Source organism: Zosterops lateralis, assembly GCF_965231275.1.
Source record: "Zosterops lateralis genome assembly, chromosome: Z".
Taxonomy (NCBI): Eukaryota; Metazoa; Chordata; class Aves; order Passeriformes; family Zosteropidae; genus Zosterops; species Zosterops lateralis.
In genome coordinates, this window is record NC_139800.1 from 55,479,924 (window position 1) to 55,624,102 (window position 144,179).

Consider the following 144,179-nt stretch of genomic DNA (forward strand, 5'->3'; position numbering starts at 1 on the left):
AGTTGTTGATTTGTTACAATGTATGTCATTTACCTGCAGAGCCATGCCCCCTTGGCCCCTGATTTGTCCTCAGTTAAACCCATCCCTGGGTTCCTCCCCCCAATAAAAGGTGTTACATTGGTGGGGTTTCCTGCCTTTTTTTCCCTCGCTTTTCCCCCACTGCTTCTGCTGAGGAGTGTCTGCTGGGGCAGATACCCTGATGAATAAAGCCAGCAGTTAACCCAGAACAGCCTCCTCTTTCTTCCTGCTGTTGTTGCTTCACTCCTTTGGGCAAACAAGAGCTCACAGGGTCGGTGAGGTTCATCCTGCGACTGAGCCATGCCCCCTTTACTGTTGAGGTGTCAAGGCTGGCCCAGGCAGAGACAAGAGACCTCTTCAGATATGGACAATGTGTTCAGAACGCAGGGACATTGGGAGAAAAAAGGTTCTGCTTCAAGTACAGCATGCTGTGAACAGATTTTACTTTTCCATTGGCTTCTACTGCTGCCACTGAATTTCATTAAAGAAAAAAGTCATGCTCTGGCTGTGCCTACACTACTATGACAATGATTAATTGCTAATTCCTCATTCCCTCATGGAGTTTATTTATGGTAGACAACTGATAAAGTGACAAGAACTACATGCCTCTGATTTTTAAATATAATTTTGTTCCCTTTATACTGAAAATTACTTTCAAGCACAATACATCATTTAGTGAATCAGTAAACTTATAAGAACCTCGGGTCCAAAAAATTTTTCCAAAAATAGGTGCAACTAGTTTTCATGCTTCAATCTTCTCTCAATCCCCTAAGGGACTGGTGTTACCCTTCAGGTACCCAGACAATGTCTGAGAATGTCTGTGATTTTTAGAATACAAAATTCCAGCTCCAGCTCCAGTATTTGAATGAAAGTCAGTTCTGCATTTTTCCCTAAGCCATAGAAAATGTCAAAAGCCGTAAGGCATAATGACAGAGTTAGAGTCCCTGCTGCATTATTTACACACATTAAGATATGTCACAGCAATTGTCCTACATAAAGAAGCCCAAGTAGCTTGTACTTTTAAAGGTCTTCAAGTGGATATTTACATGACAATGCCTGTGAAGACACAGTAGGTGTGTTCTGATAGGAAAACCTCCGTGAGTCACTCCTTTCTGCAATTGGCAAGAGTTTGTTACAAAGTGTTGTAGGAATGCCTACAAAGTTGTCCGGTAGCCAGGAAAAAAAAAATCATCTGCATTTTAAGAAGGATTTATTCCTTCACATAAGAAGACTTTAAAGCTGTAAGTGGCTCAATGCTTCCATTGGTCCCAGAGCTGCAGCATGTACTTATTGAATTGGCCAATTACAGTTTTTAGTGCTGGTCAGACCTGTCTAGTTTGTCTTGCAAAACAGGACAATTAATTTTGTTAACACAAACCACTAAGTTTACACAAACCTCTAAGATCCCAAGATCATGCAAGCACAGATCTGTGCTTAGGATCTATATTATCAAGTCTCTTCCCTAAAATAAGATCAACAATATAAAGGCAATGAGACACAGAGTCATCTAGAAAGTTATGCCAAAGCCTCTGAACCACAAGGATTTTGATTCAGTAAGGAAGATGAACATCCATTCCTGCCTTTTCATAAGTCACCAGAAGGTTTCTAAAACAGTGAACTTGCTTGGAGTAAAGCCACAGACTAACAAAGTGGATCCTCTGTGGAAACAGAATAATCTCAAATAATATGATTTCTGTGACTGCACAGTGAGGTGGAAGGATCAGACTTCCAGTATGTGGGGAACCCTCTATTGCTTTGAATCTGATTGTTGCTCCCCAGGCAACTTCAGGGACCTGGAGGGCTGCTGAGCAGCTTCGTAGAGAATGTTCAATAGGTCCAGATTCCTGGGGTTGAGCTTCACGCACTGTCTGTTGTAGCCTCTGAGAATGGAGACCTGCAACTCCACAGCTCTCAGGTGATTGTGCATAGGAGCACTAAGAGTGAGGAACACTCAAGATTTATTACCCTTTTCTTTTGGTCAATTCTTACTGAGTTGTGAAAAATAGACAAAGTGATCACCTTTATGCTTTTGAAATGCATATGGTGATGAAAGGCATACATAAATTCTGCCAACAAAGTTAATTTCCTTTTTTCTGCTTTAGTGTGTCATGGTGACCTAGAAAAACGTCCAACAGGCAACAGAGAAAACACTGCAAAGAAGAGGAGATGGTGTCAGCAATCAGGTGTTCAAATATTTGTTCTTTTTTTTTCTCTGTTTTTTTTTTTTTTTGTCAAATAAATGCGACTCAGAATTAAAGTATTTCATTGCAAATTTTTGTGTATCATTCTGTATTACTGGTCCTATTGTATTCCCTCAGCAGGGCACAACAGACATCACTTACTATTTGCAGGTTTGGAGATGTATATGTTTATTACATCTTTCCTGGCTTGAAAATAAAAGCACTTTCATTTAGCTTATTAGCATTATGCAAATGACAACATAACTAGTCTTGATTTGCTGCCACTATCTTGGAAATATTTAAATATTATTATTACTGAGCTCAAGCTTTCAGTTTTATCTTGGAAATTTATGCTTTTAGGCTCAATTTATGCTTGTCAACAAATAATGATCATAGATGTGAGCTGGTTCATAATCCAGAGGTACTAGGTTACAATGTGTTGCCATGGAAACTGTGTTTTATTGCATTTTCTCTACTTGATTTAAGACATTTGACAATCATAGCAACTCTTTGCCTGTCTTCCCATATCATAAAATATTCAAAAACACAAACAACCTATAGGATACATTCACACGATTCTTAGACCTCACCATAAAAATACAAAAAAAAAAAGAAATTACAACCTTACATTTAATAGGGACCTTTTCTGAATAGTTTATCTCACAGAATGTCAAAGAGTGTTGGAAAATTCAATCAGAGGTTAGTCATCGAATGGACCTGTCTTGCCTGTGGTTCATTTTGTTTATTGCATCATATATCTTTTATGATCACTGGGACTTTAGCCTGAAACAGCATTTTCTTTAACAAGAGCCATGTTTCCTCTAACATTGTTTATTGCATCTGAAACATTACTCTTTGAAACCACAGTACATTTTCAATTGAGCAAAGGTCTGTAACAGAATACAGCATGTCTGTGTTTATTCAGGATCGTGAGTAAAAAATATCCCAGTTCATGTAACATTAATCACTTTGCCAGTGTTCAGCTGAGGTCATTGCCACATTCCTAGCAGTATTAAGCCAAGTCAAGATTAATCACGTACATTAAACCCTGCAAGGAAAGCATGTGCAGCGGATCTGAAATTAGACATTTGGTGAAGGACTAAGAGAGCACTGTAACAAAATATGTTAGTAGTGTTGTAGCAAGCTTTCAGAACAATTTGAGATTGTTACCTCCCATGTTCTTGTCAGCTCATCTATATTTAAGGCTTTGTAGCTGTCTCCTTCATTTAGCCCTTTTTTAAGAAGTTCTAAATAAAACAACTGAAATCCTTTTTAGATTGCAGGAATGATTTCCCCCCTTTTTTACCCATTGATACATTTAAAAAATGCATGAAAGTATTCTTATGTGACTGAAATTTGGCTTCTGAGATTTTTAATAAACAGGTAGTAAAATGCTGAGGTATTTTCAGATAGAAAAGTTAACAATAAAATAGCATTTCATATCAATTGCCCTTTCTTACTTTCACTTCTTTTTATACGTGCATATACATCAGTGCCATAAAGCTTCAAATTTTGTCCTGATATTGCTGGAAATGTAAAAGATGCATTTTATACTATGTCTTTATATTCTACATGGTGGACAGTTAGAAATCCTTTGTTCATTCTTGTAAACTTCCATTAAAAATTTGTTTGAATTTTTTATGCCACACAATCATAAAAGGATAATTGAAGGACAAATAATTTCTACTCAAAACCCCAAGGAGAAAATCCTGTTGTGATATGAAGTTTACAGTCAGTTATTTCTGTCTTGAGAATATATTGACATGTCAAAAAGACTAGATTCATGTTTTTAAAAAAATAGGAAACTCGGCAATTCAGCAACATAAATGGGAACTAAACTGCTGAACCATAAAGTTAAAGGAAGCAGATTAACATTATTTTGCCATTCTGCAATGGCTTAGTGATGGCCTTCAACACCAAATGCTTTTTTTTCCCAAAGATAACAGAATTTTTTTTTGTACCAAAACTTTCAAAATCTAGTCTTGCCACAACTGTAACTATGTATGGTTGTGTCCTTAAACAGCAGTACAGGGTCACAGAAGTATATAAAACATCATCTCACACCACCAACTCATTGAAACACATGAAATGCGCCCAGATGGGGATGGATGGACTACGCATTGAAGGCAATCCTTCTCTGCTTGGAAAGTTCACTGCCTGCCTGACTTCTGTGATCAGCAGGACCAATATCCCCACCCCAGGGTCCTCAAGAGAAAGGCTATATTCTACAGGAGACGTAAGTGGCATCTTGTCAAAATCTCTCTGGAAAACAATGTCTACCATTTTCTACAAGGGTTCAGACACTGTAAGACATTATAGCATTTTTTAATCTCCTTTATGAACCTTCACTCAGCAGGAGTGGGCTTTTTGTAGTAGACCAGCACAGAAAGCAGTGAGAAAGTTTAATGCTTCCCTGCACTTAGAGAAAAACATTCCTCTTGTAGATCATGAGAGGCACTGGTCACAGCTGAAGGCAAGGAGATGCCTCTAGCAGCAATATTTATGAGACATCTGTGTCATGTGTGTTTGCCACAATTTTATGCTAAACTGGTGTCTAGAAACAATCCTTATTCAGATCTAATTGGCATAAATTCTCCATGTTCTTCCATAGAATTAATCTTTTTCCAGTGGTTGTGTATGAGGTTCCTCTCTGCTGCAGAGGCTTACATTGGATAAAAAGTCTGCTGCCCTCCTAGGACATACTATAACTGTGTCTTTTCATGTTTTTTATATATATCTTGTATTTGCTGTAGGACTTGGGAATGAATTCTGTGGCCTTTGATGTTTCAGTAGTATGTAGAATATATATTCTATGAACCTTCTAAAATACTTATTGCAAGGTTTCCTGAAATGGCAGGGACAAGGATTTGAATTTCTTATACAGTACCCTCTTCAAACCCATACTCTAGGCATTCAGTGATTTTGAATGTTTTGCCACAGATATCATGCATGACATCTGATCTTCTTGTTCTCCACACTGCCTGTATATCTATTAGTTTTTCTACTAGGTGTCTGTAATATTTTCGCTTCTGCTTCATATTCTAAAAGATTATTTATGAGAAATAAACACCTTCTCAGTCTTTTTTAAACTCTTTGTAGAAAATAGAAGTTATGAAAACTTACCAAAAAAATCCATAAGACAACATAAAAAGAAGTTCTGGAATCTCTTATCTTGTCATTTTTTTTTTTGCCTCATTTTTTTGTCATTGCTTCAAAAAAATTTATTAGTGCAAGTTAAAAGTCAACTGAAAGGATCTTGCATGCCTGTAGTTTATCAAACTTAACACTGGCTTCACTGGCCAGTTTATCAAACTTAACACTGGCTTCATTCACAGCATATGCTGGGTCAGAAGAAAGCCATGAGGATCATTGCATTTAGCTCCTGGTCTTGTCCAGACCATCCCAAGAGTCACACCATGAGCCTGAGAGCATTGTCCAAATGCTTCTGGAACTCTGTGAGGCTGTTGGTGTGACCACTTTCCTGAGGAGCCTGTTTCAGTGCCCAGCCACCCTCTGGGTGAAGAATTTTCTTGACATCCAGCCTAAATCTCCCCTGACACAACTTCAGGCCATTTCCTCATGTCCTGTCACTGTCACCACAGAGGACAGTGCACCTGCCCCTCCTCTTCCCCTCACAGGGAAGCTGTAACTGCAGTGAGGTCTCCCCTCAGTGTCCTCCAGGCTGAACAGACCCAGTGACCTCAGCCACTCCTCACACAGCTCCCCCTCAGGGCCCTTCACCATCCTCATGGCCCTCCTTTGGACCCTCTCTAACAGCTCAATGTCTTTTTTGTATTGTGGCCCCCAAACTCCCCAGCACTGGAGGTGAGGCTGCCCCAGTGCAGAGCAGAGCAGGACAATCCCCTCCCTTGCCTGGCTGTGATGCTGTGCCTGATGCCCCCCAGGACACAGGGCCCTCCTGGCTGCCAGGGCACTGCTGGCTTATATTCAAATTGTCATTAACCAGGACCCCCATTTCTATCAGTACCTGTGCCATTGGCTTTAGGTGATGCCATGTTGTGCTAGGGTAAAAGTATTAACATGATTAAAGTTTCATCACCATAACCTGACAGTGTTTTTCTGAGTGGGTTTTTTTTTGGGGGGGGTGGGGTGGGAACTTGGTGTGGGATTTTTTTTTTTAGTTTTTTTGGTTGCTCTTTTGTGTGATGGAGGTTGTTTGGCTTTTTGTTGTTTTTTGCTTGGGTTTTTTGCTGCTGCTGCTGTTTTTGTTGTTGGTTTTTTGTGGTTTGATTGGTTGGTTTTGTTTGTTTGTTGATTGACTGATTGATTGAAAGATCGAATGCATTACTGATCTCCTATTATGGATTTGGAATGAACAGTGAATCTATGCCAGTCCTATCCTAAAAGTAGGAATGCCTCTTAGAGATAATTATCCATGCTCAACTTTAGAGCTAAAGAGACAAACTGAATGTGTCAACAATATAACTAAATGGTCCTAGATTAGTTAAATTCATCACAGCAAATATAAGACTGTTGAAATCTATTAATAAAATATGAAACTGTGGCTTCATATGTGTGCAGTGGATGCTTCCCCGACTGATGCACTGAATGCCAAAGGAGACACCAGACAAAATATTCCTCATGGGTAAGTCTGATTAACAGCTAAATAGCCTGCCCAAAAGACCTGTAAAAAGCCAGTAGATATAACATAGCAAGAAATCAGGTCACTTTGCATTGAAAATGCATCTGAACGAAGTCACACAAGAATTACTTGGATTTCCAAGATTTCTTACAAATTAGGAAGATTATTTTGTAGTCAATAGCTGGAATATTCTCTCTGACTTTTCCAAAACAGGTCTTCCAAACCATTTACTGCCTTCAGCTCAGCTCATCATCTATTGCATACATTGATCTCACAGCCAAATCTCCTTAGTCTGCTATGAAAGCAGGTTTATTTCTTTCCTTCATTTGCTTTGGAATTCCCATGTGTCTCCTTGAGTTCCACCTTGATTTCTTTGATATATTCTTTTCACTGAGAAAGTTACTGCAAAGTATACTGTTTTGAATTTATAGCAGTCATTCTTCTGCACTAAATCCCTCACAATGCTGATGTTCTAAGGACAGAGGCAGATTATTTCTTTTTACTGCAGCTGGGCCAGAGGAAGGGATTTCTATCCTTAGGTACCAAAAGTTTTTAGCTGTTCCTCTGAATGAGGTGCTTTCATGAGTATGTCTTAGCCTGCTCTTGGAAAAATGAATGGGAGTGGGTTATGTCTAAAATGTGGTTGTTTTGGAGCTTTTTTTTTTTTTTTGCAATTCAACCCACAGATCTGGTGATGGTAGGTCTCTGTCCTTATTGTACTAAATGTTGTATTAAATGACATAACTCAACTTCATGGTTTATTGCAATTAAAAGGGGTGTCTTGCACTGTTCAGGTCTCAATTTCCTCACCCTCACTACCACCTAAACTGTATACTACCACTGACCCCGTTAAGAGGTGACACATCTGGTCCCCGACTGCAGAGTGCACTCATTCAGTTCACTGAGCCAGCAGCAAACTAACCCCACAAAACAGTCAACAGTTTTTGTTGGCTTAACAAACTCCACCGACTCACTTAGGGGTCACATGAGTGCCAGATCTGTGCAATGGAGAGGATGAGACCACACAACTTGAAGGGCTGGAGAAAAAGTGGGAAAGCGGGGCCTTAGAGAAAGGGACTTCGTCCTTTGGCAGCAGCAAGCTGTTAGAGCAGCTGAAGTGTCTCTCTGAACTGCACCCTCACCTGCACAAAGGATGCCCATACCAGAAAGAGTGCAGTAGTGTGTTGTAAAGTCACACCCCTGCATACTTTGCAGTAACTTCACTTGAGCCATAACTCTTTTGTTCTGTGTTTGTTCTCCAAATTCCCTCCCTGCAGGCAGGTAAGGGAAGTAGCTTCAGATAATCCCCTTAGCACACCTATTGTCTGTCTAAAGTACAGTCATTATGTTCAACAAGCCTCCATTGTAACGAGTCTGGGAGAGAGAAGACACAATCCACGTGAGTTGGATACCCATTTGCCAGAGCATTCAGAAATACAGAAAACCTTCAAGCTCACCACACCAACTAGAAATCCTAAATCTTACCCGTTCACCCCATTGCTGCATTATGTCAGAGTTCAAATTACAAGACATTGATTAGGTGGGAGAAAGGTTTGCCAGAAAACTCTTCTGGCTGAATGCACATACATTTTACAGCAGAACATGTCGGGCCCCTTACCTAATTAATTCTGTAATTAACAGACCTTGCCCTGTTTTGGAGAGATCAGCCTTTTTGTGAGCGCAAGGAATGCCAGTGACTGGGACAGAAAATTCGAATTAAATTTTCAGTGACCACTTTTGGCCTATTCCCTTCAGTAATTAGCAAGAATATTCTACTAGAATCAACAGCTTAACAACAATAGAGGCAGCTCCAGGATACGACTATTGGGCTGTAAACAACCATTGCAGATTAAATAGAGTTATTTTCTAAGTCTGTTGTGACTTGTTTATCACTGCAGTCCCATGTCTCTTCTCGGAAGTACCTAAACATCATCTCTTCCAGGAAGAGCCCCCTCTAAATCACTTCTGCCGAAATGGGTTCGACTACTTGAGCAGTGGGGAAAATAGTTTTGCTAATTTGCCTCATTTTGGTTGAAATGATCTAGAGAGTGCTCAGGTGAAGGGAATGTGATGTACTGTCCCCAGGCAGATGATGAGCTGTACCTCTTCACTGGCACAGCTATTTGAGGAGTAGATTGTTTATCTCTACTGCTGCAGTCTCCCAGGGAGACAACCAGGGAGATCTTCAGAGTAAGAAACTTTGAAGGTGCAATTAGATATATATCATATAAGCCATTAAAACATCATTTCATTTTAATGATTTGTATCTGCAAGAGAACATAAATGGGTAATGGTTTATCAAACTTTACAGTTAAAGTTATTTTAAAAGACTTCTGAATAGTAGATGTTAAAAAAACTCATATACATATGTATGTGTATGTATGTACATATATACATACAGTCTCACACTTATATTACTACAGAAAGAGCTAAAACCAACTATTTTTTGTCTCTCACGAAAGAAATGGTTCACACATGTTGTCTGGCTTAAAAGTTTCCAAGAGAGCTGATTGCCAGCAATTATTTCATGTTTTATGGTGCATTCTTTCACTCTATATTTGATTTTGTTCGTATGGAGTGCTCAGTGCAATACAAAGGTTTGTATAGGTTTGGAATTCCTAGATTTCTCCTCAAAGCTTGGTGCTATTAACAGAGATTGCTTAAAAAACCCCAACTTTTCCATAGCTGCTGGCTGCTCCTGAAACGCATAAAGGGATTTCAAGGAAAAAAAAAAACAACCCATAAAGAGAAGAAAAAATGAGAGGACACTAATTTTCCTCATTCTGAGTAGGAGGTATAATGTCTTTATAAAGTAATAATTAAAAAAATACGAAACAATGACTGGTGCCTTATCTGGACCTTCCAGCTGTACTTTCCCATTTTGCATTAGCAGTGTGTGTTCTAAGGTTACGAAAAACCATGAAAATTGCATCTTAAGAGGAGTTTTATTCTTTTTCCTAGGATTTGATTGAAACAGACAGCTACATTTTGTGTATATATAATTAGGCAGTAAAATAGGCTTTGAAGGCAGATTTCTGTTTAGTATGTGAGTCACACGCACAACAGTCTTTCATTCAGCAACGAAAGACTGATCTTTTTAATGCCTCAACTCGCTCAACATGTTTCCTGAATGCTACATCTTGCAGGGAAAAAAAAAAAAAAAAAAAAGAAAAAAAAAAAAAAAAAAAGAAAAAAAAAAAAAAAAAGAGAGAGAGAGAGAGAGAGAGAAAGAGAGGGGAAGGGAAAAAAAAACCCAAACCAAACAAAAAAAAACACCCCAAACCACCAATCCAAGCAGCTTTAAAGCCGTATTTCTCACTTTCTTTCTGTTTGCGTTTTTTTTTTTTTTTCTTGTTTCCCCAAATGAAAAACAATCTGAAAAGCCAATCTACCTAGTCTGTAGTGATTTAACCTTATGATAAACTGATTTTTATCATCTTTCTTCCAGATTGTTGTCCAGGGCAGCACTGAATGCTGCACCAGCTCTAGGCGTATCTAATCCCCCTCATAAAAGGCCATTGTGGTAGTAAAACTGAGACCAATGGCTTTTTCATTCTCCACATCTCAGCTCTCCAAAGTAATGGCAATGGGGTCTCCTCTTCATGTTTTTCTTTTCAGATGCATAATTTCTCCTTTTAATAAGGCTAAAATAGAGAGAAATAAAAGAAACACAATCACATTTTCCTCAAAGCTCTTTCTATAAATACCTTCTGGATAACTGAACTTAGGAACAATTAGCTGTATTCTGAGTTGTTGTGACACTGTGTGAATACAGCAAACTATTCATGGAAGTTTCTGATCATTATGAAGTATGTGAACATATTCAAATTTTGACCACTATGACTTAGGGCTTCATATTTTCTGCTTAAGATCACACTGGCATCCTTCTTCATTTTAAAGCCTAACGATGCAATAAAGGTAGTCCTCAACACTAGGACAGTTCTTATACTTATTCCATGCAAAGTAATCATGTAAAAGCAATTAATTACCCACTATTTTGTGCACTTGCAATACATTCCTCTCAACAATATTTTCCCTAAATCATAATCCATACATTTTTAGAAAACAACTAAGAAGGCTAGACAGCAAATATTCTCTGGAACAAAACAAGTGTATTTTCCTCCTTTTTTTTTTTTTTCCTTCCCACAAGAAGCCTTGACCTCAGTGTTAAATGTTTTCATTAACAATACGTTAACAGATTATATTTCAGAACTAGTTCACTATTTTGAACAGCAGTATGAGAGAGTTGCTCTGCATTTGATTACAAATTTTTATTTGACCACAGAGGAATGCTTTTAACCAGCAAAATACAAAGTGTTAGATAAAAAGATTTAGAGCCAGAAACAATTCACATAAACTTATTTTTCCAAATAAAAGCCCACTGCATTTTAATACATCTGATTAATACTGATATAGTTGCAGATACCTTTTTATATTACCATTAAAATTAAAACCCAACAAATCTGTTTAAGTAACATAAAACTTTGATTTGGGCAAAATATTAATACTTCTTTTAAAATTCTGAGAGCATTACATTTGGGCCCTTAAAATTACAGAAGTGTAAAATGAAAATAAGAAATATGTAATTTCTTTCTAAATTTCAAATCTGGAGACAAAGGAAGGAGAGGTATTTAGTCTGCAAAATAATATTCCATGGGGCAGAGCATGGAACAATTCATAAGTATCTTCTGGGCATTCTTGATAAATATGAGCTAGAATACGCTCTGCAGAAGCAGTGATCCTCACAGGATTTCTTTCAGGTCCTTTTATAGTACATCTGTGGGAAGATGGTTGAAACAGCACTTCTGGCTCCACAACACCACAGACAACCTTAGGCTCCAGAACAACTCCTAAACATCTCCTAAGGACTCCTAAGGATTGTTTAATGAGAATCACAAAAACTGCATCAGGTTTTTGGTCTTTTCCACATCCCTAGGCAGTTCAGAAAAGAAGACAAAAAGTTTGCTTCCATCCCAGCTTAAAGGGTTTGAAAGCACAGAGCATCTTTACATAAAGCAGATAAAATGGAGACCCCTGTGTGACTCTTGGGACTTGTCATTCTTTTCCCTGGTCCCAAAGAAGAGAGCAGTTGCAGTCACTGGAAGGTCTGCTTTAATAACAGCTACTTGCAATACAGGTCTAAATCTAATGCAGATGTTCTTAGTCACATTACACTTGATCTCAATATGCTTAACAAACAGTCCTCAGGGCACCCTGTAAGGTAAGTAATCACTGTTACACAAAATTACAAGTGAGGAAGCAGAAGCTTTGTGATGAGAAGACCTGAAGGTTTCAAAGTCCAGACTTGTGCAGAGGCTCACCAGCTAAACAGACCACCTCTGCCTTCTTGTATGACACAAATGGTGCTACGATTGAGCACGCACCACTGCTTTTAAAACAGACAGATGTGAGGTGTTCAATCTAGTTACAATCACAACGTGCTTCCATTAATAAGAAGAATAATCAAGCAGCATGATTATGTTACCTTCTTGTACCACAGCTGTGCTGTGTAACACCAGCTCTGTTTCATGGACCCTGCTGGGGTACAACTCATGGAAGTTGTACATAAAAAGGTGCATAACAAGACTGTCAGAGTGTTATACACATACCACATATTAACAGAGTAAGAATCCACTGAAATAACTTTGTATGTTATATAATATACTCTAGATTCTCGGTGTTTTACTGCCTGTAGTGGGAAATCCCATTGCGAGGGGTTGTTTGTTTTTTTACTTGATATTCCATACTTCTATCTTGGTTCATTCCTTGGAGACTTTTGGTTTTGGTTCATTGTTGGTTTGTTCTTTTGGATCTTTTTCAGTTTTGGGGTTTGTTTTTGGTTTTGTCTTTGTTTGTTTTGTGGTTTTTTGTTGTTGTGTTTTGTTGTTGTTGTGTTAGGGGTTTTTTTTGGTTTTTTTTTTTTTTTTTTTTTTTTTTTTTTTTTTTTTTTTTTTTTTTTTGGGGGGGGGGGAGGTTTGGGGTTTGTTTGTTTTTTTTTTTTAAATTTTCTCTCTTATTTACCAGGCTTCTTTTTAAATTAAACTTTTCCAATCATACCTCTGAAGAAAATATCAGAAAATAAGCTGGATGGGTCTTCTCAAATGTCAACAGTGCAATTCTGCAATATTTCAGGAGGTTCCATGGAGAATGTAAATACTTGAAATGAGTAATATCTCACCCAATTGTGTTTCATCATCCACTAAAAAACATAGTTGTGTTACTTTTGGCTAAAGGAATCATTGATGTTTTTACATTCACTTGTTGCTTTAATTACTATTTCAAGGTAAGATGGCCAAACCACAAAAGTTGTCACATAATCACTGTGAGACAGCTGAGCTCCAATTCTCCATCTTCTAAGCTTCCCTTTTTGTATTTACATTGTTGTCTTTACTGTCTCATCTCTTGGTCTCATCACCCCCTCTCCTCTTCTCCTACTGTCTTGTTCCTTGTTTCCTCATGCTGCTTTTAGAGCAGGTCCCTTCTTGTGTAGTTGTGTGTACAAAGCTTTCTTTGTGTTTCTCCCCTGCCCCAATACAGCAAAGGAAATAACAAAAGAGCAGCAAGGACAGTCAGGAAAGCAAGAGGGCATAGTTGCCTGCTCTGGTACACATAGAGAAGGTCTTAGGGTTATTCTCTTCACTTGCAGTAGCTAATATATTTAGTTTGTTTAAATGCTTCTCACCCTGATTATCAAAATCTTTGGGCTTTGTCTTGCCCTAGGTTTTCTCCTGCTACACCTCTGCAGTTTTTAAACCAACTGGGTTTAAACCTAAACCCAAGCAGACTCTGATTCTTCTCTGGTGAATTTTCAAGGATCATTTGTCTCTGAGCTCCTTTCTGTCAAAAATGTAGCAGCATGTTTTCCTCACTCTTCCCTTGAGGATGATAATACCTAACCTTGTCTCTGAAAACTTTCAGAGTCATTTCTCACTTTACCAGACAGTACGCATTCTGACTGTTAGTCACCTTTATCTTATTCCTGGTATATGATCTTATATCTGGCCTACTCCTTCTACTTATTCAACGTCATACTTCTTGGTCTCCTTTCACATTGGGAAAGTCCCTCTCAAACCCACTTCTGCTGCAGACTCCTCATGCCTAACTGGCTACTCCTCTGCAAATTCCATTTCAAGACTCATCTTCCCTCTCCCTGGCCTATGACTCCGAGCCTTTCCTTTAATAAAACAATCCAATCCTATTCAATAAGTCTCAGTTTCATTTCCCCATGCTCATTTGTTCTCTCTGAAAATTTGAAGTATGGCACCCAGCCACTGGCCTTTTGTACATTTTTCAGCAAGACTACAAATGGACACACTGACCTACTAAAATACGGAAACTGCATCTATTATTTCTATTACAAATTATAATTGACTCTGAAACATTAAGCTAAGGTATGACAAGACTGTAACAGATTTCAACATGTATTGCTTGTTTCCCAGAACATACTCTCTATTATGAAAGAAATAAATGTTTTCAATGTTATCTGGATGTTAAAAAAGCACTACGTAAATAAATATGCTGTTTAAATTACTTGAAAAATTGACTGCCTATACAATGAACTGAAGACTATACTCATGTCTAGGTAAAAGGTGTGTAATTCAAATGCTACAGCAGAACTTCAGAGAGCTGTTAATTTACAAAATAGAATAGAGTTACCTGGGTCATTTAGTTCACTCTAATGCCAAGATGGAGTAATTACCCATATTATTTCTTTTTAATGCTTTTTTCCAGCCTAATTTTCAAGTCTTATGGTATGGGACTTACAAACTTCCTTCTCATTTATTCCTTCCATATTTATTTCACTGATTAGCACATTTTGCAGTTAGAATTTTTATTTATTTACTTTTAACTGTTGCTTTTCTCTTTTCCACTTCTTTTTTTTGTTTTCCTTTCCTTTTTTTTTTTTTTTTTTTTTTTTTTTTTTTCCTCCATTTCCTTTTCCCACTTTTGTTTTGTTTTGGTTTGATTTTGAGGTTTTTTTTTTTGTTTTCTTTCCTTTCTCTGTGCTCTCAGAAGGACAGTTTTCATACCGTTTATCTTTTACACTCTCTCTGTACCCCCAAATAAATACACATACACACACAGAGGCTCTTTCATAAATCATTCCATCTAGTTGTCAGGTCATCTTTATTGCTCTTCAATAAACAACACAGCAGCACTTTGTTCCCATATAGAACCTATATTTGTATGCTAAACATCAGAGACACTGACCTCTAGATTAGGTATCAAACTGAGACTCCTTGTGAATATGCAGATAAACGTAAAAGTCTATGGGCTAGAGAAGAAGGAAACATTGGCGTTCTGGAAAGAAAAGAAAAGAAAATAAAAGAACAGAAAAGAAGAAAAAAAAAAAAAAAGTGGTATCTAACAGAAGTATCTGCTAAGTGACTCCTCTGCAGTTTGTATGATCAGTTCCCACACTCTGATCTATGGATCAGTGGCAGTCAGCAATGCTGTAATAAATTACCCACAACTAATTTGCAGAGCCAGTAGTCTGTGCACATCATTTAAAAGTCTGTCCATAATACTGTAGAGATATTCTGAGGGTTCTAAGGATGCGTTAACCCTAAATTTTCGGATCAATACAACTTCCAGTGCACTGCTATCAAATCTTGTTATGACAAAACTTTTATGTGCATAGAAGTTGTATAGGAGAGAAACGCCACTCATTGTTTATACAGTTAGTCTGACAAGTAAGTCCTGATGAGAAATGATTTTTGCCCTCTCTTTGGTGCAGAGTTGACGATAAAGAGAACGCTGCTCTGATCTTTGCAGACGCGCCGTCTGTAATGCCGAGACGGGAAGAACGGCGCTGCCGCAACACGGAACGCGGGAACAAAGGGAGAAGTGAAGGGAAGCTGAATGAAGGGAGGCAATTAACGCTTTGCTGCAAATGACGGCAGGACTAGGAGGCATTACCGCAGTTTAGCCGGGCCAGTTTAACCCCGGTGACACCAGGGCTGGCGGGCCGGGCCCGGAGCCCGCGCCCCTCCCTCAGGCGCCGCTCCCCCACAGCTCCCCGGGCCCCGCCCCGTGCGCCGCCGGCCAATGGCGAGCTGCGGAAGCGATTTCTGGCGCGCTGATTGGGCGGCGGGCTCTCAAGGGGCCGGGGGAGCGCGCAGGGCCCGCGGGCGCGGGGGGGGAAGGGAAGGAGCCTTTTCTGAGGGCGCGCACCGAGTGCGGGCAGCCAGACAGGCCTCGGGCCTCCGCTGAACAAAGAGACCTTCCCTGGGCATCTCTCAGAGCGGGTGCGGCGCATATGTCTGGCGAGACTGAAAAAAAGCCCATACAAACCAAAACAGCCGAAAACCAAAACGGACGAAAACCAAACAACCCTCTCAACAAAAAACCAATCAAAACCCGGACAGGAACCAAGGCGGGTGAATGGTGATCTCCTTTGTATTATTAGCGGTATGCAGCTCCATCAGTTAAACACGGATTTCCTATTTTAGGCAAGCAATTTATTGGCCTTTTGTCTGTCTTATAAAATGCACAGAAATACAAAATTGTAATTTAATTTGGCGAGCGGGTACAAATTAAGGCGGAAAAGCCACTAAATCACACAGCGGGCCTTGGCCGCTTTTTGAAATACTGACGTTCTCAACCTGACAAGACAATGTGAGTTAAGTTGCCCTTTTGCAGCCACTCGTGGGAATCCTCGCTGCAGATGCACCCGCGGGCCGGCGAGCACTCTCGCTGTAATTCCTGCCACAGAAATGGATAAATAAAACCCTGCTCCGCTAACCGTGCGGTGCACTGGACAGGCCCCTTCCCTGAAGACTCATGCATAAAAGCCAGGACGGAACGGGGGAGAGGGGAGGCTCCCCTCCGAAATGTGTGATCTAAGAGGTTTTTAAGGATACTTTACCCATCAGTTGGCCTCTGTGGTTGGAGAAATGGCTGACTGACCGTCGCTTTCAAAAATTAAAATGATGGTGTAAGGCAGATAAAGCGGAGGCATTTTTTGCAATCGCTCCCAGTGACTGTTCCTTGGCTAGTTAACAGACCATCTATTCAGAAGCAATTTTCTTTGGGCTGAAATTATGTGCTGACCGTAGCAGATCACTTCCCATAATACCCCTTCCCCCACTCAATGCTAAATACAAACCGTCTCCTACTCACTGTATAATAATGTGAAAATGACTGTAATTTTGCAGACGAGAAGCAGCCCAAAGTGAAACGTGTCTAAACAGAGGTCGATACTGAAAAAATCAGGGCCATTACCTAAATCTGAAAAATACATACTGTAAGGAAACAGGAAAAGTGATCCACGACTAAGTAGACCAAAAGCTTGGTGTTGCTGATCTTAAAATTTTGCTAACCAGAGAGTGATATCACGCGAGAGCTACCCCGGGGAAATTGATTTTTGATACCTTGTAACATTATGCATGCCCACTCCTGCACAAATCGCAAATGCTGGGCACAAGTGTCCCCTCCCTGGGGGGTGGTGTCGGTGTCTCCGTGCCCTCTTGCAGGCCCTTTGCGATTGTCCCAGCGCCGGGGAGGGACCGCAGGGATGTGTTCACTGTTCACACCTCAGCATTTCTTGTTTGTGCTACACACCTGCCATGATTTTTTTTTTAAACTCCCTTCCCCTCACACCCCCCTCCCCCGCCCTGTAATGGCTTAAACATTTAATGTGATCAAGGGCCTCCTTGACAATGAACATATCCCTGCTAATAAACCCTTCATTATCAGCCCCTGAAGGGGAAATATTTTTACACAGGAGAAACGGAGCAGTCTCAGAGCTCAAGGCCTCCCAAGGGAGCAGAGCTTGGTGACGCCAGTGCCGCGGCCCCAGGGGCGCACAGGACCCGGGGGGCAGGAGGGCAGCCTTTTCCCCCGGGGCCGCTGGTCACGGTGACCTGGTGGCCATGGCGCAGTTGGGTGCCACACCACGGGCGGCTTTTACCCCCACCAGTCTTGTTTCACCTTCCGCAAAGCCATCGCAGCAAAGCCGTGTCCGGGGGGGGGTTGGTGCTCTGGTTCCTCTCCACTAATCATCCCTCTGATGGGAAGCCTGCAACGCGCGTGATTTGCTCAGCTGGACGGAATCCAAAGAGATATTTTGTCACCCTGTCATGGCTGTGCAGGACATCGCAAATGCCACGCTTTGACTTCTTGCCGGAAATTTTGACTTGGGCGATGCGTACCTTTGGCAAGAAAAACATCCCGTATCGATTTTCACAGGGAGCTCAGTCCCAGCGAGATCAAGGGGAAAAGGAAGGGGAGGAAAAAAAAAAGTCGAAGAAAGGAAAGGGGGGGAGGGGGGAGAAAGTAAGAAAAAAAAAAAAAAAAAAAAAAGGCAAAAGAAGAGTAGACCGTGCTCAAGGGTATTAAAAGGAAGAGGGTCTGCGGGGCCAGAGGCAGTGCCCCCCACCTGCCGATCCCCCGTGTCCGCCGCTCCCATCCCACCCCCGCCGTCCGCGAAGGGTTAAACGCAATTTAACGCAGTGGTGTAGCATAATGGCTCCCAACGTAAACAAAAGGAATGATTAAGGGGGATATTTTCGAGCTACACAAAGCCCGATAGGGAAGATTTGTGTTACTAATTCCTGTGAAAGGATGTTCACGTGGTAGTTATAGGGTCGCTGGCATTCACACTTCAGTGCGTGCGGCAGTAAATCAGCAGTCTGGAAACAAAAGGGTTATTTTCTGCTCCCCTTCCTTCCGAAAAAGAGGAAGAAAAAAAAAAAAAAAAAAAGGGAAGAAAGAAAAAAACCCGACCTGTCTAACTTAAGCCATATTGTAAAAATGAACATGTAATAAAATACATGAGGAGCTGGAAAAGTGAATGCGAGAAAGAGGGCTGGTGATCCGAGAGCTCAGCAGCGCCTCGGTGACACCCGAGGAGGAGGTGGGGGTGCTGCCCTGCCCTGAACCTCCCCTCAGCCCCTTCCTCCAGACACTGTTTGCTTTTCTCCTCCACTAAGCACGAAAATAATCGCACATGTGTATCAGCAACCCTCTCTCGCTGGCTTCAAGCTGTTATAATTTTGAATGAGGGGGCATTTAAAAATTATGACTGAGATTCTAAATTGCCTCTTTGAAACCGGCACAGAAAAATCATTCATCATGGCTTCGAAAACTGCCCTGAAATTAAATTAAAACGAAATGAGGGAGTCTTCCTCCCGACGTGTGAGTCTTGGCAGAGCTACTCCACCTTGGTTTTCTATTTTTTTCCCCCTCCTCCCCCTCTCTTTTCTTCCCGCCCCCTCCCCCTCCCGCCCTTCATTTCTTTTCCTCTCCCTAAGCCTTAAATGTTATGTAGCATAATTGAAATGGGAAACACGATTCGTATCTGGCTGCAGCAAGGAGGCTCAGAGTCGGCTGTGGGCTGCAGAGCGAGTGGCTGCGTGCGTTTGCGTAGTGTGCGTGTGAGTGCACAGTGTGTGTGGGGGGATACCGGGCGTGTGTGCGGGGTACAGTGTGTGACAGTGTGGGGGTACCGGGCGTGTGTGCGGTACAGTGTGTGCGGTGTCAGGGTGTGCGGGGTACAAGGATCGAGTGCAGCGGGTGAGTGTTTGTGTCTCTCGCCCTCGCCGGCAGGCAGGAGGAGCGGCGGGCCAATCGCAGAGCCCGGTTTCATAAAAGCTGGGTGCTGATTGGCCGGCAGGGAAAGGGCATCGCGAACAAAGAAAAGTCCCTCTCAGGTACCGCGCGGAGCGAGGCTCCCACTCCCCCGCCTCGGCCGCTGCCGTGGGGGCAGCGCCCCTGTCCCCCGTGCCTCTGTGTTAGCCTGTGAGGGGACAGACACACATGCCAGGTTTGCCTTCTCTGCCCAGTTTTTATTTTTATTTTATTTTGGTTTCTTTTTTTTTTTTTTTTACGTTGTTTTAATTTTGTTTCTAGAAAGAAAGGAAGGTTCATGATATCTGGTGCTCTCTTCCTCCAAACACAATAAATCTGTTGAAGACATTAGAAATTTTTTTTCCTAAAATAAAAAGCGGCTGCAACAAAAACACACTCAATGCAGTTAGAAGGAAAAGGTCAACTCGATCCAATACAGACCGTAAGTACGGTTGCGTGGTGTGTCTATAGCACTTAGAGGGGATTTTTTTTTTTTTTCTCTGCAAACGGGAGTGTTAAAGAGTTTTGGGAGCTGAGATAACTAGGGTTCTTGGGGATTTTTAAAAGAGGAAAAAAAAACAAAACCCAAAACAATCCCACAAACAGGGTGAGTTATTTGAGGGAAGTAAGAGGGTGAAAGCACTGTAGCCACACAAATCATACTTGACGGTGCACTTGGGGGGCGTTAAAGCGTAGTGCCTTTTTTGGGTTTTAACTAACCCGGGGGGATGGGGGAGGAATAAGTGACACCATTACAACCAAGTCTGCATTGCTTCCCCGCCCCCCCTCCCCCGCCCGGCCCCGAGAGCACCGCGCTCGTTCACAGCAGCGATGGGGCACCGGCAGACCGGGAGGCACCTCGCCCGTGTCACACCGAGACACCAGAAAGGCGAGCCTGGAGCCGGGGGGTGGGGATGGCACCGTCCGTCGGCGGCTGATGCCTCGGCCGCTTCCGCCGCCGTCTCGTTCTGCCGGCCCTGAGGCGCAGGGAAGGGAAAGCCCTGAGGTAAACGCGCCCCCCGGGGAGGCGGCGGGGGGCTCGGCGGTCCTGAGGGGCACCCCGGGGCTCCGGCAGAGGCGCTGGGGCGGCGGGGCCGGGGCAGGGCGCGGCCCGCCCCGCCGGGTGTGTGAGGGGCGGCCCCGGGTGCGTGAGGGCGGCCCGGCCGCGCGGGCGGCGGCCAATGGGGCCCGGCGGCGTCACGTGACGCGAGCGGCGGGACCCGCCGCGCCTCCCCTCCCCCCCCGCCCGCCGCCACCGGCAATTCATTACGGCTTTTAGCTTCCCATCGCCGGCTAATTAAAAATACTAAGCTAAAGCCCCGAGCCCGTCTGACTTGCGGAGGGAGGAGGGAGACGTAGGGAAGGGGGAGGGGGTGATAACGGCAGACTGCGAGGTTTGCTGAAACAATAAGGTGGGAGCGATCTGTCCTGACAAAAAGGTCGTCTGCTTTATCTCCTCGGACTCTAATTACTGAATTACTTACCGCATGACTGACTAGCCCAAGCTCATGGGTTTTTCGTTGTTATTATTTTTTTTTCCCCCGAGACGGCAATTCGAAACTGATACGTGCCTATGCTGATTTTTTTTTTTTTTTCTTTAATTCCTGTTTTTATAAAGCGATCGAAGGCCGGGAGGGGAGGGACGGACGGGGACGGGCACCCCCTCCCCGAAATCTCACCCCTGGGAAAATTTAGTTCGTTTGAGAGCACGCAGTCCTTCCTCCACTCCCACAAAATGTTTTGATAACCGGTTTATCAGATCAGTGATTCCCCCCTCCCGCTCCTCCTCTTCTTCCTCCCCCCTCCTCCCCTCCCCCGCCTCCCCCACCCGTTTCCCCTCAAGTTACTTCAAGAAATCAGATCTGTCAGGACGGGCGAAAAAAATGCCACTTCCCAACTAACAGGCGGAATCCAGCCCAGATTTTCAGTCCTTTCTTCTTTTTTTCCTTCCTCCCTTTCACTAATTTATCCCGATGTTAGCACATTCTGTCTTGTAACACCCGGGCGCCTGTAGGTTTGTTTCGTGGGATCATTACTTACTGATCGGGATGGCTCCCAGGTCCGGGGCTGAAGACGGAGTGTGAAGTTGGGGAAACATTTTTTTTTTTTCTTTCTTTCTTTCTTTCCTCTTTTTTTTTTTTTTTTTTTTTTTTTTTTTTTTTTTTTTTTTTTTTTTGGTAGTATTACTGTGATGATTATTACCTCTCTCGGTGCTTATTCAGGAAAAGCAAACAAACAAAAATCTGGTCCTTGATGCTTCACTTCTGAATGTGAAATATTACCTTCCAGCTCGTAAAGTTGTGAGGCACAGCATTTTTTTTTTCTTTTTTCTTTTATTCTTTCTTTAAGCAAGGACGAAAAAAACCTAAACAAACAAACAAAAAAAGGACTTCTGATCCGTGTGCCAAAGTAGGGGGAGATATGTTATTGACCGATTTATACTGGCTGAGATGATACTTGCTTTCTACTTCTTGATCACTTGCTCTTTAAGTAAAATGAGGCACAGAGTTGTTGCTGAGACGAGTGGGAACAGCATTTTGATTTGCTGGTTTAATTAAAAATGATAAAGGATTAAAGGTAAGCATTATGCTATCTATGTATAAATATTTCGGCAGTCGACTGTAAAAGGGAGAGATCCCTTTAAAAATCGTTTTAACTAAGCTTTGTCAAACACACACTCATTTGCGGTCACTGAGGCCACCTTGGTGCAGATCACTTAAAGTGTATGTCTTAATCAGTTTCCTGTACAGTCAGTAATACTATATTTAACAGACCTAACAATTGTGTGACCTAGGAATACATTAGAGCTGCTTTTAGTACGGTTATCTTAAGGATATTTTTTTTTTCGAAAATATAATTTTTATTTCTTCTCACCTTTTTAAAAATTTATTTTAATTTGTGGACTTTAATATTTTCCAGTAAATATTTGAGTTTTTAGGTTGTTGTTTTTAACAGAAGGTGTATTGTGGTAGGGAAAATGAGGTTTCCCACTTCCCTTAGCACTCTCCTCCCCCATCCCCCCAAGAGATTAAGTGGAAGGGGGGTAAAAGATTATACAGGAGAGTCACAAAACTTCAAGGGTCTGGTTTAAAGCCACAAAATCCATGGAATGCAGTGAAGAGTGAATCCGTGTCCTTCCTTTTCTCGTTTTCGTGCCTAGGTGGTGGTCCAAGGGGTTAGATTACAACATGTGCTCCAACAGCTAGGCACCACTTCTATGACTGTATTTCCTGAACTTTGTGGATTTAAATAATGTAGATTTTTTTTTCTTCCCTTTTTTTTTTTTTTTTTTTTTTTTTTTTTTTTTTTTTTTTTTTTTCCTGATAAAAGCGATTTTATGGACGTGGCTTTTTAAGGGAGGTTGTGGATGCTGGTATACAACTAGATTAAAAGTACTCATTATAAAAACACCACAGCCGCTGCCTCTGGCTTAACAAACTTAAGAACGTGGAAATGGTGAATGTTTTTGCTCCCCCCTATCTTGCCCCCTCTTTACTGAGTGACGTTATGTTGTGGTAACACCCAGACAAGAAATACTTGACTTTTTCCCTCCTCACAGGACAACGTGGATGTGGAGTGCAGGTTGTGAGCTTAGACACACCTAGAGGAGGAAGACAAGAAGAGTTGAACTTAAGAGAGAGCCCAACGGAGATAAACGAATGTCCCCACATCTCCAAAGGAAAGTTCATCGGATTTTTACTCTAGAGATCTCATCTTCAGGATGTCATTGAACACTTCCACTACAGGAAAAGGTGTGGATCCAAATGCAGTTGACACTTACGACAGTGGCGATGATTGGGAAATCGGTGTTGGGAATTTAATAATCGATTTGGACGCCGACTTAGAGAAGGACAGACAGAAATTTGAGATGAATAATTCTAATACCACCAGCAGCAGCAACACCAGCTCCAAGGATTGTGGGGGTCTGGCTTCCAGTGGGGCTAATGCTACCTCAGCCTTAGCTGATGGCCTAAAATTTGCTTCTGTTCAGCCTTCTGCTCCCCAGGGGAATTCCTCTCACAAAGAGACTAGCAAATCAAAAGTGAAAAGGAGTAAAACTTCTAAGGATGCTAATAAATCTCTGCCTTCTGCTGCCTTGTATGGGATGCCTGAGATCAGCAGTGCTGGCAAAAGACAGGAAGTCCAAGGGCGCCCTGGGGAGGCAACTGGCATGAATTCAGCACTGGGTCAAAGTGTGAGCAGTAACCCAAACGGCAATAATAACAACACCAGCAACACCACCACTGTGTCCTCTTGTGGGAAAAACAAAGAGGAGAAACCAGGTAAAGCCCCAGGCAGCAGAGGCTCCAAGCGGGATAAGGATGCAGGAAAATCCAGGAAGGACAAGCAGCATGACTTGCAGCAGGGCCACCCCAATGGCAGTGGGGCTGGCAATAGCCAAATTCCCTCTGGGCACCTCTATGGCTTTGGGGCCAAGGGAGGCAGTGGTGGAAGCAGCAGCCCCTTCCACTGCACCTCCTCTGCTGTGGGGGAGGTGAGCAAAAGTACCCCGGATTTAGGGTTAATGGGGAACTCTGTTTTGGTAAAGAAGGAAGAGGAGGAGGAGGAGAGCCACAGGCGAATCAAGAAATTGAAAACAGAAAAGGTAGGACAAAGCTCCTCTCTACCTCTTCTGTGTTTCCCCATGTCTATAGTAAGTGTCCCATGAGTGTCCCATGACTGTATGTCTGGCTCCTCTGTCCTCTCAGCTGTGAATTTGTGACATGCGTATGTCCTTCCTCCTTCCCTTACACAAAAAAAAAAAAAAAAAAAAAAAAAAAAAAAACAAAAAAACAAAAAAAAAAACCCCACAAAAAAAAAAAAAAAAACACGAAAAAAATCGCACAACAAACAAAAAACCCCACCCCAACCAAAAAAGAAAACCCCACCAAACCCAGAGACCTCTTCCCTACATGGAAAATACCATGTTTCCAGTGTGCTGCTCTTCCTTGTGATTTCCTCTCCCTGTCTGCAGATCTGGAGAATGTTTCTGTTTTGTCTTGTTCGTTTTAATTGCACTTGTCCAGAGGGAGAAACACAGAGATGACCCTGGCTGAGCTGTCCCCAGTTTTAGCAGGGAGCAGCAGTATCAGTGGGATGGTATGTGTTCGCAGGCTGGGGGTGCATAGCTCAGGCTCCAGACACAGCAGGTCTTGTACGTGCTGACTCTTCCACAACATCAGCAGGCATTCATGGCCATTCCTCTCCCAAAGTCTAAAGGAACCTCTCTCCTGTCTCTGACCCACTGCCTAGAGCTGAGATTGTGCTTGGGGGAGGAAACAAGAGCTGTCAGCAGAGACCCGGGCTCCACTGTTGTGCTTGGCGAAGATGCAGGATGTGTATTGTGCTGGGGGGTTCCGTGGCTCTGTAGCCCAGAGGCCCCAGAAGCTGCTGTAGCGACTGGGAGGAAGGAGCCAGCAGACAGGCAGTGCCTCTTGTCTTCCTGGAAGGAGTATGCTGGGAGGAGGGGAATGCACCTTGTGCTGAGAACCGTGTGTGCAAAACAGCTTTTGGAACAGAGTGGAGCAGTTTATCTCCTGTCTGGGGGAGTTTTTCTCTTTGAGCCACGCTGGCTCTTGGATTTGAACTGCTTGTTTGTTGAACGGTTGAAATGTGTGAAAGAAATCAGATGGGAGAGTGTGGTTTTATGCCTTCCTATTACAAGGATACTTTCTGTATGAATAGATGGCTGCTACTCTGTTCTCCGGGAGAGGTGGAGGGAGACCTTGCTGTCTTTTGTCAACTGCTGGCTTAAGGATGTTCTGGTGTTGGTGGGAGTTCTATCCCTAGGGCAGAAGCCATCTTCTGAGGGTCCAGAGGGTGAATATTGGCCCAGGATTACAAGTATGGTAAATTCTACAGGTTGTTAAACAAAGGGAGCCTGCTCTGCCTGAAAAATAAAGCAAACCAACATCCTCCAAATGAACAATCTCAGGGTGCTAGATTGTGACTGTATTATCAGCTGTTGCTGCTAAATTACATGCTTTTACAGCTTCCCCAAGTGAACGTTCAGCAATGGGGAAATGTTCAGGTCGGTGTTAACTCCATGATCTGCAAGTGTCTGGAAGGGCTGAAGGTCTCAGGGAGTGGGGAGTTACGTCTTCTTATGACTGGCTACCAGCTCTTTGTATTTCAGTCACGAAGTTTTTGTAATGCTAAGTCGACTGAAGGATTAGATTTGGGTGTTTGTGGTATCAGATATTTCTTAGTACTGGAAGATAATTCCAAGGGATTCTGTTCACGGCAAGGAACAAATTAAATTTCATATTGTATGCATATTATTGCTTTTAAGATAGCATATCTGTGGGTGAATTTGAATGAGCCTTATGACCTTGTCTAAATGCAGATGAGAAAACCAGATTGCTGTGTAATTCACGTGTATATGTTTGCATTTCGATTTATGAAAAGTGCTATTCACGGCAGAAAGGTGTCCAAAAATCTCATGGTCTCTTTATTAACTTAGTACAGTAGGCATTTACTTCTGTTGCCAATAGTCTTCAAATTGCAGTTCTCTAATCTGTTTTAACTATCTAGATAAATTGCCCTAATCCGGTCTTCACAATGGCTGTGGTTAAAGAGTCAGAGCCATTTGATTGGATTCAGTGGCTGCCTGGAATGTGGGAGGTACTGCCCTTTTGCAACCCCCTTAGCCTTTTAATCTCTCAGCCAAATGTTCACATTCAACAATTTTGTTTAGCTGGCAATCTGAACATTTCAGTATCTCAAAGGCTGCTGCCATGGCAACAGAGATTAGAGGGTGGTGTGGTTTCTCCCGTTTTTGTGTTCTTTCAACTCCCTAGTCACACAGGAAATTGTATGAACAATCTATATACGTACGAGTAATCTTATGTGCAATGTAAATGGGTTGGCATGCAAATTCAGAGCAAACACGGATGGAGGAGTTCAGCGTCAGTGGCGGCACACTCTGTGTGTTGTAGATGTCTCTCCAGGAGGAGGTCTGGAGCTTGCATTTCCAGCAACAGCCGCTGCTGTTGGCACACATCGACTTTAATACAGGCTTTGCACATCGGAGTCGTGCAGCCTTGGCCATTGTCTGGCACAATGGTGTGCTTGTTTGCCGTCCCTTAGCGTTTTTCTTAGCCAAAAATGTTATATTTAATAACAATAACAACAAGAACAACAATAATAATAATTTAGCTTGTTGCTGATAATGGTTGATACTTTAAGTCCAGACAGTGGCAATATTAGTAACATTAGAGTGTTTTATGTTTGTTGTTCTGCTTTTTTTTCTTTTTTCCCCAAATGATTAATCGTCGCTGGAAAGAATTCTTTAAAGGTTTTAGATGGTTGAAGTGTTATTGCTTTGACTGTGTGTAGAACATATATACCATACTTGCACAAGGCAACTTGTATCTGTAAATAAATACATAATTTTCAGCCTGTATATTGAAATCAATGTTCAGTTATCTTACTGTTGTGCAAGACATGCCTCATGAATTTGGAAGTTTCCTTTTAGAATCAAATGAGTTCATGACTGCTGATTCAAAATCTGCGTGTTTTTATATGTGGTGTGGGATATAATACTGCATTTGTTTACAATTGGTGAAAAGCTTGGAGCAGATTCCCAGGAGTTGTAGTCACTGTTCAGCTTTCACAGCATGCTTCAATTATATTTTTAGTCTATTTATTATGTTTCCTTGCTGCAGAAAGTCATGTAAAACATGATAAATTGGATCTTATGAAGCCTAATTAAATCAATGACTGTGTTCTGGCGGCTCTTTTATGCAGAAACCGCAAGTATGTTGTAAAAGTCGCCACTCCCCTAATATGTGGATAAAGTCAAAGTGTGCTGTAATTCTAAGATGTTTGAGCTATATTTGTGCAGTCCATTTTGTGGCTAAGCCACCAGTGACATGTCTGAATAAGTAGCATTGACAGGTAGGCTGACCACTCCTAAGGTTTTTGGTGTTAAAACCTGTCTGCATTTTCCATTTCTCATCCATACTGTTTTTAGCACAGTTACTGACTGTTTGTCAGCATGAAGTCTTCATCTGTTCCAGCTAAGTTTTTTGTGTTTTTAACAGCTGTTACATTGAAAAGTGTTCAGAATAGCTACAAAATATACTTTGTGTGCATTGTGAGGAGATTTTGGAATTCATTCAGTCATAATTTACTCTGAGATATGACACAACTTTATTTGGTATGTAAAAATCAGTATGTTTACATTAAATTACTGTAGAAGATAGAAAGTTGTAATCAGAAGGGTTTAGTTACAGTTCTGAATGTATCAGTCTAGTGATACTCCAGGATGGAATTTTTCTTTTTTTTTTAGCTTATTGCTTCTCATTAAAATTACATTTCACATTTGAAAGTTGTCTTTAGCAAATTAACATATTGGCTAGAATTATTTATTTTATCTTCACTTTCTTTATTGTGTTTTAGCGGTAGGGTTTGAGAGTATGCTATCAAGAATCTCTGGGTGAATTTTACCCATTGATGTAAATCATTTAAGTACATGCTTTGATTAATGATGTTATGGAAATATGCTCTTCATGTACTTTTCTTGCCGGCCTTGTGTGTAGTTTATTCACTGTGAAATAAAAGGGCAGGGAGGTCACTTGCTGTAATTAAAGAACAAAGTCTATTGTTGTTTGACAGCAAACTGTTTTGAAGGCTACATAAGGGATTTAGCTGTTAAAAACATTGATAAGTATGGGTGTCTAACAATAAGCACAGCTCAAGGTTCTTAAAGTTCTGTAGTGCTGTCTAGTAGTGTGACGGTGCTTTTTGAGCTGGGTGAAGAGGTGTTGCCCTTTGGCCGAGGAAAGCTTTCCGTGTGAACCTGCTGACCTCTGCCAATATGTATGACCAGATCTTCTATTGAATTCCTGTGCAAAGCAAGAGTTAGTGTAGCACAATGGAGGCTGGTCTAGCGCATCTATCAAACAAAGTAGGGAAGCTGACTATATTTGTAACTACTGGAAAAGTATTTCACTTTAGGCATTAGTAATTTTACAATTTTAATAATTTCATGAATGCCCACTAAAGAGGAGAGGATTGATTGTCCAGATGTCATGAGGTTAACCATGTTCTCCATGTTAAAGGGCTTTCCTGCAAGGCTGTTTTAATTATAGCCATATAAAGACTTGTTTTTCTAAAGTAGCATTTTATAGTCCAATAAATGAAATGTATGTTAAAAGTGCTAAGCAAAATCTCCCATAAGCATAGAGGTGTTCAATAACCAGGTTCAAGTAACATGGAAAGTGCCATCTGTTTCTAGTTTTCAGCATAAGCCCAGGAATTGAAAAGCTGAGATTTGCTTGTATTTTTCTGACTCTCTTTATTTTTTAAATTATTATTATTATTATTATTATTTTAAAAAGTTCACCTGGAACTTTATAGAAGCTTTCTGAAATGCAATAATACAGGAGAGACTGTGAAAACACATGTTCGTACATATAGTTAACCAGTTCCACTTTCATTTAAAGAGATTTCCAGAAGCTCAGTCATTGAAGAATTTATAATAGTGAATCACCTCCTGCAGGCAAACACAATAAGGGTCAGTTCTTCAAAGGTCTTGCTATGGAGGTAGAACCTGATTTGCTCTGTCTATCCTTACCAAGTAAAACGAAGGGGAAAAAAACCCCCACAATTCCCCCCTCCCTCCCCAAATAACAACAACGCCCAAAAAACCACACCCCATCCTCTTAAAGGATAACTTTAGCAAGCTCTTATCAGTTACCTAATTGCATATGATAAAACCATTGACTAAAATTTTCCATGCAGACTTTATTGCTGTTCAGTGGAGTGTTCTAGAATTGTTCATAGGGAGAAAATCACTCTTTTAAAGATAACTTGTTCTAAACTGTTAGGCAATGAGATTCTTGGCTGCAGCCTATGAGCCCTGGATAAAACGCCATCCGGCCTTTGTTTGAGGTCTTTCACTGAAGCTAATGACTGGTCTTGTGCCGCCCTGAGATAAATGACATTATCTCTGAGTGGTCTGACAGGAAACAGACATGTTAATGGTGAAGCTGCGGGGAGGATCTGCTGTAGTTCTGACAAAAGAGTAAAGCTCGGACCCCTGGTTGTGATCATTAACACGGAATGCATTCCTTCATAATTGAAAAGCTATTTTATCGACAACAACGTAAATCACAAATCTGAAGTCTGCAGGGTGTTTTTGGTGCTAAAACTGGTGCCTTTTTTTTTCCTCCAGCGTATAAGAAATGGGTTATCTCCATAGTACTGACATCAGTGGGAGAGCCTGGGGTCTGCTTTCTGTTAACTGGACACATCCTTTGCACACTGAATGCAGGTTCCCCTTTATGTGCCCTGTGTTATCCATGTGATTTGCATTTCTAAAAGAATAAAAAATACCCGTATTTCTTCAATTTTATATTCTTACTGATACATGTGATATTGAGCATGTTTTACAAGTATCATCAGGAGTATTGTTGCAGAAGTACTAACACTTCAGGTATCCTTCACCTTTACTTCCATTTTGGAAAAGGACACACATATATATTGGACTTCTGTCACTCACTCTTAAAAAAGTTTCGTTTCTTCTGCAGCAATTTAGGCAATTTTGTGGTTTTGCCACATGGTCCGTATTTCTCAAATACAGAATTCATGGTTTTAGTGGCACATTCCAGATTTGTTCCACAGAACAAATACAGTTGGAATTGCTGAATGTGACCAGGTTTTAGAGTCTACTGTGGTCTAAGCTAATATACCTTGTACAAATGATCCAACATCCAGGTTATTATTTTTATAGTATTCTCGACACCAGCTCTGTATTGTACTTATATGATGTTCTAATGCACATGGTGATATATTGCTATGTTCCCTGAATGGCTGGAGGTTGTCTGACTTCTTAACTGTACTTAATTTTTTACAACAGAAATACATCTTGCCCTTAGTCCTCAGATAGGCTCACACCTGTGGATCTGTGGATTGGCTTCAACTGAAGGGCTTGCCATATTTTTTGTTTTAGTATGTTTACATATCAAGGAGTTATTTTTATTTCTTAGCAATCTTTAAAAAAATATGGTCTATACATAACATTTCCTGTTGGGTGAAAGGCAGCAAAACAGCATTCTCTCTTTCATGAGAATGTCTGATGAAGTTGTAATTCCAAAAAGTAAATACCTTTTTAAAAAATCAGTAAAGTTGATATGTACATGCACACACACACATACACACACGCATATATATAATGATTCATAAACCTTTTTCTGTTTATCTTTTTGTACTACTGTTTCTGCCCAGTACAGCTCTTTTTCAGTGCAGCCTTTCACCAAAGTGAACAGTAGCACAATCTATCATTTTTAAATTTGTTTTAAAATGTTTGAAATGTGGTAATTTTAATAAATATAATTACCAGTTGTTGTAGCGGGATTTGAGGGGTTTATTATTATTACATTCTTGATTTAATACCATAATTTACTGAAGGCAGTGAGTCGCCATTTGGGCAAAGAGGAGGGTCAGAGAATGACTTTTGGTTTTGCTGTAGGATTTCATTAGGCACTCTGTTGCACTTTCTCTTTTAACTCTTACAAAATGGTCTTGGAATGGGAACAAAGCCTTTATATTTGAATGAAAGGTTGTAAAACTATTCAGAGCGACTTGACTGACAAGCAGCTTCTTTGTGATTTTTTTTTTTTCTTTTTCGAAAAAGCTGAGAGAAACATCAAGGAGTGGAATAGGTAGTTTGCTCTGGCGCCCCATGTACGTGTATGCTTCCATAATATATATTCTTATATATTAGCACTACTTGATTGAACAGTTAAAGTGAGCATTCAGCATTCAGCATTGCTGTATGCAATGAAGTAGGAATCATGTCTGTGTAGATAGGTTTTCCATCTCTAGGGTCGCTGTGGTGTTGATTAAATTTTCTGAACTCTTAAGCTAAAACTGCAAGTAAGAAAGTTGCATTTAGTGACAGAGATTCAGAATATGTTTGCTTTTATGGTAAGTTGACAAATACTGCTAAATCTCAAGGTGAAAGGATCAACTTCTCTAGCTTCTGCCTGTAATACCTATTAGGAGTTAAATGTGAACCTCTTTGTTTTGAAGTGAGATTGTGCTACATTCAATTGTATGTCTTTTATAATAAATCTTTGTCAACCAGTCTTCAGAAAAAAATACCAAGCATTTGGTTCCCTTATCTTCTCACAGCTTCTGATTCTTCCTAGCCTAAATCTCACTTTTGTGCACAAACATGGCTGGGTGTTTGTCTCCAGAGAAACTCCACCAAATAATACTGGAAGGAAAATGACCTCTTGTTTGAAGCATATGCCAATAGTGGCATATGAATGCAGTTTTTGCAGTCAAAAGAGCAAACTAAAATCTATTGATTGTGGTTACTTGGTGTTTTCAAAACACTAGCAATTCTAGTTGTTGAGTTGTCTTGTCATGTTAACCAAGAAGCAGATGGCATAACACCGCAGAAGTGTATTTTTACTTAAAGAAACTTTAGAGGTTTTGATGTGTTTTCTTTTCCTCTTATTTCCCTGATGGCTTCTTTTTATTGAAGAGTAACATGAGGAGACCTGGTAGCAATTTTATTGCTTTCCCATAACAGTTTGAAATAATAGGTTGGTCTTTGGTTGCCAGTCAAATTTTTACCAGTCAGCTTGATTCTGTTTTTTATCATGTGACAGTGGAATATAAAAAGTATATGTTTGTAGTTTGCCCTCAGAAACTGGCTTTTTTTTTTTTTTTTTTTTTTTTTTTTTTTTTTTTTTTTTTTTTCATGCTTCAATTAGCAACAGAAGACTAAGCTCCAATTGGTCACACTTTTGTAAACTCTGAGAGCTTGCTTTCTTCATTCTGATAAAAGAAAGCGCCAAGTTTAGGCTGTGTTTCCCAGGAAATTTTGAGGCACATCTGGCCTCTTTAACTGTGTTCACTAGACAGTTTGATTTTGCACACATTTAGTCATTTGCATTATCCATTGAATTAATTCAGGGGTTTTGTTAAGCCTATCCCCCTGCAACACAAGTTCATGCTATTCAAATGCCACCTTTATTGATGAATTTCAGTGATGCTGTGCTGAACTTTGGTAGAAATAGGTCTGTGGGTACCATAGTTGCTTGTTACGTAAGCATAGCTTTCATAGTTTTCACCACTTCCCTCAACCAGTAAGAAGAGTGAAAAGCAAACTGTAATCTCCTTTCTCATAGTGCTCAGGGCCAAACCAAATTATTTTTGGATTTCCTGTCACCTCCTTGGCTGATTTCTGTGGATGGCTTATGTTAAAAGCAACAATAATGTTTGAATTGGAAGGGTTTGGTCTTTGGGTTTTCATTCTTCATGGAGAACTGTTTATTTGAGTGTGGTTCGCCACACTACACGGATAGTACTACCAAATCTGCGCTTTATTATAGGCTTGTAGCAGTGAAGTAATGGCAGTATTTGCATGTTTCAGTGTTTCATGTTCTTGCCAATTCTTTCTTTTTAAAGGAGGGAAATGAAACTAGATTTGTATCTCTCCAACAAAAGGTAACAGAAGCAAATACAATTAGAAATGGACCTCATTACTTTGTTGAACTTTGTTTTGCTGGTAGGAGTTTAAATCTGATTTAGTAAATACTGAGGCATTTGTTTAGTTAGCTTGCACCGACTGTAAGGATCTAATATTCCAGGAGTATTTATGGATATAATAAACATATTTGACATAAAGTTTTGATGGTTAATTTTTGCTCTGGGTTTAATGTTAGACACTATATCAACATATTGCACTGGAGTTCTGCAATTTGAAGGAAAAAATACTGCTGCATTTTGAGAACAATGAAGGTCGTCATTCCACACTCACTTTTACTGAAAACATAGATGGATGTTCTTGCCCACTTTAGCCAATAGTAAGGTGCAATATTAATGGTGTTGCTAGTTGCTGCTTAAGATGGGTTATCCAAACACGTGTGTGTACGTATATCAATATAGGTATTCATGTATGTGCTGGAGGTGTTGTGTGTATGTATACACACACACACACACACACACGCACACATACATGTACATACATACACACACACAAAAAAGACAGCGGCTACTGTTTTATAATACAGCAACTGAGTTTTGGCTAATAGTTTTATTTACATTTCGTGTCCAGATCTTTTAACAGTCTTTCCTGTGAGGCTGCAATGGATGCCAAGCACTGAAGGAGAAAGCTAGCAGCTGTTTCCATTACAGCATTGGTACATTAGCCTCCGCACTTTGTTTTATGATCTCCTCCAACCTTTCCTAACCACCTCCTAAAGAGACCTTTCCCCTTCTACCTCTGATTTATCTGTCTGCAGAGTTCTGTGTTTTTCTTCACTTTACAAATGTAAAATCTGTGTGGTTTTTGTTTTCCTAAGAGCCTAATGCTTTGACTCTTACTCACGCTGAGTAAGGGCTTACTGTCCTTTGTCAACTCAAGTAAGTAGTTCCTTGTGTTATGTCTCTGTAATCCCTTACTTGAGATGAGTCCAGGTTGCAGAACAAGACCTACTATGACCAATTTTATTATTCTTGTAACAACTTGAGCCACTGTATGATTTATAGGCTTTTTTGCACGTCACCTGAATAGTGTTTTGTTCGTTCTTGCTCTTTCCTTCACCGTCTCTCTGAAAATAATTGTTTCATGGCTGTTTGCTCTTATTGCTGAGATATGACTGAAAACTGCATGCAGTACAGTGAAGCACATTCATTTTCATCTAGTACCCGTTTATTGCCTTGAGCACTGTAAATCTGTCAGCTCTTCACGATGCTTTCACCTCTTTCTTCATTTGCTCCAGCTTCTAGTTTGACAATGTTCCCCTGAGGCAGAATTCTAATCTGCTTCCAATTAGTTGCAAAATGTGACTCAAATTTCCACATTATGGCTGCTGTTTTACTTGCACGCACACATCTAGAAACAAATTAATGCTCTTGAATATTTATTTTTGAGCCTTCAGATTTACTCTAGGTGGAAAAGTTGCCAACTACATTCAAACTACATCCAAGATTCATATTTTTTCTCAAACTGAAATTTTTTTAGGGGTTTCAAATGCCTCTTACTACTTAATTTTCACAAACCCTTTTCAACGGGTTGGTAATTATTGAGGGCACATTGTATTGTGATAAATTAAAATTAACATAAATATTATTAAAAGAAACATTTAAATATGGATGTGATTACTATGTCAGTTCAGGATAAGAGACATTTCTTTCTGCAGGATTAGCACAATTTTTTTTGGAACCTTTAAGTAGTTTTTCAGATTGAGCATACATACCTGACGCCTGTCTGATACCTATTATCTGCAACTTCAGAAGTTGTCATTTGGCTGCAGGGAGGGATGGAGACTCATTTCATCTCTGGAGAGTCTTAATAGGTACAGCTAATTAAAATCTTTTTGTGTGTTCTTTTGTATGGACCTGTGCTTATGTATACATCCATATGTATGAGTGCATGGGTGTGCATTTAAAATACTATACCTTAAATTAAGAGGGTTTTCCTGTAGTGTTCATTCTTCTTTGAGTAGCTACAGTAGGAATATGTTGTATTCAGTGGGGAAGAAGTGAGATTTTAAAAGAGTGGAAATCAGGACTAAAACCCTGAGGAGGGGGCTGGAATCTAATGGGAGTCAGAACATCATTCCTTATTCAGGCAAAACTACCATTAAGTGCTCTGTGACAATTCTGCTCTATTGCCTATCCACCTCTAATGCCTTATGTCTGTAGTTGCCTATATAGAGAAACACAGAGTATTTAATTCAAGTATACCAGTAGCTAAACTTGTAGGTGAAAATCTTTAGTGGAGATTAGCACTCTAAATCCTGGCAGATTGATGTCAGCAGCCGTAATAGACTTTAAATAGGCTTGCAGAATTTCATTGGAAGTATATTGCTGAAATTGAAATGGCTAAGTACCTGTCATTTCTAGATGAGATTTACACCTGTAAATTCATCTATCCACTTACAATACTTTACTTACTTAAAGTATTAAGTATTAAAAACATACAGACATGTTTTTAAAAAAATAATTAATTGTCTTTACTGTCACGCATTGAGGTGGTAGCCGGCTAATCCTGTGTTGTATGTAGAAACATCTCCATGAAGGCAGATATATACATGTTGTGTTCTGGTTTTAATCCCTGAAAACTGATTCTACAGAAAGAATAAAAACTTAAAAATAGAGATAAAGGGAAATTATCTCAATGTTGTTTTCTTTTGAGTCATCAGTGACTTTTAACGGCAGAGATGAAAAAGCGTACATGTTATTTCTTTCTATGAATGTTTCACTTACTCTAGTAGACTCCTGTGATTCACAATATCATTCTATAAAGAAACAGTATGTGCAAACATTGTGAGATGCTGCAGTACCATGGCATTTTTTTCTCATACAACATCAAAGTATTTGAGGTTCAACTTTGTAGCCATGGTGAATCACAGTTCCTGTGATTGTCAGTTGTTGATAAAAAAGTACACAATTAAAATTCAAGTGAAATGTATGTATTTGTAGCTTACAATAACTGACGTTTTAAAGACATGCCGAGTGAATAACCAGGCCAGTATATAAAAAAATGCCCCCACACATCATCCACATGTATGCATAAACACGTATAAACATGCAACCACAAATCATTAATTTTTCTGGCAAAAATCACCATGCTTCAGAGAAGTATTAAATGCTTTTGTTGATGGCTTATAGTTTTATAAACTCTAAATGAGCTTATTGCCTTTTAACCAGCACTAAATAATAGAAGAACCTATGAGCCTCCACATTGGACAGCAGCCAAGCTGCCAAAGAAAGAGAGGGAGAAAAAAAAAAAAAAAAAAAAAAGAAGTGAATGGCTTAATTGTAGAGCAAATCATTTGTTTACAGATTAAGACCTATTTGGTAGCTAAATCCTGTGGACAAGGAGGTGAAAGAATAAGGCACTAAGGTACAGGAAATGAGCTTTATATTTTGTGCCTAAGTCCTGCTATTTTTGCCTCCTCCTAAAGCAGAGGAGGCAAGGAAAAAATGAATTGTTTAACAGCAAAGACTGCTGAACAAACCACACATATTAAGTAGGAACAAAAGAGTGGGAGAAGGGAAGTGTTTGTGCACTTACGTGCTGACAGGAACCTGACAACTGGAGCTGCTTCCATCTAAGGGGCACCAGTTTGTGGCAAGAAGAGCTGCCCTATTTTGTTTTCCTTTTGAATAGAGTGGGGGAGAAATGCTTCTGTTAATTTGAACAAACATAATACATTTTCTTGAACCTCTCTCCCCAATATACCGTTTGGTTTGCTTTCTAAAACTGCCTACCTCCCTTTTTTTCTGTCTTACTTTTTCTCCTCCCTTTTTTTTAAGAGCAAGAGAGTTTTTTGATAGGCCTTTGTTTCAATATTGTTATAAATGAGGCAGCCAGATTTGAAAAATAAAATAAAAAAACCCAGAATTTATTTTTTTGCGTAACAGCAAACACGGAAAGCTACAATAAAAACACAGCCCCGACCCCAGGATTGGCACCGGGTGAACGTATGGACAGCCCTCTATCGAATTTATCCTCCCCATTCATGAATCCTATCACCAAGGGTCCAGTTTTTATGCTCTTTATTTCCTCTAAGGCTATGTTCTTTGTCCACTTGTGCTTGGATGATGTATTCTTGAGTTTTCTTTTGAGGCAGTTTTTCTTTGAATAGTTTTTTGGGCAGAGCCTGATGAATTGGATGAATTTTTTGGGAAGGTTGCATCGGGGTGTGCCTAGTCCTTGAGTCTTATCTGAGGCTGCTTATCCTCAATTAATCACCATCAGTGGCCCATCTCTAGGGCCCAGACCATTTTTTAAAGTGTTGATTCCCATTATCTTTCTGCTGGAGCCAGCCATCCTGGAATGCAAACTTAGTTTTCTCGGAATTGATGTTTGTATTTTATTTTACCACGAATTATTAAATGCAGTATGTTTCTCATAACAATCCTCCACCTTTTTACATGGACACATTAATTCGTGCTCTTTTAAGCGAGATGTTTGAAATGGACTACTTACTTTCCTCTAACTTTTTTCTATTTGCCACCAATAGTGCTCCCCATATCTCATAGTGAAAGAAACTTTAATTAAAAATGAAATACCCCAAGTGCCTTGTTGATTTCTTTAATCATCCTCACATCTCTCTGAATCGTCCCAATCCTTTTGGGAGGATTCAAAGTACTCTTTGTACAATATTTTTTTGTCTTTTACCTTCTCTTCGTATTTGGCTAGTGCCAAGGCCACCTGATTATTTTCTCTTTTTCCTCCTAGAGCAAATATTTTAGAAACTTTAGATTGTTCGCTTTTGTTCATTGCTTATTCTGGGTCTGTGGGTAGAATAGCAATTTGCATTCTTTGTACTACAGAGTGGATTAGTTGGATAAAACAGGGTATTAAGCAAGGTAAGAATATAATTCTTGCTGCAGAGCAAAGGATGAAAAATACCACCTTTTTCCACCAAGCCCCTTCTCCAAATAATTGATTCCACCACGAGGCTTTTAGTATGGAATTCCACTTTTGCACTGGTACATGAGCTACTTTCTTTGTCTTGGCTGCCAAGTCTAATTGTTTCCCCATAGTCGTTAATTGCTATACAACAATCAGATTCATTAAATTTTCCACATACGTCCCCTTCTTCAGCCAATAGGTAGTCTAAAGCAATGCAATTTTGGGACACATAAGCTTGCATCTGGGAGTGTTGTCGAACCAATAGTTCCAAGGCATTTGAGGTGTGGTTAGATACCAACTCTACTACAGCTTGGAGGCTTATTAGCCTATTTGGTAAGTAAATAGGAGTCTTATATTCCCAACTTCTATCGTTTGCCCAAGTAGCTGGCCCATAATACTTTATTATTCTCTTTGCTGACCAGTCCTCCTCTCCCCATTTCTGGCTTCCCCCAGCTATAGGGAGCTCCTTTTCAAGCCTTTTTTTCTTCTACTTAGTGTCTCATAGAGAGGGGCCCCTAGAAAACTACTTTTTGACTTGGGCAAAGTGAAAAAGAATGATCTAATAATTTCTAGAGTGCATGAACCTTTCTACTTTCGGGGTAATTCGCTATAAGCTTTTTTACCACAAATCCAATATATTCTATTAGGAGCTTTCCACCTCATGTTTCTGAGGTCTCTTTACTAACCTCTCAGGTTTTCCAAAGCTTGGTAAGGCTTGGCTCCAGAGCTCTTATGCCAGCACAACTCAGTTGTCTCCATCCACTCACACTCTTCCGTTTTTGTTTTACTCCAATACCTTGCTGGGGGTTTGGGTTGCCAATTTTTCATTTTGTTATTTGAATTGATCGCTAGAGTGGATATGCAGGGAGTATACCCAACCACTTTGGTGTATTCTCTCTCTTTTTTGCTTATACAGATTATATCAATTATTCATTGATCTGAAAACCACCCTTCAGGTCTTTGCATGATTTTAGAAATTTGATTATTATTCCATTTTAACAGTTGCTCTGGAGACAAGCTCTCACCTTTCAAACGCCATCTTTTCGCCGACTTCGGACCTCCACAAATCCAACAATTTGATAAACCCAATTTTGTTGCTATTTTTTGCATTAAATCAATAAATGGATTTTGATTTGAGGCTGGCAAGCCCCAATCCTCATATTGTTTTCCCAACTGTTTATAATGTTAACTGAGTGTTTTCCACCTTTTTTGTTCCGTCTTCTTTTTTTTTTGCTTCAGATTCTTGTTTTTTTAGTTCTCATGATACTTGTTTTATTTTTTTTCAGAATCCAACCTTTCTTTATTTTTTGAAAAACAAAACATTTTGTCATACTGCCAACAAATTCGATCATCATTTTCCTCAAGGAAGTCGAGCATTATAGGTTCATTGTTAATTGTGAATTCACCGTTGTGATTAAGTTCTTCCTTACCCAATAGGTTCGTCCACCCATTCTGCACATGTCTAATTGATTGTTATCATAACACAAATTATTTATTTGAAAATACTCTACAAAGGTGGATTTAGTTTTTCCCCCCTATCCATACTGTTTGATTGCACTGCTGGCAAATGGGGATAGTAGTTATTTCCTCCACATTTCTTTTGTTTAATACATGAGAGGAGTGAGCTTCTAATTTCTTGGTTTTAGATTCTGCTTTTAGAATTTGACAAATCAGTTTTCCCCTCAGTTTGCAAGTTTGGTACCAAGTGCTGTTGTAGGTGCAATACTTTTTTAGCTGTACCCTCCTGGCAGACAGGCTGGCCCCCTCTAGGGGCTCCCTGTCCCTTCCAGATAGCTTGCAGACACTGCCAGCATTCATTCTTCAGCCTTTTAGTACTGATTCTGTCTTTGGTGTGCCCTCTGGTTATCTCACACACGACTAGGCTCAGGACTAGCAGGACTCCCCACAGGCATATCCCTGTGCCTCTGCCTTCACTCGTTAGGTTGCCACCAACGGCGAGGTAAACCATCTTCATGGTAGCAAGGATGGTCTTCAGGGGTATCAAAACTAGTCTGGACTGCAAACTTTCTTTTGAAAACATTCCACCTTGAGAGTTTGACTGGGTTTGCCCTACAAGGTACCTTATCGATTCTCTGGCACTCAACTTTAATGACATTTGCTTTTTCATTTAATCTGCCCTTCACTCTCTTTTGGAATAGCAAGTACCACTCTGAGGAATCTAATTCTAATATGCTTGAATTAGTAGTGGGCATTAAAAATCTGGTTGGTCAAACTCAACTCCTCTACAAGACACTTAAAACACAAACCCCTTGGTAGATACCCACTCTTACAGTGAACGACCCAAATTTCTTTGCAATATACACACTTAAAATGCACAAAAGGGAAGCATTCACAGCTAGACACTCGGCAACTTATTTGGTCTTAGTTGTTCATGTACCACCTCGCTGTGTTTTAATCTTCAAGTCCCCTGGGGAAGAGGTCACCTTCCACTTGAGAGACGTTGTTCGGAGTTCTACTTTCTTAACTCTGCATGCGTGAGTCCATCCTTTTTTGGCAGTCCGGACAGCTGTATCTGTGGTAAGAAGGACAAGAAAGGGACCCTCCCAGTGAGGTGCCAGTGGAATTTCTTTCCAAGTTTTGGTCAATATTTTGTCTCCAGGTTGGATCTTGTGAATTGGAAACCCCAAGGAAGCACTTTGAGTCACCATTCTTTGTTTCCGCAATTTTTGTAAATGTTGATTGATAGCTACTAAATAGGGTTGAATCTGGCCATCTTCCATGAAGAGGTGCCCTACGGGCATCCTATGTTCATATGGCATTCCATGTAACATTTCAAACTGAGAGATTCTAGTTTCAGAGTGAGGCATAGTTCTTATATTTAACAGTGCCAAGGGGAGACATTTTACTCAGGACATTTTAGTCTCTAGCATCAATTTGGATAATTGGGCTTTTAAAGTCTGATTCATTCTTTTCACTTGTCCCGAGCTCTGAGGATGCCATGGAGTGTGGAAATTCCACCAAATTCCCAGGACTACAAGTTGTTTAATGATTTTTGAGGTGAAATGTGTCCCCTGGTCAGAATCTATATGATTAATTACCCCATACCAAGGTATAATTTCTTCTAAAAGAATTTTAGATACAGTTTGGGCTGTGGCCTGTGCACTTGGGAAAACTTCTACCCAATGAGTCAATTTATCCACCAGCACCAGCAAATACTTGTATCTCCCCATCTTAGGTAACTCAGTGAAGTCTATCTGAAGTCTTTCAAAAGGTCGATATGCCAACAATTGGCCTCCCAAGAGTGCTTGTCTTGATCTAGCTTGGTTCACCTTCTGACGTGTCATGCATCCTTGTACTTCTTGTTTCACTAGCTCATAAATCCCTTGACATCTAAAAAACCTTAGAAACTGTTCTACAAGAGTTTGTGCACCCTAATGAGTCTGTTGACGGAGTTTCCTTAGAATTTTCTTTGTGTATTCCTTAGATAACAGTTCTCTCCCATCTGGCAGCTTCCACTTGCCTTCTTCTAATTTTCCACCTATTTTCTTGTACCCTTCTATTTTCTTGGGGGAGGGTCGAGGAGGATACTCCTGAACCTCATGCCTTTTCATGTTAGAAGTACTCATCACCAATAAAGCAGCATTTCTAGCTTCTTGATTCCCAAAATTGTTTCCTCGAGTTTTGAATTGCAGCCCAGCCTGATGACTCCTAACATGTACAATTGAAATAGCTTCTGGTTCTTTGATTGCTTCCAAAATCTGCTTTATAATTTCTCCATGCACCAATCCTTTCCCACAGGTACTCACCAAACCTCTTTCTTGTCAAATCTTTCTAAACGTGTGAACTACACCAAAAGCATACTTAGAATTCGTAAAAATTGTCTCCTTTCCTTTCAGCCCCTTGAGTACTCACAGAACCGCAATATAATTCACATGCCTGAGCCGACCAGCTCACACTAAAAGGTCCAGATTCCACAACATTTCTTGTTTTACCATTGACTACGGCATAACTAGATCTCCTTTTCTCTCCTGCTACTCTTGCTGAACTGTCCACAGACCATTTCTCTGCCTCCTCAAGCTGCTCTTCCTCCAAGTTGGGCCTTATTTTAGTTTGCAATTCGACTACCTCTGCACAATCATCGGTAATTCCCTCCACTGGTTCACCAAACAAAAACTGAGCTGGATTTTGGGCTGGAATTATTCACAATTCCAGTTTTTGTGACTGTATCAATATAGCTTCATACTTGAGAAGTCTAGTATCTGTGAGCCACTTCTCTGCCTTTTGTTGTAGAATATCTCTCACATTGTTGTAGATTACCTCTCATATTGTGAAGGTCTCACCAGTGGAGCTTCGAAAATGACTTTTTTTGCTTCCTCTACCAATAAAGCCACTGCCACAACTGCCTGCAAGCAAGTTGGCCACCCTCTGCTTACTGGATCTAAAAGCTTTGACATATACCCTACAGGTTTCCTAGTCCCTGCCCAGTCCTGGGTTAGGACTCCATGAGCAGTCGGATTGCTAACATCCACAAACAACTGAAATTGTCTTTTTACATTTGGGAGACTCAGCATTGGAGCCGCCACTGAAGTATTTCTAAATTCTTTGAATCTTTCCTCATCCTGCTCAGTCTATTTCAACTTGTCTGTGGTAAGCTTTTCATACAGAAATTTTACCTTTTCACTGTATCACTCAATCCATTGTCTACAATATCCTAGGAGTTCTAACAGTTGTCTAATTTTTCTCTTGGTCCGTGGGGAAGGCAAAGCAATAATAGTCGCCACCCTTTCTGGGTCTGATTTCTTTTTACCTTTCATTATCTTATGTCCCAAATACCTTACCTCTGGCTCCTTAAACTGAAGTTTAGGTTTTGAAACCTTTAGACCTTTGTTTCCCAAGAAATTCAGTAAAGCAATTGTACTTTTTTTTACATCTCCCTCCTTTGGACCTGCCACTAGCAAATCATTTACATATTGTAACAATTTGGTTCTTTCTATGGGTTTGAATTGGCTCCATAATTGCTCTAAGGCTTTTCTAAATCAATTCGGTGAGTCCAGAAAACCCTGGGGTAAAGATGTCCACTTGAATTGTTGTTTTTTGTTTGTCTCAGGGTCTTCGCACTGGAAAACAAAATAATCTTGGCTTTCCTCAGCTAGAGGGCAGGTCTAAAAGGCAGTTTTTAAATCTATTACACTATACCAAGTGTCTTCGGGAGAACCTCGATTCAGGAGAGTATAGAGGTTTGCCACAACAGGGAATTTGGTTCTTGTTCTTCTATTCACCACATAAAGGTCTTGTACTAACTTGTAGTTGCCATCAGTTTTCCTTATGGCCAGGATGGGTGTGTTGTGTCTAGACATGCAAGGTTCTAACATTCCCCTTTTTACCAAATTGTCTATTATGGGCTGCAAACCCCTTCTCCCCTCCATCGAGACGGGATATTGTTTAATCCTAATTGGTTCCTCTGGTTTTTCTATTTCAATATGTATAGGTTCTATTTCCAATCGGCTTGCTTCTCCTGGGGCATACCATACCTTAGGATCTATCTTTTCTTCATCCACAGTGGTTAACTTGTACAAGCTTACCACCAACTGGGATTCTTTTACCATCAAGTTTATCCCAAGAGCCACAATCACATCTCTCCCCAGTAAGTTGTAATCTGCTTCCTTCACTAATAGCATATCTCCTAAGCAAATTTTAGTTTTTGATTCAATTTCCACTCTTTTATTACAGGTACTTTGAATGGTTCCCCTTTTGCGCCAATTACTAACATAGACTCCTTACCTTTTTTGCTTCCAGCTGGTAATTTCTGCAATGTGGATTTCTTTGCACTGGTATCAACTAAAAATAAAACTTGTTTCTTTTGAGGACCTACCTTTAAAGTTATCAAGGGCTCCTTAGTTGTTTTGGTCCCCAAAATGAAGAGCCTCTGACACCCCTAATCTTCTTGAAAGATCTGTTCATCTTTCATTGTCTTTTTGCAATCCTTTTTAAGACGTCCCTTCTTTTTGCAATAGTAATATTCAAGAATTTCCCTCTTATTTTTTTAATCCCTCTCTGTGGGTGCTGACTGCTTCCCCAGTATCCCAGGTTTTCGGGTCGGCTTCACCAGATCCCAGACTTGCTCCTGTTTTTGAGCCTTCCGGACTGCAGCCACCAATACCTTTGCCTGTATTTTTTGCTTCTCCTCATCCCTTCTCATATATACCTTTTGAGCTTCCCTCAACAATTCTTGCAAACCTCTTTCTTGCCAATTTTCCAATTTTTCAAGTTTCTTCCGAATGTCCTCCCACGATTTTGCCACAAACTGAGTCTTAAGTAATACTTCCCCAGCCAGGGAGTTCAGATCAGTTCCAGAATATATCTGTAAACTTTTTTGCAAATGGTCCAGCCATTCAGTTGGAGTTTCATCCTTCCCCTGACATTCCCCAAACACTTTACATATTCTGACCCCGAGGCACAGCCTCCCATATCCCCTGGATCATAATATTCCTTAAATCAACCATATTACACCTACCTTCTTCAGACTGGGCATTCCATCTTGGGTTCTGGCTTGGCCATTTTTGATCCCTCATTACTCTTTGGGGGTTCTGATGTTCCCATTCTTGAATTCTTGCTTGACTTACGATTTTTCTCTCCTCAGTGTTGAACAATGACCTTAGTATTGAGTTTATGTCCTCAAAGCTGTAAATACTAGTGCTTAAAAATTAATCCAATCTTTCAGCAACCCCAAAAGGATCATCCATCAGTCTCCCCATTTCTTTCTTGAATGTTCTTACGTCCCCCATGTTGATAGGTATGTCCACGTAGCCTATAATTCCTGGTGCCGTTGATACTTCTCTCAATGGAAGAAGGTGGTGGCCTTCTTCCTCACTCTCACTCTCCTCCTCATTGAGCCTTTTAGCTCTGCGCTTGGTTCTCAGGGGAGAATAAGTTACACGGGCTCGTTGAGCTTGCTTTTTCATTCCAGTTGGAGGAGGAGCCTGAATGGACTGAGGCTGTGTTTTGGGCAGTATGGTCTGAGGTGCCAGGATTGGTGCCAGCAGGGGTGGGGTTTTGAGAGGTTGGGAGGGCAATAGGAGTGGGGGTTGAAAACTTACCTAGGTGTAGGGAGGTCCTGGGATCTGCTGTGGTTGCAGGGCAGACACAGGAGGGGGCTGGAGGTCTATGAGAGGTGGTGATGGGGGAGATGGCAGCAATGGGACCGCTGACATAGCCAGCGAGGGAAGTGCTGCAGCTGCTTGTGCTGGCAGGGTTGCCAATACCTTCCTAGAGGATGCCTGGGCCTGCACTGGTTGCAGCATGAGGTCTGGAGGAGCGGATGGGGGAGTGGGAGCCTGGGCTTGGGCAGGCATGGATACCAGGTATGGAGGCGGGAGGTTGTCAAGGGGTTCCCATTTCTCACTCGAACCTTTGACTTCTTTTTTAGTTTTTACTGGGAATAACCCTATCTGGAGTTCTTTCCAGATTCCAGTATACTGCCTCTCCTCCCAGTCTCCAGGCTTTTTATTAATCACATATGTATTCAGTGCTCGACAAGCCCACATTTTGAAAGTCCCAAACGTGGGCCAAATCCAATGTTCCTTTATTTCCTTATCTCCCCATACTTCAACACAATAATGTATCATCTTTTCCTTAGACATTTTTCGTCTCTTGGGACAATCTTTCCAATTTTCCAATAACCACCTCAAAGGGCCATCCCTTGGAATTTCAAGCACACCATTCTCCTTCTCTGATTTTTGTTTCCCCACGGTCTTTTTCTGGCTTTTACTGGTTTTCTGTCTCATTTCTTTCCACTATCAATGTGTACTTACCAGTCGTTGTCTTCCGAAAGGGCCGAGATCAGTTTCACACAAAAAGCCCTTTTTAAATTCTTTATTCAATGCCACAATACACTTACCTGTCAATCAGTTTCTCCAAACTACTGACCCTGCTGTGAATTGTTCTGAGGGCTTTTGACTGAAGAAATTCCCTTGGTCACTGGGTTCGTGTTTCCTGGGCTTTTCAAGCCCTGAACTAAAAGGTTTACCAATTCCCAAACTCAAAGAACGTGTCGTTCCCTGTTGGTTCTCTCATGACCGATCCCCGAAACCCTCCCTGGATTTGGGGTTGATGTATGTAAGGAGTATTTTATCCTGTCTCATTCACTTCCCTTTTGGCTGACCACTTCCCTTGCAGGAGAGCGGAAATGCAGCTGCGAGGTCTGCTCTCGCTTTGTGGTAATATCATGTCTCACGTGCTCAGTCACACCCACTCAACCACGCAATACTTACAATTGTAAGTTCCTTCTCTTGCGTGGGCTCTTCGTGCATGTAGAATTTTACAAGTGAAAAAAATTAGCCGCAGCTCAGGGAGACCCTTCTCCTGGGTTCTCAATTCGAGTTCCAAACTCGAGTCCCCTTCTTACCGTGGCTGTGGCCTAAATTTGTTTGTAATACAATTGGTTCCATGGGGTTTCCCACACTGTCAGGCCACTGAAAATCGGTGGGGCGCCTCCTGAGCAATGCGGGGTGCCTGCAAACCCCAAAATTGTATCACGTCGGGGTCACCAATCTGTTATAAATGAGACAGCCAGATTTGAAAAATAAAATAAAACCCAGAATTTATTTTTCACGTAACAGCGAACACAGAAAGCTACAATAAAAACACAGCCCCGACCGTGGGATTGGCACCGGGTGAATGTATGGACAGCCCTCTATCGAAGTTATCCTCCCCATTCATGAATCCTATCACCAAGGGTCCAGTTTTTATGCTCTTTATTTCCTCTAAGGCTATATTCTTTGTCCACTTGTGCTTGGATGATGTATTCTTGAGTTTTCTTTTGAGGCAGTTTTTCTTTGAATAGTTTTTTGGGCAGAGCCTGATGAATTGGATGAATTTTTTTGGGAAGGTTGCATCGGGGTGTGCCTAGTCCTTGAGTCTTATCTGAGGCTGCTTATCCTCGATTAATCACCATCAGTGGCCCATCTCTAGGGCCCAGACCTTTTTTTAAAGTGTTGATTCCCATTATCTTTCTGCTGGAGCCAGCCATCCTGGAATGCAAACCTAGTTTTCCCAGAATCGGTGTTTGGTCATTACCTTTATTTATATTTTATTTTAGTGCAAATTATTAAATGCAGTATGTTCCTCATAACAGTATCATAATTAATTAGTTGACAGTTTAAATGGTTAAGAAGTGCTTGTGGTTCCTGCTTTATTGTTGTACAACATTTTTTTAATGGCCCACTTACTGGTGGCCTGTAAATTTGAAGATCTCATTTTCATGAGTCATTGGTTTAAAGATCAAAGCCAAGAAAGCATTATAGCAGAAATGGAGTAACCTCTGCAGTAAATGCTGTTTAAGCTTCTTCAGTTAAAACTCACTTTTTCAGTAATTTATTACTGAAAAAATTCTTTCAAAATTCTAACCTTCTGAGTTGAATTTCTATGACTTCTTCTCTTTGTCACTGCTGTAAAAATGAAATTACAAAGTCTGAATAAGGGAATAGATCCATAGGTCATGGAAAAGAAAACATTTTATTTTACAGAACATCCCCACTGTCAATATCTTGGTCACCAAAGCCTTCTGAGAAAACAAGTCATGATTATTTGTGTGGAAATAGGCTTTGATTTGATCAGATTATAAACCATCTGAAGAATATGTTTGGCCTATGTAAAACAACTATTCCATTTTCCATCTCCAGCAGCTGTAGTAATTTATACAGGGAAAAAGAGTAGATATAGTTGAGTTCAGTAAGTTGTGTCTGGTCGTCTCTAGTATACATTTTTATTTGATCCCCTTCACTTATAATAAAATTGACATTTTCCCCTTTGGCTAGTTGCAAGTTTCTGTAAAGAAAAATCAAAAGATGGGTGAAAAAAAGATCCTATCAGTTGTTCTTACTTGAAATCCATTATAAGAACAGGAAAGTTTTTAGTGTGTAATTTTTGTAAGAGGACGAGGAAAAAGTAAATGAGCTTCAGGTGTGACCTTTTAAGTGCTTGACAATGCTGTGCCTTGTTTTTTATATATATTACTTGATTGAAATTCACTTATGTGATATAAAATGTTGCACTCCACTTATGTATAAACAAATACAGGGTGTGTTGCCAGTAGGTTGTGCTATTAAGTATATATCTTCCTTGAACTAGAGTCTACTAAGTAGCAACCTCAAGAAAAATATTCTTAAAAGTATTTCTTGCTTCAGTTTTAGTTTCTGCTGCATTTCCTGATCACAAGAATGAGAGATAGTGTACGGAAATGTGCTCCTAGCTGCATTCCCTGGAGATAGGCCACTTCACCCACCCCCGTTTAGGTACAGAAGCCGATTGCTTCAAAATGGGCAGCAACATGATCACTGACATCTCTGCAAGAAAAATACTCCTGTGGAAGTTATGTAAGAATTGTGTCTTTTCTGTGCAGACTAATTATAAACATATTTGTGTATGTTTATGCCCCTTTGTATTCTCCCCAGGCTCTGTGTCTGTGGGAACATTAAACCAAGCTGTTATCTGATACCTGTTTGGTAAAATGAGCATTGACATATTTGAAGTGATTGAAAGCAGTGTTCCTAGTGACTATTACAGGACTTTACATTATGTGTATGGTATTGTGATTTTGTTCGCACTGTACTTTAAAACCTGCATAATGTGACTGGCAGAACTATAAAACCACTTTGTAATAAGAAATTTGCAGTAAGAAAATTTAAGGCAAAATGGTAGTAATTTTTGCATCTACTTACACATATATAATTTCCTTGTTATTATTGCTTCTAACAGAGGACACTGTTGGTCTTCAGACTGAAGTTAAAAATTAAAACATTGAAATAGCAAGTGAAGTTTCATAATTTTTCAAAACAAAATTACTCCTTTTTTCTGTGTGTATATATGCAATACCAGCAGACAAACTCACTCCAGGATAAGTCTTCCATTTTTGATTAATGTAGTGAAGTAGGATCATATTTTTCTTTACCTTACTGTACCTTACCCAGTGCTTGATGGACTTAATAAACTTGTTTATATCCTTGGTTGAGTCTGATGGTTAAGCAACGTCGCCCTGAATATGGGTCTCAGTAAATTCAAAAGGAAATTTTCATTCAAAATTAACAATTAGACAAAGAAATAATTTAATCTTAAGATTTAGAAAAATTCGATAGAAATTCATTTTATCTTTTTGTTATTGTCCTTGTACTGGAAGCCAAGGGGCCAGTAAAAAGGAGTTGCTCACACTTTAGCTGGTTGAGATAACAATTGCTCTGGGTAATATTTATGGTGTCATGAGAGCTTATCTTTCTTATAATTATGTTTATCAACTTTTAATTCTTTCCGGAAGAGCCACGCTAATACAATATTACTTTCAATATTGAATGGGGAGTGGGTGGTGTAACTTGCTCTAGCAGATTTCAGTACTTTGTAGCAAACAAACCTTTGATCAGTTTAAGAATAGAGGTCAGAGCACAATTTTCTCTGTCTTGTTTGGCTTGCCATTGTTGCACAATAAATCATTGTGTTTGCCTTTGTGAATAAAAATCAGCTCCACGGATGAGGAGTGTGACACTTTCGTGGTTCATTCCTGTACTTTAAATACTTTCAGTGTTTTGACTTAGAGAATGTCAGTTGATCTGGAAGCCTCAAGTCAGTATACCAGGATTGTCAAGTAATTAGGCTAATTTCTTTTAGGTTTTACTAAATGTGTAAATCTTTTGCTAATAGACCAGGCTATGAGCAGAGAGGAAATATGACTTGGAGGTCAAATGAATCTCCCTTTAAATTGCGACTTCATTTAAAATCAAACTTCTAGCCCACTTTGGAGTTGAATTACTGCATTTGTCGGTTTGAGGTGAGAGCAGAGCATGTCTTTGGAGTAGGAAATCATGTTTCCTTTGGTTTGGTTTAAGTTAGGCTTCACTTAGAGGAACCAGTACTTCCAAGACTAACTCCTTTTACAGCACTGCAGAAGTTCTTCAATCTGGATTTTCCACTGTGGAAGTGAGCAACCGTAAATCTTGTTTTCTTCAGTTCTGGACACAAAAAGTCATGTTTTTGCTCAGTTCTCCCACAAAAGCTGTATCTGTGACTTGGTAGGAATGGAGCAGTGCAAGGACAAAACTGGAAATGGATGACCAGAGCATGTCTCAGCCTGCAGGTATCAGTGGAACAGTTTTGAGAGGTTTCTAAAAATGAAACTTGAGCTGTAATCCCATGTGGGGTTCTAACAGCATCTACCCAGAGTACTATCAATATATATGTATATATCACTGAGGAATATTTCTGTATTCCCTAGACATTCCCTAGCCTGCTTCAATAAAAGGTCCAGGTGATCCACAATAGTGTGCTTTTTCTAATCTAGTGTCAAGGTTGACTGGGGTGAAAGGGGAGGGTAGGCAGACAATGTAAAGGGAAAAGCAGTGAACTCCAGAATAGGTGTGGTGGGGGTGGTGGTGAGTGCCTAGCTTTCATACCTTTACTGCTATTTGGCTGAAGTGTAAAAGGATATGTGACTGCAAAGGATGTGTGACATCTATTGACTTTATTTGGGCATTTAGACTGAGGTTTGCAATCTCCTGGATAAACAGCAATTCATTAAAAAAGTAAGCATTACATTGCATACTTTCTTCATGAAGCCCATCACTACCTTATGTATAATTCTTTCTCCTTCCATGAGATGAATGATTATTCAGACTTTTTCTTGAATTTGTGACATACTTTTGTTCCTTGCACATTGTAGTGCATTTTAATATTTTTCCCATCTCATTCCACATTCAGTGTTAGTAGAGGAGGAGGAATATAAGAAGAAAAGTTTCCTCAAGGCTCCCCTGTTCATCTGACAGGCTGTATATGAAGTCAAGTCTCGAGTTCCATGGTGTACTGTGTCTGTCTTCCGTGTTGTTTCTGTGAACTTACTAGCTGGTTACTGAGAAAAGTATTTCTAAATTAATAGGAAAATATGATGTGAAACCACAGAAATGTACAGAAGTCTCGAGGGTAAGCTGTGTATCTGGAATACTTTGTCAGGACTTTCCTTTTTAAAAACTTTCATTAACCTGCGGGGACAGTGCTTGTAGACACCTAATTGCTTAAATCCCTGTCCCTGTTTACTGTCCTGCTTTGGAATTCTCCATCTCTTTAGCAACATCTCTTTAGCAACATTTGAAACTCTTATCTGGCTGTCTGATGGCTGAGTACTCTGGCTATAACTAGGAAGAATATCACAGATGGTGAGAAGGACGGAGTTTTTGGGCGTAATGGTCAGAGGTGGAACTGAGTCTCTTGATATAAATGAATTTCACTTAGATGAAAATTCACACAAGTTCTTCAGGGGTAGCTTTTTTTTTTTTTTTTTTTTTTTTTTTTTTTTTTTTTTAATGAGGCTGAGACAGGAGTGGAGCTTGAACAACATCTCTTATCTGGTCATGAGGAGTTGGTGGGTTTTATTGTTGTTTGTTTTTTGTTTGTTGTTGTTTGGGGGTGGTTTTTTTTGACAGATTCTGTGTTTAAATGCAAATCTCTGCTGTTAAGGGAGCCAGGTGTGACATTGTTTTCCTCTGCATTTAATACACATTAGGTAGCTTTCCATAAGATATTGAATGATGAAGAAATTAAAAATCACCTCTTAGTAAAGGAATAGGAAGCAAGTGACTGTAAACCTTTGGCAAGGGAAAGACAGTCTCTCCACTGACTGGGTTGCCCATCTCGTAGCACAAAAGTGACTCCTGGCTTCTTTCTCTCTGTGGCCTAGGCCAGATACTACTGATGGTGTTGTGTTTAATGGTGAAGTGTAGCTTCTCAGTAACCATTATAAATCAACAAACATTTTTAAGTTCCTTCCTATTGGATGTGTTTTCACAGTTCAGAAAAGGCTATGGGACAAATTGCTGAAGAATTAGGTTTTTTCAGTATGCCAGCATTTCCAGGTAGATGCTTTTGTGTGTAGTTACTTGGATTTTAAGCTACTTTCATCAAGAGAAGCCTAAGAAACACAAGAGATGTATATTGACTGTAAGTACTGAGAGTTGAAATCAAAACGCTTTCTTTCTTTCCTGGTTGCAGTTAACCTCTGGTTGAACTCTTAACTGCTCAAACTGGCACCAGCCCCATTTCTTCCAGAGCTTCCTCGACCAAATTTGTACGTACAGATATGTGGGAGTTACTAGGATGATGACAGATGCCATTTACAGGGCAGTGGAGGGCTGGCTTGATTGACCTGATCTGAGAAATGCGCTTTAAATAGTTGTAGAGACAAAGGTATTTAATGTCTGAGGCAAACAAGCCTAGTAATGACAGGAGCTTCCAGGCTGTTCTCCTATGTCGAGCCTAATTAAAGATCCAGAGAGTTGTTTTGTAAGCTATGTGTTGTGCAGAGAGCCATAGTTACTTCCTTAAAACTAAGCTTAAAGAAGTCTGCATAATTGGAGGAAAGATTTTGGTGGTATGGGTGGGATATGCTCTGCAAATTTTGAGCATAAAGGGGAGACTATGTGGTTTGCCTGCAAAATCTGTTGTTAATCTAGGGAATAATAATATATCCTTTGATTATCAGTTTCAAAGTACAGTGACATACTGTTTGTTCCCAAGCTGTTAACTTTCTGAAAAGTCACTGTATCTCAGTTAATTAATGATGTTTATAGGATCAGCGTGTTGTTCAATAAGCAAATCCTTCACGTTAATTTAAATGTGAGTGTTACAATCTTAAAATGCAGTTATCTGACCTTTTAAAAGAACGGCTTGTGTGCTACTCCATGCCACAGTTATTGAATTAGAAGTCAAAATCTAATAATGAGTATGTTTTCTCTCTAGTGAAACTAAATGTGGAGCTTTTTTCCCTGTATGACACTGCTGTTACAGTCAAGGGTGTTGTCAGTATTAAAATTTAAATACCACCTCCTCCTCCTCCTCAGTGTGATGACCCACCCGTAAGGAGAAGATGGGTCATCACATTCACTCATCACTGTTGAATAAAGTTGTTTTTGATTGTAACTTTACAGATTAGCAGTTCTTTAGTTCCCATATTGCTCTCCAAAGCACAGGGGTAGCCTAAAATGGCTGCAAATTATGATGTATGGCTGCTCTTGTGAAGCTGCAGCTGTGAATCTCAAAGAGGATGTAACCATGCAGAATCGCTCTTTTAGATGGTCATTAGCGCTGCATAAGTACAAGCCTCTTTTTCAGACAGCATTTATTCTTCACGGTTCTTCTACTAGTATGTGATGGCAATGTCATTTGCCAAGCATTGAATAACAATGAATGTTTTATTGAAGTACAGTATTCTGAACCAGTGCTTTTTTTAAGCTGTTTAAGTGCTTAATTTTCGTTTGACTGCTCCTTTTCATGCAAATGTGAGTGTAGCAGAAAAATCCAATACATCCTCCTCTCTTGTGCTTGTGTGATGTATTGGACTAAGCTGAAGGCTGGTGTGTGGAAAAAGGAAACACGGCATAATTTATCAGTTATCCACTGGCATCCTATCCTATTCGAATTTTAGTTGTCTTTTCTTCATTTTGTTTAGAACAAACGTGTGCAAAAAAACAAACCAAACAAAAAACACTCCAATTTTTCCTGTGTGATACTAAGGGAAAAAAAACCCCAAAAAACACCAAAAACAAATCAAGGAACAGTCTCTTCCTTTTGCCCTTAAAATTGCCCTTAGAGGAAAAATTAAGCACAATATTCATTTTCTGTGAATGAAAAGTGGAATTTGGTCTAAATATTTCAATGCATGGTTATTTTACTCATCTTCCAAGGACCAAACTGCAATTGGAAGCATTATGACTTCATTTATGAAGGGCAGGTTTTTAATGTGGTTAAGACCTACAACTTTGGCAAGATTTTTTTGAACAGGCTAACGCCTCCTTTTGCCATTATGAAGATCTGAGGGAGAGCTCATGTACCCAATGTGCTTTGTCCTTTTGAACATCTGGCCCCTTGTTTTGATTTGTGTGCTATCTTGAAAATCTGGCATCAGTCCTGGGGTTTAAGTTCTAATTAAATAAAGTACACCGTCTGGCCATAAGCTTTGCAATACACTGAGGAAAAGAAGAAGGAGGAAAAGCGATCTTCGTTTTATAGTCAGTGAAACTGAGCTGGCGAGACCATAGAGTTACTGAAAATGGTCAATATATTTCAATACTGAGTATTTCCTTCAAAAGTGGCTTTTACTGCCTACATGCAGACCAAATCAAATGTGTCTGTGATCTCAGAATTCCTAGGTTTTAAAACCACAAAGCAAGTTCTGGCATTATGGCATAAAAAATACCCCTGCCATAGTGCAATAGAAGATTGTATCCATTCCTGTATTATTATCAGACTCTTTACCGTGATTTGGGAATGCAAAATAATTTTCAGTTGTTTGGGGGCAGAAAAACTGTGTTTGTTCTATGGAGCAGTAAACAAATACTGATTAGAATTCAAGTGCTTGACACTAATAAAATGCATGATCATTCTCTTCTAATTATAAACAATATTGAAAGCAAGTGGTCAGTCTTCATGAGATACTCAAATTAATCAAGTCTAGGGTAGCTTAAATATGTATTTCTTTGCTGTGTAGGAGAGGAGAACTTTCTATATCATGACTATTGAGATCAGAGAGAGTTGTGTTTATCAGATTCTTTTTTCCATTTTTTCCTCTATAGAAAAGTTAAGTTGAAATGTAAGAATGTTTATGAAGTTCCTTGGTTGTATTCAAAGATCCACTAATTCTACCTCTGTATTTTGGGTATGTGATTTTTTCAGTGTCTGAGTGTGTGTGCCTTCTTTGTCTATCCTCAAGCAAGCAATGCATCTCCAGATATCTTTGATCCAGTCTTTTCTGGTTGGCCATTAGTCATATTGATTCTCCAGTGATAAAGGAAGCTTTGTTCTCAATACAGTTTTAACAGTTCAGCGTCAAGGTCTGTCATATAAACACTGTTGACATAAAAGAATTTGCAAAAATGTGTCATTTTGCAAAAATAAAAACTCAGTTATATTTTGCCTTTTGTTTTTTGAGATAGGGAGAGGAAAACTGAGCTGGTTGGTTTTCATATCCAAGGGGAGGGAAATTCCAGAAGCAAATAAAAATGAAGCAGCTCTCTCAAAATTGAAAAATTAACGTGTCCTCAATTTCAGTATCTGAAAGTAGTTTTTGAATTACTTTGTTTGCAGGTAGGCTTAGAACTAAAATACCGTTTATATACATACTGAGAACTGTTGTCAGCTGCTGCACTTTTTATATTCCTGCTTTAATCCATTTAATCCATCCAAGAGTCAGTCCAATGAGAAGGAAAGGAAAGGCAGCAGAGGTGTAATAAACACTGATTTAATTTTTACAGCACAGTACATTATAGAACTATAAAATTGTGTGATTAGCCAACTCATTAACACTGTCTTAAAGCAAATAAGTGTTTAGAGCTTGACACACTTTAGTGCTGAAAACCTTTCTAATAGTAAATTTAAAAAGTAACCAGTGTTGCTTAGAATAAGGATTGTACTGCTATGCATCATCAGGAGCTCTGTGTTAGGGCTGTCATCCAGTTATTCCATTCTAATGTATTCCCTGTTTTACAGCACTCCTGTCTATACTGTTTTGACACTTCCTTGAGAGTAGTGCTGTGTAGAAGCTGCAGAACACTTTGTACAGGACTGCCACAAAAATAACTTAATTGATTTAAGTACTGCCCTCCACTTTATAAAAACGGGTTTCTTTTCACTTGCTCTTTTGTCCTGTGTTTATTAGTAGTGACTTAGGAGGCATAGTAGAAGCCAATATAAGAGTCATTGTAGTCACCTAAAGTCTGCTTTTCTGGTAGAAAAAGATCTATAGATCCAGATGCTGTGTTAGTTGTTCATGCTTTTAACAGTTTCAGTGATGATTTGAGATCTAATAATCTGGTATGAGACATCTGAAAATTCCCATGTTTTTGTATGAAGACTGCTCATGGAGTGCTTTTGCAAAATGATGTATTTGAGCTGGAAATTTACAAAGTCTTGAGCCCTTTTATAAGAGTCTAAAAATAGATAAACAGTGTCTTTTGATACTGGGAGGCCACTGCTGTCAAACTAAATTCATGTCACATGGTGCATTAATTTCAAAATTTGGTATTATTTTGTATTAGTTCATTCTTTGAAATTTGAAAACATTTGAAATTCGAAAACAATGTTAGAGAATGCCTGGAAAACAAATTTACTGTCTCAGACAACGTAATAAAAACATGGCCTCTTAATGAATTTAACTTCTTTGAATCAGATTTTTTTTTGTTTGTTTTTAGTCATTATTGGTTATACAAAGGTTGAATCACTTTCTTGTTTTAAAAAGTGATTGTGCTTGTGAAGTTACTGCTTTGAACAAGGTCTGCCTGATTGATGCGTGTTTCCTCAAGTAAGCTTTTAAGCAATTTAATTGCAAGATGGCATCATAGAATGACATAAAGAGGGAGCTCACTGAAATTAAGATCTTGAGATGTTTTAGGGTGAGGCTTATGGTGTTCTTTTTTTGGGTATATTTCAGAGATAATTTTTTAAAACAAATCTATTCCAAAAACACATCTAGGACAAGATAGAATATATTTCTAAAATTGTGTCAGCCATTAAGCTACAGGTGATCTATCTTTAAGGACTTGTTGTGTTTGAGACATTGCTTTTGCTATGGGAAAATAATTATAACAAGTGAACAAGGTGACTTTCACACACACATAGTATTAAGCTACGTGATTAAGCTTATTGATGCTTAATTAAGTGAGTTTAGGATGTTGTATTTCTCTGGCAGCAGTTGCCATCTGCATGTGCTGACAGAATGATTGTGGGAGAGAGTTCTGTCCCCTTTGGTGCAAGGCTGACACGGCGGCTGTGGTTCCACCTCTGCAGAAGCTTATTTCAGACTGAGCTGTTACTGCCACATTTTCTCATGGACCTTGTCCAATGAGCTGACTTGTCAAGATGAATACCACCAAAAGTATTAGATGAGCTGTGGGATTCAGGTCAGATCCTACAAGATACAAGACTGTATCCTTAGTTAAAATTGTCACTGTAGGTATCCCTGGAGCAGTAAAGCTGTGGAAGCCATTGCTATGGCTGCCTGAACAAACAGTCTGGGGCTGACACCTCCTTAGTCCAGCTGTTTGCTAAAGGAGGAGTTCCACAATATCAATCTGTTGTTTGACATACTTGGTGCCTTTATGTGCTTCCTCAAGTAGTTAAGACCCTCTTAGAAGTGTCAGTTTGACTAACAGTATGCCTTCCTGAAGTAGGATATGAGATGTGTGGTGCGCCAGGTAAGAAACATGAAGGGAATGATTGTCTGAAAGGCCACAGCAAAGTGGGAACTTTTAAAACTGGTTCATGTCAGAACAGAGTATGTATTCTGGAGCTGTGCCTAAAGCTATTGGCTCTGGGACAGTGAACAGTCTAAAAGGTTCCTTCTTCTTGCTTCCTCTTCGTTCAGAGGTTAATTACTGGCAGTAACTGAGATAGCATTTTTAAATGTAGCTCTGGAAAATCCCCACAAATAAATTCTCTCTTCGCTTAAATACACAGTATTGGCAGGATTGGATTCAGATTGTTTGCAGCCACGCTGTGAAACCTCTCTATTTTTAGACCCTTGAGCAGAGTCCAGAGAGGGAGGACAGTGAAGTGACTAAACCATCAAGCTAAAACTGCTGCATTTAATGTCAGCAACAAGTTGAGGTCCATCTTTATAGGCATGTTTACTTTCGTACAGAGGAATAACTGTTCCCTTTGGAGTTACATTCTTGGCTTGCTTCGATTCATTTATATGTAAGAAGAGTAAACCTCTAGTCAACTACACTCCATAGCAGTCAATAAGAATGGCATAATTTTGCATTTCCCCCCCACCCACACATTTGAAGACACACACATTCAAAGGCACACATAAACCTGAAAATGAAGTGGTAGTGGTTCTACTTCAGTTTTTCAAAATCATTAGCAATACAGAGTAAATGCATGCCTTGAAGTCGGGCTAATTTGTTTATAATGGTAAATACATCTGTTTTTGAGAATGAGAAAAGTAATCAAACACTTCTGTGTATGGATGTTCATTTCCAAATATCTGAATAATAGTTGCAGGATTGATACATTCAGGAAAGGAACACACAGAACTTGTTGCCCTTGTCCATTAAATAGAGCTTTTCCACCCTTTCACAACTTCACATATGTTAATGAAAAACATTTTCTGAGAAATTGGCAGCTTCATGCTTTGTAGCTAATGCCAGCTTTTTTCATGGACCAGTTCAAGGCAGAGCAAAGGGAAAGATGCCTTGTTTTAGTGCGTGAATTACTCTAACAAGCTTTCACATCGCCCCTCCTCTTATTAATATTCTTTCTGATGTGAGCTTGTAAAACAGAGGATTGGCTGTTAATCTCTGGGATCTCAAGGGCTTTTGGCAGTGGCCCATAATTGATGTGTTCACATGGCTGTTGTCTGACTACTAATGATTAGACAGCAGTGTTATCTCCCAGCGAAATCAGTGTTGCTTATAAATTACACTTGATAAAGTGCAGTTTCATTTCTTCAAAGGGTCTGTACATGTCTATATAGTTTGATACAACTTCCAGAGCCATTTCATGATTTTGTGACAACTTAGATTAGGTTTATTTTTATGAGCAAGATATTTGAATTTCTACCAAGCATTCAAAAATGTTTCTTTCTGTCTTTTTTTTTTTTTTTTTTTTTTTTTTTTTAGCTTATTATGCAGTGGCTAGAATAGAAAGGATATGCAGAGTTAGGGCAGATCATCCTAGAGGGTGTAAGTAGCTGAAGAAAATAATACATGAAAAGTGGAATCCTTGGACTGTCGTTTTCTTCTCCTTCATTTGAACAGAAAGGGAGTTTCATTTTTTAGTACATGTTGATCACACTGTTACACTGTAAAAATAGTCTGTGAGAGTATAAGAAAAGATATATGGAAACACAAGGCATTCAGCAATGAAATCTGGGATTTTCTGGATGAAATCGGGTCCTTTGCATGCCTCTCTTTTTTTTTTTTTTCTGAACAGGAATGAAAAATCTTTACTAAAACTCTTTAGATACAAACTTCTGTCTGTGTTTGGGTTCCTAGAAAGCATGCTAACAAGGATCTTAAGGTAATCAGGCAAGATCAGTAGGAAAAAATGTTGTTGATATAGGGACATAAAAACAGAGATCTCAAGGTGAAAAAGAACTAACACTTAATCTGGGTTTCACCTCTCTGCCCAAACTGAATGGCCTCAGGGTTGAGGCAAGTAGGTAAGCAAATTTTGAAAGGTCTTTCTTGCTGACTCTAGTTCTTGTATTTGCCTTCACTCTAAGATTAATCCTTCAGTCTCATTGTTAAGGGTTATTGGACGCTTTGTGTCAGAAACTGGCACCATAATTGGCACAATAATTTGGAGGGAACAGATATTAGTGGCTTCCTCCTCTCAAGGATTATTTTCCTTTAAAAAAATCTTTACTGTACATGTATTATTTTCAGAATTCTTTTAGAGCTTTTATTTGAAATGCAATCTACTTTTCTCCCTGCCAAAACAACCGCTACAGTCCAGGTGGTGCCCACAGTTATGGTTCAGTGGACCTAGTCTGGATTTATACCAGTGAAAGTGTACACCAGTTCAGGGGAAAAAAAGACTTGTCATAAATTTCCTGAAGACACTGTAAATAGATCAAACTGTGTTTGAGAATAAAGATTTTAACTAGATATCAAGGAGTAATTTCAAGGAGAGCTAAACATTAATGCTTCAGCTCTTTTTTCAATTGAACTGTCACAGTGAAAAGGAAAGCTGAAAGACAATTTTAGAAGTTTTTCCTTTAGTGACTTGCTAAATAATCATGAATGTTTATGTCCCTTCCTGAAAGTAATAATACTGTCCTCTTCTTTAAATAAAATTAGGACACAATATCCTACACTTGGTTGTGTTTGTAGCTAATACTGTTCATATTTAAGGTCTAAGGAATACAGAAAAAAATCTAACTGATACGCTCCTGCACCCTATCAAAAAGCACAAGGATACCTCTAAGGCAATAATATCGGAATATATTAGTCAAAGGCCCACATGTCTTGCCTAAAAGGCCTAAGGGCTTTTTAAATTAGAATTTTTAGGGTCTGTAGACACCAATAAATATGGGGCCATTAAGTCAAATGCTCAATTTTCAGAATATGCTAAAAATGTCATCCATAAGAATGTAGTCAGGCCCATTAAAGCTTTTGGTATACACAGGCCATCAATAAACTTCAATTCTGTTCCAGAGAATTACAGAAGGTCCTTCACAACCTTTTGGAAGAGAAATAATTAATTTAGACAAATTTTCTTAACAAAAATGTATTGAATTCAGGAAGCAACAGCCTCAGTCATAATGTGTGCAACTTTGCACTCAAAAGTGAGAGGTCAGCAAATGGGTAAAAGGCAACAGTGGGCTATTGACATGCAGAAAGTCAAAAAAGTGGAAAGAAGCCATTTCTCTTCTGAATTTTATTGCCACTGTATTGCATATTGTACTGGAGTCCTGGAAAAACTCACAATGTTTTATTAAATGTCTTCTGTACTCCTGAATGGCTGAAATGGCCATTCTTCCACCAGGCTGTGGTCGCATCATCAAGTAACTGAAACCGTCTTTTGGAAGTGGAGAGCTTCTGCTTTGGAGTCATAGGGTCATGCTTTGTTTGGATATTAAGAATGAAAATTGCTGTTGGAGTGGAGCAGTTAAATGATGATGCAATTGAATTATTTTCCTATATACAGTTGAGAAGGGGAAAATTTTCCCTGGTCTGTTGGTGTCTTGATCTAATATAGAGCAACCATACTTCCTTTCTCAGGTTTGAAGTCTCACATATATTAGAAATAAGCATAGGAAAACTGAGGATAATATTTATTGATAATGCTATGACACCTATGTAAGCAAATACCGTATCTATTTTAAGGCTCAGAACCCTGAAAGGTTGAGTGTAGCAGAAACTTTGAAATAACAGGAAGTGGTTGTCATTGTTAAAATTAAAAGCTTCTAAAGGCTCATACATAAAGCAGTATCTAACCCTCACCAGCAAGTGAACAGACCTTTTTTTTAACCATATTCAGTTGCATGATACTGACAGATACTGGACATCATTATGCAGTTTATCTAGCCCCAGACACTACAGAGAATTTTCTTCCTTGGCTATTCAGGATAATTCCTTTCTCGATTGTGGAATACTGTATGTCTCTACACAGTATAGGTACCTTGAATTTTAATGCTTGTTCATTTTGGATTAAAGCTTAGCCAAGCTTAGTGGCTGACTGAAGAGAAGTTTGGAAGTGCAGATTGGCCCAGAGGAATCAAGATTCTATGCTGTAAGGTGTTCTAGAGACAGTTATCTCAATGAATGTGATTTACGTAGGCTGAAAGAGGAGAAATGTCTCTACAAGAAATTTGCAGGTGGTGATCTGGGCATTCTCCCAGATCTCTGCCAAGCATTAGAGTTGCCATACAATTTTTTACAGACACAGCAAAAGGCATATCACTGGCAGCTGTCAAATGCTAATCTTTCTCACAGTAAAATGGGTGAATGGCTTGGGAAATCCCACTCACCTGAGCTAGAACAGGATATCCAAGAGAGGACAAGGAAGTTTCCTTGTCTGTTGTTCAACACTGTTGTGCTGCATTAGACCCCACTCGGAACTTTGACTTTTCATCATAGTCTTCATTAATACTGTTCTAAAGATAAAATACTAGCATTATCATGTCTGTGGAGGTGGTCCATAATGTCATTGTAGTCACATAAGGTCTGAGGAGGTCTGGAGGTTACCATATTAAAAAAACATGCAACTTAAAAGATGAATTTGCAGAACTCTGTGTGCTGGTTAATGCAGCTGATGCAAGTGGCAAAAGAAGTCTTTGGTACAAGGGGGACTTTTTTCCTTGTTCCCTGTATTGAAAGCTTAATAGCACTGTCAGACTTTTAAGTGGATTTTTTTTTTTTTCTTAATAGCAACTGTTCAGAATATTTAAATCATTCCAGATGTGATTCGCTTCTTTACTAGGAAAAAAAGTGACAGTTCTGTTAATGTCTTTTTTTCTCTCTCCAACTATTCAGTTGATTGAAATGGAGAAGTTAATTTTAAGAGTAGGAAATACTTGGAAACTGCAAGTAAATGCTACTTGTGTTACTCAGTTCAACACAATTACACATCAGGTTTCTTGTTCATAGTGGAATATTTGTAAAGCACAAACTTTTTTTAAAGAAAAATACTATTCTCAAACAAAGGTTTCAAAGTGTGAAATTTGGATGAAATTTAGGCAGTTTGTCATTCTTCTATATTTAAGCTCTTGTGATTCTCAACTAAGTTCACCAAAATAAGTAATTTCCTTAGACCTTCCTGAGCTTTAAATGTAAAAGATGTAATAGATATGTCTGTCCCATGGCAGAAATTCCTTTCTACATCTATGTCTTACAGTATTTCTTTTTTTCTGTGCTGTCCTTTATGGCACTGACCTTTTTTTCCCCCAGCAATTTGATGCAGAATATTTGAAGGAAACAAAATACCATTTCTTTTAAGCATGATGTCACAATGCTTCTGAGTTAGCCTCTGATATGATTTATAGGCAAGAAATAGTGAACTGAGATTAAAATGGGATCTTTCAGACAAAATGGAGATTGTTCATAGTGGTAATTCCTGTTACATGGTAGAATATGAAGGAATAGATTTAGATTTTGAATATGTAAATTCTCTGTGGGGCAAGGTTTGTAGCAAGAAGAGAGTTAAAGATCGGTGAGATGTCTGGATCTGGAAGTGCAGACGTGCTTCTGAGCACACAGACACTTTTCTCATGTCACATTCTCCCATATTTCTTCTTTTCTAAACCAGTTAGATTAATTTCATTAAAATTACCTCTGATTTATGATGCTGTGCATGAGATTACAATGAGGTCTTCTGGGGTCACTGTTGCTTTAGAAAATTGAGATAGAGGCAAGTATACTTTATGTATAAACAACCTAGTCTCCTTTTCATCATAAAATCTAAAGAAAGCAATTTGTAGGAGTCAAAACTTCCAGATGGGGCTGAATTCCTTTATTCCCTGTATTCCTTTCCAGACAGAGTGATTCTGTGAAGTACTAATTCAGAATTCTGAAGAACTTGTTAATGTAATTTCCAAGGTTAGAAGTTTCTTAGTCCTTTCTGTCTTTATGTTGTTGTCTTTTAGAGAGAGGATTTAGGTTTGCAAAGGGCCAGGCTTTTCTTTTTTTTTTCTTTTTTTTTTTTTAAGTTAGATCCTATAATAGGATTCAGATCTTCTTTTCACATTCTTTCTATTAGGGCAGACATTCCCACTGGGAATGCTTACAGTAGATTTTTCTTTTTTCTCCATTTAAAAAGTAGTGCTTTCTGGAAAGAGCTTATACTTAGCCTGAAACCTGCTCCTCTGCCTTTCTCCTGGCTGTGTTAGTAGATGGATTAAATGGCTTTTGGCATGTACATTTCAAAATCACCTGGTGGATGACACTGCAGTAGTGTATGACCTACTTTGGTCTTGGAGAGGTAGACTGTGTTATCGTTGAGATATATCTTCAAAGACACACCTTCATTAAATGAGGAAGGTGAGTTTTGATACACAGAACTCAATTCCAGCATGTAAAATGCCTGAGTAATTGAATGGCAACCTTGCTTATTAGAGACTTTCTAAAGTCTCGCATATTTCTGGTTGATATGTTATTTCTTTTCTCTTCCATGTGTGCTTCCTCCTTCTGATGAATGTTATGCAGCCACCAAAGCAGACTCTTTTTTGGTACATATTCAGATAAAGGATTGCTCCATGGAACAGTGACTACATTGCTTTGCAGGCGGTCTTCATTTTCTGTGAGCTTTCTGCTACTAAGCATCATAGCTCCCTGATAGGATCAAACACTTGGCAGTGGAAAACTGCCATGAATAACACTGCAGCTTTGTAGCCTATGTCACCAATCAGCTCTCAAAAGCTCTTGGGATTAGGTGAAGAAAATATTGCTTGAATATTTCTGACATTTTGTACTCCTTTGATTGCGTGTCTAAAGAGCATCTATGTAAATAACCTTCTTCAGATTCAGATTTTCAACCTCATATTGGAATCTCTTGTGTGATAAACAGCAAGGCTACTGCTCAGTATGTGCCAACACCTGGCAATAATAATGAAAAAATAACAGTGAGAAACTGCAGAGCATCTGTTCTTGACATTAACTTTCCTCAGTTTGACAGACTGCCACCACCAGATGTTAGTCTTATGTGCCTTTTTTTCCACTGGAGATGGCAGCCTTCCTGCCTCTTTTTGCCTCTTAATAGCTTACATCAGTGCCCTTTGGAGAATTCATGATAATAATTGTGTCACCACAATGCTCTCTAAGAACCACCACTTTGCAGTGCTGTTACAATTATCAAATAAGATGGAATAATTTTAAAACATGGAAATCTGGAGCAATGTTTAAGCTTAGTATATTTTTTTACTGTGACTAAGGTCATACTTATGCAATGAACATGTACCTTAGTGACAGTACATATCCACTTATTTCTCAGCCAAAGGTTTAGTGTTTTAATTCACAGGGAAACAGCCCCATTAATGCAAGTGTCCCTATTTGGCCTTGTCCTGAGTGGATGTTTCTAGTGGAAAACATGAACATTTATTAGCAGGTCTAAATAAAGCAGAACTGAGCACAAATATTTGTAACAAAGAATTTAATAGGATACACTGTCAGATCCATGCTTTCCTTAGCTCCCCCTCACTGTTTATAATACTCAAAACCAGAAAACACATCTGTCAATTTAGCCTACATTCATTTAAAACATTGGCTAGTTTTATATAACCGCAGAAAACATTTTGGATTTTTCTTGCTCTGGTTTTTTGATGAGTCTATGTTATGGAAGAATGATGTTGCATATGTAGTATGAGGTTTTGCACAGCTTTACAGAACCATGTAAACTATAAAACAGGCTATTCATCAGCACTTTTTGGGTTTATAATGGGATATGGCTCCGCTTTTCTGAAGTGCTAGGCTCCATTTACCTGCTAGTTACTAACCCTGGTTCTCTTCTAGTTTGAAGTAAGATATGTTAAGAACTCCTAAATGATGCCTGGGGTACACACTGACCCCGTTTCCCTGATAGAGCACCATTACACATCCAGTGCCTGGGAGCCGGGCTCTGTGCCATCCAACCCTGTGCCTCCACTTGGCACCAGGCAGCGGGAGCTGCAGAGCAGAGAACCAGTGTCTCCCCACACACAGCATACACTGTTAGGGTTTTGTGTGATGTGTGCTATTAGATACTGCAAGTAACAGCTGCTGCTGGGGGTCAGCTGGTATTTGACTTTCCCTTGTGCATTCAAGTCTGCTCTGCAAAGCTTTCTGCCTGTGCTTTAACTCTGCAACTCTGTTGGCATAAAGAGAAGAATAAAGACATCGTTGCTTGAGTACATTGTTCTATTCCACAGGAACTCTGCTATAACCAGTTGAATTTTGATGGTATTAGGAGGTTTTTACCCCTTAGGAATGCCTTCAGTATTTATATTTTGCTTTGGTTTTGGTGTTGTGGGGGGTTTTGTGGTTGTGGTTTTTGTGGTTGATTGGTTTTTGTTGTTTGTTTGTTCTGGTTTTTTGTTTGGTTTATTGGGCTTGTTTGTGTTTTTACTCACCTCTAACCTGAAGATTTCATTCTCAATAAAAAGAATCCCCTCTAAATGAGGAATGCTTTGGAGAAGATTGTGGTTATAGGTCCTTCCCCCTCCCCTGCTTAGTTCTATTTTAATTGAGATCAGAATCCAGGCTGGTCATGCAAAGACCATGCAAAACATTTTACAAAGTTATTGAAGAATATTTAGCACACATAAGTCTTGCACGCACGACTAAAAGCCTTGGCTCTCAGTTTGCATCTATGAATAATGCTTAAAACATTAGAATTATTACAAAGGCCAATGGTAACAACTGTTACAATTTAAAAAAAGTTCTTCCTAATTTGTTATTTTGTTTTCTCGTAATGAAAAGTGTCCTGATCTATGATACATGTATAATACCTTTTTGTCTGTCCTTTTCTTTGTATCCCCATTTTGCTTTACAAGAAGACAAAATTAACTTTGATCTATATTAAGATACATTTGACCAAAACCTAGAGGATGTACAGTGAGTCATTATATCTTTTCTGTTGAGTCTTTTTATGAGGTCCAAAATTAAAAACAGCATAGTCTTGAAGACATTTCATCATCTATTTCAATGCAGCTAAAAACCAACTATTTAAAAAAAATCATTAGGTTGAAGAGCGATTTCTCTGTGTAGTATCTATGACCCAATGAGCCAAATGAACATCAGTTCCAAGTGGTTTAGCTAGTTGACTGGGCACACTCACACATTTATCCAGCTGTCTTTTATGGGACAAGGGACCTTGGAGCCAGAGTGAAATATTGAAAACCCTCAGCCAAATCTTTATACAGAAAATCAGCTACTGAGTAGATCGGAAGTCATATGGGAGAGATAACTTCTTGAGCTCTTATGTTGATGTTGTCTCTGTGAATTGTCTTGTGTTCAGACTGATTGCCTGGCAAGAGGTATTCTTCTAAGTATGCATTCTGGAAACCCCGAGAAATTAGATGGTTTGGCTCAATTCTTATAAAAGTCCTCCTCTCTATTATTCCAAGTAGAAAGATCTAAATGCTATCTGTAAGGTATTAGGTGGATCATCCTAATGTATTTTTAAATGCTTGGATGACAAAAGATTGTAGTTGCTGCCATATGGATATTAGAATTGTCTCAACTATTAATTTCTATATGATACACATGAAAGAATAACATTTGTGTCCTTGTACCTGTCTTATAAATGTTGTTCCTTAAATAGAAAATTAAGTTCCCAGTTCACAAAATTAGTTTCCATCCACAAATCAGTCTTTTTTAGTGCCAAGAAAAAAATAAATTTAATCCTTGTTTTAGAAACTTACTATTGTTTCATACTAACAGTCTGTGACAACAGGGAATAGTCTAATAGAAACTTAGCAAGTTGCCTTGTTTAGCATGTAGGATAGATATTTTTGTACTTGATTTTTCATGTGCAGCATTTGGGCTAATGTCAAAAAATTTGAACTCTTAAGACTGAAATTACCTGTGATACACCAAATCTCTACATAAAGAAATGCAGTCTCGGCAAACTGGACTTACTATTACTTAAAAAAAATATATATTTTTGTATTTTATTTTGATTTATTTTATTTTGTTTTGTTTTGTTTTTTAACTCTCACAGTACCATTACAGTAAGTTTGTCTGTTGTTTTCAGGTTGATCCCCTGTTTACAGTGCCTGCACCTCCACCTCCGATTTCCAGCAGTATCACACCTCAGATGCTGCCTTCCTACTTTTCCCCATCTTCATCCAATATTGCAGCACCAGTCGAGCAGCTTTTGGTACGGACGCGTTCAGTGGGTGTAAATACCTGCGAGGTTGGAGTAGTAACAGAGCCCGAATGCCTTGGACCCTGTGAGCCTGGGACCAGCGTGAACTTGGAAGGAATTGTGTGGCATGAAACTGAGGAAGGTAAATTGCTTTTTTCCATTAGATTTGTCTCTGAATGTGTCGAAAAGGTGGTCTATGCTGTATCTGCCTAGGTGCTGGCTAAAAGCTTGCTAATCTGTTGGGACACCACTATATACTATTACAGTCACAGCTATACAGCTCAGCTAGTGAGCTTTTATTTTAAAAACAAATGGCACATCTTTCATTATTTAAAGAAACTGTGTTTTTCAAAGGACCTACCATGTAGCGCCAGCTAATAATAGAATTGTTTCCTCTCTCTAGATTGAGAAAAGCATATGAAGAAATTGCTAATAGAATAGCATAAATGTGCTATTTAAATGTACATCATGAGGGGGTGTTTGTGTGATGGCAGAGGATATATGAATAGTTTAGATGAAAACTTAGAAAGATGGATATTTCAGCTGATAAGAAATGTCACCATTACATAACAATAGAGGCCCCAGAGATGCTGCAAAAAAATTCAATTTGATGTGATTATTTTTGCATTTTGGTTATCTAAAATATGCCTTAAAAGGAAAGCTTTCAGCTTTGAAGAAAAGTGTTCCATGTGGTGAAGAAGTACTATCAAAACCAGATTGATTTCTTTAATATCCTTTTAAGACATTTGTCCGAGTAAGAGTGCTGGAGAGCTTTGGGGAGCTGTAAACGTTGATTTGCTATGATTTAGAACAAAGTAAGTAGGAACAAGATTATGCTGTGATATGCAGATTTTTCCATTTTGGATTTCAAAAGCTCATTATTAACATACCAGCTTTCTCCTGCTAAAAATGCTGCATGTGTACACTAAACTTCTGCAATTTTTCATTTAATAATAGCAGATGTTTTCATTTATAGCTGTGTGAAAATATTCCTTGATAGTTCTTACATTTCTTTTGAGGATTATTTAACTTTTGGGGATCTACCTTCCTCAACAATAAAAACAAGATTATTTACAAAATAATGACAGAATACAGCAGTGCATCGCTTCATGATAAATTCTGACATGCTTCAGACCGTATGCACAATGGCATTTCGTCCTTTGCAGTGATATATAAGACCTCACCAAAGTGCTCTACACTGTCCTCTCAAAAATCAATACAGTCAGATTTACTTGCTTTTGTATGCTTTCATCCATCCATCTTTCTCTCTGTGTATGTCTACAGCAGATTCATAAGGTAGATTGATCCTTTTAGATTGTTTTTAAAGCACAGTATAAATTCTGTTTTAAAATATCCCTGCAGAGATGACTGGCCTTAGCAACTCCAATCTTTCTTGGCTGGCCTGTATTAACCAAAGTTGGAATGTGTGGGTGTTAACTGTGTTGACATGAAAGAGCAGTAGCTGTTAACAGTGTTATTCTTGCTGAATAAACTAAACTTCTGACCCCCACTGAATTTAAGAGGCCTTCCTTGTGAAAGGTTTGGCACCAGAAATGAAGTATTAAAAAAACTGCATTCTGGTCAGGGTGACATTCCATTTACCACTTATCTCAGCACTCTAATGGTTTAAAAACTTGTTAGTTAATGGAAATTAACTCCCTTAGCCTTTTCCTAGTTTGTCTAAAACAATTTTCTGGAACAATTCAGTGATTGGCATGCTTGAGCAAAACTGTTATGTGTGCCTGTTTTCATATCTTTACAAACACTCTTTGAGAACACTACAGCCATGAGTTATTACAAATATAGATAAAATGAGATTCTAAAATACTCTAGGAATATAGCTAGAGTGTAGATTAAGAGACTGAAGATAGTTAATATGACATCATGTTGTGTGGTTTGTACCATGCTCTTTATGTTTGAGTGTTTTAGACCCTGCTGACTGAAGAAAATAATACAAGTTAGACTGCTTTATCCCAAAGCCCACAATCAACACTGTATTAAGAAAAATTAGTTCATAACTTTTGTAATTTAATTAAGTTTTAAATTTAATTTCTTTTGCAATTTAATTAAGTTTTGATGTTTGGAGCGCGCATGTAAGTATATTTTTACGTGCTTTCAAACTTCGTGCCATGTTCACAAAAGCAGCTATTTAGAAACTTGCATGGAGCCATCTCTGCTACGTTCTAGGAAACAGCATACAGATAGGTCTTCTTTTTACCTTTAATAGCAAAAAAGCATTATCAGGTACCCATTTTCTCGAGTTCTGATTTTGACTTTAGGGCAGAACACAACCTTTCCTAAACTGGTGTAAATCCAGCTTACTCTAACCAAAATCTTTGTAACTAGGCACATCTAAAACCATCTTGATGTTCATGATGACATACAAATTGTGATTTTCATGTGTTTCTTTAGTTTTCACTCTCTTTACTGCTTTCCAAAACTATATAAAAATGCACATGCAAACTGTTGTTTCTCTGGCTGTCCCATAGCTTCTTAACATTATTCAAAGAAGCTAAGGAAGGTATGAAAATGTCTAATGCTGGCTTGTGTTTTGAGGTATTTGAATTATTTTATATCTAATTTAGCCACTCTGTAAAATGAGTCGTGAGGTGATAAGGATAGGCTTGTAGGCTGGCTGCATACTCATAGGAACCAAATGTGCTGCTGAGCAGCCCTAGTGTGCTGCAAGCAACTAGTTGTGGGAATGCAAATACAGAAAGAATCACAGTTATTACAAGAATAGTAGCCTGAGTGGAGAAACATAAAATCAAATAGTTTATGCAGAACTCATTATTAGCATAAATGTAATACATGTTTTATAAAAGAGAAGGTATAATACTGAGAATTCCTGTTTATGGAGGTATCTAAAATAACCTGTTTTCTGTTATGTATGTTGAGCAAGTTGTCACATTCTGTTGCGTTTGTTCTTTGAAGTCAGAAAATGGATGATGTTCTTATGAGTCATATTTTTAAGATAATCACTCCAAGGGTGGGTGGCAAGGGAAGAAAGCAACACTGGATTTCAGACAAAATTCTGAAAGATCAGAAAGGGCATTCTTGAAGCTCTTTTCGTTACTTCCACACCACTCTATTTCATTGACTTGATTTACTAAAGCAGACCATTTTTCCCAGAGTGTTTTAATCTTTAGAGGTGTAGAGGGAAGCTGGCATCTGAAGTCTGTGCTTTAATTTATTTACAAGGGGTGATAACTAAATGTAGGTGGTTACTCCTACAATTGACTGAGACTACTGGTTATCACATGGGCATTTCTCAGTTGCTCCGCTAAGTTGTGTAGTGTTTAATTGCTACCTATGTACGCCATAGGCATTGTCATCTGCATAACAACCTTGTTTGGAGATAGCTTGTTAGTATGTCCAAAGTGGTGGTAATGGTGTGAAACAGAGCACTGAAGGGAATATCTGAGGCTACCCTGTGGGAAAGAAAAATGATTATGTGGGCGAGTCAACCTGAAACTGGCAGCTGATGTGGATATTTGACACCAGAAGCTATCTGCAGTAAAAATCCTTCACAAAAAGCAGCTTGGTAGTGTTAGCTGGAGTGTGTATTCTCGTTTGGTTGGTTATTCTGATATTCTGGGAAACAACTGCTAAAAGTCTCTATAGCTATACTGAGAAAAAAGTTTATCTTGAATCAGGTACTTGCTAAATTATGTGATTATCTTCTGGGAAAACAATTTCTAAGCAAGCAATAATTGCTTCTTACTGCCAGGAGGAAATAAAAATGACCCAGAGAAAAAAGGGAAACCACCAACCAACTTTCTAAATTGCTTAGAGCTTGCATTTTTGTTCAGATTCTCACACACAGTTGACCTGGGTCACGTCCTGGTTTTGGTTCTGCATCTAGTAGTAGAGTCTGCCTTTAGGTGGGAGCCAGTGGTTCTGATGTCTCCTTTTCTTTAAAGCCGCATAGGAGACAGCCCTTGCTGGCTTTGTGTGCAGAACGAGCTGTCTATGTGTGGTGACATTCTTCCTCTTTGTGCAGATCAGGTGCAACCTGCTGTTCAGTAATAAACAATGGGGAAATGAGTTGTATTTTTAATCAGGCTTAGCTTGTTGGTCTTTATAACTTGAGACTGGTTGCCAAATGGAAGAAACAGGAATCTGCTGGATCTCAGAAACCTGAGGGGATTATTTCTAGGGTATTCCAAATTTATCACAGCATAATTTCTGACTATTTTGCAGATTTTTTAGAGAAATTAATAGAAAGGAGAAGGCCTAGATGGCAAAGAGCCATGCTGGTATTTGTTGTGTATAGAGTTTTCCAGCCTGCCACTTTTGCAACTAATATGCATTGTTTGCTTTGAAAATATTATCTGTTGCACAGAACTAATATGGATTCCTCTCTCTCTTACTATGTGGTCTTAGTTTTGCAAAGACTACTTTAAAAGAACAGTCTGGTTTAAATATCTTTGGTTAGATATGTGTTTGTACATGTGTGTGTAAGTAAGGGTGTGTATGTGTCAACAGAAATGGAATTAGAAGAATGAGTAGTCTGGCTGCCTGTAATTCCTGTTAACAATTTTTGTGGTTTAACAATCACATTTTCTTACTTTCACAAATACAAAGACATGATGAAACAATGAAATTTGTAATGGTGAAAGCCATGTCAAATAGGTAAGGAAACAAATGTAGAAATTATAGATTTTTATCAAATAACATTACAACAATTCATAGAAATTTAGAGAAACATGTTAAATCACAGTATTGTCTTGAGCTTAAGCAAGGTTTATTGAGAGAGGCAATATGCTTTATTAAACCAAGTGATACAGTTGTAAAAAAACAGGTTTGCTTTTAGACTGGCTGCATTTATATTTCTGTGTGATGTAGACCATTGCCTTGCTGGGTACAGGGGTTGGGTGATGTTAACCATATTTAGTTCAGAGTTGTGTATTTATATGACAGAAGCATAAAGATAACTATTGCTCAAAAACCAAGCTTTATTATGTTCATGTTACAGAGAAGTGGTTTGTGGAGATAGTAGGGTTTTTTGGCTAGCTACATTAACAGAAAACCTAAAATCCAGCTGTTTTCTCCTGCTGCATGGGTCATCTGCTGACCCAGTATGAGCATCATCCACTATCAAAGTGACATCTGTCAAGAAAAAGCCTTTACATGTACTTTTATTTTACATACTATGTTTAATTTTTGCTCTTTCTACTGTATATGATGACAGACCCAGTAAATCAGTGGATTTAAGGAAGCATTAAATATGTGATTTTTTTACAGACTTCTGCTGTCTTGTTGTATTATCTCAGGCACTTGGAGTCTGACACGTATTATGTGTTATATAGAAATTTGTAGCAGAAGAGATATGCTCTGCATCTCACAGTGGAAAGCCACAGTCTTGCATTAAAATGTTTTTGGTTTGTGGGAGCTCTACCTGCTTTACAGAAGGAATCTGGGATGTACACAGACTGTCTGAAACAAGTTTTAAGAGTTGTAGGAGTCATACTACAGGATGGGTTTAGGTGTTGATAAACCAAGGTTTGTCGTGTCTGAAGGGGTCATTTTGATCATCTCAGCTGTTTGCCTGACCTTATCAGAGTATGCACTGGTTTAGGGGCATGAATTCTGGCATTGTCCTCTAATTGGCTTCTGCACTGTTTCTTGTGAATTCCCTTGAAACATAGAGTGCTGGCCAGTGTTAGAGCCAAGGAGTGCCTATTACTTGTAGCCTGTTTTATACCATTTTAATCTAAAACAAATGAAGCAAATAGTAATTTTAGAGTATTCACAGGAGCCCCTCAATTGATTTTAAACCATTGGGACTGACTCTGTGAACCAGGTGCATATGGTTGGGATGTGGCTTCAGTGAGTTGCCCTGAATCAGCTGGGTCACCATAACCAAACCTTTGCAGTCTCTTTGTTCTCAGCAAATAAATCTGGCATGATACTGGCATAAATCATGCCAGTATAAACATTAGTAAAGCAGAAATTCAAAATAGGTTATGGATGGTCCCTTCTGGAAGAGAGATGGGAGATATTTTGACTTTCTTGACTTTTAATTTTGATTCTGTTGCAAAGACCCCCTTTTCCAAAATAAATTCAATTAGTCATTAATATAAATGTAAATTTAAATTTGAAACTGTTTGTCTAGGTGAGGTAAAGCACCACAGATTAGTGAAGATCTGTAAAAGGAAAAAAAAAAAAAAAGAGGTGAAAGTAGAACCACTGTTAATTTCCAGGCTAAATGCAGCAGAGAAGTTAAGCTAGCTCATCACCCTTTCCTTTTCTTCCCAATGCCATTGCTTTAGATTTTTGAAGACTGCAGACCAACACTCGAAGAAAAGCACTTGGGAAATTTATGCTGATAAATGTTAAATTTGGTATTTAAATATCAGCATCCGTCCATGAACATAAACACCCTACAGGGTCTAGCCAGTGTTAGTCCTACAGATTTGTCTAGAGAGGCTGTATGCCTCTGTGCATGGAGGAATGCGTGATTTTTTTACTGCCTGGTACTTCTTTTGTTGGTTCACTCTTATTATACTGTTGTAATGCTAAGCAAACTGTAGCTACAGTACTGTCACAATAACTGACCAAAACCATCGGAACTGTCTTATTTACCCTGGGTACCAACAGGCAGCTTATCTAAAGGGACCTGGCCACATTTTCCAACTGAGTGAGAATCTGCATCTAATTCTATTGGTATAACCCAAAGCAGAGAATGAAAAAAACTTAACAAATTCCAGACAGTGCTTACATAAAACTCTGCATATTGCCAGACTCCTACAGAGGAAGACTCCCTGCACTGCTTGTACATACATAGAAAATTATCCGTTTTACAAACAAGCATATGGGGGCAGGGAGGGTGCCTAGAAAAAGGAAGGACGATAATTGAGATTGGAAACATTTGCTTGGAGCTATTTGAATGTGAAACTGAGCCTGCTCTAGCAGTGAGGTTATGAACACTGAAGGACTTGCTTCAAGAAAAGCAACAGTTTTATTGCTCAAAAGCAAAATCTCAGTAGCAGCAGATTGCTTAGAAATGAGATTGTTCCAGTAGGAAATACTTGGAACATGTGATGTTTAGATTTGAAGATAGTAGGGAAGAGATGACTGCTAATGAAGTGTGTGTGCATCCAAATGTTTCCTTACTAAATAAATACCATTGGAGTAGGGAATGAAAGCACAACTGAAAGGGCATCTTTAGTTGGCACACTTCAGGAATTAATCCATTTATTTAAAGATGTTCTCTATTTAAAGATGGTCACTATTAATTTTGTTCATAGTTTAAATAGTTAGGACAAGCTGTTGTGTTCCAGTTTTGCTACGCTCCTAATCAGTACCAATCTTGTGCAGTGGTGAATGAGAGGTTCTCTTTGTTGATAAGACTGTATGTTTTTACTAATACAGATTAACATAAATTTTAAAAACTAATAATTTTTTCACTGTTTGAGGCTCCATCACGAAAAGCTGCTTTTGGCGTAGGGACTAACTTCCCAGTGTAAGATCAGTGGCTGGCCTAACAAGCAGCTTTTCATTTTTTTAAGAAATAGTAGACACTTATATTTTTGGTATCCAGAGGCATATTTGTAATCCAGATTTTTGGTAGCAAGTAGCAATCCAAAAAGGAGAAGGAAAAACTCAATTAAAAATTTTGAACAGTGAAGAGGTCTTTGATCCTCAGGGTTAATAAAAGATTACTGCTTATGTTTTTGTTCTAAAAGAGGGAGGCAGGAAACACAGAGGTTGAAAATGTAGAGTTTGAGGGAGAAGAAAAAGAATATATATAAAAAAGAAAAGCTCAAGGGAAATAGTTTTCTTGATTTAGTCTGAAAAAAGTAGGTCTGGATTTACAAAAGCTAGTGTTGCAATGGGAAAGCACAATTGAAGTTCATCAGTTTTATATCCCCAAGTGCCATGAAATTTAGGGTAATAAACCCCCCTAGAAACATCTGGGATTAAAAACAAAAGGCCAGTATTAGAGCACTTGGCTTTAATTTGGGGTTTTGGGGGTTTTGTTGTTGTTGTTGTTGGGTTTTTGTTTTCTTTTAAGGGGTATCAACTAAAGCAAAACACTTACACATCCATCAAAATTAGCACTCTTTTGTGTTTACTAGTTGTAAATTTAAAGCTTAATAGAATTTAATGGGGATATAGCTATGGAAATAAAAGGCTGTAGAATTAGTTTTTAAGGGCAGATTTTTTACCATCCTTGTTAAAGATTTAATCAGAATAAAGAAGAATATTTAAGAAAGGCATTAAACACCTTCTTTTCACCTACCTTTTTTTTCTTTTCCCCCTTTTTAAGATGTCAATTAAGTTTATTTGGGATGTTTACTAGGCCTTCACTTGGGTCAGTACATTGTGTATTTAAGTGATTTTGTTTTGTTTGAGTTTTGTTGTTTCTGTTTGAGTGCTACAGGCAGATCAGGCTATTTCCTATTTCTGTAGTAATTTAGCTAATAGTATAACGATCTCCATTAATAAAATGGAACTGACATTAGTTGTCAGGAGATGGCAATTCTTTAGCCAGTCCCTAACACTGAGAATAAGTGTTGTGGAAAATCAGTTTCAAGCGGGGGTGGTTCCAAATCAATTTTCAATTAATCCAGCGGTGGGGTTTTTTTTTCCCATTACTTAAAACTTCTTCATTTAAGTAGGTTGAAGCAAGTAATTATGTTTTACTGCCTGTTTACTTTCCCCTGCATTGACCGAACCTCTACTTCTTAACCTTACATTCATATTCAGCTGGCTTTTGTGGATCTTTGAAAGCCCTGAGGCTATGTGACCGCTCTAGCTGGGGTTTAGAAACAGTAAGAAGAGTCTCAGGTTTCACTAAAGGAGCTGTTTTCCTTAGGGAAGAGAGAAACCGATGTCAACTTTTAGCAGAGTATGACTTCTAGTGTGTTACAGATTTTAAAAAGAAGCTTACTTTATATGTTATTCTCTATAATTTTCTGAAGGTCCTTAAAGTTAAGACTGTGGGTTTTGTGGAGAAAGTTTTGCAATGAATTAATATTGCTTCTTGAGAGATTTTGTTTAGATGTCACTCTCACCTTTGACAGTGAAGGGAGTACAGGTTTGTCTGCATCCAGGCCAGTTTCATCCAAAAGAATCACTAGCTGTTGGTAGGCTTCTTGTAGCTTCAGACTAGGAAGAATCACTGGTTACAAGACTGAGCAATTGAAAAAAAAAAAAAAAAAAAAAAAAAAAAAAAAAAAAAAAAAGGCTTCTACTCTCAGGTTCCAGCAACTTCTAGCCTGATACCTTTATTTAGACGTGATACAACCAGAAAGAAGGCCAAAAGATGCTATTAATGTTCATTATGTTAGTGAAGGTCAGATTGTTTTTGCTGAATGCTGTAGAAAGAATGGCATCTCCACATAGTTGCTCACATTTGAAAAATTCTTTCATGTTTCTGTTATTGTGTGAAAGAAAGCAAAAAAAAAAAATCCATGATAGTTGTATAAAATTTTTAAATTCAGCATTTTTAAGCACATGTAACTCTTAAATGTAAAAATAATTTAGTCCTTACAATTTTTCAGATTTTTCAAATTCATCAATTTTTTGCAAACCCCAGCTGGGCCCTATTTCTTTCAGCACGTGGACTACTTAAGATCTGGAGTCTGAAACATAATTACATAGAAGTTTATTTTTCATTAAACTGCATAATCAAGGTTGGTTATTAACAGATTTATCTGAGTAAATGTCCAAACACACTTCAGGTCTGGGAGAAAAGGTGGCAGCAGTGTTGGCGGTGGAAGTGTTGCTGGAGAGATCTCCACAGCACTTAGACTTTCTCTGGCCAGTGTGCACATCCTGTTTAAGAGCAGTCTCCTAGATTTTTTTTTTCCTTTTTTTTTTTGGTGTGTTTGTATCCTAAAAGTTGGACAGACTGGCTTCATGAGCTTTTCTTATTCCAGCACCTAAACTTCTGCGGACCTCAGCCATGGTCCTGTTGTGCCAAGGTACTGCCACTTGCTGAACAGGGAAGCTCTATGTGCCAGCTGACTTGAGATGGGTTTTGAATGACTGCACCTCTCCTAAGAACACCTTCCTGTTGACAGTGGGGATGAAGTTGTATAACATTTTCATTATTTATTTCATGATACTCCCTGAAGGTTCTTCTGCAAGAACTGGCGATCAGTTTCTCCCTTGGATAAATATTAAAGGCACCACAGAAGTCCAGATTTATTAACTGATGCATTTTCACATGAAATAGGATAGACTATTTCGTATTAAATGGATAGACTAATGCCATTTCTTTTCACTTTGATTCTGCCTACACAAGTGGCACATGAAATTAATATAAATGAGAGAGAAGAGGGACTCTTGAGGGGCAGGAGCAAATCTGTACTTCATTTTGCCTTAAGGCAGTAGGTGGTGTTAGCATTACAAATGATTCTATTGGTCTAGACAAGCAAGTGACAGGAAATAACTTAGAGAAAATGTTTTTGTATCCCCAAAGTGTTATCTTTGGGAAGCACAGTTAGTAATGCTGTTGTGAAAAGAAACCTCCATTTGGACAGACAACTTGATGCGGGCAAAGCTGCTAATTTGTTTTCAGCTTCAAGGAGATTTAGAGTCTTTGCATCTTTGGCAGTAACACACAATGTAATTGTCTCCTTTCCCCCTAATCTTCAGTCTAGATGCATTGGCTTAATGTGGCTAGGAGAGGGCTGGAATGTTGACTGAATTAACTGCACCAGATAGCTTACCCTAACAGGTGAGGAGAAGTTATTCCAGCACTCTTGTCTTTGTAATATGAGAGGTGAACACTGGCTGTTCTTTTCAGCATTGCATCTAGTGGCAGAAACCCTTTTAAGCAGAGTGGAAAATAAATTGTGGGGTATGAAAAGGAGGTGACAGAACTAATGTTCTTGCACTGGCAACATTACTCAGCTATTAGGGCCTCTCTGTAAATAACAGCTTTGCTTTCATCTATTTTCTGCCTCTTTCTTTCACAGAAGTAATTTTGTAACATTACAATTTTTAAGTACTGCAAAAAAAGCTAACTGTGCTCCAGAAGATTTGTTTGCATTCCTGTTATTCCATTTGGCATTGTTGGTGGGCAGCAGCTGCTTACCCTTTTGGAGTATGTGCCATTAATATACCACTGGTTTAAAACTAGCTCAATTCACCAAAATGACAATCTTCAGTAAAGGGATATAGCACATCATTGAGCAATTAAATTATTTAGTCAATCCAGTGGTTAAGCTTGGGTCAACTTTGAAGGGTAAATTTCATTGCTGGGATACATTCTTGGCTATGAATGAATGAATGCATGAATAATCCGTCTTTGAACCTTGAAATGCACAATAGACACAATAACTCTTGAGTTGAACTCTTGAGAGTGGGCTGATTTATGGGCAGCTGTTGAAAGTGCTCCTAGTCAAATTATTTTTTAATCTGTGAAGTAGAAACCTGTAGTATATTAATTACTGTGTACTATTCCAGTGGTAGACAGAAAAAAGCTGTGCAAGTTTTTACGATGGCTTTTTAATTTATAAATTAAAGATTAAAAGGAAAAAGGAATGATTTTGACATGGTACATTGCCATAAAATGAAAATCACTTGTCAGGGCTCCGGCAGACAAATAGCTGAAGGCGTTGTTGACCTCAGCTGCTCAGCCAGTTGATCTGTGTAAGTTGCCTCCTGTTTAGCACAGGCAGAAGCGGGGATTGTGTGTGCTTCCAGTGCCAGAAAGTTCACAGACCTGCCTAAGCCAGCACTAGTTTCGTTTATATTCATGCTCTGATTGCAGGTGACCAAGGATCTGATGCACATTTATTTGTACCTTCCCTGTTTCAAGGTCCATAGCCTCAAGCAGAGGGCAGGAGCTAATGTACAGGAGTGTGTAACATTCACTACACCAAGATTTGGCCACGCTGGTCTGCTGGAGGGCACCCTTTGCTAGAAGGGTCAAGAGGTCAATTTTGTGATCAGCAGTAGTGGCTTGGCATGGCACTTTTTCAATGCTGGGGAGGAGGGAATGCTTCTTGTCTCAGCACCCCTTTCTGGGCTATTGAGTCTCCATTACACAGTGCTAATGAGGTTTACTGATTGTTGTAAGGTGTTCTGAGTTATTAAAATTGTATCATGGAAGTTGAGGTTTTTTTGGGAGTTCTGAGAATTAATTACAGAAGGAGCAATTTGATTTTATTTTCTTTCAGGCCAAACAGATGGGGGAAGCAGACTTGGAGTAGTTTTGCTGGCTGACTGCCACAATTCTGTAAATTTTGATTTGTATGGATATGTAACAGTTTTATTTTTCCCTTTTTGGAAATGTATGTCTGTAAGTCTTTGGGAAATTAATCACTGGCTTCCTGTGAAATATGCACTTGTAAAACAAATGTTGTAGCAGTGTGCCATGCAGACCCTGTGTTGCGTCTATTAGGAAATGTGACATCAGCAAACTCCATAGACTGTCAAAGGCTAAAGTACTTTTCAAAGCATCATTCATTCACATCTCTCCAGAGAAAGAATTAAAAAATGACAAAAATTTGAACTGCAGTTCAGTACAATTTTATTGGTTTTCTTTGCCATTCAAAAGGCACAGGGCTTGTAATTTTGCCCAAATGAGATTTTTAATACCTTTTGACCTTGCACTATTTTGTATTTGAAATTAACAAGACATTCACATTTTCAAAATCTGTAGTATTTAACCAAGTGTGAGTTGATCAGAACTTGGAAATCTTACATTTAAAGTTCCAAGGGAGAAAGAAGAAATACAAGCCATGTTTCACCTTTGGTCAGTCTCCCCCCACTTAATGCTGCCCTCAGCACCTCCACACAAGAACAACCTGCAAGCAAAAGTTACTAAAGCTTTTATTAACTATGGTATTGATGATGACATAGCCACTAATTACACACCAAGAGGGCTACATTAAATTTAAAAAAATTAAGCACATAACTGACAGCCTGGGTTATAGTCCTTTTTTTTTTGTAGCTTTTCCCCTGGAAATTTATAGAACTGAGTTTCTTACTGCTCACTCAGCATTTGGCTCTTTGAGATCAAAAGGCCTTTCCTTCAAAGAATTTCATGTTGTTATTTAAATGGTAATTGGATCTATCCTCAATTCGACTTAGTATTTTAACTTCAGTAGACTTGGGATTTTCATTATTTTCAGTTCTGTGCTTCTAATGGAGGAGGTGATTTGGGCAATGACAAAGATTAATTGCAAATTTGGAAGCTAGTTACTAGTGACAAGAGTTTAGGAAGTAACATAGGCTATTTGAGCAACATGTGCTCCATAATGAATGATTTTGCTGCTCTAATAATTAGTTTCTTCTTTACTGGTGACTTTTGCGTCTATAGTCATTCCTTAGTGACAGATTCATATTTCTGTAGAGCACGGACTCTGAATTATACATTAATTATGGGATTTTTTTAACTATTTGCCTGCAAACTTTTGGTTTAATACAGTCCACTCTCAAGAAAATGTCATGGCCATGAAATGCTGATTTACAGAGAGACTGTCCCTGTGTGCCAGAAGACCAGTCAACGAGGCAAACGCCCAGCCTGGATAAGCAAGGAGGATAAACTCAGGAATAAAAAGAGAATGTATCGTTTTTGGAAGGAGGGCCAGGTCCCTTGGGAAGTATTTAAGGAGACTGCTAGAGAATGTAGGAAAAAAATTAGGGAGGCCAAAGCTCAATTTGAACTCCAAATGGCGACTTCTGTAAAAGACAATAAAAAGGGTTCCTATAAATACATTAATGGTAAAACGAAAGGTAAGGCCAACCTTTGCTCTCTATTGGATAAGGAAGGCAACTTAGTAACTGCTGGTGAGGAGAAGGCAGAAGTGCTTAATGCCTTCTTTGCCTCAGTTTTCAGTGGGAAGACAACTTGCCTACAGGACAGCTGTCCCCCTGGGCTGGTAGATGGTGTCAGGGAACAGAATGGTCGCCCCATTATCCAAGAGGAGGCAGTCAGAGAACAGCTGAGATGCTTGGACACTCATAAATCTATGGGTCCAGATGGGATCCATCCCAGGGTGATGAGGGAGCTGGCAGATGAGCTTGCAAAGCCACTCTCCATCATTTACAATCAGTCCTGGCTCACTGGTGAGGTTCTGGAAGATTGGAAACTGGCCAATGTGACACTCATTCACAAAAAGGGTGGGAAGGAGGATGCCAGTGATTATAGACCAGTCAGTCTGACCTCAACACCTGGCAGGATAATGGAACAGTTTATACTGAGTGTCATCATGCAGCACCTACAGGATGGCCAGGGTATCAGGCCCAGCCAGCACAGGTTTAGGAGAGGTAGGTCATGTTTGACCAACCTGATCTCCTTTTATGACCAGGTGACCTGCCTGGTGGATGCAGGAGGGGCTGTAGATGTGGTCTATTTGGACTTCAGCAAGGCCTTTGACACTGTCTCCCACAGCACACTCCTGGCAAAGCTGGCAGCCTGGGGCTTGGACAGGAGCACTCTGCTGGGTTAGGAACTGGCTGGATGGCTGGGCCCAGAGACTGGTGGTGAATGGTCCAGCTGGCAGCCAGTCACCAGTGGTGTTCCCCAGGGGTCTGTGCTGGGGCCAGCTCTGTTCAATATTTTCATTGATGACATGGATGAGGGTATTGAATCTTTCATTAGTAAATTTGCGGATGACACAAAGCTGGGAGCATGTGTCGACTGCTTGGAAGATAGGAGGGCTCTGCAGGGAGATCTGGAATGGTTGGGTCGATGGGCAGAGTCCAACAAAATGAAGTTTAATGAGTCCAAGTGTTAAGTCCTGCACTTTGGCCACAATAACTCCCTGCAGTGTTATAGGCTGGGGATGGTGTGGCTGGACAGTGCCGAGACAGAAAGGAACCTGGGGGTTCTGGTAACAGCAGCTGAACATGAGCCAGCAGTGTGCCCAGGTGGCCAAGAGGGCCAATGGCATCCTGGCCTGGATCAGGAGTGGTGTGGCCAGCAGAAGCAGGGAGGTCATTCTTGCCCTGTACTGGGCACTGGTGAGGCCACACCTCGAGTGCTGTGTTCAGGTCTGGGCCCATCAGTTTAGGAAGGACGTTGAGATTCTTGAACGTGTCCAGAGAAGGGCAACAAAGCTGGTGAAGGACTTGGAAAACAAGCCATATGAAGAATGACTGAGGGAGCTGGGGTTGTTTAGCCTGGAGAAAAGGAGACTCAGAGGTGACCGTATCACTCTCTACAACTTCCTGAAGGGTAGTTGTAGACAACTCGGGGTTGGTCTCTTTCTCCAGGCAGCAACTGACAGAACAAGAGGACACAGTCTCAGGCTTACCCTCCCCCAAGGGAAATATAGGTTGGATATTAGGAAGAAGTTTTTCACAGAAAGAGTGATTAAGTATTGGAATAGTCTGCCCGGGGAGGTGGTGGAGTCACCATCCCTGGATGTGTTTAAAAGGAAACTGGATGTGGTACTTGGCACCATGACCTAGTTGAGGTGTTAAGGCTGGGTTGGACTCGATGATCTTTAAGGTCTCTTCCAAACTACACATTCTGTGATTCTGTGATTGCTTGAAGACTAGTGAACTTTGGTGTATACCTTCTACTGTAATCTTCAACACTTTCTGGTAATTTTCTGCAAAAATTATTTTTGCATCATGTCTTTGGGAGACAGAGCCAACATTTTGCTTTAATTCCTACTCTTTGCTGAACTGAACTTCAGTTCCTCTCTTGTGAAGTCTTACCACCTTCAGCTGTCAGTGTGATGAGGCAGCATGAAAACTGCTATCATTGTTTTCCGGGAGACACTTTCCCAAGGAGACATTGCTATATGATATCACTCTCATTGTAGTAAGTTAAGTACTACTGAAGAACATGATGAGACTCAGCTGTATTTCCTGTGCTTGGCAACTTGTGTTTCCTTTTTCTCAGGAGAGACCACAAAACATTCTCAGGTATAAATACTGCTAAAGTGGCTAAACTGTATTCAGGATTAAAATGTCCTTGTGCTAAACATTACACAAGAACCTGTAGACCTGAGTCAGAGAAACAGGTAGTTGAATGGGACAGTTTTCAAAATGCAACTGTACAACTTCCATGTGTAAAAGAAAGAGGCATCTGCAGAGTCAGCAATGAGGTCTTTGTATTGCTGGTATAGCACCACCAATGTGTTAAAAATCTCTGGTGTTTTCTAATAATATTAGATGTACCTTCCCATTGACAAGGCCATTTTCTTTAGACCACCCAACATCGCATCTAACTTGCAGCCTTTTTTCCCCTGCAGTCTCCTTTTTACCCTCCCCCAAATGTATGGTGCATGTGTATTCATGTTTTTGCTTTCTGTTCACAGAGACATCCAGCTGGGAAAATATAGTGTGTACAATACTTTCTGCCTTCAACTGACATTTCTCATAAATTGCAACAGAAACACTGCTATCAGCAGCTAAATAGCAGGTAGAATACAGCTCTGCATAGCAAGTCTCAGCAGGACACAGAAACTATGGTTACCAAATTTGCCAAGAGAAAGGGTTGGGAGGGAGAGTTTAGAGTTTTTATATAAGAATAACTGGGGAAGGGGAATGAGAAACATTTAAAATGGAAAGCTGCCTTTAAAAAAAAAAAACTTATAGGAGCTGATTCAGTGGCTTCACATTCACTTTTTGCTGAATTGTTGTTTTAGAAGACCTCACAAGAGGTTTCTATTATAAGCAATGCAAACCAGTCTTTCCTAGTTGATCCTTAAAAACACCACTACCCTCCACACACATTCCTTGAAATACTTTTTGGAAAATATGTAATACTTTGTATGCTGCTGTAGTATAAAGTGTTTATGACAGAATGCCTGGGTCAGCCACAGTGCATTTATAGTTTGGTGGAAATTGACTAGTAAATGTCATTATGTTCCTAATCACAGGATTTAATAAGTTTCATTTTGCCCTCAGGTCTATTCAAACTCAAATCTTGACTGGAAAAGGCTCACAGCTTTGAAAACAACCTCACAGCATAGGTTAGAAAATTTATCACACTGTTTATTGACATTGGGTTTTTTAGGTTTTTTTTTTTTCATGTCTGGCTTTTTTGTTGTTTTTTTTTGGGGGGTTGTTGTTTTGGAGTTTTTTTAGTTGGTTTGGAGAGGATATTAAGTCGAATGAGAACTTGTTTATCACAAGTTGGTCTGTTCTTTGTGACCATGGTAGAAAGGACAGGAAACAATGATCTTAAGTTGTGGCAAGAGAGATTCGAGTGAGATATTAGAAAAGCCTTTCTAACAGCAAGGATAATGAGGCTGTGGAGTAGGTTGTCTAGCAACTTGTGGAGTCTTCCACTAGAGAAAAGCCCGTATGAACATTTTTCAGGATACATGCTGATACTGCTTCAGAAGTAGGAAGGGGGTGGACTGGGCAACTCCTGAAGTCCTCTTCGCTCTGTAGTCCAGTTCTGAGGGCAGGATAGTTCATAATTGAATCTAGTTTTTGTTTTGGGATTTTCTTTTATCATATTGTTTAGCTTTGGTTTGGGGTTTTTTTTTTTGTTTCTCACATGGAGATTTCCTGGGAAATTAGGGCATGGTATTATCACCTTCTTCCTTTTTTTTCCATAGATTAAAAATTAGTCGAACGGCGTTAGTGAAATATTTTTAAAAGGCCATAAAAAGGAAATTGTTCCGCCTAAACAAGGACTATATATAAGTTATAGCAGACATTAATCAAGGGCTAGTGGGAACTCTTATGGATAGCCTAGTAATGAAGACCAACTGTTGAATCCATACAGCCAAACAAGGAATAAACAGAGAGTGCAGGTACTCTTTTTGGAAAGATACCCCTTAAAGCTTCAGCTTTAATTTTTCATACCAGTACCTAGCTAGTAAATACCTCATAATTTTGAAGGAATGCTTCTCCAGTAACCTTTGTGTTTGTGCAACATAATCTTTTTTAAAGCCATCTTATAAAGAATGAGGGAAGGCAGTGTTGTAAACATAGTACAGCATATTGAGATTCAAGAATGCCATCAAGTCTGAGGGATGCACGTAAATAAAACTAATCTTTCTTCTGTGAGGACAGCTGTTGGTTTCAGTTTGGAGAGTAATGAGGATATACTGCTCTTCTTCAGTTTATCAAACTATTTTCAATGGAATGTTTTTCTAGCAGTAAGTCTTCATTAGCATTTTTGTTTATTTTTTTCAAGTGGTGTTGGTTGTATGCTGAATTTTGCTTGGAGAGAACAAAAAAACCAATTCTTCAAGGTCTCAAAGATATGGCCAGGTCTGTTTTATTTATGCCATCCATAAGACAGTTGGCAGACAGATTTAAAAAGACAGGTTTTCACTCTTAGTCTTCCCACTTTTCTCATTCTTCCTAAGATTTTCCAAGTTTTGTGGTTTTTTCCCTGTAGCTGATTTCCTTGTGACAGAGAAAAAGTAATAGTGAATTTTACCACTAATGTTCTCTTTGATTCATCCTTCATTTGGGTTCTTTCCGCAGTCTTGCCTTGCACTCCTGAAGTTTTATGAAGTCTAAATATCTCATATGAATTTCCCAGTGGTCAGCCATACAGTTTTGCCAAAGACCAGTCATTATGTGTTTTGTTATCTAACCATGAATCTCCTTGGCAGTGAGCAACTAGCTTACGAATGCATCACATTTCTCTCTGCATTACAATCTCTCTAAAAGAAAGAGGATGTTACCTCACAGACTGAGGTATGAGAGAAAGCCCCATACTTCTCTAATTGTGTAAGCAGATAGTTCACTAATTTCCCATTGGGAAGGCCTCTAAAAACAATAACCACATAACTTTCGATTGTGCCTGCTACATTCTCTAGGTAGGACAGGTGAAGTTTCTTCCTTCTGTAGAGTTTTCATATATAATTATAAATTTCTTTCACAAAATTACATTTATAGAAGATTTTCAACCAGAACTGGAAACGTCTTCCAGGAGAAAACCATTATCCCCTTACAAGTAGACACCAGTCCTAATTTCGTTCAGTTCCCAAAAGAGGCAAAAAGACCTCTATATTCTTGTGTCCCTGAACAGCTGAAACAAATGTGTGGCCTTACTTTGATCTCTAGTACTCTTTGTCTCTGTCACAGGGGAAATTCTATGAGAAGAAACACAGCCTCTGTTATCTAAGTAGTTATTTGAATAAAATACTCAAAGATCATTGAGAGAACCTCTGAACACAGTGAAACTGTGATGAAAAGGTGCCACAGCTTTCGCTGCCTTCTGGGTGAGGAGAGAGGCTTCTGCCAGAGATTTGAAAAAGGCAGCCAACTGTCATTCCTTTCGCACCTTCCTGAAGTGTTACAAACTTCTTGTTGTGGCATCTGTTGCTGCTGCATTTGGTTGTGTACTGCTCAGAGATGAGGTTCATCAACAGGAGCTTATCAGTGGAGACATATGGAGGTCTGCCTTTTTTTCCCCATTGCTACCCTTCCTTTGTCAGTGCTGCTTTTTTTGCCTGATGAAATCCCCGGAAACTGAGTGATTCTACTTTATCCTCCTTTTTAAGTGGCCTTAATCTGCTGGTGAATATTGCACAGAGAACAAAAAGCAAGTACAGTATCACTTTTTGCTGATTACTTTTGTGGCTTCAGATGGTCATCTTCATAAAATTATAGAATGTGCTGAGTTGGAAGGGACCAACAAAGATCATAAAGTCCAATTCCTGGACTCCTGGCATTATGCAGGACACTCCAAGAGTCACACCATGCGCCCAAGAGCATTGTCCAAATATTTCTTCAGCTCTGTCATGCTTGGGGCTGTGACCTCCTCCCTGGGGAGCTGTTCCAGTGCCCAGCCACCCTCTGGGTGAAGAACTTTTTTCTAATACTGAACCTAAACCTTCCCTGAAACAACTTCAGGCCACTCCCTCATGTCCTGTCACTGGTTACCACAGACAAAAGATCAGTGTCTACTCCTCCTCTTCCCCTCGCAAGAAGCTGTAACTGCCGTGAGGTCTCCCCTCAGTGTCCTCCAGGCTGAACAGACCAAGTGACCTCAGCCACTCCTCACACAGCTTCTCCTCAAGGCCCTTCACCATCCTCATGGCCCTCCTTCGGACCCTCTCTAACAGCTCAATGTCTTTTTTGTATTGTGGCACCCAAAACTGCCCCCAGCACTGGAGGTGAGGCTGCCCCAGTGCAGAGCAGGGCAGGACAATCCCCTCCCTTGCCTGGCTGTGATGCTGTGCCTGATGCCCCCCAGGACACAGGGGCCCTCCTGGCTGCCAGGGCACTGCTGACTCATGTTCAACCTGCCATTGACCAGGAACCTCACACTCAGGGCCCTTTCCTGCACTCATTTCTTCTGTCCAGCCTCTCCTTTTCCTGTTCGTCTGTACATCCAGGGTTGTCCTGTCCCAAAATCCAGCCCTTTCCCTTATTAAACTTTTTATGGTGGGTGATTACACATCTCTTCAGGCGACCTTGTCTCCTGAAATACAAGACTCCTCTTCATACGGCAGGTAGATGAGTTGAAAGATCCTAACTATGTAAACTGAGTGGAGAGCCAAGAGCAGAAGAGCAGTCTAACCATGCGGTTGTCTCCCAGTCAGTAGGAGGGTGAATATCCACCCCAGTGAACCCCCACAATGTCTAGGGGTATAAGAAAAAAATGCATTGGCTAAATGAAATCTCATTCACAGATTAGGACTGAGGGAGGTAGATTTTATAAAGATTTGATACATCACACTGGTATTTCATGAAAGGGGAGGTCCATTTGAGATATGCAAATTATTCCATATAGTAAATGATGGCATCATTTCCCTTGCTTCCATCCTGACAGAAACCATTAGCTGTAGTGGATTAGCTGCTGTCTGCGTGGAAGTTGTTCTGACAAAGATGATCATGTAAGGAGTGAGCTGTAGTTTTATATTAGGAGAGAGATCAGAAAACCAATGCATCAGAGGATTTGAAGAGAAAGAACAAAACACTCCCAGAAGCCTTGCTTTTATGGCCTGTCAGAAGCAGCTTTCTTTGTGTGGCCAGAAAGAACATAAATGACAATAAAACATGGAGTGAGGAGTTGCACTTAATCTGAATAAATGCTGTACATAAAGTCTTTATCAGTCTTTTCTGCTCCTGCTGTTACAGGCATATATTTTGAGACATTCAGTTCATTTCCTGCTCCCTCTTCTTCTCGGCAGGGGTTGCAAAAATTCAAATTTGTTGATATTTTCAGGATCATAAATAGAGAGTGAAGGATGATACTAGTATGACCCGAGTTCAGACATGACATTTCCTTCCTTCCCCACCCCCCCCCCATCAGTTGTACTGCATTACTAAGCACAATTCACTGTGTAGTGGTGATCGACTTTACAAGCACTGCCATCACAAAGATGGGAAATGAAAATGTTTCTTGCCAAAATTAATGAAGAAGTAGCAGGTGAGGTGTGGAAATCAGAATTAGGCCCGTGGGGCTTTTGGTCAGTGTATGATTAGCACAAATCTGCATAACAGAATGAAAGGAAGGATTTTCCTTATTAATTCATGTGACAAGGAAGTGAAACAAACCACACAGCTTGTACTACAAAGTTTTTATTGCTTCATAAATTTTATTGAGATAGAAATTAACCAGTTTCCTCTGTGTTTTAAACAGAATCAGTTTGTGTTTATTGACACAGGGGAAGCTCAGCTGTGTTCGAGGGTAGATCTGTTTTCTGTTAGAAAAGGCCACACTTCTGAGAATTATTTAAGGGTATAATGTATTAACTTGATACACCATGCTTAAGAATCTGTGGTTTGGGATTTTTAATTTAACAACAGTTTTTTCTATCCGATTGGTTTTATGCTAAGCAGTGAAGTATCATGAAAGAGGTACTGAATTATAAGAAAACCACTCTGAGCTGCAACAGATGTGCCAAAGTCAAAAAATATTTATCTGCATTTCCAAAAATTTTTCAGCACTGCATCCACATTAGGTCTGCTGTGATGTTTATTGAAGCATTTGAACTATGTTTTCCTGCTCATTTAGGGAGGACTGTTTATTCATGGGCATCTTATATTGTGGTAAACATATTCAGGATTGCCATTCATTTAAGCTGTATTATTAATTAAGAGTTTTAAGCTGCCCTTATACATGCAGAACTTACACAGGTTTATTTGGGTGCTTCAATACAGACGTGTCCATATTTGAAATGGAAGCTTAATGATCTGTGACTATCTGAAAAATGAAAACATATAGGCAGAGCCCTTGAAACGTCACCCATCTTTTTTGTTATTTTTACAATAATGATTGTACAAGATGAGATTTGCATCTCTGAGCTTTGAGTTAAATACTTCCAAATCTCCTTGAAATCAATCTTGCGTGTTCATGCATGCAGATTGAAAACCATGACTTCGAGATTTACGTTCTGTGAATAAATTTTACGTTCCCTGAAAAGCAAAGAGGGCTGTCATTTCATGCTTCCTAACCTTCATTGTCTATTTTTCTTCAGCAGAAGCTCTGTGCGCCTGCGCACAGTCTTGAGGAACAGCTTTCTGCTCTGTCGATCTTTGTTTTATAAAAGCCTTGTTTTCTTTATTGCATTTACCTATTACATCTGTAAAATTTATTTAGGCTGTGACAAATTTCTCTTTTGGGCCCGCAGTCTGAAGGAGCAACAGTCATCAGGCTGTTGGTAAAAGATTTGTTGGCTGTGATTGTTCATTAGATGGTAAGGGTCTGTGGATGAGTCTAGCTGTCTAAAGCTGCTCTGAGTAGGTGGGTTATGGGCTGTACTTAGTGAATACACATCATCAGGGAGATAAATGTGCTTCAGCAGCCTTTTGTTTTGTTCAGCTAAAATGAGTGTTGATTTTGCAAAGCTCAGCAAAATCACTGTCATTTTTCTAAATTAGATATCATTCAGAGTACCCATGAAAAACAGCATTTAGGTTAAATATAGCAGCATTACTTGTCGGCTTTGTAAGTTGACAAGAATAGCATTGCATTTATTTCCCTTAAAAAAAATGTTCATGCTGAACACACTGCCTGGGAGCAAAAGCTAATTGACAGCACTATAAACAGGATTCCTTGCACACTACCAAGTCCTGTACAGTCCCAGGTGCTGCAGTGCTTACCTTTTTCACACTGCTTGGCTGGTTTTTTTTCAGTCACATTTTATGTCCCTAAAGGAACAAGAAAATTAATGTTAGTACTTTTTAAAAGAAAGGAAAAAAAAAGAACATTTGTAAAGATAAAAAGTTACTAATACTGTGACTGTTTGATCCACAGTGTCTATATAAATAGAAAGGCCCACTGTATTTTTACTTTTTATTATGCTATTCCAGCACCACCAGTGCTTACTGCTCTGTTTATTCAGATGTCCACCAAAATAGCTGTGAAACTTCATCTTCACCACAATCTAAAAACAAGCTATTTGATGACTCTGAGTTATGAGTTCTTCTCATTCTTCAGGGCATAAATATGCTTTCAGCCAAAAGGCAGGGAGGGAGGGAAATCCTTCATTTGAAACAAGCTTTTAGTCTGCACTTGATCTCCTCTGGTTTTGTATGAAAAGCCACATTGGACTGAATGACAGCTGAAAAGGCAAGCTGCTGTGTCAGAGGATTTAGCAGAAGGAAACTGCTGTTCTTTCAGTGAGCACCTTTGCAGAAAGCTCTCTGGGTCTTATATCAGTTCAGTGCACTTGTGAAGTCAGAGCACTAAAAATATGTGGATGAAACAATTTAAGTGAAAATACGTTTCACTGCCTTTGTACTGGTATTTAGGTTTAAGAAAGTAAGTCTTCACTTATTGCTTACCAATTTCTGTAATTTAAAATGAGATGATCCTTTCCTAAAATCTGAAGTTACAGTGGCAGAATCATCTAAGGCTACAGCTAAGTTAATCTAAAAAAACCTCACCACCACCCCCCGCGCCCCCCCCAAAAAAAACCCCAAAACAAACCAACCAACCAACCAACCAAACAAACAAAACAACAACAACAACTAGAAAAAGCCCAAAAAGCCAAGGAAGACTTTTCCAACTGCAAAATCTAGTCATGTTACACAGCTGTTGAAATCCTCACACAAAAAAGGTTTTTGTGTATGCAGTGACAGCACCTGTTGGTGATATTAAGATTTACGCACGCAGCTGAAATCATAGAGTTGTTTAAAATTAATAGTAATAATGAAGGGCAAATGTTTTCAAAGACAAGTCAGTGTTCTTCCATGTCACAAATATAGAAGTTCCACTTAAATGATCTTCAGACATCAGAGCAACACTAGGAAAAAATAATGACATCATGATTAGTTCTGAAAGTGTTTTCCCATCTTGAGCACAATGTGATACTGATCTTGAAATACTATAGAGTGACTAAAGAAGAAAATATCCATTTGTCCACAGTTAGCATAGCACAACTCCAGTAGGGATATTCTTAATCAAATCTCTTAGGGTCACTGGTTTTCTAATACACAAGCTATATTTTGGTACATGACAATGCACATATGACAGTTCTGTGTGACTGAAAGGTTATCTTTCTCGGTGTGCATAAAATTATCTTCCAAAATCTTTGTTGTTATGTAAAGATGACAATTCTGTCCGTTTCACTGTTACACCTTTCTTTCACGTAAGTATCTTTGTTACCTATGATTATTAGCAATTAGGAATGTCTTGCTTTCAAGAAAAAGGCCATTGTTGTACAGCTCAGAGTCAATAAAATCTGAGCTGCTCATAATAGCCTTTCTTTCTCATTGAAGCCTTGGACTTGCTCTAACTTCATCAGAGCAGAGGAAGAAAAGAATAATGTGAACAATAGGAGCCCTGGAGTTTGACTTAGGCCTAATGTGAGGAGGCTGTAAAAGCTGTCAGGGAGCTTGATTGATTGGCTCTTGGGCTGCAGTCCTCAGTGCAAAGCAATAATGTTCCTGCCTCTTGTGAGAGGGCTGGATGTGTCACCTGGGGTCAGAGCTTATCAGCCTCAGGGGCCAACATTTCAGAGGAGGCCAAAGTGCAGTCAATAATTTATACAGAAATTTGTGTGTAGATTCTGGAGTAAAGCAAGCTTTATCTTGAAACTGTTTGTCTGACCAAAGAAATAATTAAGTCATGTCTGAAAGTCCAGTCCTTTTTTTTTTTTTTTCCCTCCCTCTCAGTGCCAGGGGAAAACAGTCTCCCAGTACAGAAATATGTGCTTCTGTCATTATGCTGGCTGTACTTTTGGTGAGGGAAAACATGCCTATGACAATCCTTTAAGGGATGTTACATTGCCAAAAGAAACATAGAGATTTTTAGCTGATTATGTTAGGTTTCCTATCATCCTAAGTTTTTGCCTACATTTTATGCAACACTGGGCTGTCTTCAGTGTCTAAATAGTTTTGTTTCTAAACCCATGAGGGTCAAAGGTTGATCAGCTTCAGTGCATGAAAAAGCCAAGAGAAGCTGTAGTAGAGTCATAAATCACAGCAGGCCTGGGTAAACTAGCCAGGCTTCTATTAGTAAGTGAAGAAATTGGGACAGCATGCACAAAGGATATTTACAGGAAAATTGTTCAACCACTTGCTGGCAAGAGAAGGAAAGTCTCACAGAAAGTATACACATCTCTAGTGGGTACTCATTTTGCTGGTAGCTTGCCTTTGCATTGCATCAGTATTGTTGAGCACCTGGAGTAAGCCAGCTGGTTAACTAGATATTTTGCTAGCTTACCCACTTGGAAGATAATTTAAAATATAGAAAAGAAAATCATAGTGAACTTCTCTGCTGAATGTTGACACCATTGAAGTAGGTTAGCTGACAAGTAGCTCACTCTTGTTCTATCTCAGCAAAATGACTACTTCGCTTCAGTAGATGCTAACAAAGGCCCTTTTACCTTACTTCTGCTCAAGGAGAACACTATTAGTCACAGTTCATTAGGCTTGTTTACAAAACTGACCTGGTATCTTAAGTGTGTAGCTGAAACACTTTTGACTGCTAGGGGCATCTTTTCCACCACAAAATGGAAAGAATTTTATAAGGGGAATGGTAGTACTGCCTACTATTTTTCAAAGAAAGTAACTAGTTTGTGGTATAAGAACTGCAAAAATTATGTAGCATATAGCTTTGGCAACGTATATTTGTTTCAAATCTGGAAGATAAAGTTTCAAGCATATTTTGGTTTATAATCTGTTAGCTATAGTAACAAAAGACCTTAAAATTAGGTTACACCAAATCCTAAACGGAAGCAATTACGTAGGAAGAAGAGCCCCAAATTTGTAAGGTTCTCGATCTGCTTTTTTTAGACAGAGGAAAAATGGGAGTGCTGGGCCTGATCACACCAAACTGATTCCTTTTTGGTCCATGAGTTGGAAAGAGTTTAGGAGAAGGAGAATTCATCATTCACACTTGCTGTTTTCATAGGACTCCTATGTATACCCAGTGCTTGACTATACACCACTTTCGTCTTTATGTATTTTGCCATGAGGTTTGTTGGTGGCATATTACTGTATTAAGATCTTAACAGAGTTTATATCCCCAAACATAAAGGATGTGTCCCTGTGAGTCCCACAAACCAAATGAAAGAAGAGTTATTTGTCCCCTGTTAGCTATTGAAAGAAAACCTAGGGGAGTTCTGCAGAAGAAATACCAAATGTTTTTATTTCCTTGCCCTTTGTCTTGGATGTGTCTGTCTTAAGTGTTTACTTACCCCTTTTCCCAGGCTGAAGACAATGAAGTCTTCATGAAATCTGTGAAGCTTAATGCCAAGACAGAGAGAGAAATATGTAAAATGCAGTTCAGTAGATTTAAATGTTTTCAGCCGCTGCTTTAAATTGCTATTTTAAATTCTAGCGAGTGAAATAATAGAGAAGTTATCGTGTCTACTAACTGCAGTTGGCTTTTGTAAAGAATGTCTTGTTAGGAGGCTTTATGATTTACTGTGGCCCACAGCTGGCTGCCAGCAGAGCTAAAGGAGTGTGTTCTCTCTTGGGCCTGGAAGCTAGAGATGAAAAGGATCCAAAGCTGGCACAAAAGCAAATAAGTGCTTTGACTTTAGATAAAGCATCATAATTTATAAGGGGCTCTGCTTCTCAGTCCTGATGAAGTACATGGATCAGCAGCAGCTCTTTGAGGTTGAGCAGAATTGTCTGGCTGGCTCAACTGCAATTCTGGTATCTGCAGTCTACAGATTTGGAAGAATTTTCATGTTTTGGGATTGGAATTGTTTCTTTATTATTTCTTTTATTATTATGGTTTTTTTTTTTTCCCTAAATTGTCTCTCTTCTGTCTTCTCTTTCTTTATGTTTCATTAGCTACTCTACTGTTCGATAAATAATTGTACCAGTGTTTGCACCTGGCAGCACTTTATCATGATGTACAGAGCTGGGAAACAAATAACCAAAGGCACCTGAAGGTTTATAGGTGCATTTTGTCATCTTTTACTTGCTTGGGTTTTACTCATCAAGTTCCTACAGTAGCAGAGTAAAGAGCTGGGAGATAAACTTCGATTGAGACGCCCCAATACTTGCCTTAAGTAGAAAAAAATATGTCTGAGCTCCTTAAGAGATTTTGGGGGTTTTGTCAGTTGTTGTTTTTTCTTAGATACACACACACATGGATGCATGCATAAGTTTATACCAGCTTCCCCATTTCTGCAGCTGTTTCTCAACAGTCTGCTGATAAAAACAGTATTTCTGTGGTCTGGTATCTGAGAAGAAGAATAGAAATGAGGCAGATAATTCTTAAAAGGAACTCCTGCATGCTAGTCTGGGTGAGAAAAAATTGGTTTGGTTTCCTCTTTTTTTGGCCCTACTTCTTGTATTGAAACAATAGCTCTTTCCCCCATGCTCCAGACTTGTTTTGCTTTGCTATTTACTTGCTTTTAAGGGAGAAAGAGTTTGGGGGAGAAGTAAGTAGCTGAAGAATTCCTGTAATTAATACAAAGTGCAGGAAGCAAGTGTGACAGATTAGCTGAAAAGCCTTGTGTTCTGTTGCTTATCTCAAGTGACATATGGTCCTGGAGTACAAGCAAAGGCAGTGGATTGTGGCGATTCTTTTTCTTCTGCTCTACAAGAAGTCAGAAGAGTGTCCATGTGTTCAGCAGGCCAGCAACATAGGAGCTGAAATAACACTCCTTAAGAAATGAGTGGGAAACTCAGGGAATTACAAAACAGCATTTCCTTCTTCTAAACTTGAGACAGTGACACTTTTCAGTGTCAGGCTATGTGAATCACAGTTATGATTACTGAAGTAAAAAGAAAAAAAATCTGCTAGAAACAGAATACTTTATTTCTGAAAGAGATATGGTTTTTTTCAGAACACACAGATGTTAAATGATTTTCAACTTGCATTTTTAGTATCAGCTGAAATAAGTAAGACTGCAGTTTTATTGTCAAGCTGCAGTGGAACAGTGAAGTTGTTCAGTTACTCTGGCCAAAGAAAAGGTAAGGGCTGCAAAAAAACCTAACTCTTCAGTTGTACTCCAGAGGTCAGAAGCCTATAGTTAGTTTATAATAACATTAATTGCACATTTTCCTGTAAATACTGCTGCGATCATGTGGTCTGACATTCAAGAGGTGTAACAGCAGTTTATCCAAAAGTTTTCCTATCCTGCCAAATTCTAATAATTTTGATATAAATCTGACAGGAAGAAATTATGTGGGTTGTTGTGGCTTCATAGTTTTCAAAATCACCACTCTAAGTAGCTCATATATTAGTAGAACTGTTTAGTTGTGGATAAATCAACAAGCCATTTGGGACCCAAACTGATGTAATTTCTGGGGTATTACCCAGTTTTTATTGAGTCTTTTATTGGTCTTTTAATGAGTGTGAAATTTAGCCTTGTATTTGATTAGAACCATTCTTTAGGCTCTACATTTGCATTTAGATCTTGGTCACTGGTTATTTGTTAGGCAGGCGAGCTTTAGAAGAAATACATGCACTGAAAAAAAGTATAACAGTTATCATTATAACTAATAAAGGACATGAACTCTTTGATTAGATCCTGTCTTCAGAACCAACCTGCCCCCAGCATTTCAGTCTTACCTCTGTCCAGGGGAACTGTCATTTCAGCTAACCTCAGCTATATGTCTTCCTAACATGCTGGCATTTTTTTATACTAAAGCTGGAAGAGGATAATGTTGCTAGGGAGGCAGGAAAAAGAAATGAAACCAGAGCTTCTTTTCGCTGACCATTCAACTGAATATTGACCAGCTGTGTTCATGAGAAAGAAATAGATGGTGGTGAATAAGCTAGAGTCTAGTTTTCCAAGAAGTTCAATGATTTTCCCAAAGGAGACATGGATGAAGGAGACATGACAGTGATGGAAGTAGCTTGTGTTCTTTTGTTTATTAAGCACATGGGCTCATGGGGAAACAGGATTTCTTCAGTTATTGCAGTGTTTATTCTTTTATATGCACTGGGATAAACTTGAGATTAAGAAAATCTATTAGAGTAATTATTAGGTAGGATTAAAAAGTTGTCTGCAAGATGGCCCAGCTCCATGTTTCCAAGAGCTGCTCCTCACTGTATAATTGCTGCTTCTTTTTTGAATGCAAATGGGAGTACATAATGCAAGTACAGTGAATAGGTTCTACAAAACAGCTATTTTTAAACAAAGGTGATAGTTCCTACTTTCAATATTACCTTTATTTTACCAATGATTTCATAATGAAAAGAAAGGGTATGACATTTGAATAAAGTATCCATAAAATTTAGGTTGTCATTACTCAGAACTTACTGGAAATCACATGGATGTGATCTTACTCTGTTAGGCTGCTGCAGACGCTACTGTAGTTTGTAGCCCAGCTTTAACCACCAGCAGAGCAACATTAACTAAAATAGCAGGGTTTAGCCTCTCAGGCCCTATAACCTTTAAACTTGCTATGCTTTCATAAAGTACAGGATACAGAATTAACACCACAGCTAAGTGCCTCAGTGGTTTATGACTACGCCAGCAGTATTTCATTATGCTTCTTTTTCTTGATGCTATCCAATCTTCTCATCTTCATTGCTGTACAGTGTTTGTTCAGATAAAGTCCAGTGCCCAGGATGACTAATTACAGTTCTGTGCTCCAGATGGTCTGATTACAGGATGTGGTTGAAGTGACTTTTCAAACATTCTCTGCTGCAATAGAGCTCTTGGGGAAAAAAAAACCCAAAACCAACCAACCAAACAAAAAAGACCCCCAAAATCCCACCAGCAAAACAAAACAAAAAAGCCAATCCACCAATCTTGCATTTTCAGGCCACCAGACAATCATTACGTTCTCAGGCTGGCTGATGTTGATGCCTGGTACATGTGCATCTGCTGTAGATGTAGTTAAGTTCTTGTGCCATGCTAGACAGAAAATGTGATTAAAATAGTAAATAAACTTTACGTCTCCCAGATCAGCATTCAGTGTATAAGATGTGGCATCATATGTAGAGTGTTTACTGTTAATTTTAGATTACTTTCTGGATGGAAGCAATCAGGGAGAAATAAGCCATTTGCATTGCAAGTCTAATATAAAAATTCTTCTGTGTTTTTTATGCTTGGATGAATTGCAGGTGTATATGTGGATGTGGGGTTAATGATGGCGTGGTGGATATGGTGGTTACGAGGCAAATGAGATGTACTGCTTTTACTAAACCAGTGACAACAGAAAACTTGAGATAATCCTAAGAATACAGATTTTCATCTTGCAGCTTTTTGCATTTTATGTATTTTGGATACTGTTAGAAAGTGATGTCAAATAGATACATGTGGGACCAAAAAAAATTGCAGTGCCACATGTGGAATAAAGCATGTTTAATAGATGGTGGTGGTGTACTCACTGATGACAGATATGCCATGGTTTGGCTATCCCAGGCATGTCTATAATATTTCTACTTGGCATGGCAGGGGACAAAAGGCAAATCAAATTTGACTTGCGAACAAATTTGTGGATTCACTAATCATAAAGATAGAAGGAATTGATTATGCTGTAGTGGTACATCAAGTAATGATATGATGCTTCTCAAACATCATAGCAAGGATTTCATCTCAACCTTGAAGAACTACTGTGCCACAGAGATTTTTGCTACAAGAATTTATCATATTAACCTTTTAAAGAAGTAATCTTACTTTAAAAATTCTGCAAAGTATAGTACACTTTAGAGATATTCCTCTGGCATCAGCAAAAGTTGTATTAAAATTATCCTCAGGATAGTAAAGGGAGTAGACAGAACTGTTAATTTTGGAATTTTGACCACAGAGGAATCCACTTATGTTTAAGCATAAGTGACTTACGTGCCTTTTAAAATATACATGATTGTCTAAACACGCATACATGACTCTTGATGACTGAAAAGTAGACAAATCGTTCCTAGTTTTGAAAGATCATGTAAATATTCTTCAACAAATCAGTTACAAAAGTGTTCAGAAAGACTTTGGGCAGATCTTGTTTCTCCAGAATATTAGACATACTTTCTGCCAGACTCTACTAAGAGCAGAGGAGCAGCTCCTTTTACAAAATTTAAGGCTTACCCACTCAGATAACTAGTCTGCTGAGTTCCCTGGTAAAATAATCAGTTTGCACTAAACCAGGATTTTGTAGCTTTTAATGTGATCTGAACACAAAAGAAGTCTACGCTGTAAAAATTAAGTCAATCTTTCCAATCTGATTAATTGAGTAATGTCTACTTGTATTGGAATTTGAACATATTTGTTTTCTAAAGCCAGTATTTTTAAAAGCTGGGTCTTGCATTTAAGTAAGTGATGTGGTAGTTTGATTCCTCACCACATGATCTCATTTTCAAATTTTGAATACAAACATAAAAACTCTTGGTTTGTGTTCATTGCAGAAAACAGAGTCAAGAGAGCAAAGATATTAGTATCTGTTTTTGACAAGTACTTCAGGGGTTTTTTGTCTTTGAGTGAAGGAACATCTGCAAGACTGTAGATGTGTCTGCTAAATGTGCAGTGCCAGAGTAGTCCATATGAACAATACCCTTACTTCGTACTGAAAATGCCTTTGATTGTGATGTTTTTGTGTCAAAATAGCACATCTGCATTTCTTAGCAACAAGTTTAGTTACTTCATTTCCAATTTGTGATTACATATTTCATTCTCTGAGATACAGTTAATAGTAAATAGCAAATTTTGGTCCTGGTCTTTGTTATGCAGTCACTGAAAAGAAGGAAGAAGGAACAGAGGAAGAAGAGATACATCAGACAGAACAGAGTTATTTTATATTGACAGTACTCATAAAAAGTGAGCTTTTTCTGTAGGTTTCTGAAATTATTTTCTTTCATACCACTTTTGTGACGTGACTTTTCATTCTGTAATAAAATTCAAGTACAAATTGTCACAGTTGTTTTGTACAGTTACCTATTAGAAGTTAAATGGTTTTGTGGTCTTATAGACGTGTGTTAGTTTTTCCTGCCTGATAATTTTTTGCCATTAACACTGTGGTTATGATTATGATGAGTAAAGGAAAAGAGCACATAATAGTACACATACTGTGAAGGAAAATAGCAAAATACAGAATCTTCTCTTGTTCCTAAAAGGCTGACAACATTTACTGTTAAAGAAGCAACTTCTGTTGACAGTGGTGGACATCAGATGACATCCTGGGTGTACCATTTTCATACATTAATGCTTTTGGGTATGATCCTGCATTGGCTAATAATGGATTTTAGCAGAAAAAAAAAACTATAGTAGGTGAACAGTAAAACTTCTGGGTAACATGACCCCATTTTCATATGTTTTAACACCATTTTGTAATTCCCACACATAAAACATTCTCTACTTACTGTGTCTACTCGTTAATGATAAAGAGTAGCATGGTTAGTAGCTCCAGAACTTTTAATTTTCATATTCTTGTTTGTTTAATGTAGGACATATGACATATGAAGACTGAAGAAAGTATTGCTAATTTCAGATACACTGTAACTCTGAATAATTGCATAGTTTGAAAATGGAATGATCAATCAAATTATATCCATATTTTGGGGAGATAAGTTTTTCACATCCAATTCTTGTGAACAGTGCACTAGTAATTTCTCAAACTCTTTAAGATGACACCCTTAGTTGCTTGAAGAGGCATTTGCGTGTAGTATATATTCACTGTTGCTTGATCCAACCTCACAAGAACAGATTTAGATATTTGGCCAAATTTCCTCCTGAATTAGAATCTCAGAGGATCCAAATACCCTCAGCTACATTTCATTACAAGCACCTGAATTTTTTCCCATTCTTCAGTAATGAGTATTTTAAAAAGTTTAGCCTCTTGGGCTTTTTTTCAGATGAAAATGCATCTCTGTGTTCAGATAGTATGAAACTTGTGGGTTCTTCAGAACTCTTTGCATTTTCTCTCTTGTTCAGGCAACATTAAATAAATTACTGCTACATATGTAGTTAGATATGTAATTTATTGTAATAGGGTGTCTCATTACAGGGACTTCTTATGATTTGACACAGTCCCCAAGAGGTTTGATCCTGGGTATGATGTGTTCCTTACCAAGATGGAGGGGGTATGTGAGCACACTCATGCACAGAGAGGAGCTGGAACAACCTAGAGAAGGGTTAGTGGATCCCACACAGGGATGGTGAGTGCATGCACTCAGCATGGCCAGTGTACTCAGAGGCAGTACTGGGAGCTGAGCTGGACGCTACTCGAGCACTGCCTCTGGACAGAGTAGGCTCAGCAGAGGTTCTTGGTTTGAGCTTGAACACTGTGCCAGGACAAACAGTACACTGTGATTTAGAAGAATAATCCTTTCTCTTTAGCACTGCATGAAGTACATTGTGTGGATTACCAGGTTAGTCATCTCCGTTTTCATTTCCTGGTGCTTTGGCCTAATAAGCTTCCACCAGTTGCATGTTTCCTTAGATCAGTCCTACCTCCCATGTTACATATATCCTCCTCACCATTATGACCCATTATGATAATCTTAGAAGAGTAAATTAGTTACCTTCCCTCCCAGTTCTGTGGAATCTTACATGTGGCTGAGCAATGTGCCGTCCATTAGGGAAAGGAAATGTATTCCTTGCCACAGCTACTGTAACACAGCATGGAGATTAATATTCTCTCCTATTTGCAAGGGGCTTTTGCTAAGCCTAATGAATGTAATGAGATGCTATATGTAGCAGACTTTAAGGGAGGAACTTACTTGTGTTTGCTTTTGAAATACTGACTTTCTTACATTGGAAGGTCTTTTAAATGTCTTCTTAGAATTACTGAAATATGTATTGATTTCAGGAGATTTTGTTATTTTCACTTTTTCTTCTATGCCTTCTACCTTGCCCTCTTTTCTGTCAATAAGTAGCAAATTATCCCTAGGTCTGGTATATAAATAAATGAATAAAGTGCACATAGAGATAGGCAAGATTACAAATACCAAGGAAGATGGAGATGTAGGTCAGAATAAGCCTTCATTAACACCCCACCAAAAAACCAAAAAAATCCCAAAATAAAACAAACTAACAAATCCTCCCCAAAAAATGAAAGAAAGACCAAACTCAAAAAATCCCCACAAAAATAACACTTAGTCTTTAAAAAACGGATAAAGATGAACTAACTAGCTGGGGAAGAATAAATGGCAAAAATAGTTCTTCAGTAATACTCCATGGGATGTCAGAGAGTTCTCTTTGCTTGGTGCTTTTAGGAGACTGGACAAATGCTGGTAGGTTGGCTAGAGGGATCAACTGTGCTGCTGGCAGATAGAGGGGCTGCATGCTGTAATACAATTTACAAGTGGAAAATACTCAGGATTTTCACTTGGAACCTTACGGAGTCACAGATTGCAGGCTTTTATAGTGGAAGAAAGGCATCAAGGCTGCCAGAGAAACACTCTTTTCTCTAGGGTGTGAATGCCAAGCGGGAACATAGCTTGGAGTTGCTCATTGTAAGAAATACCATTTCCATTGACAGATACTTCCTCTTGGATGTGCTGGGTTGTTCTTCTCTTCTTCCTCCTCCTTCTCTTCCTCCTCCTCTCTGTACCCCAACACCCCCTGGCTGCCTCCATGCCTAAGCAAGAGGCAACATAAAGCAGCCTTGGTGTCTTTGCAGGCTGTCTAGTTTGCATGGTCATAAAAATACAGCATGGTATTTTAACTCTGATCACAGAATCAGTTAGGTTGGGAAGCACATCTGAGACCATCGCGTCCAAACTGTGACCCAACACCGCCCTGTCAAGTAGACCATGGGACTAAGTGCCACATCAAGTCTCTCCTTAAACATCTTCACCATGGTCCTTCTAGGTAAGGACCTAGAAGGTCCTTACCTTCTAGGTAATTTTTTACCTTCTAGGTAATTTTTTCCTTCTACTGAAAACCTGACTCTGACACTGGCTGGAAGTGCAGTTTGTCTTTCATGGTTCAGAGCAGTGTATGAAATTCCAGTTGGCTAATCACAATGAAAATACATATGGGGGATAAATTTCAAATCTGTTACAGAGAATTTTCAAGGAAATATCTTCTTCCCTGGCACCTCTGCTAACAACATTTAAAATACTTCCCTGCTGTTAAAAGACTCCTGAGGAAATAAGATGCTGCTTGCATGTTAACTTCACCTCAGCACAGCAGAGAGGGATGGTTTTAGTACAAAATTAGAAATTGCACTGGTCAGACAAAGCAAAAAGATGGGCTGGAAACATTCTGACACAATGCCATAATCATATCTGTTACAGAGAGGCTACAGATAGAATAACGGAAGTGTAGAGGAAAAACAAGTCTGTCAGCTGCAAGTTGGTGTGTTCACACCTTTCATAAATTGGGAACATTTTGTATTGTGCCTTTCTTTGTTAGATAAAATGTATTTCTTATTTCAGTGTGTGTTCTAATGAGAAGAGATGTCTGGTTCAATAATACTACCTTCTGCTTATCTGTGGCAGTTAATGAATTAAAGGTTAATATGCTGGTTAGTCCATAAACATGATGATGAATTATGTGCGGAAGTGTTTGAGGGCAACCTGAAAACATTTGAATGACATTCTCCACATTTATTTTCTTGTTACTTACAATAACCTTATCATTCACAAATTTTACAGGGATAATTCAAATAAAACAAAATTAGAACTCTGCTTTGGGCAGGCAAATTTGCATTTAATAAAAGTCATAAGTGGAAAAGCAATTAAATTACAGTAGTTTTTTTGAAGGAACTCCCTTCCTATATAAATACATATTGCACTTACTCCTACCTTCACTGCTGCATGGTTGAAGTTTCTTGCCTAGTCCCTCACTTTCCACAGAAACAAAAGCAAGGCAAATAATACATTTTTCCAGCTGTATTTGCTGAACAAAACTTGCAATGCATACGTGTGTGTGTTTGTGTGTTTGGATATGAGTAATTTCAAGTAAATAGAAGCATCATTATCATATTGTTCAAAGCAAAGCAGATCAGATTATTCTTCTCAGTCACCTTCTGATTTAAACACTGTAACTGGTGCTTAGTTTATGCTGGCTGGCTGCCAAGTGAAAGCAATTATGTGCAATAATAGCAAAATTAAGAGGTGAGTGTTGCTGTTTTACAGCAGGACATGGCAAAACCCATTTCCTTCTGTCAGCTGTATCTTGATTACACACACACGGTCACACAGGCAAGCTGCCTTACACACACACACATGCATGCACACATTCTTGTTCTTTGTCGTTTGCCGTCTTTCCTGTGGGTTTTAACTGGAGGTCACTGAAACCAGAAAAGAGGAAGAATATAGACCAGAGTGTTTGAAAGCAAATGAGAGTAAACGTCTCACTTTGTGAGGGAAGGACAGAAAAAAAAAAAAAGAAGGAAAAAATAAGAGGAAAACAAAAAGACTATCCCAGTTATTGTTCTAACTGTGATATTACTTTATTTTTCTATCACTGACAGGTGTCCTGGTGGTAAACGTTACATGGAGGAACAAGACTTACGTGGGAACACTGTTGGACTGCACAAAGCACGACTGGGCCCCTCCTAGGTAGGCAAACACTCTGAGTCTGTTTTTTCTTTGCTGTATTTTAACCCCTAATCTCAGGCAAGAGACTGCACAGAGATTAATAAAGCACAACTGGTTATAATTGAAAACATGCACCAGGGAAATGAGTAGTTCTCTCTTCCGGAGAACTACTTCCACACATGATGTGGAAGCTCTTCTTTATTTTACTTTTGTATTTTTGAGAGGGAAGGGGAAATACATGGGAGTCAGTCAGAGAACAGTTAATTTTAAAATGTATTTCTGTAAGTTAGCAAAATTTTTTGCTCCATTGTTCTAACTAGGTGCATATGTCCTTACCATTTTTGTCCCTTTTTAATGACTTGCCCTTTGACACTGTAACATTTTCATTTGTCAGGAGGACATATTTCCTTTAACATGTGTGAAGGTTCTCTTATGGGACGTGGGTTTTTGTTTTTTCAGTTCATGGCTCCTGCTGATGAAATCTATTGTTTGTACAGGTTTTGTGAGTCGCCAACAAGTGACCTGGAAATGCGCGGAGGACGGGGCAGGGGAAAGCGGGCGAGGTCGGCTGCAGCTGCGGCTGTACCTGGGAATGATGTGAGTTTTGCAGAGTCCAGAGGACTTCAGAATAAAAATCGAGGCGGTGCCAATGGGAAGGGGAGGAGGGGCAGCCTTAACTCGAGTGGGCGCAGAACACCCCCAAACTGCGCCATGGATGAAGTCAAAGCCAGCCCCTCGTCCACAAACAAGAGGAAAACTAAGCCTCCTATGGAGCTGGATTTGAACTCCAGTTCAGAGGACAATAAATCTGGAAAACGCATTCGTACTAACTCTAGAAGCACTCCCACCACCCCTCAGGGGAAACCCGAGACTACTTTTTTGGACCAAGGGTGCTCTTCCCCAGTGCTGATTGACTGTCCTCACCCCAACTGCAACAAGAAGTACAAGCACATTAATGGATTACGTTACCATCAGGCTCATGCACACTTAGACCCAGAAAGCAAACTGGAATTTGAGCCTGACAGTGAAGACAAAATTTCAGATTGCGAGGAAGCACTGAGTAATGTGGCACTTGAATGCAGTGAGCAAAGCACAAATTTGCCAGGCTTTGATCCACTAAAAGCACCGACATCTCCTTCCTCCATTGCTACCCCAGGGACCCCCAAGGGAAAGAGGGAACTGACCAGCAATGGCCCCGGTTCAGTTATCAGTTCCAAAACTGGCAAGAATTCTGGCAAAAAGAAGGGTCTGAACAGTGAATTGAACAGCCTTCCGGTAATTTCTAACATGGCAGTCACACTGGATAATTGCTCAGTAGCAGATGGCAATTTGCAAACAGAAATGCCGAAATTGGAGGCTGAAGGGTTAATTGACAAGAAGAGTTTGGGTGATAAAGGCAAGAAATCGAACAATTGCAAAGTCGATAAAAACCTTTCCAAGATGAAAACAGCCAGGCCTATTGCCCCAGCACCAGCACCAACTCCTCCCCAGTTAATAGCTATACCTACTACAGCCTTTACAACCTCAACTACAGGGACAATACCAGGACTGCCCTCTCTAACAACTACTATTGTTCAGGCTACACCAAAGAGCCCTCCACTGAAACCCATTCAACCAAAGCCCACAATTATGGGAGAGCCAAGCACTGTAAACCCAGCTCTCACATCACTCAAAGACAAAAAGAAAAAGGAGAAGCGAAAGCTGAAGGACAAAGAAAGCAAAGAGACGGGCAGTCCCAAGATAGATTCTAAGTTGGGGAAGATGGAGGATTCAAAAGGGTCTGGAAAAGACTTATCTGGACATTTTTTAAAAGACCATCTCAACAAGAATGAAGTGCTAGCCAATGGACTGTCAGAGTCTCAAGAGAGCAGGATGGCAAGTATTAAGGCTGAAGCTGATAAAGTTTACACATTCACAGACAATGCGCCCAGCCCTTCCATAGGGAGTGCCTCCAGGATGGAATGCAGCACTTTGGTGAATGGACAATCTGCCATGGCTCCATTGCATGTGTTGACACAGAATGGCGCAGACAGCACGGCTGCTAAAACCAACAGCCCTGCTTACTCAGATATTTCTGATGCAGCTGATGATGGTGGCTCTGACAGCAGGTCAGAGGGCATGAGGTCAAAGGCCAGCTCTCCGTCAGATATTATTTCTAATAAAGATGGTGTTGTAAAAGGACATTCTTCAACCACAGCACAATCAGCTCAAGCAAAAGAGTCTCATTCTCCCTATTACCATGGCTACGATCCTTATTATTCCCCAAGTTACTTGCACTCTGGACAGGTCAGTGCTCCAGCAGCTGGGAACAGCAGTACCCCACAGGGGCTGAAGATTAAAAAAGAGGCTGAGGAAGAGGCTGAAAAGAAAGAGAAGGCAGAATTGTCAGATACCAAGAAAAGCGAAAGCACTTCCTCTAATTTGCAGCCACAACATCAGTCAGTAATAACTCAAAGACACCCTGCACTTGCTCAGTCACTTTATTATGGACAGTATGCCTATGGGCTCTATATGGACCAAAAGTCCTTAATGGCCTCCAACCCTGCTTACAGGCAGCAGTATGAAAAATACTATGAGGACCAGAGACTAGCAGAACAGAAAATGGCACAAAGTGGGAGGGACTGTGAAAGGAAGAATGACCCCCCCTTGAAGGAGATTGGGAAGGATGACAACAAGCAGAAGAATATTCCATCTGCCACTATTTCAAAGGCCCCTTCAACTCTGGAGTCCAGCAAAAATAACACTAAAATAGGATCATTAGTTCCTAACAAAGTTGAGGAGACAAGCAAATCACAGATCCTTTCCAATCACCAGCAGCAGCTTCAGTCTGACACTTTCAAAGCCAAACAAATGGAAAACCACCAGCTTATAAAGGAGGCTGTGGAGATGAAATCTGTTATGGACTCAATGAAGCAAACAGGAGTAGATCCAACCACAAGATTTAAACAGGTGAGATCACAGGAAATGGAACATAAGTGTCTTGGTTTATCATTTAAGTCGTGTGAGATTTTCTTTCTGATTCTGCTACATTCCTCCACCTCTGCAGCCAAACGAGCCCCACCATCCTTTTTTCATGCCAGATGGTATTGTAGTCTGTAAATAGACCAATAAACCTTCCAGTCGAGCTGTCTGAAAAAAACAAAAAAATAAATTAAAAAGTTTAGTAAGGTGGTGACAGAGCACAGGCTTAAGACCTGAACAGACTATTTAAAATTATATGCATGAATAAAATAGAATTAGATTTCTCTTCTAGATGTAAGTTCTAAGCAGTTTGCTTAGTTCAGAAATGAGAAATTTCAAGCAAAATAAGCAGCTTTCATTGTGAGAGAACTTAAAGTAGATTTGAAACATGGTTTGAAGTGTTTCCTTTTTTTGTTAAATGACAGTTGGCATTTACTAAAGATGGGTGAGCTGGTTCTTTGAAGAGTTGGCTTAAAGCACAGCTCTTTATCTTAACCCAAGGTGACCTTTCAGAAGCAGTTAAGTTCCCCTTCTTTCCTCAACCAACCTCAAGCCCCTACAGACCTACACAATGGATGAAATCCTCTCTCCATTGAAGTCAGTGATAGTTTTGCCATTGACTTCAGTGGAACCAGAATTTTATCCAGTGGCTTCATGCTGACCCTTGTGGATGTCACATTGCCTTCATTTGAGGCAATGTGACTGTCTCCGTGCTCTGAACTGGAGCCTCAATGCTTGATGCTTTCATGTTCTGGTGTATGGTACATCCCAGACTTCACCCTTACAGGCTGTCTTTCAAGGTACAGTGGGATCAGGGGAGTGGGAGTAGAGAGCTCTAAAGGAAGTGGGATGGTACAGCCCTAAGTAGGAGAAGATGTCTGCTGATTCAAGTGAGTATTTGAACCAGACTGTCCAAGCGTTAAGTTGCGTGCTTATATTTCTGTGGCATGTGCCATAAATGTCTGTCAGTTGGAGAAAATGCTGACAATTAGCTCTTGCATATCCTGTATGAGAAAAAGAAGTCTTCTGTTACTTATCCATACTGGTTTGGTGTGGTGTTGTAAAGTACTCCCCTCTCTAGTTCTGTAACATGTTTATAAACATGATCTGTGTAATATATTATGTAAAAAAGTATTTACAGTGCCCAGTACGTGTTCTTTGAACCATGTGATCCTTGCCCACCTGTAACTTTACAGACTTAAAATAAGATCATCAGCTGAAAAAGTCTGCTTTAATATTTGACTTCCACAGAGTCCTGGATGTTTGTAATTCTGGAGGCAGTGTTAGAATCTTGTCAGCTAGATCAGCTTTTCATGCGCATTGTTCCAGGTATTCTAAGTGCTCTGGCATATCATTAGCCAGCTCTAATTTTGTGGTTCACAGATACTTTTTGCTCACTAGTGGGAAAAATATCTCTGTGGGCTTTAATTAAAATGTTTTATGAATAACATAGTCTCAGAACTTCATTACATTGCATATGTATTTCATGATTAAACTAGTTAAAGGCATGAAGAAGGATATAAGATGAAGCAATTGAATTAAATTTTGATAATAGACTCTTGCTCCTTCATGGGAATATTGGTTTGACTTTGAGCTCGAGGCACTCTGTGGCAAGCAAACGTCTCCTCTATGTAATGGGGATATGGTATTAAAACAGCTATTAAAAATACATTAACTGAAATGTGAGAAATATCAATAACAAACTTAGTTCTATGTCTAAGTTCAGAACAATTTTTTTCTCCTCTGTATTAGGATCCAGATTCACGAACATGGCATCATTATGTCTATCAGCCCAAATACCTTGATCAGCAAAAATCAGAAGAACTTGACCGTGAGAAAAAATTAAAAGAAGACAGCCCTAGAAAAACACCTAACAAGGAAAGTTCCCTGCCTAACCTTCCTGTCTCATTAGCAAGCATTAAAGAGGAGCCTAAAGAGGTCAAGCGTTCTGATTCTCAATCAGTGGATGAGAGCAAGATAAAAAACGATGATCAAAAGACTCCTGTAAATTGGAAGGATTCTCGGGGTACTAGAGTAGCAGTTTCCTCACCAATGAGTCAGCATCAGTCATACATCCAGTACTTGCATGCTTATCCGTATCCGCAGATGTACGATCCCAACCATCCAGCCTATCGCGCAGTCTCTCCTGTCCTAATGCACAGCTATCCTGGTATGTATTCCGAAATCTGCCTTACGCACTAGTTAAGATTTGCATCCTCAGGTTCAGTAAAGCCTGTGTTTTAACATTTCTTTTAGTAGCTAGGCTAAATTAGAAGCTTCGTGAGTGACATTGTGTTGCTTGTGCTTCCACAGGGGAAAGTTCTGTAGATGAAACTGATTTAATACAAGATGTTCCTTTTATGAACTCTCAAGTTTCTCAACACTTGACAGTCTGCTGTTGCTGTTAGACTGACAGATAGTTTATTGCCTATAAAAATATTCTAAGCACTTACTGTCAGAACCATTATAGTTACTATTCTTTTTACTTAAAGAGGGCCCATAAATGTCTGAAATGGCTATCAACTCAACCCTCTTTATAACCTCCATTCATCAGGGTAAATTAGGCGATGAAATTGAAGAGCAGTGGTGTCATTTCGTAGTCATGTGAGCTACTTTTGATGTAATTCTTAGTTCTGACATTGTCTCCTCCTACCTTGATATAATCAAAATGTAAAAACAATAACTTGATGTGGTATTTATTGTTTACCCACAGGGGCCTATCTCTCTCCAGGATTTCATTATCCAGTTTATGGGAAGATGTCAGGGAGAGAAGAGGCAGAGAAGGTCAATACCAGTCCGAGCATCAATGCAAAATCAACCACTGAGTCCAAAGCACTGGATTTGCTCCAGCAGCATGCCAACCAGTATCGCAGCAAGTCACCTGTTGTAAGGCTTCATCTGTTCTTACTGAAGAGGATCATATACAGGAAGGGATAGAGGACGAACATAAGTGTGGGAAACACACAATCTAGCATCAAGCTGTGAATGCATGATTCTTCTTAATAGTGCTGCATACAATAAAAGCAATTTATAGTCAGAATGCTTCTGTGGCTTAAACTGGAAGTAACACATTTTACACAGTTCTGTGCTGAGGTTTCCTGTCATGAATGGACTCAAATAGAAATGCAGATTCAGAGATACCTCTTGGTGCACAGATTTTTTGCAGTTAAACAGGAACCTCCTGTTTGGAAACATAATGAATTGAGAAGTTGGGCTATGGGATTTGATAACATCCCCTCCTTGTATTTGCCAAGAATCCCTATCTTCCAAGTAGCTGATTACCAGCCCTCATTTCTGAAGATTTACAAATAAGATTTACAAAATTGGAACAAATATTGTTATTTCACTTTCAGATAAGTTGTTGCTGGTTTTAGTTGTGAGCAAGTCACTGACTCTCATTCTGTTTTCTAAAACGTTTTTCTGCTATTCAGTCAAACTTGATCCCCAGAGAGTTTTAGAAGGTTGAGGATTAATTAAACATCCATTTTCTGGACCTCACCTTGGCTGTTCAGGCATTGGCAAATGGGACCCCAAAACTAGAAGTCACTGTGGTGTCTTCAAAATGCAGTGTGTTGCCTCAAAGTCTTTGTGCCTTGGAAAATCTTCCATTAACCAGAAAGATTAGCTTTAGATTGCAATCTAAATATTCTAGATTATTGCAAATATTCCTTTAGAGATACTTCAGAAAAGGTAGCTTCCTCATTTGTATTCAAAAGACTTTTCACAGGTAGTAGCACATGGTTTTGTTGTGATTTCATCTCTTTTAAAATTCTCACATTGGCTTTCTTTTGCTTTCTGTTACTAGCCTGTGGAAAAATCACCAGCTGAGCGTGAACGGGAAGCCGAAAGGGAACGAGACCGCCATTCTCCTTTCAGCCAGCGGCATCTCCATACACACCACCATACACATGTTGGAATGGGCTACCCACTTATACCCGGACAGTATGACCCATTTCAAGGTGGGCAGAGAATTGTTAGTGGATTAGCTTGCCTCGTGGAGTTGTTGCTTTGACATTGGAAATTGTGGCTACATGAAGCATTTGGAATAGAGATCCCAGTTGTTAGAACAGAAGTGCTTTACATTTAGGAAGAAGGCTTGAAAATTCACAGCATGTACTAGCAATAAATTAATAGCTTCATGCCTGAAAAATACCAAGTTTTTTTTCCAAAACTGGGTGTCAGAGCATTATTAAAGATGTACCAGTTAGGCTGTCATCCACATGAATATTTTGATTCCTCCTGCAAACTGACATTAACTGGCTGAAAGGCAGTAAAATATCCAAACCAAACAACCTCCTTTTTGTATAATTAGGGTTGTGTAAGCAATGGAGGAAGTGTAGCAAAGACAAAAGCTTTTTATACTGAACATACTTTATGTACAAGGCATTGCAGTCACAAGGATTTGTGCTTGTTATAATTTGACTGTTTGAAAGAGGACTCTCTGTATTTTGGCAAATGCCATGCACAAAGTTGCAGTCAGGGAAAAAGCAGCACAGTGAGATACAATTTATTCTCCCTAGGTTTTATACCAATCTTTGAATGTTTTTTCCCTAACCATGGACTCTAGCTGAATTAAAAGGAGGTTTCCTCCCATGCAGCAAAGTATGTGCTACGACAATTGGTGGCTAAATGACATTTCTTCTTTACATTGACTTGGTGCCTCAGCACTTATTTTTCCTGTGTAGAAGTCTTGACATTTCTCAGTGTGATTCAGTGATTCCAAATGCCTTTTGGGATGCATTATGCTTGTTCAGTAGCAAAGCTATAAAAATGAAAGCATTGTATCATGAGCAGATGGCATGTCGTCTGTGTTTTGATTCTTGTTTCCTGGTACCTATTATTTCTACTGGGCTTCTTATTCATGAACTCTCATACAAACCACTTAGCATCATGCAGTGTAGTATTTGGAAAGGAATGCAGTAAGTAGAAATGCTGTAATTTCTTGTAGAATATCTGTCAAAGACAATTCAGTTTATTACAGAAAGGTATATTGATCATACTAGGCAGACTGTCTTAACAGTGTTGCCTGCAGTATTTGTCCTTTATGTAGTGCTAACCCCCCCCCCTATTTTCTGGTTGTTTGCCTTAGAGATCCTTCCTACCATTTTTCTGACAAAAAAAAATCCATTAAAACCAGAAGTACATCAACATTACTTTGTTTCTTCTTTCCCTCAGGATTGACCTCTGCCGCCCTTGTTGCCACTCAGCAGGTGGCTGCACAGGCATCTGCATCTGGTATGTTTCCTGCACAAAGAAGGTAAATAGCCAATAAATTATATATCATAACATAAAGAGGAGAAAGAAAATCACAGATTTTTTAGCCTGATGGTGTACATTTCCTTGTATGACACAGTTCTTAAGGGTGAAGAAAAATTTGGTACTTTAGGTTAATTGCAATTTTGTTCTTGGAATGACATTTTGTCCTTAGTTGTGTTCTTTAATTGTAGCATAGGTCATTAAGAAAGAACAAGTAGTCTGTCTTCTGAGATTTTCCATAGAGTGTGTTTTAAGGATTAGTATTAAGATAAAACAAGAGCTTATGAAATATAATTTAAGATCCAAACTTTTAATAAAATTAGTTTAATGTTCAGTTATGACCAGAAAAACTTAGGGTTTTATCTATTCTGCAAGTCTGCTTGGCTTGCTGATCTTGATTTTAGAGAGGCTTGTTTGGGAGCCCATTTGAGATGGCTTTGTATATATAAGCTGCATACCCATGTTACATGTTTATATGCCTCAAAGCCTCTCAGTTATTTACTAGGTTGTCAAGAGGAAAACCTCTGCATTATGATGATCCTGTATCAAGTAAAAATTCTAAAGCCTCTTTTAACATTAGGGGTTTGTTCATTGCTGCCATGTTTAGACTCCAAGTTTAATGTATCAAAGTTCCATGTTCTGGGTGTCTGTCTGAAAGCTGATGTTGAAACAAGCAACCATTAGCTAGAATTATTTGAGTGAGAAGGGTTTGTGGCCCTGGAAGAGCTGATGGGTGGTAGGGTTTCAGAACCCAGAAGAAAAATCCTGGCACAGGTTACTTCTTAGGATTCTGTTCCTGGCAGGGGAGGGATGAGGACAGGGCTTACTGTCTTTTCTTCTTGGGTTCAAGAATACTTGTATGGATTTAATTTCATAATGTATTCAAGGTGCAGGAAAAAAAACCCAAACATGTGACGAAAGGATGCTGCTTACTAAACCCTTCTCCTTTCTCTTTTCAGAGAATGATGAATTTGGGGATGAACATTGTCATGTGACTGGATCACATGAGGAAGCGCTTTATTACAGACATCAGTTCCATGGTGTTAATTTGAAATGCCTTAATGGCAGGCAAAAACCAGTCATTTCATTTTTGTAAATTGCAGATTTTATCACAGAGTAACAAATGTTGCTGTAATTAGACTTCTGTTTTTATATATATATATATGCGTATATATATATATACATATATATATAAAAATATATATATATTCTTTACTTTTTTTGTATCAGTACCAAGGCTCGCACACAGGGTCTGCTGCTAAGTTGCGAACCACACACTAAATGGAGATATGTATTTGTCATGTTTAGAAGGTGTTAACCGCAAAAGGCTGTTTGTTTCTTTTCTCTTCTTCCTTTTCCTTTTTTTCTCCTCTCTTTTTTCCTTTCCAATTGTAAATAAATAATGTTATGTATCAGTGTGCCTGAACCTTGCATACCCTTCTGGTATTTCCCACAAGCTCTCAGAGAGGCTAACTGTGACGACACTTTGGTACAATGTAGATGTCTATTTGGTGGTTCCTATTAAGATGCATCAGTGTAAAATGTTACTGTATTCACTGTTTCATTGTAATTGTGTATTGTGAAAAATATACCTTTGGAAGGCATGGGGATTCTAGTACCACAAAAACTGTGTTGTATATAATGTATAGATTTTAAATGGAGATAATGAGCATCTGTGAATAATGAAATGTTTTTTTTGATAATCTTGAATGGCTGATAACCTAATAGCCTGCATATGAGAAGACATCTGTGATTGTTCTATTACTTGAATAGTCCTGCAGTCTTTTTTTTAATGTTTACAGTTACTCAGATTTAGAAGAGATACTTTAATGCCATTACCTGTTTACTTGTTTTATGCTGTAACCTAGTTTATTTTATGTAAAACCTATATCAAATGCTTTCATTTTTTTACTTGCCTTAAATAATTTGGCAATCAGAATAATGAAAAAACTTTGATTTTTTTTTTTTAATTTTGTTTTGATTTCTGGGTGTTCTTGAGCCACTTTGAAAGATGTGTCATAGCTGTAGGTATCAGAGGGTGCAGCAATGGCACAGGTCCTAGTTGTGCTCCTGCTGGCCTGTGCCATTGTCCTCTCCCAGCAGGCAATGCAGGGTCCAAGCCAGATGGCAGATGGACCTCTTTCTGTTGACCCTGATAGGCTCAAAAAAGGCCCATGGTAACACTTTGGATGGTATTAGTGGAACTGAAGTCTCTAATACCTGTTTTAGAGCAGCAATGTATGCTATAAATTATCAGCAATTTTTTTCCTATTATATCTGTATTGCCCTTCCCCAAAAAAATGAATAGATGCCTAAAACCAGAGGACCTGTCAATTAAAAAAAAAAAAAAATTCCTTTGCTGTGTCTAACCTGCATTACCACAGGATAAATATTTTATGTGGTTATACCACCTGTTTTGTTACAATGCAATTAACATGGTACACAGTAACATTAAATTGTTAACCATGACATGAAAAAAAAAAAAATCAGATTCACTGGTCAGGTTTTTGAGGCTTTAACTTTTTTCCTTTTCTGCATATCCCAGTTACATTGATTGTCAAAACTAATTTTTAAAGTTTTACTGTTTTTTTGTTTTGTTTTGTTTTTGTTGGGGTTTTTTTGACAGGGTGAATTACTGCAAGTTAAAGGTTGTTCTTGAAGTTGGTTCCATTTCTTCTACTTTGTGAATACCGAATACAGAAGGATGAATTAAAGATTCCCAACAGACAAGCACACTTGGACTTTTATATTACTATGATGAATCTGCCATTAATATTGCTATAATTGTTTTATTTTTATAGGCATAAAATCAGTTCCCTTAGTGAATAGTTATAAGGTTTATTGATTTTTACTACACATCATTCATCTGTGGCTTACTATTATTGTCTTGTTCTGAACACATTCAGAAGTCTCACAGTGGTGACATACTACAAGTTAGCCTCATAAAAAATGGGAAGGAAGGGGTGTTTTCTTTGAAAAAGGGGATATTGTGAATGCAGGGCTCTTGAAATAATAAATGCCTTATTACTTCTATAGTAAAGGCTCATATGGCTTTTGTGTTGAGACGTACCATTGACTTCTGGTTTTTTCCACCTAAACATTAATGCTACCATAGCAAAACAGATCTTATAGATTCACACTGTTGGTGATTTTGGTTTAGTGTGGTTTGAGTGTCATAAGTAACTGGAATTACTCTGATACAGGGTAAGCAACAGTTAAAATAACAATTAATGTTATAGTTTGACTGTGTCCTTGAAGTCTGTAAGAATGGCTAACATCTATTGCAATTTATTTTTTTTTTGCCACTTAAGATTATTATATCTTCCATCTAGCTTCATAGCCTTCTTTTTTGGTTTAACACTTGCCACACTGACCTCCCTAAAGGCTGTGCCACAGTGAGTGTCACTCTCTGGTTCAGCATGCCCCAAAGCCAAAGTGTATCCACCCACATGTCTGAGCACTGATGCGCAGCTGCCAGGGTCATCTCACCACTGTGTGAGCATCCAAAGGAAGAGCAAACTGCAGCAGTAATACAAAGAAGACAATTTATACACCTGGGAACCAAGAGACTGGTCACTGAAAAGGGGCAGCGGAAGCATCATGATACAGATATACTTGCACTCTCTTTTCCACAGGATGGGATTATACTTTATGCTACCTCTAGCTGACCTCTACCACCCTGCCCTTTCAGCAGCAGCTAACAGTGACCTTGCTTCTGTCTTTCATTTGGATGTTGCTGGATGTCTTGCAAAGGTGGAGCAGGACTTATGCTGTACACTCAGTCTATCCATGTAAATGCAGCTAGAGAAATGAAAGGTCTGTCAGTGCAAGCCCATCACACAAACTCAAAAAACGCAGACAGGGAGCTACTGATTGTGATATTTGCAATGGGAAAAAAATAGATGTGAACAGCAAAGAAAGGATGGGATGCTTTCTGAGCTATCATGCTCAAAGGATGGAATGCTTTTTGAGCTAGGGACTGAAACAGGACAGAGGTCTAACCAACTGAGCTGGCTGGCTACCAGGGCTAGCCTAGAGCTGGTGAAAATGGGGGCTAAGGGAAACATAACTTCAGTTTTGTAATTTTAGAACTCCCTGGTGGTCTTTGGGAACACCCGAGAAGTCACAGATGCCATGCATCACCTCCTTCCTTTTGATAGGTGCATGGATTGGGCTTAACCATTTAGTCTCAAGTCACACTTGTCACTGCTGTCAGAACAAGGATCTTCAAAGGACATGGATTTAGAGAATCCCTGAATCCATCCTAAAACATGCACAAGAGATTGTTGATAGCATAAAAATTGGCATAAACAAAGGACACATGCCCTTCTACAACTCTCCACTCTGGCTCTTCTCAGAGAACCAGTGAGAGTCAGGCAGGGAGTCTTAATCGATAGTTTGTTCCTGGCATCAGTCTTGTCACTGTCACAACTGACAAAAGTACTGTCCTCATGTTTCTGTCTCAGAATCTCACTCTAGTGTTGTTTGCCACACTCTCTTCTCTTTTCTTCTCTCCCCTCTCTGTGCCACTGGCCAGCTTAACAAGCACTCTTACATCCATCTGATACCACCAAAACTCTGTTTGCAGGTCTGAAAGCTTTCTGCATACATTTGTGAGCTTGACCCTTGATGAGTTTTATCTCTTTCCTTTTATCACAATTTGTCTGTTGACATGCACCTTTTTCTTTATCTTAGACTGTGTGAATGTATGTCTCTTTAGCCTACAGCATTTGGGACAGATAATGTTTCACTTCAAGTTCATATAGTGTAGTTCATATTTATAGCTACCTCTTAATAATAGTGACAGCCCATCGTAGATGATAGCACATGATGCCATGAATAGCTAGGGCAGACCACTGTTAACAAGGAGCTTAAGGTAACTGAAAAATAAATAACAGTTTTCAAAGTATTTTGAAACCATCCAAGGACCTGAAATTGCAAATAATATGAAGCCCACATAGAAGTCTGAGCCTTTATCTCCCTGTATCAGAGGGAACTGGAGACATACAGTCATTACTTAATGTGCCAGCTTTGTTCTGCTTTAGAAAGAGAGCCCTGATTTAACTTTTAGCACTTTATGTAGCTCTCTGCACTAAGTTCTCATAGCTTCAGCTTTTCCTCCAAGGTTGACTTTTTTTTCCTCCCCCCATGTCTTTTTTTTCTTTCTTTTTTTTTTTTTTTTTTCATTCTTTCTTTTTCCTTTTCTTTTGGAGAGGGTTGAATCTTACTGTTACCAAGAAATGCAAGAGGTTTTCCTTAAGGAAAGGAGACATGAGCTGAAGTTGTGCATGTTCCAGTGGTGGGGAGATAGACGCCATTAAAATTCTTACACTGGCTATTGGTAATTTCTGTGCAACATACGTTAAATAAGGCTTTCAACTTCAATTGCAACTCTGAAATTTCTCATCTGGACTGATAAATTAGCAAACTTAAGGGTTTAGCAAAGGTAATTATTACTTGCAGCCTAGAAATGTTTGTCATGAAGAAAACTTAAACTCCACCTTAACACAATAGAGAAATGGTCTAGGGCTATGAAAACAGATTTTGTTATAAACAAATAAACTGCTGCAGACCCAGCTGATATCTGCAGTTCAGTTCCAGTAGCCTTACAGATATTTCAGTAGCATTCTGTGGTCATTTTGAATGGTACAATGATGTATGTTAATTAATTATATGATATCTATCATTTGAGTTCGTTGACAGTAGGATAGTGCTTACTTACTGCTTTGGGCATAATGCTACATGAAACAGTGCAGCAATGACTGATAAAAATAGAAGTTATATCAGAAGGCAAAGAGTCTTTGAAGGCCTGTTTTAAACTCTTAATACAGACGACTAATTTTAAAGCATCCATCTTGACAAGTAAATTACTTCGGTTCTTTTAATTGTTTCCAAGGCCCTGAGGGTATCCAATCCTTGCTCTCCCTTCCCAGCCTCTCCCCACCCCTTCTCAGTGGCCCAGGACTCCCATTTCAGTCCAGGCTGTTCGTCTCTGACTCAGGGATACGGATGCCTTGGGCTAGAGCTGTACCCTACTTGTCTTGACCCTTTGCTGGGGTCAGTGGCATGGAACCTGCCAGCTTGCAGGAGCCCCCAGCCCTGGTTGCACCTTTAGCCAGAGATTTGCACTTAAGCTGTTTCTTACAGAATGTTATGCAGGGAAAGGGCTTCAGTAAGACCCCTGCTAATATTTTCTTAAATAGTCAAATACAAGGTTAAAGAAGAATTTTTGTCCTTACGTGTTTTAAATCAAACAGTGGAGATGAGGTGTGGAAAAAAAAGTCCCAGATTGAAGAGCCCCTGGCATAGTTAATAGCCACCATGAAAAACCAGTCCTCTTTTCCTTATTTTTAAATCCTTCTTTCCTCAACAGTATAGACTTGTATTTGAGAGTCCAAGTGACACTACACTAGAAATAACTTGTGGTTACAGGAGCTTTTTTTTCCTCTCTCCTTTCAGTGAGTGACTGAAAGGGACAATTAGCTGTAAAAGGAGATGTCTCTTAATACATGTACTCAAACTAGGCACCTTCTGTATACAGAACATGTTTCTTATTAATGAGGTCCCTATTCAGCAGTGGTCAGCTCTGCTGCCTGCTTCAGCAGGCTGACTGCCTTCTTCTTCCTTCGGGGCTCTCTGTTCCCCAGAAGAGAGTGGGAGGAACCACATCAAGGGCTACATGGACTGCAAAATTAGCTGAAATTTCTGCTCTTCCTTTGCTTATAAAAGCAAGAGTAAGGCTTGCTTTTTATAATTTCCTTTTGTTCATACCTTTCTCCCTTCTGTCATTAAGTCAGCTTAAGTATTTGCAGTGATGAGCCTCATCAAGCCACTGATTTTCAAGTAGAACTCCAGACAGAAAAGGTCATTAAAATGTCAATGACAACATGTTCCATGCCGTGCATTCAAACATAACAATTTAATACCAAGCTTTACCACAAGTATCTGCAGTCCTAATCCATGATCTTCCTGATTGAAAAGAAGCTGATTTCCTTGAACAGACAAATCACCAAATCCTCAGACTCTAAATGACTAGTGGCTTTCCTGAAGCCAGTTGACCACTTTCCCTTTGATCTGTCAGGAGTCTGTCCCCATGTTTGGATTTATTTCCCCAAAGAACGTGCAGAAGAAACTGCTAGAGAAAGAAGACACTAAAAACAGCAAGACAGAGTCCAGTTCTTATGCTAGACACCTCTCATTAGGCTTAGGTAGGCTCTTCTGCAACTCAGATAAGGATTCGATCTCTGGAGGCAGAGCAAGTAATTGCTATTTGGTATAGCTCCTTCTTTTTTCCTTGAGTGCATGCACACGTACTCTCTCAGATGCTCCTGTATTCACTCTCCTCTTCGTTACACGGTCACATATAAATGCTATATGCATTATTTGATACCAATTTTCCTAGGGGTTTCTTTTGTAGCCCACTAGCAATAAAATAGCTCTCCACTAGCAAGGACTGTACAGCTTTGGAGTTTTATATCTCTACTTCACACCAGGTCACAAGCTTTTAAAACCTGTCCTACTTCTAAAAGAGCTGGTGAACATACGCTAAAATCCAGTTGTGTTAAAGGAGAGCATGATATGTACATGATATGTACATCAGTGTATTATCCTGGCAAATCATCAAATGTGCCCCCAGAAAGGGGAGGGAACAATTAAATCTGGCCCTTATATGTAGGGAGGACAGGAGGCATTGACATAAAAGCGACTTGGCAGAAAACTTCTGAGCCTGCTCTAAAGACTTCATTGCTGTGCTCTGTAGGGCTTTGGAGGTCACCCAAGCAGGACAAGGAGCAGTGGTGTCACATAAGTCACTGAACAGGAGCAGGAGAGTGCCCAGACACTGAGACTACAACCTGCAGTGTGTCCTAGTAAAGAAAGCTCTGGCACTGGACAGGTAGACCCTCACTATGGAGTTAACATGGAACAAATGCCCTCAGGGCAGATCTGACTCTTCTGAAACTGCTGAATGCTTGGTAGGTGCCACCGGCTTATGAGCTGCCCTCTCAGCTTGCTCTGCTTTCCTCAGTGACACAGGCCCACACCATCAACAGGGTGTTTACAGTCCAAAGTAAGGCAAGTTACCCTAAAACATCTGAGCAACTTACAGAGGATAAGATGGGATAAAGCATCACTCTTTAAGTTCAAGCATAGCCTGGCCAAAAGTTGTCTTTAGAGAGCACTACACCTGTTGCACTACACCTGTCGCATTGCTGACACACAACTCTCCTGCCCCAAAGGATGATTTCTCCTGCTTCATGCTGCCATGCAGTGAGAATACACCTTCTCTGTCTGCCAGAACAAAGGCAGAAGTGAATTACAGAGAAAATGAACTTTATTGCAGAGTAGGAAATTATCAGTCAAGGGACTATATGTGGCAAACCAGAAGTGTGTGTCTCCAGTTACACTTCCTCTCATGGCAGTAAGTTGAAACCTTTGGTATGGTTCTCTTTCATTGTTTGTTATCATTATCAATTCTTACATTCTTTTGGGCCCCATTAAATGGCAGTATTAGATTACTAGTCATCAGTGTAAAAGGGTCCATATCTCCTCATTAGTAGGCTGATGTGTGTTTAAGAAGCCATTTTGAGCATTTTTCTCTGTAAGAATACTATTTCCATCATGGGATATGACCATTTTGTACTTGCTTTTGATTTGGCTGCTGTTTTTAAATATTAGCACTTCAGTGTGCAGCTTAGGTGAGCTCAGCTGAATCTTCAGTATTTCATATGTTTCTAAGCTCAGAATTAGTACTATACTTTCCTCTTTAGTGCCCTATATATTTAGTAAAGTTTTATGGTCCTATGATTTTGTTCCTTGTTGTGTGTTTGTTTGCTTGTTTGTTTGTTTGAAACCTTGTTCAATTAAAAGAGGAAAATAAGTTTGCAGGAATTCAACTTTGACAGTCTGGGGCCTTTCCACTCATTTTTTTAAAGGACAAAATGAATTCCCAAATTATTCAGATTCTTGGCAGGATCTGGTAGCTGATAGGAAAACAAATTTCAAAACAAGTAATTGATTTAATGAAAACAACATTTATCAATAATATTAGTACCCCTCTGACTCATGCTAAGGCTCATTTGACTACTATGTAATGATCGGTAGGATGACAATTGAAAACCTTCTCAATTTTGAATCTGCAAGGCAAACACAGGACAGTTTTCAGGAGGATTTATCAGGGTGGCTAAGAGCAGTTAGGGATGCAGACTAGACCCCATCTCCCTTTCACAACCCCGCACCCTTTTTAGATTATGCTTTGCCACTGGCTTGCTGCATAAATTAGCTATCCATTAGTCTCTAGTGATAGCATCAAGGTCAGATGCTCTACTCTAATCAACAACTGAATTACCCCTATCTTCTGACACCATCAAAACCAAACTGCTAGCTAATCACTAAGGAAAGTAGACGACAACAAATAGTTCTGTGACCAGTGAGGCTAGTAAAGACCAGTTTTCAGTGGATCTCTTTTCTCTTTAGACCCTCAGATGTTCAATAAAGCATGATTTTCTTAATTTTTCCTACATGAGACTACAGACAGGCAATCTCCGCTTTGCCTTTTTAGCAATATTTTTCGAAGTAGAAACTGTCTTTGGAGTATCTAATTCATTTGCAACTGATCAATGGGCTGAAATGTTTTGTGCTAGGGAAAGGTTGTAGGCTTGGTGTGGTCACAGGAACTGTAAATGAGAGCTTTGCAAGAGTCTCCTCTGCATGGTCTTGCTGTGTGTCTCCTGAGCAGTTAAAAAGATGAAAGGTGGCAATGTGTTTGAGAGCATTTTTTCCCTTCACAAAGATGAGAGGTGTCCAGGGCCAGGCCATGGACCCTTTCTGTGAAATAACTCCGCTCCACTGTCTGGCACCATGCTCTGCACCACGAGTAAGGTGCAGGACATCTCTGGCGTTACAGCTGTTGTATACAAAAGTAACTGGTTCAGAATTTATTTAGTCTTAGGGTAGAGTTATGAACAAGGGAAACTGAAAAAATCCTAGGTCATGGCTTTGAGTCTTAAATCCATCAATAATCATGAGAATATATAACTTGGAAGGAGTCCATTATATTTATGTATTTAGCTATAGGCTTTTTGTGTCTTTATTATATACACATAGGCAAAAAAGGAGCCTGTATTTAAGAAAAGATGTAGTCTCTTTAAAACGCTTTTGGGTGCCAGCAAAAAACAATGAATTTTTCTAGGTTAATAATAAGCTGGTTAAGATACAAAAAAAGAACAAAGTTCTTTTTGAAAACTCTGGGTAATAATGGTTTCATTATCTAAAAGTTCAGTCACAACAAGGACAAAAAAAATCACTCTTATGTATGCTGAAGAGGTTTTCAGTTTTGAAAAAAATCAATACTATATTCATACTAATGTTGGCTTGCATAAAATATTGACTGTAGTCACATTGGTGGTTTTACATAAAGACTTAAAAGCAATTTTTGTCATCTGAAAGGTTCTAATTGTTTTTTCCCTTTCCTGAAGGAGTAATGAAAGGATGACTAAAAAGCAGAACTATATAGTTATTTTATAACTGGCACTAACAAATTTCACCAATTACAGAGTCCATTCTGTAAGAAATGAATGTGTGGCTCCCAATTAATCTAGTGTACCTCCAGGCAAGGTCTAAATCAGCTGGATACAGCTAAAGCAATTTGCACACAGCTAAAAGCAAATTGGAAAATAAGTGTTCCACGCTACTGCCTATCTTTTCAAGCCAAATACACAATCAGTATTCTGGCAGCAGCACTCTGTCATGTTATTTGCAACTATCAATTTTAATTATAACAATTATTGATTAGTTGGGAAAGTGAATAATCTAATGCTCAAATGAGGTTGGCGCGGCTGCTGGGGATCATTTTTCGCTTTCATGCATTTGTACATTCAGTGTTAGGAAACACTATGCAAAGAATATACCTGCACCATTGTGATGATTCAACTACTATTGGATGTGCAGCTGTGATTTTTTTTTTCAACTTATTTACAAGAAGCATTCAGTTTTAGAATTCATCATTCTGCTGTACAGAAAGGGTAATATGAATTGAATTAGGGTGTGAGAGGACTCAGTGAGGAATATAAGCTAATACTTTCAAACTTGGGCATCAAAAATCAAATTCCAATTTTCTTACTTAATCACCCAGAGTGCTCCTGTTGCCCATTGGCACAGGCTATTTTTCTAACCTATTTACTTTTAGGCTTAAACTGTTCCATTGTAGAACAATGCTTCTCTTGGAACAGAGAAAAAAGAAATATCCAGCCCTAGCTGAACTAACAAGAACATTATGTCTTTCAGCTAAATAAATAGCTGGGGGAAGAGGGCATCCTGACTCGAGCAGTTACAGCCACAAAGGCTGAACATGAATTCTCTGAATCCAAGTTCCTGGTACAGGTTCATCTCCACTGCTAATCAAATGCCCTGTGTAGTGTTTCTGAATACATTCTGTTTCCATTTGGAGTGACCTAGTAAACATTCCACTAATAATTACTGTGCTCAAGAGAAGCCTTTCTGTGCACTGCAGACTGCCTCTGCCAAGGCTAGGGTAGAGCAGGGGAGTTTTCCCATCACATGTGCTCTGCTTGCCTCATGGGCTGAACATGTCTGCTGTGCTGGGGACACAGCTAGCTCTGTGTCCTCAGCACAGCAGAGAGCTGGCACCTGCACATCCCGTGGGGCAGGAGGGGCACAGCCACCTGCCTGACTGCCTGCCTGCTGCTCACACAGGCATGACTTCATGTTTTAAAGAGGTAACGAGGGTAGCTGGTGGTAGCAATATCCCAAAGCTCCAGGTCACCACTGAGGTCAGATGAGAAAGGATCAGATCCAGGATCACAACACTGCCTATTTACCTGCTTTTGAATTTAAAGCAGTGTACTAAGTAAACAGTTTTTTGTGCAGTTTTGCAAATAATGGTCAGTGGATAACTGCTGTAGTAGGTGTTGCATTGCACTGTTGCTGGGAAACTGTGGATGGATGTGAAACTGGGAAGGTCAGCTGCTGCAATTAGTTATCACGAGGGAATTTCAAAGACTTGCACAAGGATTTAGCTATGCAACACCCACTGTCTTGGCAAAGCCTAGTACAGCTAATCATCTGCTTTGAAAATGCGAGGGAATGCGTCCTTGAGTCGGACAAGAAGATCTCTCTGCCTATTCACCAGCCAAAAAAAATGTGCTTACAGTGCCAGATTCTGAAATGGAAAACAAGAAAGGAAAAAAAATAGCAAATGCATGGAAATGAGTCCCGAGTATGCCAAACATGGGAATGCCAGTATCTGATAACAAAAGTTCTCTCTGAGAGAAAAAAAAAAGTAGTGAGATGCTTAGATAAGTATGCATAAGTGTGAGATCATCTGGTGATCACATACAGCTTTGGCACACATGCACACACAATGAGTGTAATACTGTTCTCTGACATGCTTCCTGCACAGTGTTTTGCCTTTCTGAACTCTTTTGTTTGAAGTTTAAATTATTTTATCCTGCCAACCAGAGCTTCCAACCTGCTCAGCTTAGTGCTGCACAAATGCACTTGCATGGAGAGGCCTGTCCCCAACATTTTTATTCTTCTTTTCCTTCTCCTTCGTTTTGTGGAGGAAAAACAAGCCCCACATATGACAATTTCCTGTCTAGTAGTATTTACCACTACAAACATTCTTGTAATAGAGAATCGTGAAAAGTTAGAAATTGCAGTCATTTAACCTGCTATAAACCAGTGTGATTTGTATTTTGTTGAGCCGTAAATTGATAATGTCACACCTTCTCTATTATTTAAAACAGAGTATTAATATTAAAATTGCCATGCCTGTCCATCCATAACTTTGGGATCAGGTAGGTACCTCAAGGGATCCTGCTCCATCTGCAATAACTGCTTTTCACTTCAGATTAATATATTTTCATTTGCGCTGTCAGCCTATGCAGATGGAGCAGGCCTCAAACCACACAGGGTCAAGTAGGAGCCCAATTAGGCAGAGTTATTTTTAAATTCTGGAGGGCACAGGGTCAGCACACTGGAGAAATTTAAGCACCTAAAGATGTAGATAGTTGTCTCATGTATTTTCAGAAGTGCTATCACTGCAGTCAAGAGGAGCTAGGCATCTGGTAACTATCTCGAAAAGCACATTTTGAGATTCCTGCAAAGAGCTCGAATCCTTTCGGAAATGCAGCTTCTCCTGCCACAGGAAAGTTCAGGCCACATAGTTGAGGCCACCAGTGGTTTCACATTCCCAGTTTCATCACTTCATGTCAGCTGAGGTTTATCCTCATGGCCAAGCTCCTGCAGCAGCCCCTGGACACACTTAAGTTGTTCAGGAGGTCACAGGTTCAGGAGTCCAGAGCGCTGCATGGGGAACTCATCAGGAAACAGGGAAGCTGTGGGTGAGTCAGCTGTACTCAGGCATGTCATGGACATCTCTGATTGATCTCCTGCCTGGCCAAAGGAAGGTCAGAAAAACATAAACTCAACCAATTTCCAGCTACCCCAGCCATCAGAAGTGGCTGTGATTAAATACCTGGAGAAGAGCGAGAGTAGGGAGAATGTTTTAATGCTGATGCTCCTCTAACTTCTGACAATTTTCAGTCAGGGGGTTTCTAGTGTAGTTTCTCTATGCAATAACTAACAAATTTTTTTTTTTCTTTTTTTACTGCCAAAGGGTTTTTTCAATCTCCTCTTGAATTCAGTATGAGCATTTTGTATCCACAATGTCCTTTGCCAAGGACTTTCCTACATGTATTGACAATTACACAAAGACCCTCTCTGTGTCCTGGATACAGTCCTTCTCACTTTTTTGTGGTGACCAAGGATTCTTATATTGGAAGTAACAGCAAAATAATTTCTTTCCTAGTCATGCCTCTATACCTATCATGATTTTATAGTGTCCAATATATTCCACCTTTAATCAGATGATTTAAGAGTCCTCTGTTCCACACTGAGGACTTCCAGCCTAATTTTTTTTTCTGTTTTTCCTACATGGAACTTATTAAACATCCTTGCTATTCTTGTTTAAAACTTTTCTATTTATAATATATCCTCTGTAGATGCAGGGATTCATATCTATCTTTCTGCTGTAGAACAGCCCATTTATTCTTGCCTTTAACTTTCTAATTTTAGCTGGGTAATCTTTCCTATCTGTGTTTTTATACTTCTTTAAAAGGGATGGTGAAGGTCCCTATCAAAGTCTTTGTGGAAAGCCAAATAGGAGCCGTCTGCTTGAATCACCCTTTATCATAAACATGACTCCCCTGACTGTCAACAGGTTTGTGAGGCAGGACTTCCCTTGCCAGAAATGGTATACAGGAACCAAGCTTAAAATGTTTCCAGCATGAAAGAGAAGTAGTCACTTAGAGCTAGAGGCACTTTGACATTTTAATCTTATGCTGTGAATTATCTTGGGATTTTAAACACACTTGGAATACAGTAGACGACATACAGTCCTTAGGATCCTTTTTAAGAAGCAACTTAAGAAAATGAAAAACGTGTACCCTCAATCATATTTTATTAAATCTACCTCCTGCTTTTGCTCTTTAAATCACAGAATAATTTCTCCTGGAAGACACCTGTGAAGATCTGTAGTCCAGCATCTAGCTCAAAAAAGTTTTGATTAGAAAAGGTTGGTCAGGGCTGAAGAAATTTATCTTAAAGGATGGAAATCCCACTCCTCTCTAGGCTTCTGTTCCAGTATTTCACCACCTTTACGGTGAAAATTGCCTGAATGAAAATTGCCATCTCGTATCTTTTGTCTTTTCACCAACCCCTGTCTAGCTTTGGGAAGGGTCTGGCTCCACTGTCCCCTCTTCCTTCCACCAGGTAGCTGTAGCCAGCAGTCAAATCTCCCCTCCTCATTCATTTCTCAGGGCTGAACACACTCATATCTTTTTAGCTGCTATGACCTGATGCATTGGTTTGAAGCAGCAATAGCATGTTTCAGTTCTTGTTCCACATAGAGTTAGAATGAATTCTAAACATAGAGTTTTTTCCAACTCTGTGTGGGTAACATTTGCATCCTAATCCTGGGACATGACCAGGATGCAAATGTTACCCACATAGAGTTGGAATAAATCCTTAACAAGTTTTTTAATTAGGTTCCTCAAAACCAGCCAGTTAGATCTAAAGAATTTCACTAGAAGTCAGCAACTAATTAATTCCTGAAGCATTGGCTGAATGAAGTAATATGTACAGTACGTACCAGGGCAGAGAACATGTGCACTACAAAGTTAAATCCTAATAGAATAATCACCCCAGAGGGGGTCATCAAAAGCTAGTAGACATTAAAGCAATGCAAGATGCTCCAGCTTAGACTAAAGTGATTTCCATCAGGGCAGATCTGCAAAGACCAGATGAGGTTTTAACTGCTAGTTTGCATACTTGGGGTTTTACAACATACAGCAGCTGTGTGTGTTGCTCTTGATGTTCCTGTGGTTCCCAGCAGAAGGGATGGAGCTGTGCAGCAGGGAGGCAGAGAGAGCCTTCACCACAGTGCTAGAAGTTTCTGTGTTAGGTACTATCCCACTCAGTTGTCTGTCATTCCATTATTTCATATCTATAACTCTACCAGGGAGTAAAGTGGCAAGGTGAGTCTTTTCAGCCTGCTGGTGATAGAGATTTATCTCTCAGATGCTCTACAGAACACACAGAAATACATTTCCTAGAGTAATGGAGTACGTAAAGGAAAATCAGCTGAATTCAGTCTGGAGAATAGCAAAAACCTCTCCAGAACAGCTGCTTTCATAAAATTCTTGCTATTTTTATGGGAAATACAATTGGCAACTCACAAGACACTGACCACAGCAAATCCAACCTTGCCTTTCTGCTTAGATTGGAATCCAGGTCTGAAATTTAAAATATTCAGAGACAATAATTTTATTCCAGCTCTGTGTCCTCACATCTGCAGTTCTGAAATTTATTGCAAATCTTTATCATTTCCAGAAAATGCATTTAGTGAGTGTCAAAAGAGGAACAATGCTGCAGATTACAAACCAAGCTCCAGTTCCAGGTTTGTTTGGCAATCAGATGCACAACAGCAACTTGGTTCATGCTCCAGACAAGAAGGTCTGCCTAAATATATATCGAATATATATTGATAGCTATGGCCAGAAAAGTGGGCAAGTGCTCATGTGTTTGGCATACAGTTTGGTGACCTTGACACCTTTTGGTGCTATCATCCTGATCTGGCTTCTTCTCAAATTCATTTTAGCCTTGATAGAAGTTTTGTGAGGCTCCTGGCCACACAAATTTCCTTTAAGAGCGTATTAGTATTAGATGCATGTGTATGTGTGTGTGTGTGTGTGTGTGTGCAGAAGAAACAGTTCTGCCTAAAGGGACCAACTAGAATCTGATCCACTAAATGTTTCCAGTGTTGAACATGGCATTGTTTCTAAACTGCTTAAACTTTGCATTTTTCTTTCTTCATATTTATTTCAGATATGATGAGATGAATCTGGCATAATAATTCTTCATCTTGGTTTTCAGAAATAACAGTGCTAAAAATGCAAAACAATATCAGGCAAATCCGGACAATGTGAAAACAAATTAAAAAGAAAAGAGCAGCCAAGGCTGACCTTGACAACATTACTGCTGAATGTGACCCAGTCTGAACAACGCATCCATCCAACCCAAGAATTTAAGTCTCTTACAAGTTTATAATATAAGGTTTGCAATATGACAGAATATTGGTAAGATCTTTTGAAAAAGAGGAGAAAATGGGCTCTTGATGTAGAATTTAAATGACAAAAGGCTCATTAAAAAGCTTGTAATTAGACCAAATTTCATAGTCAAGTGTTTTTCTTTCTGTTTTTCTTATTTCAAATATTATATGTATACATATTATATGTAAGTCTACTTTAAAAACTTTATATGTATAGATATTTAAGTACATATACATGCACATAAATATGTAAAACTACAACTGATTTTCAGACATTTAAATACATGCTATATTTTCAAAGGCATAAGTGAAATAATTCACTAAGTTCCCCCTAAGTGCAGAAGCTTTAAAGGCTTTTTTTAAAATAAGCCAGTTATTTTTGAGTTAAACAGGGAAGAATGTGGATGTAGAAGTTGCGAGCTGCTGTTGACCACTAGCCCAGGGTACATCCCAGCCCTGGCTGATGTCTGTGGCAGGTTTCCCTTCATGCTGCAGGAGCAGTGGATGCCACCGCTCTCATCACTGCAGTGAGGGTGGCACTCTGCCTGCCCCCTCCCTGGCATGCCAGGCACAGTGATCCTCTGGACAGGGCAACAGAGAGCACATGCTCGTGGACAGCTGTGAGGTGAGTCTTTATGTGGTTGGAGGATATTTCTTAGGTTTTGGGGGCTGTGTTGGGCTCTATTCATTCATCAGTATTTCTATTTTTCTAGAGGACTTTAATATGTGTAAGATAACATACTGCCTTTCAGCCCATGGTCAGCCAGTACTCGAGAGAGTACTGCTGCTTCTCTTCCCCCTAGAAGTATTGCTCAGTCTGGGGGGGCAGTGCCAGTCAAGGGTAGCTTTTGGGACAGCAGGAATGGCATCTTTTTTGTATGCAGAGCAACCTCCTTTTGGATACTCCATGTCCTATCTCCCAGTCATCTGCTCATCATTTCCTTGAGTCTTTGGATAGGGTAATGTAATGCACATTTTGAGAAGGTAGAAGCTGCCACCACTAGCAAGGTTCAAAGGGATGATGAAAATGTTATGGTGGCAAAGTTTATTTTCTTAGACTGACTCATTCTTTTTGCTTCTTCAGCTCCACTCCACTCTCAGCAGGTAAATCGCATAGATTTATATTCACTGTGCCAGAGATGCTGATCTCCCCGATAAATTCAAATTCATAACAGTGTCAAAGGTATAGAGGCAACTTGGCCCAGTGCATATAAAATAGAGTGTAAAAAAATATTTCTATTCCCATAGAAATTAATGGAATTTATTTTCACTTAAAGCAGGGCTGACTGTGGTTCAATGACACCAAATTTTACAGATTTGCATTGATTTGCTAATGAGAAATTTACACCACCGTTTTCTTGCCTTTAAATTTGACCCTTTCACTTCAGCTTGAATTGATGATTACTGTGGGAACAGACGGAACTGGATTCACCTCTCTGGAGTGAACATAATTCAGTGAGCAAACTATAAAAGAGTTTGGTGGGAAAGTAATGCAAGGATTAAAAAAAGTCACCAAAGAAACAGCAGAAGAAAGAGTGTCTGTCTGGTAAACGGTCACTGTGACTAGTATGTCACTAGTATTTAGTGACCCTCGATGTTGGGCCGCTGCCTCCTTGTCCAAAGTGAGCGCTGCGGAAGAGGGCTGGCGTACACAAATGTGATTTTAATAAACTCCTGAGAGGTGGTGTGAAATCCATCCATCCCTCTTTCCCCGGCTCCCGTGGGCGTGCAGGGCCTGACTGTGTGCGGGGTGTGCGGGGTGTGCGGGGTGTGCGGTGTGAGCGGGGCCCGCTCGGTGCTGAGGGCGGCCCAAGCCCATCACGGCTCCAGCGCGGCCCAACCTCCACGGCTGACCTGCTTCGGCTGAAAGGAAGAAAGCCGGCATTAGCATGTTAGCAAAGGAAGTCAAAATGATCTCATTCACAGAGCTCTCTCCCTGTGTCTGTGTCAGGGGAGTTGGTCCCCACAGGACGGCCCGTCTTTCTCTGGGCCACACAGGGCTGTCTGCCTGATTTTCCTCATTCTTAACCTTTGCCTCCCCGCAGTACTGACGTGCAGGACAATGCCAGGATGAAGCATTCTTCCCTTATATCTTAGCTACAATGCTGAGGGGTTGGCAGGGTTAAAAATGTTTGCATGCCCATGGGACAGCTCGAATTCAGGGAGCTGTTCTGGGTTGCTTTTCTGAGCTGCAAGGGCTGGCCAGCCCGAGTACATCTCCCCTAAGCTTACCTGTAAGGTACCAAGTTCCAACTGATAGCAAAAAATGCCTTCTAAATAATAAAAGTCCCCAAAGCAAAACTTTCATCTAATACTACGAACTGCCTTTGAATTAGTTCTTCTCTATGCCATGTTAGCACAGCAGCACGTTAATTATTAAGCAGTATTTAAATAATTCTGAACTAAGTAATGCATTTGTTTACCACCTCTATTAGATAGGAAATATCTCTTGCACTATGTTACATTTTAAAAATCTTTATTATTTAAATGTTTGTTTGTTTGTTTGTCTTTCCACCTTATATAGTTGTGAATTTTTGTGAAGACAATGCTGCAATTGAACTGCAGGTTCAGAAAAAAATATTTCTCATATTTTTAATCTAGTAACGAATATTTTAAAAAAATTATGCCTCTTAGCAAAGGGTTTTTTGGCTGTATTGTTGCACAGCTTAGCAAATTGCTTTTTAAAGGAGTGTACCTGGATTTAATTAATTATATATGACACTAATAAACTAAGTATTCATAAACTGTATTGATTGTGCCAACATAGGCTGTAAATCCATCTCACTATTGAATAGCTAATATTTACATTCCTCTGGAAAAGAATGGAGCCTGGCTGTGACTTTTTGAGCTAACTGTATAGTGTAAAAAGTGAAATAACCTGCCTAAAAGTAAAGGCAGGCAGTAGAAATATATTAGTCACAACTTAATTCCTTTATTGTTAAATTATTCTGTCAAATCTCTTTCTTCTTTTAGCATATATTCAAAATATGGCTTTGTTATTTTGTAAGACCTCTTTTGTCTTGTCCAATACTTCTATACTTTTAAGGTGCTCAAATATGAGATTCAGCTCCTGAAGAGAGGCATCTGAAGAGGTAAGTGAATACCCCCTGGCCTATGTATGTAAAACCTCCCGGGCAGCCAAACCCCCGAAAAGGTATGAGTATGTTCTCAGGGAGGGCAGGCTAGTGAAGCTGCTGACTTCAGTCCATGCAGGCTTTGCAGTGGGCAACACAGTGTTGCACATGTATGGGAGTTGCTGGGAAAAGGGGAAAGGCACCATCACTGGTGCTTCTCCTGACACATGGGCTGAAGAGATTTTTCACAGTTCAGACAGGATTTTTGTTTTCCCTCTAGAGCTCTCCAGTTGTTCCTCAACTTCACCTATAAAATGCTGTAAAGCCCAGATGAACATCTAAAGAGTTTCCTAGGTTTTACAGGAGCATCTACTTTTGCTGTGCCACTTTACATGACCTGTCAAGTGCTACACAAAAACTTTGGAGGCCCTCCTTCCACTACATGTGATATTAAACCGAAAACACTTATAGGGAATCACAATTAGATCAAAGCAGGTGCAGATCGAGGATGTTACAGGCTTTGCTACTGTCCCTGAGAAAATTATGGGACAGGTCGTCTTGCAAGCTATTTTGTCCAGGCATGTGGAGGGCAAAAACATAACTGAGAAAACCAATACAGATTTACCAATGATAAATGGTGTCTGACCTCTCTTGTCACTGTGTGTGGTGACACAACTTGCTCGGTGGTGAGCAGAGAGCTGAGGATATCTCTTACCTTGATTTTAGCAGGATGCTTGATGCAATTTGCCATTGTATCCTGGCCAGGAACCCATTATGTTAAGGGCCATGAGGAGTATGGAAAACTGTCTGACTGGCTTGCAGTAGTCAATGGCTCAAATTATCTGCCACTTATAAGCAGAGCTCTTCAGGAGGAATACTGGGACCAGCACTGCTCAGCATCCTAATAACTGTCCCAGATGATAATACTGAGTGCACCTGCTTCTCCAGGTTCAGGTGTGACATGACAGGAAGGATTGCATATACTCAGAAAGGAATGGTCATTCTACAGAGAGATGAGATTGGATTGTAAAGGGATGTGCAAGGTTCAGCAAAGGGAAATGTGAATTCCTGCTTCTGGGATACAGTAGTCCAAAGCAAAAGCTGAGATCTGTCTGGAGGGACCCTTTTGTTCCTGGGGGGAACAAAGGCGAGTGAGCTAGGGGTATGCTTCAGCAGCAGGCCAAGGTAGTTCTGGGCCAGATCAGCACAAATTTTAAATTTGCTGTCACACCAGTTTGAAATATCCATAGTCAGACTCATAAACCGTGTCTGACAAGACTATTTCTTCATTCTCAGATTTCTCCTTTTTAATCACTTGTTCGATTCTGATGCTTCTGATGTTTGTATATTGTAATTTTGGACTCTTGCAGGACTATACTATCTTCCTCTGGATTCTTTACTTCATGCTATTTTCATCTAGTTCTATGAAAAGCTAATTTTTTTTTCACTGAGATGGTATTTTCCCACATATACTTCTGACATTTAAATCTTCAGGACAATATTCCCTTTGTGAGAAAATCCTTTAACTTCATAACCTCAGCCTTCACTAATATTTGCATTCATGTTGGAACTATGCCCTTTCCCCCAAGCTGTACATTTCCCCAGGTGACAAATAACTGCAGGATTACAAAATTGTTTAGTTGACCCCCTTGTAGGGCAGGATTGCAAGAAATATATGGAAGGATATCTGAATCTTGTGTGTCTAGTTTGTGATCCTTCTATGAATTTATTAGTCTTACCAGAACTAATGGAAGGCATCATGATATTGCAAAAACATAAAGGCCTTCAGCAAAACTTTCCAGCTCTAAGGGGGAGACTGCAAAGCAATGATCTGTAGTTTTGATGGATGACCTCAACACAGTAGACAGAAGAAATCATCTAAAACAGGACTTATAATTATGAAGCATGAATTTTTTCACAATATTGAGATAGTAGCATCTAAAGAGGGTCCAGAGATGGATATGTCTTTGCAAGCACAGAGGACTACAGTACAATTTTAGAAATGTCTAAAATCTGTCTTTAAATAAATTCTGAGTTCAATGGTTTTCTAAGTATGCTTACACACTTCAGCAACAGAAGGGTTTCTGTGTAAGTACAGCCGGAAATCTTTGCAAATCTTTAATTCAGTGCTTTCAGATGGGGAGCATGGACAACCAGTTGTTGCGTATTTAGCACTTTCAGAACCAGTACAGCAAACTGCAGTTTGGGCTTGATGAGATTGGTGCGAGAGGAACTCAACTCTGGAGACAATCAGAACCTGGGTCACAGGCCCTAACTAGGTTTTGTGTCTTTTGTTTAGTTTAGTTGTTTGCCTCACCCTCAATTAGTCAGTTCAGAGCTGGTTTTTCACTTTTGCCTTGTGACTAATACTTCCTATGGAAATACTTCCTAAGTGAATTTTCAGTATTTTGTTTCCAGGGGGGTTTTGAGAATTTACACCTGCTGGGATTTTGATTCCCACCTTCCATTTCTTTCCATATCTTAACTGCCTATGATTCTCAGCTGCTACTATTTTCTGAAAGGTAGTTTGGATGCTGGCACTATTCAACAGTGAGTGTAAAGAACAGCTGTGTCACTGGAACATTTAAGAGTTTCTATTTTCTTCAAACTGAAGTATTAGTCTGAGGAGAGCATCTTTTGGGTAGGAGAAATATTTTTCAGACATGGGACATACTATCTCCAGTGCCTGTACATCACTTAAGAAGTAACGTCTATACATCACTGTGGAAGAAAACATGATGTTTTGCCTGTATCTCATTTCAGGCTGTGTTTCAGATTCACTATCCATGACACTTTCCTTCTGGGTTGTTTTATCCTGCTTGTGCTATAAAACCAGATGCCTAATTATTTTTAGCCTGTATGTTAGAAGTAAAAGAAGATGTTTTGTTTGCTGTCTTTGCCAAGAGCAGTTAGACTGCCTAATGGAAGCCAGTTTTCTCAGTCTTTCTCTGGGAATTGGGTATGAACATTTTGACCAGGGTAACAAAGGTGTGAGTAACCTGACAGGTGAGCAGAAATCTAGCAGGAGATGTGTCTCCAGTCTTCTCCAGACTTACCTGCTCTTTATCCCTACTTCACTGATGAGATGATTTTGGAAAACAGGAGAGTAACAAAGAAGAAGAAAGGAGTACAGCTGCCTGAATTAGGTATTGAGCCTGCAGAGTCACTGTAGGAGGGATAAACTCTGTGTGAGAGACAAACACAGGTATTCTTGTTTGTGATGTGGTTCCTTTATTGTCCAAGAATAAAGTATTTTTAAAATTCCTTCCGTGTTCTTTTCTTTAACAATAGTTTCTCGGCAGACACACATTTGACAAGAGTGCTGTAAAAGAGGAGCTCTTGAAAGATTGTATGAACCACCAAGGAAACTTTGTGATGAAGGGCTTCTTCCCTGACTTGTCCAAGACCCTGTTCCCAAGGAAGGAGGAGGCTCCCAACAAAGCAAATGCACCCACATTACGCGCAAGTGGATCATGAGTAGAAAATATTCAGGATCATTTGTGGGGAAATCACAAGATCCAGACCCTGGGCAGACTGACTGCCAAGCATCTAGTAAGACTCAGCCTGTGCTGCAGTGTAAATAAAGCAAGAGGTGAAAGAGCAAGATGGGAGAATAGCATTTCTGTTAATGTAAACATATCCTCTGAAGCACTACAGGAAGAAGGACCCCATCAGGAATGAGAGGGTGGGAGACACCATATGTTGGGTAGGAAAAGATGTAAGATTAGGATGTACGGAAATCCCCTGATGAGAAATAGATAAAAGAAGGGATTCAATGGCAAGAAAAAAGAGACACTGGGGATAAAGGATACAGAAAAATTAACATGGTAGGAAAAAAAATAACCAAGAAGAAAAGAATAGAATGCAATGAAAAGAATCAGACAAAAGAAAATACAAAAGACCACTGGAAAAGGAGAGGAAGTCGGTGAGTCAGTAAAGGGTGATAGGCATAAAAGCATTAAGGAATGAATGGAAAACAAACCTTTCTCTCCTTTCAGAGAAAAAGAACAAATAGTTACTGAAGAGAGGCAAGAGAACAACATGCAGAACAATAAAACTCTAAGATAAATAATACTGATGTGAATTAAATTAATCATAACTAATAAAAGAGAAAAGGAGGGGGAAAGACTGGAGAGAATAAAAAGGTCAATATTTGGGAAAAATAGATTATGGATTTTAATTGTATTTATTTGCTTGTCTATATCTAACAGTCTTTCTGTAAGAGGCATATCTTCTGAGATATTAAAATCAGTAGCCATCTATAGAATAATGTGCTGCATTTATCACATTGTGTCATTATAATGTTCATGGAATAGCTTTTACTAGTGTTACATTAATATAATCTGAGTAATAGAATGAATATGTAGGAAAGGCTATCCTATAGGAAAAGTGACCCTCTCCCCAGATTAATTATGCAAATTATTTTTTCAGAGTAGGATTGAATTTCATTTGGCCTCTTTTAATTACAGGGCCAAAAAACCCACCTCATTTCCTTTTGAGTCACATTTTTTTTTCTTACCGGCCCACTATTTACAGTTCATCTGAAATCTGAGGGTCAGATGCCCTGTTCTTTTGCACACAGCAAAATCAGCAGCTTACGTTTAAGATATTTTGCTTCTTTTCTGAGCCTCTTGCTAGTGTATTTAGAAGAGAATGATTAAAACCTGTGCTCTGGTAGAACTGTTGCAGTGTTTAAACAAGGAAGTCTGTGTTTGTTTAAGAGAATGGGGAAATGGTTATCTTGACAGATTAGACTGAAAAAACAGGACAGCCACAGTCTAGCACAGATGTCCAGATTTGCCACTTGGCTGGTTTTTTGAGGTCCTCTAAACAAAACTTGCTTGTGTGTTTGTGCTTTTGCTCTGTTTGACACCTGACTGAGGAATGTGATTGAGCACTACTGCCAGGGATTACATGTCTCTCTTGAGCAAGTGTTCACAGGGCTGAAGTTTCCTCATGTCTGTCTAACTGTGTCATAGTCTGCTAGGGGAATAGAAGAGAAACATCTCAAAATGGATTAAAGCTGTTGAAAAAAGGTTGGATTGTAATGAAACGACGGTTTTGGACAGAAATTCAGTGAACATTTTTTTGTGCTGAGTTTTCTAGCATCTCCATTCACTTAGTGACAGAACACATGGAAGTGAGAAATACATAATTTGTCTGTGAAATGCTGAAGCCATTTGCAAGACACATTGCAGCCTCCCAGACATGAAGCACATTTTGGTGGAGAGAAATGTTACATCCTTAATCAGTGTGAGATGATAATTTTCTAATACATTTAAGATACATGCTTCACTTGATAAATCCATACAACTCTCTACTCAGACACTTTATCAACTCCCATTAACATTATCATCTTGAATTGGTTGGCCTCACATTACTTCCATGATAGAAAAAGCATTTCCAAAGCCACTGCCATTTAATTTCTTTAAAACATGCTTATCTGTAAATGAAGTTTTGCTTGGTTCTGTTAATGTTAAGCTGAAAAACTGTAACAAGTACGTGATAGATAAAGGCCATTTGCCTGTCAGAGGAGCTCACTGCACTGATCAGGCTGGTGTGTCTGTTAGGTTTGTTTTCACAGTGCCACATGAGAAATGCTTTGATTGGTGTGTGTGTTCTGTGGATCACATATATCCTGGCCATGCACACAAATTTAGTATACACTGTAGGTCCCCAGAAATACGTCGTAACTCTGGGCCATGTCCCAATAAACCCAGCAGTGCATGGTACCTGACAGTGGAGGTGAATAAATAGCATTATAGCAATTGCCATTGATTCTAACCTTCAGAAGCACTATGAGGAATTCCATCTTTATATGTCTGTGTGATTACAGCTGTTTTTTGGAACTATTAATGGTGAATAGACTGTTAGAATGAGAAAGCTCTTTTCTTGAGAAATTACTGGAGATACGTTGATGACTTGTTCAGGCTCCTATTAGCACAGTGATGTTGGACAGACATTTTATAAAACAACTTTTATTTATAGAGCTATTCATGCTAATCTTCTGTCTTTTTTTTCAGGCTATCCTATATCTAGATTCAGGTAGTGTTTTACCAAGATTAAAGATATGTACCTAACATGAATATGAAGCACCTGATAAACACATAATATATGATGAATATGAAATGCATGATAAATATGAAAACAAAACTTCTTTGGGATTCAAGTTTCTATACAGCTAAAAGGACTCTGTAAGCAATTTAATTTTATAACGTGTAGAGTAGTTCTAGGGCTTTGATAAAAGATTTTGATACCTGCTTTGATAATATTTAACTTGCTTCAGCATCTGCTGAAGTGTCATGACAGTATTTAAAGTAGTAATGACATTGAAGCCACAGTTTAGTTCCACATTGAAACTTACCAGGTGTTTGGACTTTTGCTGAGGACCTGTGAGAATTTTCAGCCTGACTTCAGAAGAAATGTGAGAAGGCTAAGAACCTTGAGGGAGTAAGTATTTATGCCAAGAAACTCTTCTTTAGTTTCTGATAGGCTTTTATCTGTTTCTTTTATCACCAGTTCCTGATTTTTGTTTTCTTTCCAAACTTTGGGCTTGAAAGTTATGATGGTTCTGAAGTTATGTGCCAAACATGCTGTGAGAGCAGAGATGAGTAAACTGCTTATGACAGAAATTTTGGCTTGAAACCTCTGACTTGCCACAAGGTGCTTAAAAAGTCTCTGAATTTTTATTTTGTGCCTGTGCAAGTGTGAAAAAAAGGATTCTTTGCCAAAGCGAAACACAAAACTGTACTAGCTGGTTTTCTTTTGTGCCATGGTGCAGAAATAATTCCACCACCTGTGGTGAAGAAAATGGGAATCCAGGTTAGTGCAGCTTGTTAGCTGAGGCTAGGAGATGAGATAATATTTAAAGTCACAGAATAATGCTATAACAAATAGTAAAACACACTCTTTGTAATGACTTGGAAAGGAATAATCGTATTAAGACTAATAATATAAAAAAACAACTCTTCAATGAAAGCTTTCAGGGGCACAAATGTGGCTCTGCACACACATCATAAAGTACGCGTACAATTTTTATGAGGTTAATTAATTAGTATTTCTAGCAGGTATGTCCAATAGGAGCTTAGTTGTTCCAATAACCCACCCTTAGGCCAGCACCTTGGAGTTGGCCCAGGGACTTCTTAACCCCATTTCTTGTTATGTGTCTGTTGGAAAACGAGATGTCCTTGTCAGAAATTCTCTTCTTAAGACTAAGACTAAACAGAGTTTCAAGAATGTGTTAGTAAGGGTTTAGCCTGTTGTGAGAAAGGCCAGGAAAAGTGCTAGAAACCATAAAACTATATATTAAAAATCTACAATATACAAAGCTGAAAATCTGTAGGCATCACAAGAAGTGTAGCTGTTAACAAAAAAAAAGAACGAATAATTATAAAATAGCCACATCTTTTTTTCTGGTAGGGCAAATTCTCCCTAATTTCATTGGGAGAATAACACCAGATGTTACCTATCTTGACTGTGGTTAAGAGACAAACTGTGTCAATACATATTTTGGCTGTGTATTACACAACACTTCCAAACACAAGTGGAAGAATTGTGGTGTTGTCAAGCTGTTGTGAAGAAGGAACAAATGTGACTGGTAGATTATGTTTGGAAAATAATTATCAACACTTCTTGGTCAATCTATTGTGTGGTCTGAGAAGAGACTCCCATTCAGCTGCTCTGAGACCACTCTTCAATGTGGTACTCTTCAAATCAACAACTTTCATATTCAAATAGAGTATGTACTCTTAAAATATATATATAGTTCCTCCCAAACTGGAATGAGATGGGACCGGACTGCTGAATAATTTTCACAAACTGGAAAAGTACAGTGCAAGAAATATGCGAAACATGATGCATAGGTGAGGAAAATAAACGTGTATGAGTAGCAGTTAGGTAGTGGCTCTGTAGGAGTTTATCATGGATTAAAGTGAACAATGTCAACAGTGTCATGCTCTTGTGAACACATCAACACATCGTGCTGGGATATGAAACAGCATGGAACACATTAACTAACAATCCTTCTCCACTGAGCAGTGGGGAGAAGTCAGCTCCGTGCCCTGTCTGTCTTTTGGCCATTTACACTTCAAGCTGTGGTCTGAATAGAATGAGTCTGAAGGAGAATGAGAATTACTAGATATGGAGGATTTCAGTTTTGAGAAAATCTGATCAGAAGTGGAAGTCTTAAAACAAAAACAAAATAGGAAAGCAACTGTACTTCATGGCTGTTGTAGAATGATGGAGAAGTTAAAGCATGAGATTCCAGCAAGGGAACATCCTCTTTAGAAAGGCAGGGTGTTAAAGACTGTCTTAGAAGGGGTCTTATAAAAGTTTTTGTAAGCCAAAATATCGGTCATATAGGCTATCACATATAGCTGATTCTTGAAGCATTGTTAAGGTATAAGCTCTGAAGGCTATTTCATGCTGAGATCCAGCTGGCATATATGTCTACTTTAAATATATATATATAAATATATAAAAGTATTTTTTAATATATATGAATATTTCTATATTAAAAATGTGGTGACATCTACATATTCCTAAAGAGGCTTTTTAATTTTGCAGGACTTAAGCACATGCAAACACCATGGTTGCTTTAGTACACTAAATGATGATGATGATGACGATGATGATAATTCCCTCTTACCAGAAGAAGCATTTGTGACAATGTTGGACATAAACTTTCTGATTCCACTGAATTTTTTTGTTATGTTTGCAAGTTTCTGGAATTGCATGGGATAGATAGGGGAGTTTCCCTTTAGCTTGCTATGCATCTATTGGAAAAGCATTTCTGTTCTTTTCCAGTTTGTTTGTTTGTTTGTTTGTTTGTTTTTAAATTACAATCATTTGTCACAAAGATTTATGCATGCTGAGTTCCACAGTGTTTTGTTTGCAGTCCATAATTGCAGGTTGCTGGGTTTTTCAGCTCTTCTGAAGTTAGATGATCTCTTAGGAAAAATATTTTACTGTTGAATTGCCTGATGGTATCTTGTGGGACCAATTAATTAAGCTTTGCTAACTTTCTGTAGCATTTAATGCTCATTGATTTTCCATAGATGCAATCCTTTTGTCATCCTGATCTGGACACAAACAGCTCTCCATACAATCAGGTCAGCTAGGAATATCTGAACTGATTGGATTTTTCTCATCTCTTTTTTTCAACTTGATAACTGAATACAAGTTGGAGGAAAACATAAGGCTGTGAAAAGAATATGCTTGTTGAGCTGGGAAAATATAAAATATGATTTGAGTTACTCAGATGCTGCTGTGGTGACTATTGACCTTCCTTATATTTCCTGCAAGTTTTCCAAGTAAAATTAACACAGAAGGAGTAGATTTCCTCCCCAGAAAATTTCAGAAGCATAAGAATAAGCCTCCTGCTATTTATGTACTGCTAAATTAAGGAAATCTGGGGGCCATGCTGGGCTCTAGGCTTACCCATCCATACTGACACAATGCCAGGGCTCATTCATCCCAGATTTGGCCCACACCATCTTCTGTGCCAGAGATGGACCTATACCCAGGTTGTAGGTTTGGATTTGGTTGCCTTGTTTTGAACGATACCATAATTTAGAGAAAAGAATGTGTACTGTTCTTTTTAGGTTGGCTAGAGAATGGCCTTGGGCATATTGAGTTTACTACCATGTCTTAGGCCATCTGTCCTGAAAGACGGGAAGGAATTTGTGTTTTACTTCTAGCAAAGAAGTTTATACTTCATGGTAAAGGTCAGTGCAAGGTCACAGTGAAAAGTATTGTCATCTAATTGTCTAGGTAGTGACTAGCTACCCTTCTGCACAAAATCCACCATCTCCCAATGTAACCAGTGCTTTTGCTGTTGAGAGCACAATTATTCACTGGTGATAATGACAGGAAAAAGACATGGAGTTTTATTCTTTTGTGTTTGACACTTTTGAACAGCACTAAAGACAAGGGCTTAGAAATTATGCCTCATCTTATTCTCAGTAATCACTAGTATACCAAAACATAGGAAGAATAGCCTGGACAAAGCTTTCTGGCCCAGACATGCTTCTAAATTCTATATTGTGAGTGGTGACCCTTATACAGCCACTGTCCTTCAGCAAAAACAGCTGGCAGCATTGTGCTATAGGTAAGATTTTTTTTTTTCTTGATTAGAATATTATTAGAAACATTAACACCTTACAGAGAGGATCATACATTCCCCATGAGACCTGAGATTTAACCTTGCAAGAATACACTCTGACTGAGTAGAAATCTGTCTGCACATCTTTCTAAGTAAAAGCAGAGGAGAAACAAACAAAACATCAACCAACCAAACAAATAAACAATCTGAAAATAAAAATTTTAATATTTCCCTACAAAAATGTCAGTATAGATCTTCCTGTACTGGCTCTAAGGCATGTCCAATATGTTTGCTGACAAAAATTTATTCTTTTGCTGACAAAAATTTAATTTATGGCAACAACTATGGTACTTATATTGTTAGTAAAGCTTTGAGGAATTAAAATAGAGAATTTCAAACTAAATACTGAAGTAACCTCAGTTAGTTATGCCCTGCTATTGCTCCTAGACTGATAACAGTGAATACAATATCATAGCATTTATTTTATTTAGCAGCCATGATGAAAAATGAGAAAAGTGTGACTACTGGGTAGACTTTAGCTTTGTCTGGCAGCCCCCTAGCAGTCCACTCAAAGTAGCTTTGGCCTGGATCCTCTCTTGACTGCAACCCTAAACCAGAATCACACTGAGACACACACAGGGCTGCCAAGCCTTTACAAAAACTTTTGCTTGTTTTCTTGAAAAGAAAGTAGATTTCAGTTTTCTGATTGTCAGGGAGCACTTGTAGGTAGCAGAGCACTTGTTTAGGGATGCAGTCTGCCCTTGTGTGGTGCATCAGTACAGGATGCTGGACCCCAGCAATGCTGCTACAGACTTGTTGGGACACCCAGGCTTGGAGTCTGGTGATCATCAATTGTAAGAGGCAGGTGCAGCACCTGTCCTCCGGCTCCAACTGCCCAAACACCCTGTGGTCCTGAGGTCTTGGGGTGTCCCTGATGCCTTGGGAAGGCTGACCTGAAACAGTGATTGGACAGAGCTAGAGAATAAAGTAGATATTTATTGAAAGGCCTTTAGGGTACACCTCAGGCAGGACAAGAGCCTGACAAGGTCTACAATCAAGGTGGACTAAAAATGGTCACAAAAAATGGAAAACTGGTCACGAGGTCTCATACTTTTATAAGTTTTGGTCCATTTGTATATTGGGGTTTAATTGGCCAATTACAGCTTCAGGTTGTGAGGCCTTATCCTTCTTGTTTCTCCCTTCAGTCCACCGTTGTTTATGCTTTTGAGCAGGAAAATTATCCTTGGTCGTCAGCAGGAAAGGATTTGTTTTGCCTACCTACTCTGTGAAGGGAGCTTACTGGCACTTAATATGAGGCTCAGAATCACACCCCTAGGCAGCACAGAATCTGAACAACATGAAATATAAAACTTAAGGCATCACTCCAGGTGAATGAGTTGTGGGAGGAGGTTGCAGTCACTGGTGTAGGTGGGCAGGATCTTCCCAGGGACCCCATGCATGTGCTTGCAGCTCCCAAGGTGAGAAAGGCTGGAAATCTGTGGTGGCTGGCAACAGAAGAAAACCTTTCCCACCAGCAAATGTGTGTTTGCAGAATATGAGCAGTGTCCAGTGTCAAAGAGTTCTTCTGAGGGGCAAGGCATCAGAAGTGGCTGAACTGAAGCCAGCAGCATGACATGCCAGACGAGTTCCACTTCTTCACCCTAGGGGTGTACAAATAGTGGTGACCATGGATGGAAGGAGGCAAAAAGATCATGGAGAAGAGAGGGGAAGAGTGATGGTGGTGCTCTTGGTGGTGCTGTGAGAACTGCTCATGCATCCCACCGAGAAGGCTGCAACATAATTTCTGAAGTGCAAATCTTTTTGCTTGTTTCCAAATCTACTCAAGTCTATCAGGCTCCAAAGTGCAGTTCAAAATCCATGCTATGTTCCTATCTCTGAGCTGGTAGCTTTAACAATATGATAAGGGAGAGAGGGAAGGAGACATCTATTGAAAGAGAAGAGAGTAAAAGCAAGAGTGGAAATGTCCTCCTAACTTGCCTCAAACCAAGGCAGGACTCAGTAAAAATAATAGGAAAAATGAAAATTTTCTCTGCATAATTAATGCTCCATTAACTCTAAATTCTTAAATAAATATGATTCACATTGCTCATGTCTGTAGCAGTTCGGCTTAACAATGCTTCAGCACACAGGCTGCTTCGTATTCCAGTAAAGAAAACCTAAACCATATGAAAATACTTAAATGACTGTACATTTTGGTATGTTATTGCCTTTTTTTTGATTGACGATGTGAGATTGCACACCTCATTGCAAAGTAATGCTTTTAACTTAAATCAAATCAATTCTAAGTGAACATGTTTTATGCATTTATGCTTGTAGTTTGAAAAAAGTGTGTCCTAAAAAACAGTACTGGCTTTTAATTATCTACTGAACAAATCACTGGAAATGCTTGCATGTCTCAACCAGTGAACATTTACCTGTATTGT

General features: G+C 39.3%; 1 protein-coding gene across 2 annotated transcripts; it reads left to right on the forward strand.

The window, feature by feature from the left end:
- Nucleotides 1-21,377: 21,377 nt before the first annotated feature.
- Nucleotides 21,378-112,965, forward strand: ZNF608 (zinc finger protein 608; the record flags this gene model as incomplete). Of its 2 annotated transcripts, XM_083883601.1 has the most annotated exons (10): nucleotides 21,378-21,948; nucleotides 22,931-23,977; nucleotides 66,923-67,178; nucleotides 103,649-103,736; nucleotides 104,213-106,664; nucleotides 108,429-108,846; nucleotides 109,390-109,562; nucleotides 110,482-110,635; nucleotides 111,852-111,933; nucleotides 112,892-112,965. In XM_083883601.1, exons 2-10 carry the CDS (start codon nucleotides 23,093-23,095, stop codon nucleotides 112,896-112,898), a joined length of 4,515 nt encoding a protein of 1,504 aa, XP_083739727.1. In that variant the 5' UTR covers nucleotides 21,378-21,948; nucleotides 22,931-23,092. The 2 variants fall into 2 exon arrangements, with proteins under 2 accessions (XP_083739727.1, XP_083739728.1); XM_083883602.1 differs by lacking the exon at nucleotides 112,892-112,965 and having other exon boundaries at nucleotides 111,852-111,937.
- Between the last annotated feature and the right edge of the window lie 31,214 nt (nucleotides 112,966-144,179).